Raw genomic sequence first — 111,559 nt, forward strand, 5'->3', positions numbered from 1 at the left:
TGAGCAGGCTCTGGCTGAGAAAGTCATTCCTCCCGTTGCTCCTTGCTTGTAGTACTATATTCCTCACATTAAAATCCGGCAGGGGAAAATACTGAAGCAGAATAAAGCAGGCATTGCTAAAAGGCAAAAGGGAGGTGGGGAAGAAGGCTTACTAACAAAACATGGTCTGGTAAAGCAATAAATCCTGAGCAGCTCTTACCTGGGGCACTCTGCGTCTCCAGGGAAGTGCTGTGCATCGACTGTTGTTAATGGGGTTCAGCTGCAGTTGGGCACATGGGATCTGACAGTGCATAGCATCTCTCAAGACATTTCCAGCACCCAAATAGTCACACTGGGAAGTAAAGTAAAAGGGAGGGTGAAAACCTAATATCTTCAGTGTTATATGTATATGTACTGACACACACAAAAAGGAGCATGACAACATCACAAATTAAAGGCTATAAATTATTTCCATAAAACAAGGAACTGATACTATGATTGAGAGGAGAAAACAAACCAAACATATAAAAACAGAAAGCAGGTGTTAGAAGGATCCCAGTGTTTTTAAGGATCTGGTAGAAGGAATAGCTAGTGGCAACAACTTCCTAAAAATCTTTGAGAACAGCCTCAGTCTCAAAGGGCTGCAGTGAAGGAAATAAACTGCCCATCTCAAGGAAGGAAAACTCGACAACTGAAAATTAGAAACTCATGTTCCAGTCATTGACAGATGTGCAACTACAGCAAGTTTGAAGTAAGCTGGGAGAAAACAGACCTACAGAAAACAAACCGTGACAGCAAAAACTGTGAGAAAACTTGGGTAGTGGGTGGTGGGTTGAAGTAATACTGCTCAAACACTGTTCCCTTGCCATCAGGATTATATCAGCTATATTATTAAAAGTATCCTCTCTCATTCATTAAGGTACAAAATATAATTGCAAAAATTACGGCTCTTTTTCTCCTTGTCTTTCTGCCTATACTCAGCAATCCATTGAACACAACAGGATTATTTCAATGTTGGACAGGCCACAACACTCCCAATTTTCTCTCTCCAAAATTAATGCTGCGGGAGAGCTGGCATGCAACGACCTGCTGAGCCAGAAGAGGGAGCAACGAAGGACGGGTCATTCTCTCGAAAGCTCTGGCGTTGATTTGGCTTCGCCAATACTAAATGACTGCAAAATATCTGAAAGGTCTGGGTTTGGAGCTTTGAAAGGAGATCTACTGGCAAGAAGCTTGAGAGTTGGTGCCAGTTAAGAGCAGGAACTGGGAACATGCCAGGACGAGGAGGAGATGCCGATAGAGGTGCACTGGTGCACTGGCAGCACCTCAGCTCTGGTTTTGTGCCATCCATACCAAGTGGAGTGTCACTTAGGGGAGCAGAAAGAGCTATCTTGGCAACACAGGAACAGGAAATGAACAAGGCGTCTCACCCAGACCTTTGCAACCAACTGTGCAAGAGCACAGGCATGGACTAGGGTAACTACGGCTTCTCCAGCAGCAGAGCAGTTCTGCTGAGCTGCTGGCACCAGGGTTTGACTTGCTGTCGCTAGCACAATCATACTCACAGGCTTAAGCTTATAGACAAGAAATTAAATCTGAAAGGATCCTTCTGCTGATGCTCATTTTCATCACCTTGCACATCATTAAATGTCACTCACTTGCACGGTGTAGCACCGCATTACTATATTTACCCAGGCATTAACAGCAGAGCTGGTGCAGAAGAGCAGAGCCCTGCTGTCCTTTCTGTCTGCCTAGAAAACTCCAGTATCCACACAGGCTGGGGAGCTGTAACCAGAAAGAGCAGCAGCCAGAAGCTGTGGTAGCCTCCAAGTAGATAGTCTCAGAACACAGTGACTGTAAGTGGGGTTTTGGATCTAGAGGTACTACATGGCATGGTTTAGTACTACATGGGTGGCAGGGTTTAGTGTGAGGTGTCCCTGCTCATGGCAGGGGGGTTGGAACTAAATGATCTTAAGGTCCTTTCCAACCCTAACTATTCTATGATTCTATGATACAAGTGACAACTCTGCAGCCACTTGCTCTTTTAGCCTCACTGCTTTTTTCTTCTTTAGTGTCTTTTAATCTGCCTGCCAGCCAACTTGCTCTGCTTTTAGCACAACACTTGAAACAGAAATGGCTCAGCTTTCCAAAAAGAAAAAAAAAAAAATATGAAACTTGCAAACATTTACTAAATCTCTGTATTATTGTAACCAATACTTAAGGCCAAACAGAACAGATGTCAAGCTTGAGATGCAGTGTATTTGTGGAGCATCGTTTATAAAACCCAGTCGCTCTGAGTAGCTCCTCAAGAAGCAGGGCAGCTTCAGCTCTGCCCCTTGTGCCATCCACAGGACTGCTGGGTAGCTAGGGCCACACGAGGAGTATGGCTGGCTCTGCCGTGCCCTGTGACTCTGCACTGCAGGACTGCACTGAAGGTCACTATGGCTGCCACTGAAGAAGGGGTTCCTCTGAGTATCATCTGTCATCCCTGGTGTCACTAGAGAATTAGGAAGATCAGCTCTGTCAGAGACCCCTCTGACATACTGGAAAAAGCTTCATGCACTCCATCAATCCTGCCAGAGACTTGTGTCAAACAGAAATTCAAAGGCTGAGAGCACACACAGGTTTAAGAAGAAGCCAGAAGCTTTTCCACCAGCTAGCAGGGTCCACACACTACACCACCTCCCTGGAAGCTAAAGGTAAAGAGATAAGCATGGGGCTTAATGCAGTTGGGTGCACTCACACACACAAACACACACACACACACACACACACACGCACTCATTCTTGTTTCAGTGTAAATAATACCCATTCATCACAGAAAAACTAATCCCAGGAATGCAAAGACTGAACTGCTGCATTCTGCTTTGCAAAAGGAATACAGCTCTCAAAGAGCAGGAGGCACCAGAGGCCCTTTTCTTCACCTTGCACCTCGCCCATCTGGGCTAAGCAAAAAAGGTAGATAAGAGCCTGTGATTACAAACGCTTGCACCAACACACTTATTTTCCATTCTTTGGCCTCAAGAGGTACATTTCAGGCCTATTTGGTCCTGTACCAAAAGCAACGTTATAGTGCCCCAATTGCTAATTGCCATAGTAAAGTTTTTTACAGACAAACATAACCGTTACACCTGCACTATTACCAGCTTGCATCTGGCTTAGAAGTCAGGTCCAATCCTACCGTCACTGGAAACCTCAGAGTCAATACTCTATTCTCTCCTATTTTTAATAATGCCCTCATCACTCTAAGTGTCTCCTGCCTTCCAGAAGGAAGGCATATTAAATGATGCAACAAAGTCATCTCATTTTCATTCCAAAAAGAAACTGATGCATAGGATTTTAATTACAGTTTCATTGTCGGTTTGTTGGTTTTATTCTTTAAAATATACTGCTCTGTGCATGCCTGTTACTGAAAACAAGCTCTGCCTGCACAGGGCAGCTGCAGGATCACACACTGTGGGAAACCTCTCGCATGATATTTGATGTACTGCACCACAAATATCTTGCTCCTGGTTTAGTACCTTTCTTTGCATTCACACCCATTGTTCTTTGCAGGTACTGTTGTGGTTTTTAGGAAATTAAGAACCAAAACAAAGACTGAAAACTATTAAAAAGAATTTAGAGGAGAAAATAATATTATTTTTTTTAGAATGTATGGCAATCCCAGAAAAGCAGCTGCAATTAAGAGAAGCTGAAGAAACAAAAGGGCTCATCTTGCAAAACAAGAAATCAGTGATCAGCTTCATATAATCATAGAATAGTTCGGGTTGGAAAGGACTCAAGATCATCTAGTTCCAACCCCTCTGCCATGGGCAGGGACACCTCACACTAAACCATGTTCAAGATCAGACATTGAAAAGACTTCAGCCACAGTAGTCACATATCCTAAATTTATGTGCCAAAGTTTTCATAACCCCACTGCTGCAAAAAAATATAGTCCCTCAGCTAGTGACAGCTGGTGAATGCAGACTCAATTCAGTGTAGCCATACCGGTTTACACAAACCCATAGCTTTGTCCCTAGATTCCTATGCTTGTACAATCTGTAATTCTTCATACAAATCAATAGGTTGTAGGGCTTATTTTCATTAGGATTATTTTTCACTCAAGAGTTCACATGATTAAGTGTACATGTTATATTCCAGAGAATATGCACAGCTATGTGGACAACCTCTATTATTCCCCTTGGTTTAAAAATAATTTTTGAGGACTTGGCTATATATTTGCAAGATCCTGGAATGTCAAGCATAAGAAAAGTTAAAAAAGTAATTTTATACCTATCAATTAAAAAAAAAAAGTGAGAAAGTGCTCAAAACACTCACCATAAGCAATGATTAATCTGATCTTTTAACCAGCCACCTCTGTCTCACTAAGACACAGGGAAAATACAGCAGTACCTGCTACAACCTAATTCCAGGATTTGGAAGCCCTCCTAGCAAGCTGAATCAGTGGGTGCAGTTGGCAGATCTTGCCAAAAACGATCCAACTGAAAGCCGCCATAGTTACAGCAGCACAGAGCTCTGCAAGTAAATTAGTCATCTCAGTGCTCCATATTGCTGCAGCGTGCCTGTTTCCAGCATCTAAGCTACCCAAGTGTGATGTGTTTATACTGCATGGAGTACCCTTGCCCTCAGACATGCCCTCGCACAGTTTCTCTTTGACTTCAACTTTGTAGTAAGGGATAGTAGTTTATTGCTGCCTCACACTACCTTCTGTGGCCAGTAAGGAAAGGAATCTTTCTCCTTACCCCAGTGTCCTCTCACATTTCCCACCCATCAGCTCTGGAGAAGAAAGGCATATATTTGAATCAACCCCCCATTGCGACTGATTCCTACCGCACCTATGTGGTCCAAGGCATAATGTCATCCTTTAAAGGTTATGCCCATCCTGTTCATATCTTTAAGGGAAAAAAAAAATACAACCAAACACTTTCATGTTTTTCTCCTGAGAGGGAAAATGACCTTTCATTGCAGAAAAACATCCTAGCTGCACCATTAATGCTGAGGGGTCAAGTCCTCACTGCTTTGATTGAAGAGCTGTGTGAAGAGCCAGCCTCCTCTCACTGCTGTAAAATTGGAATGGTGCATTTTGTGCTGCTTGCACTAGTTGTTGCTGTCAGTTACACTTAATGCAAATAGCACAGATGCCAGCTATTGTACATGGTAAGATTTCCTTTTATTTAATAGAAAGGCCCCTTTCTACCCAAAAGCCATGACATTTAATATGCCACATCAAGGAATGATGGACATGGTCTGGTACCAAGTGTTTCAATATTACATGTGTACCTACAGCTCTAGTAGGCATGTATGTTAGAGAAAATCTTTTAACAACATATGATATGCCATCATTATTAAATTGCCTCATCACCTTGTTTGTGACACTCAATTTAACTGATATAGTTCATTATTACTCAAATTGCTCTGTGCAGAGATGCTCCTCCTACTGCAGATACAAAAGATAAGTGTTTGGCCAATTAAGACATTTGAACAGATAAGTATCCTCAATCATCTTCATTCACATGCTTGCAGATCTTAATTTCTAAACTAAAACTCTGTCTATTTTGGGGGTGTGGGGGAATACTGTGTTTCTCTGTTTCTTGCCCTTCTGTGACAGAAAACACACACTTTGGAATAATGAATAATACTTTTTACTGTGATAACTAGATGTAAAAAGATACCAATACTGTGTAGCTTTGGTTTAACATACTAAACTTTTGAACATTACCAGGAGTACACAGACTACTTTGCAAACATTGATACCCAGGACATTAATGGAAGGTATTAATCATACAACCTATCTGCTTTTTGAAGACACATATCTGAAGCACAGATAATGCCTGAAGAAATCCAGGCACTTATGGAGTGTCTCAGGACTGTCATCTGCTTCCAGCTCAGTAACAGCACAGGTGAGTACTGGTCTGTATAGAGTAACACAAACAGAACACCACCTGTAAATTATATTTCATATGCATTTCTACTAGTTGCTCTATATACTCATGGCTCAAAAATTGCCAGGTTTATAACACCTCTTTGTTTAATATTCCTTTGCCCTACTGGTAATCTAACAGCATTAGTAGATACTTTCCTCCCTAAAATAAAGAGTCCAGCATGTTACTACTTCCACAAGCAGTCAGGGAAAGGACTGTATGGTCTTTCATGCATTCACCGGGTTGTACTTGAAAGCCATTGTCCTCACAGTGGAATAAGTCTGACTTTTCCATGTCTTAGTAAGCTCAAACGTGCCTGCTTTCAGCAAGACTTGCCCCCTGTGATTTGTCCCCAGCAACTGCAGCAAAAAAGCACCACCTTTGAAACCGATGGGAAACCAAGGTACAAACCCAATGCAAGATAAGGAATCAGCCTTGCAGAGAAATGTGGTGGGGATAAAAAATCGGCACGAATAACTTCATGCTATTCAACATTAATTACTTACAGGACGTTTTTCAGTTAAAGATGGTCAAAGGAACAGCTAAGCTGGCATTTGAAATTGCAAGAGGCAACTCATGTTGCTCAGGTCTAGTATTCAGATTTTTATAATTATAAGCAGGTCGTACTCAGTCCCTTATAGAGATGTGGCCTTTCATGCGCCTTGTTTCCAAGGCAAGCAAAGTGTGAGTACATTTGCCTGCAACACTGAGACAAGCCCTGCTGCCTTCCACCACCCAAACTCCCCAGCTCCCACTGCTACCTTACCTGCTCAAGAATGGCTGCAGCTACGAATAGTTTAGTGACAGGTCATTGTCTGATAACTGATTTCAACATAAAAACGCCTGGAAACATCCTCAGTGTACTCCAGCCTTGCACTTTCTTTGCCAGAAAGAGGCACCCCTCTGTGTCCTGCCAGAGGAGGAAGGCGAATCCAGGTTGCTCCTCCAGCCCTGCCATGAGGCCCCATCTTCTCAGAGGAAAATCTCACCTTTCCTTAACCCTGTTCTGTGCACCATCATGCAGCAGACAGGCTGGAAGCCCCCTTAGGCAAGCTCCAGCTTATCCCTGATATTTAAGACCCAGCACCCCCACCTATCCTGGCTGCCTCCTGTCTTGAAAAACACACCATACCACCTGACACGCTCTCACATGGAGGCTGCTGATGGGTAGTTAACCTGGACAATAATCAAGCCAGAAATGCATCAAGTAGTCACCACATGAGTTTGGAAATCTGCGACCAAAGACAGAAATGGTGCGTGAACCACAGAAATAAATGGTTTGCCCAGCTCGTTACCTGATCAGCTATGGTAAGGGGGGGTCTTTTGGTGCCCTGTTAACACTATAATCAATGCCACTAACATTCAGTCTCTTGTAGTGCATTGTTGCAAATGTTGATTTATGCCTAGAAAGTAATAGCTTCATTTCTTACCTCGTGGAGAAGCAGATGACTGAAAGCTTACTTCTGCAGAACAGAGATTATCAAAGGCTCAATGACTATTGGGTTTTGCATTTGCCATAACACATCCCATGACTCTGCTAGGATGCTTTGGGAGAAAACAAGGACATTCAGATCCTAATACAAAGCAGGCAAAACAGGTCTTGGAGAGGAGAGGAGAAGGAAACTACTAAGCACACAGATCAGCCTTCTCTACTCGTCGCTACAGCATTGCTACCCAGTTCACCTCAAGCAAAAGGCAGTTCAAAGGCAGGAAATCAAAACCAAAATTAATTCAGAGAAACCCTCATGTGCAGCCTGCTCCCTATGTTGCAGCATTCATATGACAGCAGCCTGTGGGGAGTGCAAAGAAAGCTGCAGATACAAATGGGCATTTTGGAGGGTCCCATCCTGTTCAAAAGGGGCCTTGGTAACTGCTGCTACTGCCAGCGCAGCTGGGGGAGGGGGGGGTGTGTGTGTGTGTCAAATTCAGCTCTGATTTCTTCCCACACACAGAAACAGCAAGGGTTTTCATTCAGGAACGGGGGAGAAGAGAGCTTCTACTCATCCTAATGAGTCTCACACTAACGCAACAAGTGAATATTCAGGGGGTTGCTTTTGCGATGGGTCACTCATGCTTACCAGACAGAGAAAAAATAATATATGCATTTTAGGCTACCAGTGGCAAAAGCTTTGTTGGGTTTTCTTCCAAGAAGATGCTTGACAGTCCAAACACTACTACAGTTGAACAATGCAATTCCCAAAGCCTTAAATAAAAGAAAGGTCTCGCTGGAAATAGCACGGGGAACTCTCACTCTCCAAGCATGTATTTTTTGTAGCAGAATCCCAGTCCCTCACCAGCATCCTTGCTAATAAGAAAAACCACGTGTTCTTACTTTGAAGCTAGCCACACTCAGAATTTGGTGAAGGTGGAAGACTACCTAGGAATGAGCCCCACACAGCTCCTGCTCTTCCCACCAGGTCAGGGAGGGGTAGCTCATGCAGCACAAGCTCCTTTCCCATCAGGAGGTGAAGTGATAGTGTTTTAACCAGAATTACTCAGCAATAAGACAAAACTTTTCTCTTACCGGCCAGAACTCATCCCTCCTAAAGAAAGAATAAATAAGGTGGGAAAAAGGGAAATGGCAGCTGTGATAGACAGTCCTATCTGTACCCAAGTACAAACCGCACAGGAACATCTCGAGGACAACTTTGCCTCACTTCCAGAAAAAAAAAGACAGTAGAAGACAGCAAATTCAGAAAAGGGAGAGCAATTTTAATAGCAGGCATCCGCACTGGCAACTAGAATCCCCACTGTGATAAAGGAGACAACCTTTCCCTGGGAAATTTAAAGTCCAGGCTGTAGACATTTTCATCTGCCACTTTAAAAAAATACTTCTATACTGCATGTCAGTATTTTCTGCTCTGTCCCTGTCATGTACAATTGCAACACCAATGGAAAGAGCCCCTGCCTCTATATTGGATTAATACAAGTGACATTTCTCCTCAACTATTTTTATATAGCTACTGTCAGTCATATCAACTTTTAAATCTCATTTTAGTCAAGACAGCCCTGAAAATGCTACTGGACTTCCCTGGAAAGATCTGCAAGTATTTTTATTTATTCTTATTTCCATGATGATTTGATGGTATTTTTTTTTTACAGTTTCTCTTTTCTGTAATCTGGCTGGCAATCCCATAAAGAGAGCAGAGAGCAATGAAGTAAACCCTAAAAAATACAAAATGGGGAATAATATCTAAACATCTCAATTTAACAATCACTTTTCCTCTAAATGTCCTTCAAGCTTTAGATTTACCTTCTGGAGAGCCTGATCTATATTTAGTTCACAGGGTCAGGAGACCTTTCTTTGCCAGTTGCTAGATGGTCAACAGTTCAAAAGCTATTGACCAACTAGGAGAGCAGTAGTGCAAAACTGTTTTAAGTCTCATGACCCTGTCTCAGCCAAATGGATTGTTTTTGTGAAGCCCCAAGGATAATAAATTATATAGCCAAACAGACACATTAAAACACTGTGGCTGCAGAGAAGACCAGAAAGTGCTGTGGTGAAGATAGGCCACGTTTTAACGCTATAATGAGCATAGGTCAAATAGTGGCTTTTAATTTACTTGGAATGCAGTTGTTTGCATGTTAAGACCTCAGTTCTGCCACCAGGCAAGGGAAGCTAAATACATGACTCTGAAACCTCTCTACAGTTTAATCCTAGTGAACTCCCCTCACGCTATTTATCTCCCTTACAATTAATTTTGGGACAATGTCAAGCAAATAAACACAAAACCAAAACCAGAGCAAGTGCCTATGCAGCTGTTCCGTGGCATTGCAAGCCTCTTTCTAAGAGAAAGAACAAAAGGGAAGAGCTATTAAGGTGTTAAAGTGACCCTCATTTTTTAGTGAATTGCCTATAAAGCTTACATAAAGCCACAAAAACAGAAGAAGGAGAACCTGGTAATAGAGTGCACAATGCAGAGTATCTTACATCGTAAACCCAACACATGAGCACCGGTGCCCGAGCATTAGCTTGGATGTATTACCTAGGATGCATTAGCTCTTCAGAACCAGGACAGTTCTCCCTTCCTCCAAGGTGGGTGAATGGGAAGGCAGCTGAGGAAAAGTTACAGGGTGTAGTGGCTTAGCAGAGAGGGTACAGGATGTGGTGTGGTGGCCTCAGGTGTCACTTTGCCAAAGAAATGCTGCAAAATGTAGTTTCCTAATCCTCACAGTAGCCTAATTAACTCTGAAGAGCTTTCCAGAAGAGACAGAAGAAGAAAAGGAAAATGCTTTAATGATCCATTAACCCACAGATGTGTGGGTTTATATTTTAACAGAGCTTTAAGCATGCAAACTGCAGCTGAGAAGCAGCTTTGTTATTGGCCCAGCCCAGCCTCTGCCAGAAGGGGTCAAGTTCATTTTCCAGACTTTGAAGCAGGCCCATTGAGAAGGTCTGAGATAGCATTAAAAAAAAAAAAAGAAATAAAAAAGAAATTAAAAGAGAAGAAAACCCTTCAAGATTCTGCTAAGAAAAAGCTATGACCCTTTTGCTTTCTCTGAAGTTACAAAGCGTCCCTTAATGTTCTTCAGTCCTGCCTTCTACGCAGCTCAGGGTGGCTGTACCTGTGTCACCACTGTAGTGGGACACACCACCTAAAGCAGGCCACTACAGTTCAGTTTTTCAGTATTTCTTTCTGTGGACTGACAGCAGCTCCCTTCTATGAGCACAGTCCTACGGACCTTTTGAGTTTGCTGACACAAATTCATTGTGCATCTATAATGCCAGGCAGCTGCGAGTGATCCTAAAATCCACTTAGTTCACACATACAAAAAAAAAAAATGTGGATTATTAGCTTAAATATAGCTTTCCAGGTTAAGGCACATTAAATGCCAGGGTAAAGAGTTTTATATTGACAGTGACAGCAGGAGCTTAGTCCCTTGGGCTTGGTGTAGGAGTTTGGCAGCTCAAGACAGTCAGACAGATGTCTTCCCCTTCCCTGCCTTTAGTCATCCAAGTTTGTTATTCCAGACAGCTGTCTATTTTACTGGTATGACAAGGCTTGCATAAGCCAAGCAGCTTAGATATGTACTTCATCCCCTTTCTCCAGGACCAGTTTTGCTCTAACACATACAAAGACAGTTTGTTTTGTCAAATCAGGGAAAAAAATAAATCCTAGACATCAGGGAAAATACACACATGAATATCCTACAGAACCCATGCAGCTGAGAGCAAACACTACATCCTAAATTTGTCTTTTAGCACAGTGAAATGACAACCAGGAACTCTGAAGCTCAAAGGCATATTTGGATTTCAGCTTCAACATGTGGACTTACGTAAGGTTGCTGAAGCAACTCAACAGAAAATGCGTTTCCTGCAGCTTTTCTGCATGCAGTTGACATGTCTTTTTGATAGGGTATGTTTTATTTCATTATTATGCACAGCACCAGGACTATCTGATACTTGTATAGAAGCTGTAACACAGGTGATTTCAATGGAGATGGAGCATATAAGCCATGGTAACAAGTCCAGAGCTGCCTGCTACTTTTATTGGCCCTACCCTACCTGTGCAGACACAAGCAGCAATGAATCTGTCATCGTTACTTACCATCCCCATCACCCCGATACCTCAACACCTCGTAATATTTAATGCACCTGCCCTCCACACTCTCCAAGGCTGTTTTGATGGGTTTATCCCAGAGGTGAGAACTCGAAGAAAGGGATGCACACAGGCATCTCTCTCTATCTCAAGTTCCCCATTTGTAAGCTAGAGACAAAATTGCTTCAGAAACCTATAGCAGATAGGGAATCAAACCCACTTCCCATCCTAGCACACCAGCAGGGGTGTCCCCTGGCTCCACATGCAAACCCATAGCAAGAGTGGCAGATTCTGCCCCAGCCTGTGGCCAGGCATGAGCACCAAGCACTGAGCACCAAGCATTTCTGCAGCTAGGAGGCAGGAGGGACTCAGGTTTTGCAGCACATTTCACCACAGATCCATCCCGTGTGGTACCGTTATTAACTGTTAATTTTGTACAGCACACCTGATGCGGTGCAAGGGCGATGGCTGCTGAAAGCCAGATGATTTCACAGAGCAAGTTGATGTGGTTTGTGTCCTTTATCATCTTCCTCTCTTGCTTCTTTGTCTTTTCAGTCAATCAGAATTCTTTAAAACTCCACATGAAAAGTAAATAACCAGCCTCAGCTCATTCCACCTCTTAACACACACTGTAAATAACATATTTCCAGTCATTCATATTCTGTGACTTGAACTTTATCCTGAAGGGGTTTATGTGAGTTAGCACTGGAAACATATCTCTAAGGCAGGCTGTGCTTAGTAGTTAATAGCTATGTGCAGCATACCTAGGCTGAGGAATCATTATACCCCCTGTGAGCAATTCAGTATGTATATATAATGATCTCATTACCAGGCAGCTATTCCAATTTTATCTAGGCTTTAATATTTCTTGAAGCAAAAAAAGCATACAAAGGGGGTTCAAAATCCAACTCAATCAAACTCCATATTGATGGACAATTACTCAGCTGCAGGTCAGTATAAACAGAAAAAGGACAAAGGATTATCCTCCACCTAGACTAAGCTGTTTTACCTTGTTTCACTGTCTCAGCCTGTACCTAGGATTGGCACGAGCTGCTTCCCAAATGTGGTATCTAAGTGATCCAATGAAGTTTCCATCAGAGTTGTGCAAGTGCAGCACTGCTGCTTCAGAGCATGCTGTGCAAAGATTTTTACTTCAGTTTCTACCCACATAGTTCTCATCTTGTCTCTTGTGAGACCTCACCTGGAGTATTGTGTGCAGTTCTGGTGTCCTCAACATCAAAAGGACATGGAACTGTTGGAACAAGTCCAGAGGAGGGCCAGGAGGGTGATCAGGGGACTGGAGCAGCTCCCGTATGAAGACAGGCTGAGGAAGTTGGGGCTGTTCAGCCTGGAGAAGAGAAGGCTGCGTGGAGACCTCATAGCAGCCTTCCAGTATCTGAAGGGGGCCTATAGGGATGCTGGGGAGGGACTCTTCATTAGGGACTGTAGTGACAGGACAAGGGGTAACGGGTTAAAACTTAAACAGGGGAAGTTTAGGTTGGATATAAGGAGAAAGTTCTTTACTGTAAGGGTGGTGAGGCACTGGAATAGGTTGCCCAGGGAGGTTGTGAGTGCTCCATCCCTGGCAGTGTTCAAGGCCAGGTTGGACGAGGCCTTGGGTGATATTATTTAGCGTAAGGTGTCCCTGCCCACGGCAGGGGGGTTGGAACTAGATGATCTTAAGGTCCTTTCCAACCCTAACAATTCTATGATTCTATCTTCCTCCTCTTATGCCCTCAGAGTTTCACCCTGAGTCCTTGTCTGGATAAACTTAAACTCTCCTTGTTGCCCCCAAACCAGGCAACAGAGCTGAGCTGAGACAGGAGACTTGCTGAAAATATTCAGAGAATGGAGAACACGTAATTCTCTCCTGTATCCAGAATTTCCTTTTCTACACACCAAGGTCCTGGTCTTTATTCAGCTCTTTGTTAAACTAATGGCATTATTCTGGATTTCTCTCAGATGCTTATCTTAAAAACACCTGATACTCCCATAGGATCCCCCTGCAGTCAGCCTCACCGGGGTCTTCACATTTGCAACCTACCACCTTAGACATGTCTCTCATCAGAGGTTAATGTGTTATTTGCATGCTCAATATGAAATTCCCACATGGAAGCAGGCCCCTTTTTTCCCTCACGTTATTATATTAATTATAAGAACTGGCTGACTCCCTGCAACATTTGTCACTATTTTGCCTTCCTCTTGCTCTCCTTGCTTGTTCTGGAGCTTGTGATGAAGATTACAACCAGAGCACCTCATGGTATAAAACAGATTCATTCTAGTGCCACAAACCGTAATAAGAAGAAGGCAGGGAATTAATCCTGTCTCGTCATGACAATCTCGAGATTGGAATTGCAGTCTTCCTCAGACCCAGGCTCTGCAGCATCTATCATCCTCTCCTCAGCAACACCTATTGGGCAGCACAGAGAAAATGCTTGCACTGTGCTCCCAGCGTATATGACAGTAAAAATAAAATATAACTGGCTGCTGGTTACAAATCCCAAAATATTACTTTCTTACCTAAAATATTAAGCAAAACCCATTTATTTTAAGAACTATCTCAGAAAGAAAAGATGCCCTACTAACCAAAATTTGTTACTGTCCAATCCTGTCATATGAACTGTAGCTTCAGTTCACTAAGCTCCAGACATACACCCTTTTGCTGCAAGGAAAATCAGTAGATTTTCTTTCAAGTGGTTAATGACATATGTGAAGTGAGTTCACATGACTGTATTTTTCCTTGTCTAGCAGGTTCTTGGCTTGCTTATCTGCTTGAGAGGAGCTTCAATCAAGAAATGGTAAGAATCCCAAATAGATTTTAGTTTGCCTGATCTTCAGTTTCTAAGCTCTGCTGTGTCTTCAGCAATGGTTGTCTCCCATCTCCATAGCTGTACCCAAGGACAATGTGCAACTGTCTTAGCCATGGCAGAAAGGGCTCTGTCTTGTCTTCTCCCATGCCCACTGCCAGAAAGTGGGTGTCTACCAGAGACTGCCCATCCTCACGGTTACTGGTTGGGACCAGCCCTTATGAAAAGATTCAATACACTTTGATTTTGCTTTCCTTTGAAGTCCTGCTAAGCCTCCCTGCCAGACTGAGTTACAGTCTGAGCTGGGGGGGAAACACTCACCACAGGTAAATAATGAAAATGTTCACAGTTTATTTATATATCTGAAAAAAAGAAAAGGAGGGGGGGGAAAGGAGAGTAAATCAACTGGCCCTTATAAAAAAACTGATAAGAGTTAAGAAAGAAATGGTAAAATGGCAGCCAGGGAAAAACTACATTTAGAAATCATAACCTGGCAACTTCAGCAGTTCTAAATACATTCTTGTGCCCTTAGCTTAGAGAAACAGGCTCTCCTGTCACAGCCTCTCTGCTTACACTCAACTAACCGAGTAATCTCCCAAATTAAACGCATCATGCCCATCTCTATCATCTCATTATTTTCATTAGGACAGCTGGATCTTTCAGGCAGAGTGGAAAATCCTACATATATACAGCGAATCCCAGGGAAGATGATTACCAAATCCATTACCCCATTTTACCCAGATTTTGGAAAATATATGGTGCTTTTCTGAAGGGATGTGAGGAGCTGCTGTGACACAAGACTGCTCATCAGCCTCATACTGACAGGGGAAAAAGTATGGTAACAACACCAAAGAGGAGGTGCAGACCAAGGCTGTCGGAAAGGTATTCCTAACTCCTAAAGATAATCCCACGTATATTCACCATCCTAGTGGCTGATAATGTAGACTGGAACTAGACTGGAAGTGGTTAAAGTTTATGTGCCAGCACTGAGCAGGCCAGGCTTGCATTTTTGGCTCCACTATACAGTTGTATCGTACTGCTTTGGCTGTTTGTGTTTTATTATTTGTTCCTGTAACAATGGCTCAGTTATTTCCTTGGGAAATAAGACTGGTCTGTCAGACCCTATGACCAGACTTCTGCTCATTTCCATTAGGTGCTTGTGCACTACAAATACACAATAATCACAGCCTCCCCCTGATGACTGCTCTCCAGCATTACACAGAAGGCGGCTGGCTGACCACCTACAAATCTTACAAACTGCACTTACATTTACAGTAAGCTCACATTCTGTAACAAGTAGCCATAAATACTCCTATCAGAGTATTTATTGCAGCTGCAAAATCTTCTACACAAATTGGTAACAACTCAGCTGTCTGCTCTTGTATGTTGTTATCCATTAGTTTTCACTCCTAATGACTAAAGCCTTATATTGCATGTCGGATGATTGTGATACATCATGCGATGCATCAGGCAAAATACTAAATGCAACTTTCTGGCACCACCAGTAACATAAAAGGCGTCTAGTCTAATTTATTATAATAATCTGTTTTGTTCACTATAACCCACAATTAATTTTATTCACTTGCGCATTTTTGTCTATTAGGCACAGATTTATTTTTAGCCAAGTTCAAATGCTGGAAGAGTGAAATTAAGTGTTCTCATCTTCCATTAGAGATACAGCAGTGAAGCCTGTATATTCCCATGCCTTGTATAGTTTACACCAGTGCAAAATATTGGTTTGATAGAAGCAAAGTGATTGCTACAGATATTGGCCATCATTAGATAAGAATGCTAATGAAGATGCAGTGGCACCACCTAGCAACTGGAGCATGTGTACACGGTTGCTGCAGGGCTTATCCTCCAGTTGCACAATGCATACCAAAACCTGCTCTGCACAATTTCATTAGAGAGGTTATGGCCGGAAGAATTAAATCTATGTTACACCTACCTGTACTGTAATCATACCTTTGCTTGCTGCATAAATATACCTTTCAAATGTGCCTATTTAAAGGCACATAAATATGATTTTGCAAGGCAATTAAGGTTTCCTTGTTCCCATCCTTGCTCAACTTAGAGATATTGTGCAGCCCTTGCCTTCTTTTGAGACAATATTTGAAACACCATCCACTTCTTGCTCTCAGAACAAGAAAGCATTGCTGAGGGCAAAGGCCTTTGCTTTACAGTGCATGAATTTATCTTTCTCTTATTTCCTAATCCTATTATCTATATCCGCTTTATCTGTTAAACCCAAACTCAGCTGTATCCTAGCTCCATTAAAACCATCCAGCAGTGTATCTTCAGCAATCAGAAGCTTACTTCCTAATGCTACTTTTTAGGTAATGCACTCTAAACTGCCTTTTATGTACTCTTTTCTTCAGATGCCTCTGCTACTGTTCAGGATCCCTTTATGATACAAGTACTCTTCTTTGAATCTGTCACTCGAAAGCACTTTCTGAGTGCCTGCATTCATTAACTGAGGGAAATAAGTTGTGCTTGCAACAGCGGAGCTTTCTTAAGTGAATCCTTATGCTTCTCTGAAAGAACAGACTTCTTAAAAAGGTAAGATCTGGTGCAGCAAATTATGCACTCTCCACTAACGATTTACTTAACATTAGTTAAGGCAGCAGCCTGGTGACCCTATTGAAAATGGGGTCAGGCTGTAAATAATACTCGTAATAACACTACCCGTTAAAGTTGCAATTTGATTTTCCTCTGAGTATCAAACACGTGTTATTAGTCTATGCAGCAGCTTCGACCAATAAGAAAAGCATGTGTCACATGGCAAAACTAGCTCTAAGGCATCCAGCTGCCTCCACCAACATTCAATTTTGCTGTATTCCAGGAGCATTGCTCACACATTGATATTTGGACTCCTCAGCGTATGCATTCATGGGAGCAAACCACTGAACAAGACACGCTTTTTTTTCCCTTTCTCACCCTTGTCTTTCCTAACTTCAGTCACACGTTTACAGAAGGTTTTATCTTACAGTCCTACGATTTATATAGGTTCTTCTAGCACTATATTCATGCCAGTTTCTTTGGGGTTGCTGTTCGTTTTGGGTTTTTTTCCCCAGGAAATACATGTCCAAGACGTGGGCAGCTTTAACTGGAATATTCAAAAACAATCTAAGTCAGTAGAAAACTTGTGGTCCTTCTGACTTGACTATTCATTGCACCCATTACAACATCAATATGTGACTTTATGGGGGTAGACAGTCAGTCTGTCTCAGGGTAGATTCTGTATCCTTAACTTAAGAAGAAAGCAGTCTTCTCATTATGTTTTGATAGCCCAAAGCCACAGGAAATAGAAAGCATTTCTGTGCTTTGTTAAAGTGAAAGGACAATCAACATCAGGAACATTAGTGGTGGCAGAACACAAAATTGCTCAGCAGTGTATGAAAAGAAAAACTAGTCATCTGAATTGAATTTTCAGCTGGGGCCTAAGAGGCCAAATTTAATCATCCACCTAAAATTATCACACAAGTCAATATTCCCTACTTCCCTTTGCAAGGGAAAGAAACTGATTCGCTATTTTTCAGTCAAGCAGGTGGCCTTGAGGCAGCTAACCAGCTGGCTGAGAGCTAAAAACCTCTGCCAAGACAAAAGCTAGTAGCATGATTGATTATCTTCCTATTGTACTGGAAGTGGACCCTCCTTGCCGGTCAGAGTACCAACCTCCTGCTCTCCTAGCACACAGCAAAACTCTTCTGAGAGCTGGTAGAGGTGGTCCCAAATGCCAGCCTGCGCCCCGCCTCTGCATTAACTACCTCCTAGGTCAATTTACTGATGGGGCAGCAATAAAAATGCTTGAATTTTAAATTTCATATTAGAGATGCCAAAGATATACTAAAGATATCAACAGCACATTGCATCCCACAGCTTACCTGTGGTGGGTATGCCACAGTGACGTTTGGGTCTGTAAGAGCATTGAGGGGACATACCTGTCTAGGACTGAATAGCCTCCTGTCGTACTGCAGCACCACCAACCTTAGCACAGCTACAAAAATACTCTCAACCAGCTGGATGAAGATTTCAGCCATGCAAGCTAAGCTCTACATTGCCATGGCCACATAGCTAGCAGCACCCAGGCTACTATTCACACTGCCCAGAGTCTGTCTACACTACCTTGCAGTCATGCTTTTGATTACTTCATTCCCTGCAGTGCCTGCTATGATCAATCATAGTTTTATGTGCTCCTGGGAGAAGTAAAATTCACGAGTCCCATCACACCTCCTTCTCCTCCTTAGCTCGCATCCTGACCTTCTTGCATAGAAAATAGCCTTCTGGCTAGTCTGCAGCCAGCCTGCCACCAACATGCAGTCACCTGATGCAAGGTTTTGCTGCGTAGCACGTCTGTGATCACACACACACAAGGAAGCTATTCAATGGCACAGAACAGTAGCCCCAAGCAAAGTCTGCAAGTTCCTATTCAAGTAATTAAATAGGAACAGAGCCTGCAAGCCTTGACCAACTTGACCTGCTGATTCTGTGGTGGTTATGGCAGTGTGGCATGCAGCCCTGGAGAAAGAGAGCCATACAATTAAGTGATGTTAACTCTGCTATTCAACTACCATTCCAGGGCTGCAGACTTTGAGGAAAGGTCAGGAGTCAGGTCTTGGAGTTCCTATGTCCAGCCCTAGCATGGAGAAGCTTTCTGACCATTTTATTCATGTCTCTGTTTTCATGTGTGCAAAATGGCTATGGCAAAAATATGACATAGATATTAAGAGAAGAAATCAAGTGTAAAATGAAGAACTCCAAGGTTGCAAGCTTCTTTCTCATTATCTCCCTGTCATTCCCCTCTTGCTATCCAACGCTGCTTTTAATCTCCCTGTCTATGGAGCCCCATCACTGTTCCCATCCCTTTCCCTCTGTGGGCAGGAAGCACAGCACCATTTGTGTATGAGGATGTCATCAAATGTTTCTGGAGGCAGAATAGCTCTGCAGACTCCAGTGCAGTTGACATAGGCAAAGGGCATCCATAAATTACAGGAGCACTGTCTGGGCCTGAGGACAGGTGGATCTGAGATAAAACATACAGAAATAGCTGGCAAGTAGAAAGGAAAAGGAATTATCCTTTCTATATGAGATTTTCCAGCTGCACTTTAGACGACATTTTAACTGGGAGGCACATGAAGGAAAAATGTTTAAAATACAGATTGCTTCAGCTGTGAGGGCCAGTGCAAACCTTTAGGGGAAAAAACACAGGGTTTGCTGCAGGTCTGTGTTACAAATGTGGAAGTCAGAAGGTTTACCTCACTGTGTCAATTAATAAAGACTGAATATTTTGTTTGGAGGAGAAGGGGGAGAGACCCGATCCAGCAGCTGTAGATGCACATCTGATTAGGTGCATAATTTCCACTCCAAGCTCAATCACGAGCCTGTTCATGAGCTAATCCATCTCCCACATCACTGCTTGCAGGACGGAGCTCTACAACAACATAAAAGCCAAAGAACGGACAGGAGATGAATTGCAAAAACAGCTTTCACAGAGCACAAAATGCCTCAGGTTGATAGCTGAGAATGCACTGCGGTCTCTGGAGACAAATTCTCTCATACCAGCTCTCTTACTGTGTCACAGAAACATTGTTTGCTTGGTTTTAGGTTTTAGATGAAGGCAAGAAAAAGAAATACTTCAGTGAAACTATGTGCCATTCATGGAAGGATTTTGCTGTAACTGCAATGTTATTTTTTTGTATTACAAGGGGAACCAGCAAAGTATGTTGGGAATATTGGAAATAACACAAAGGGAACCAAGCATTTACAGTATAAATAATTATGTTGTTTCTTGTGCATATCTCTGTGCCACAGCTGTATGCTTTAGCTTTGCCTGAGGACACACTACAAGCCCATACCTAGAGGTGCAAGACTTGATTCTACACAGCACGGGGAGTTGTCATCATTGGGATTACTGGGATGTCAAGCAAATGCCTCCAAACTTTGCAGAACAGAGGACAGAAAATTGGACGGCTTGCAAGAGAAAGCCTCTAGTGGGTAGGAACTATGAAAGTAAGTCTACATCTGTCTGACCTTACACACTCAGAAGCTGCAATCTTTAAACCAGCTGAAATCTTCAAGTACCCTGTCTGCCCTTACCCTCTAGACGACAGACCCAAGCGTGGCTCCTGTATTAGGTGCACCTTCACGGTGAACCAGAGCTGCATACAGGCTCAGCTGAAAAACCTGAGGGACGGAGGAGGAGAAAAACAGTTTTTCAGCCTCCTGTATCCAATTCACTGCTGCAAAAGCAGCTCTGCCCCTCAACAGAAGAGGCAAAGCGGAAGCAGGGATTTTGTCTGATGATGCTGTCCCCAAATTACGGTTCGAGCAGCCGAGGTGTGAATTTGCAGGACAAGTCTCCCAGAGAAGAGTTTACCCACTGGAAGCAGGAAAAAAAATGCAACACAAAGCCAAGCCCCATTTCAAGATAATGTCAGTATTTTCCTTCTGTTCTGCATAACCAGAGACAAAACAGCACTGCAGATGCAATGAACTATTTCCTCCACCCTCATTTTGACAGGTTAGTACCACCTAGCCCCACTGAGAAAACCCAGCTCCATGCACAAGGATAGGGAGGTAGAAATATGTATATTGATGATAACATCATCATTCCTCAGTAGTTGCAAATGCATTTAGTAAATATAGTCAAATTCACTAAATTTCACTAAGCAGTAACTAGGGTGAGACTCCTAAGTGGGTTTAAAGGTAACTGTAAATGCTGAAAGGACTGAAAGGGTTGACAGGATTTCCCTCAGTTCTGAGCAAGGCTACAGTAAATATTCGCCAAGAAAAAAAAAAAAGCTAATATTCAAGGATTTGCATTTCATCAAAACAATTATTTTTTTAGCTTGAAAAAGAACATCCTGAGATCCCTTTCACTTGGATTCCTCCTATGAGCACAAATCCAATTAAATTTCAAATGGCAAAATACATTTCTAATCTATCTCGGATATTTGACTTCTAACAAAAATTAGGACGCCTGTGTGTTTGTGGTGAAACCTCAGATTTTCTATACTCATCAGCCTCCCTGGATACAAAAAACCCCAAACACCAGCAGTATAAAGTATTGTGAAAACTAAAACACAACCAAGCCAAAGGGAACCATGAAGGTTTTTTCCTTGGCAGTCAGAGGGCTGTGAAGTGCTTTGTGTCCTCTATATGAACAGTTTACTGAATAAAAGCAGTGGAATTGCGTACCCAAGCATGGCATCAGTGAAACAGGGATCAAGAGAGACTCACCAACATGCAAGAATGGTGCAAATCTTGGGCAACCCATAATGCTCTATGGCATATACCTTGGAGAGCACTAGCTCTGCCCATCTTGCTTTTGCTCATGTGAAGAGCACCCTGAAATATTACCAGCTGAACTTCCCATGATGTATCCCTTCCCAACCACCTTCTCCTACAAGGTCAAAGACCTGACAGCTGTCTTCTGAAAGGAACATTCCCACAGTCATTGCTTCCCTCTCAATTCCAGTACATTGAAAGATTTCCACAGTGTCTAAAAAGAAGGGAAATTATCTTCCAGAACTTCACAAATGGCTGGGGACAAAAGTGTCAAGCTCAAAAAAAAAAAAAAAAAAAAAAAAAAGAAAAAAAAAAACTATTTGTGAAAGCTTTTGTCAATCATAAAGTCAGGTAGCAGGAAAGTAACCTAACACCATACCTACCAGCCTCCAAGCAGAGTGGGGTGTTTTCTACAGGGTGCAGTATCTCCAAAAAAGGAGTAAAACACATGCTAGGAACAAAGGGGGAAGAAGGGGAAATCTAAAGGACTCTGAAGTCAACACATTACTTCAGGCTTATGTTCTTACATGAGGCTGCAGGAAAAGCTGAGCCAGCTCCAGGCTCCTGGGGAGCTCAGAGCCCAGGCTTCAATGCGAGATGACCCCCAGCAGCACTACCACCATCCCCATGCACCCAAGCTACCAGCCTGGCTCCTACCCATCCACCCAAACACATGGCTTGCTGTCCCTCAGGAGGGAGATGCTGCTCTGGCCCAGAGACCGATCCATGGTGACAAAAGAAACCTACAGAAACTCCTGCGGGGAAGTCTCCAAGGGGAATCTGCCTTTGGGTCAATGTAACAAAAAGAGTGGCTTTGAGGGACCACTTTGCCCCTCCTTTAGTATCACAGAAAGGCCAAAAAGGAGCAGGACGGGAGAAGCAAAAAAGAAAAGAGAATAGAAAGTTTAATTTCCCTCCCTTTCTATCTGTGAATATGACAGTACAAAGTCAAGGCTAAGGCTTCCAAGATTACCATTCTAAAAGCAAATTAAGTTATATCCATATCTTCAAGATACAGCATCATCTGGGAGCAACTGAGGGTATAACTTCACACTAGATTCTGAATATGTGCTGTTACAATACAGAAACCCTAATAAGATACACATAGAATTTCAAAACCAGATAATGAGAACCTCTCTGGGCCATAAGACAGTTCTTACCCCAGAGCTTATCATTAGCCAAAGTCAGCTTAAAAAATGGCATTGGATCTTGAGAAGACATTCAGGAAAGGTACATCAATAAAAGAAGATTGCTCACACATAAATCTCCCTTGAACCTTCTCTAAGTAATACTTAATCCTAAAGCGTCTGCATTTTGAGCAAGCCCTGGTAAAATCTTGGTTAAAAAAGAATATGGAGGGCTCTCAGGCCATAGATATCTCATCCACACAACACAGAAAAGAAACCACCATGGGTTACAGAAACCTGGAGAAACTCAGGATGCATACACAACCTCAATGTAGGGAAAATCAAGTGCTCCCACAACGCGGAGAAAATGAAATAAAATTAAAACTATCCCGGCCTCAACATTCCTACCTATACACTCCCGCCTTCAAAACATCCCCAAAAAACCTCCTGGCAATGCAGTTATACTTTCAACATAGCTGAAATCAAGAGGTTTCCATTAATTCAGAGCGGTACAAGTGAGGAGACAATTACAGGATCCATGGGGAAAAAAAAACCAAACCCTTCAGGTAGTGAGTTTTTTAATACAGTTGGTTTAAAGCTGACCAAAAAGAAATAAGTGTGACTGGCAATACCAGGTGGGTTAAAATCTTAATACAGTTGAATTCATCATTCGATTTCCAGTGTGAAAAGCAATGGCCCTACTCCAGTCAAAGACAGCACTTCTACCAAGTCAGTGCCATCAGGAAGATAACTTTGGCCTTGATCCATGGTCAAATGGTTGCCTTGCGCAGCTGCACATGGGGTCACTTGCACCACCATGACATGTCATGCCTGAGCACGCCCATGAAGGTCAGAGACAACTGGGAAGCTCACCTCATGCAGAACCTGAAGAGTCACAAAAGCAGCGTGTTAGAGGAGCAATAGTCAGTCCTAAAGCCTTCTGCAGACACTCAACTCCCGTTCAGTGCTAAAAGACAACAGGCCAGTACGTCCTAGAATACTTCCCAAGCCCCCAGTGTAGGGGAGAGCAACACTCCCACATCACAAATCCATCTTCCCCAATAACCACCTATCTTCTCTCCTTACCTAAACTCTACAAGAAAAGTGTTGCTGGCTTGCATTGGACTAGAGCATAGCCACCAACAAACCCCACAATGCCAGCCACTTGCCATTTCTGGGCTGATTAAAAGCAAAAGGTGCAAGGAACACCATGAAACTGCTCTTGTGACATCCTCACCTTTGGAGATCCAAGGCAGCACATGCTGATAACAAGGAATGTTCTTGGGTGGCTGTGCAAGTCAAGGCTTTTCTAGCTTTCTGTCCTCCTGTTTGTCCATTAATATAATTCAAAGTTACTGCCTTTGCATATATTCCCTTACCAACTTCATCAACAGCATCTCACAGTACCAGCTTAAAGAATCCAAAATAGCCTCCTGCACTGCAGCTCCCAAATCCCAAATTATAACCAACACTCACAGAAAGGCTGTTTTAAAGCAAATCATATATAACATTGTCTTTAGCACCATTTCCCTGTAAGATGAAAGGGGGAAATCTCGCTAATGGCTTTTCCCTATTACTGTTGCTGAGAAAAGTGTGTTAAAAGTAATACTAGTGATAAGAACAGGCTGAAGGGTGGGTGTGTGGCAGGTGTAAGTCTACTTTTCTTCACCTTCATGAAGATCAGTAGTTCTTTCCGTATCACATTATTATCGAGGGAGCATATAATGTCACCATGTGGCAGAAAAAAAATTCCTGTTTCTCTTCCCACCTGTTTTTACATCCAAATTCCTGCCTGATAGCTGTCGATGATGACAAAACAAGGCAGAATCAAGTTTCAGTTTCCTCCTTAGCAATTTTCCCATAACAATGCAGATCTCTGCAAAATGCTTTCCTGCATCTGGACACTCTGTCTCAGCGGGTCAGCATGAATACATTTTTGAGAAGGGTAGTGCTCATTTTCAGGCAAGGAATAACCCTCTATAGCAGCACTGTTCAACATCTTTGTCAGCAACTTGGACAGTGAGATCCCACCTGAAGAACTGCATTCAGCTCTGGGCCCCCAAACATAAGAAGGATGCAGACTTGTTGAAGGGAGTCCAGAGGAAGGCCCCTAAACTGACAGAGGGGAGATTTAGATTAGACATGAGGAAGAAGTTCTTCCCTGTGAGGGTGGTGAGGCACTGTCACAGGTTGCCCAGAGAAGCTGGGGCTGCCCCATCCCTGGCAGTGTTCAAGGCCAGGTTGGACAGGGCTTGGAGCAACCTGGTCTAGTGGAAGGTGTCCCTGCCCATGGCAGGGGGTTGGAACTGGGTGAGCTTTAAGGTCCCTTCCAAACCAAACATTTCTATGGTTCTGTGATATCCAGTCTGCCAAAACTGTGGCTTGACCAATTTCCCTGCCTCATACTAGCAACCATCACATAGATGTCTCGATCAGTGCACATTAAAGGCTTAGCTTGTCCATTTCTTTCAAAGAAAATTGAACAGTGGGAATATGCTAGATGTGAAAAGAAAAAGAAAAGGGAAAAGAAAAAGGCCTTCTCTATTGAAAATGAAACTTTGTAACTCAGGGAACAATACAACATGTACTCTGTAGGATGCATTATGAACCCCTTATTGCATGCGGGATTTATGATCAAGGTCTCCTACAAGGATCCCTAAGCGACAAACAATTTGAGTTAAAAAAAATCCTCCAGCAATGCCTTTTGCAAAAGCCTTTACTGCCATCTAATGTCATTTTTCGGGAAAGCCAGCACAGCTCTGCGTAGGAGCAAGGCTTTGGAAAGTGCCACAGCCTCATCAGGCATTCACAGCACCTTTCGAGCTCACTGCCCCAGTGTCCTTCAGGAGAGCCGGGGACACTACTCAAACCACAGCTGCTGCAAGGTGATTAACTACCTTCATACTTGCTCTTTAATACACTCTATGCATTAATCCTGGCTTTGCAACGGTTCACAAAAAAGCACAACCCATAGATTTATACCTGAAATGGTTTGTCCTGAGAACAAACCCCTGTAAGCAGCAGAGAGCTGTGCCTCTTGCTAAATTCACAGGAGGCTTACCTGAGCACTGGAAATGCTGGCATGGAGCAGTACCTCCTAAGTGGGATGGGGCACCCACCCCTGTAGGCACAAGAAGCAAAGGACCAGCTCTGACGAAGCATCTAGCAAATGATGGAGAATAAAAATATTGCCATGAAGATGGACCGAGCTAAGAAGAAACACAGGTCAGGACCATCTCCCACAGGTGCTGCCCAAAGGCACAGAGCGGGATGAGAAGCAGGCTGCAGCCAGGGATGCTGCTCAGCCTGTGTTAGCTTGGTGGCTCATCCACCCAGGGAGGGAAGCCCCCAGAGCTAAACCCAGCTCTAGGCAATTACATCCCCTTCAGTCCTGCCCATCTGTCCCCACAACTCTGCAACAGGCTCCTGGTTTGGATTTTTCTGGATAATCATTCTTCTCTGCTTTTTGTTTAACCTCGCCTGGACTAAGGGTAATTGCAGAGTGGCTATACTGAGAAACTGTTGTAACAGAAAGTCTTGAATCAAAGATCTTCTAAATACATGTTTCCAAGGGGAAAAAAAAGCAGGGTAACAAGAAGTTTCTCCAGTAAGCTGCTTACAAGCTTAAAATGCAAATAGCTATAGAGAAGAGGTCTTATTAAAACCCATTAATTAACTAGGAAAGATCTGTGATGCTGGCAAGATGGTGGGGAGCACGGCTGAACCCAAGGGCCATGAATAAGCAAATAAATGCTTAAAGAAAAGAAAAAGAAGGTGTATAGAATGTGAAACTGTGCTGTGCTCACAACTGTTTTCTTTCCATTTTCAAGATCTGAAATGAATGACCTAACCAAACCCAGGAAAAAAATGAATGACATAACTGCCTCATTAGTATCATCTTGAAATGTCCAGGAAGCATTAAATACTTTTTCTCAGGTTAACATCCCATCAATTTGGAGATTCACAGATACAAGGGAGAAAAGTACATAGCCTAGAACAGCATAGCCATATAAACTTCTCAACAGAAACAAGAAAGAAACAGATGAATTTAAACGATTCTACTTTGAAAATAAAAATCCCTAATGGATGGTAAGTATTTGCAAATCAGCTCTCAGCTTGTACTCATATCTAGGATAGATATGAGAACAATACTTTGTCCTTCCCTTGCCTGTCTGCTACTGTGGTCTCCATTAGTATGTAATTGAGATGTTTCTGTAAGATGCACATCCATAGCATCTCTTAAGGATCCCAAAGCATTTTTCAGACCTGCTATGCAAGCAGGCACCTTGACCAGCACAGGAGAGAACCCAAATTTCCATTCACACTGCAGCTTTTTATGGTCATTTTCTCAGTCCAGAAGTTATCCGTGACCTATTTTATCACTGAATGTGCTGGCAAATTAAGAGAATTCCTCTTTTAGGGAAATTTCTCTTCATCAACTCAGCTTTCACAAAGAGTCCTGCAAGAAAAGCTGTATTGGAAAAAAAAGAATCATGGATACTTCACTTTGTGCTTATCACTTCCAATTAAAATACTTTCAGGGCAATTTGTGTTCAGTAATGAGATGGATTCTTAAGGCATATCAGATGAAAGGTGCAGCAGCTCTTGTTAGGGTATCTTGTACTATTATAGAGACAACTACCAATAAGGCACCAAACACCCATATTTTTCAGGCCAAATTATTAGAAAATGAAGCCTATAGTTAAGCTGCACCAATAAAAGTTAATTTGTTTAAATTTCAAACCTACAGATTCTTCTGGGTGCTTCCCTTACTGATGGCCACAGGCAACTACAGAAATCCTCTAAAAATCAGAGCAAAGGTACACAAATACACACTTAGGATAAGGAAGCATACGGAACCTTTATGATATGCCACACAGTATATCAAAAACTGAACCACACTGATAATACTGATGGTACTTTCTTGGGTTTCAAGAAAGAGTTGCCCTGATTTTTGGAGGGAGCAGGTCAGCCTAACAAACAGAGAACCTGTTAACACCTATAACGATTCAGTCATTTCTGAATGCAAACACCTGCACACACAGACGCATGCATGCACACACACATACCCTGAATTCTCAGAGCAGGAGCCAAGACGAACACAAACAAGTGCGGATATAAACACTGCTCACGAACCTGCAGATGTGAAATCTGATGACAACATGGAATTGCCTTGAGTTGCCTCCTTGATAAATGTACTGGAAAGATTAGCGTACGTTTCAAGGACAGTATGCTCTGTGATCAAGTGGCTGGATTTTCTCAAAACCTTTAATATACCACGCAGTAAAGGGATAATAAAATAATCTCTCTGCATTTTCAGTACCTAGCAGGAATTTGAGCTACACGCAAATACATCCTGAGTGATCCAAGACAAATGTGCTGTAATGACAGAAGCATTGCTGAGGCTCTCTAATACAAGCTCTCGTAAAAAAGCATTTCCAGTCTGAAAAGCAGAGAAAGAGAAGGAGTTTAAGATTCCTGATCCCAGTTCCTGCACTAGCTAATCTCAGGCTCCAGCCTGTGCTCTTTCTTCTTCAAAGACTGCAGTGTAACATTCAAAGACTGCAGTATAACATTTTCCTTCAGCTCTGCATATTCCTTATATTGTATCTATAGGAAAATGTGTCCATTTCGTCATTCACCTAGTCCATTTGTTTATTCAGGTATTATTTTAGCACTCTTTTCCCTCTCACAGCAGCAGCTATGAGGGCTGTTGTATAGCCTTTTGCATTCTTTTAATGTTAGAGGAGATTGCTATAGGTAGCCTTGAGCCAGATAACCTTGCTGTCATCATTTTTCCAGGGATGCTGGGATTACCTAGATCCTCTTAAACCCTCTTCACAGTGACCCAATGGACATCAATGGAGTATTTTCAACTGATGGATCCTTTCTTTAGAATAACCTACCTAGGCAGCAATGGCTGTATTCAGACTGAGCAAAACTGCATTTTTATCAAGTCTTCCATTCAGTTACAGAGTTATAACATGTCTCTCAGCTGTATACAAATTCAAAATAAGTGGCCTCTAATATACTTAACAGTGCTGCTTTAAAACGGCCTAGGAAAAGCTTTGCAGTGGAATTTGTTTCCTGAGCAGATAAGAGCAGGGAGAATAATTTCTGATTTATGGCTGGAGTACTGTATTAAGAGGTCTTCTCAGCTGTACCTAAGCAAATAAAAATATGCAGCTACTCATGACTTTTCTCCTCCAGGGAATCACAGAGTCTTCCACGCTGGTTCCAGCCAAGGAACGTGTGAGGGATGTTATAAACAACCATTAACATAACTCTGCTGGTGCCAATATCATCAGTAATGCTGGCTGAGGAAGCCCACCTGACCGTACCAGGGCTGGAGGACACGCACAGATTCCTGTCCACCCTCATTCCAGCTATGACTCAAAACATCCTCTGCCACTGGGCAGCCCAAGGATTGGTACCCACTGCCTTAATGGTGTCTTCCTCTTTATGTTTTCCATGGAATAACTCAGTGCTTACAGTAGTCCTTCCCTTATTTGCAGCAGACAGCATCTGATGCCACATATCATCATCTCACCTAGCTCCACATCCAAAATCCCAGGTCAAAGCTGATTTTATTTTAGTCCAAAGACAAATGTGTTTTTTTTTTCCTGCTGAGTGCTATGCTTTGACAAGTATATCCTTATCCCAATTTACAGTGTAAATTGCAAGACTGTAAAAAAGGAAGCTTCGTGAAAAGAAGCTTTCTTTCAAAAGCTGATGCATTAGCTTATGTGGAGAGCTGGAGAAAAGGGAAAAAAAAAGGGGGACAGGGAAAAAAGGAGAAAAGGAAAAAAGGGGAAAGGGAAATGAGACGCACACAAGCACTCCCCAGACTGTCAAGCAGGATGCATGCTTCAGTAAGTAGTCATACAGCACTTTTCACCCTTCTAAGCAAGGATGCTTTTAAAGCCTATCTGTCAGTCCTTGCTAACTCACACACCCAAATGTGACACTGAACCTAGTATCTTTTGCTCCTCTGCTAAATGGGACTGGCCATAACTTCAGCAGCTGCATGCCTCCTGGTAATAGCCTACCCATCATTTTCCCAGGTAAAAGGATTCTGCTACTAGAAAACACTATAAACAAATTTCCTAGAGAAAAAGACTTCTGTAGAGTTTCTCCACTCCGACTGCTTTCCTTGAAGCTGAGGCTTGCCATTCTTGCTGTTCCTTCAAAGCTCACTGTATTTTCATAAAGGACATCAGTGGTTGCAAATCCTTTCATCAAAGAGGCATTGACTATTTAATTTTACAGTTGTGGCTCTTTTCCACAAGGAATACAGAAAATTCATTAGTAATCACACATCAGAGAGTGCATCCACCTACATATTCCTCTCCTTTGGCGACTGTATAATTACACAATCATATCTTATCAAAGAAACTTTTCCCTTTAACTTCTACACAATAATTGCCGGTGGCTTTGCTTGCCTTTATCTCCCATGAAGAGAAGGAAACGCTAAAAAACACCTGTGTTGAGGGTTGCTCTGGTTTCCTTTAAACAGCAAAACACAGGGCATATGCAGAGAGAAGTGTTAATCTACTCCTGAAACCACGGAAAGTAAAACTCAACTAAACAATCTTCCAGTCGGCAAGTGACAACCATGCGCTAGGGGGGCGAGGAGGAGCAGGACCCCCAAGCTGTCGCTGTTCCGTCTCTCTCCATCGCTCCTTCTCTCGCTTTTTTTAATTCCATATTGGCATTTTGTTATTAGTCCCCACACAGTAAACAAAGGGTTGCAAATTCTGACAAAATGAACTGCTGAAAGGATTATTCATCCCTCCGCGAGACTGCTCTGTGAGCTGAGAGCTACATGCTCTGCATTCTGTGACTAAGATGCAGTCCCATGTGTTTTCCCAGTTCAATCAAGTGTGCGAAGAACTGTCACAATAGTCCTTGATGCCAAGAAAATAAAATTTAGGGTAGAATGGGAAACCTGAGTTGCATTTTAATGGCATTTCATTTGCACCTGTTTTCGCTACTCTTTGTTTATTTTAGTCTTTCTTAATCTTTACTGACAATTCATTAAAGCCTTATCATCCCTCACAACAGCAAAAGAAGAGGGAGTTGTTGCCGTACCTGTTAGGATAATTGTTACTGAAGTGTTGTCAAATTCTTAGAAGTGGCTATATATCTTTCATGTCAGGCCACTGGGACTGATACAAAAACATTTCCAGACTTCTGTAGGGTTTGGGTTTGTTTTTTTTCCCTTGCCTTCAGAAGAAGATGTAAAAAGAACAAATAAGTCAAAATGATAAATTATGACAGGAAAAAAAATCAACATTTGAATTGTTTGATAATAGAGGGAGGATGGGGTACGAGGGAAGATTAGAGCGGCATCAGGCAACAACAAAACTGAAAGTTATTTAAAAGTGAAACAAACCCTCTAGGATCTGCAATCCCACCACTGTTTCCCTTTGGAAAAGCAGTTTTCAGAAGCTCCAATTAACCTTAATTTAATTCCGCCTTAGCAATATCTAGAATTTTAATTGACTGGGAAGGTGATCATAAATCTCTGTTCAAAATACTTGGCCATTAGCAATTCCCAGAATGGCCCAAAGTGTTGTAGAGAAGGACTTGCCTACTCTGCAGGTAAGGCTGCCTCTAGACCATAAAAAAAACGTTCAGAAGGGAAAATCCCAGTCCTGCAAGTAGTCATATTCTCCAGTGCTGATAGCTATGAATGAGAACCAGTGACTCCTGCGGCCAACATATTTGTGTACATACTGTCCACAACATCCTTAAAGATTGTTTATTCCATCTCTCACTTGCCTTCCTCTGCTTTTACGTGTGGATCTAATGCTGGGTATTTGGCTTCCACTTCAAACATAATCACATCCTTGCTTCTCTGGTGCCAGCCTCCATTATTTACATGCTTGCCTCTCACATATTCTGCTTGCACAATTTTAGGTCAGGTTACTTTCAATCTGATTGATACTGAGGTGTTCTGAAGATCTGGTGCTTGAAAATAAAACTCTATGCTCATGGTCGCTGCACTCATGGTATTGAATTACAATGGCCTTCAAGTGCCTGATTCCTTTTTAAAACCTGCCTTTGATCACCTTGCATCACCCCAAACTTTTGGTCTTAGAGAGCTCTTACAAATGTCTTATACCCCAGCCATCAAAGGATGCCTATGAGCCAACCTGAGCTGCTATAACATGTGGAAAGGAGCTGTATTGCCACTGCTAACTATACATTTCTTGAGCCTGCAATGACAGTCCAACCTCAGAAGGACAAAACGTATGACTGTACCCGCACCACAAACTTCTGACGCGACAGTGATTTGGTAAGGGTAGAAGGGTTTGACCCCTGATGGATGAGGCTACAGCCTGTGCAAGGACTTTCACATCTATGTCTCAGGTTTCCTAAACAAAATTATGCATTATTTTGTACCATGCAAGAGTGCTGCATGGAAAACACATCTAACACAATGTACATGCTATACAGTCGAATTGCATATGCACAGTGGCCACTTGCAGATGCCTGGGAACAGGAGGGGACCTCATCTGTTCCCATTAACCCACATAGAGCAAGAATTATGCTAGGTAAAAAAAAAAAACGCCCGCCTTGTGTATGTACCTTTATAGATATACCAGCACAACAGCATTTTTCCTGATAAGGAGTCAGAGGATCTCTGAGTCCACAGGGCTGTGTCCCACCACTACGAACTCAACATATGCTGAAGGTCCCACAAAAAGGGTGCATGCAACCCCTCTCCTTGCACCAAACCCAGGCTCTCCCAGCCCAGCACAGAGGCACAGCCAGAGCTCAGCCCAAGGCACAGCAGTTTTAAAGAGGGCTCTGAGTTCAGTCTCATTTGAAGACCTACCAAGTAGGAAGGTCTTCAGGTGCTTGCGACTATCAAAGCACTTCGTGGCACAACCACTACCCCTTCACAACACCCCTGGCTAGCAAGCCATTACTGATATCTCAATTTCATAGACAAATGAGCTAATAGAGAGTGAGCCTGGGAAGAAAGAGAGTAAACACACTCATATGTTTACACCTGCACATCAGGACCTGCCAGATACTTCCAATTCTTCATAAGGTCAGCAGGAGGTAGAAGTCCTCAGCACTTCTGAAAAGCCTAAGGTACTCAGTTGGAAGTGAAACAGAGGCCTGAATGACCTCCTTAGTTCTACAGTAATCAGAAGGACAAGCAAAAGCTCCTGAGGTCTTTTTCTTCACTGCAGGACATAAATCCCATTTACTTAAACAGGAATTTATGTCACGCAGGAAAAAGATAGGGCCTTAGCTTCTAGTTCTGCACACAGGTGGCAGTTCCTTTGTCCTTCTCTTCCACGTCTTTTTCCTTTCTCAAAATAGAAGCAGCAAGAATAGTGACCCACTACTGTTTCTGTAGCCACAGATTGGATTTAGACAGGAATGACTGATTAAAAGTTGTGAATTAGGGTGATTTTGCTGAGTCTGTAAAATAGCTAGTAGAGGACGCAGGGCAGCTGAGTGACAGCTGAAAAACACATTAGAATGAAGTAAAGCTTGCAAGCAGCTGTATTGAGCAAAGAGGCCAGTAAAGATTAAAAAGACAAGCTTGTGATCATGTTAAGAAGTTTTAATAAACCAAGAGACCTAGACACAAAGGAAAAACAGGGATCAGAACTGAAACCTGCTTCAGGATCAAAAGGCAGCAGCAAAGAGACAGAAGGGAGCCAAGTGACTCAAGTTCTCTCACCTATGTGAGAAGCTGTCCAGCCACCCAGTCCGGACTCAGTTAGGACTCCAGGAGAAGTGGGAGAAAAATGCCAACAGCAAGAAGAAAGATAGATTACAAACCCAAGTATAAGACATTGTAAGGATGAGCCTAAGGCATCACGGTAACACACAGAAAGAGGCTTCATTTGGAAATGCCATCATCAGATGTAAGTGCACAGGATTCAAAAGAGAACAGAGCTGTGCAACACAACTTGGATCTCTTATTACACAAAGAAAGGTTAGGGCAGGATCCACCACAAATGGTTTGTAATTTATCACCTGTCTTTGTAGGGGATGCTTCCCACACTGACTGTAATGGAAGTTTACATCAGACATCTAACTCAGTAAAGACAGCTCCAGAGAAAAGCTCACACATAACCACAGACCTAAATTAAAAACCGTTATGAAGGCAACAGTTCAGTTCAAAACCAAATGGACTGATAATGAAAATTAATAAATAATGCTTGTCTCATACAGTCTCTCTCATGATGGCACTGTCACAGTACCAGACAATGGAAGCAACAGCATTTATTCCAATGTATAAATGGGAAATTTGAGGCAAGGAGTGACTTGTCCTGTACCACCTCCCAGGTCAATAACCAAGCTGAAATCAGACCCAAGCAATTTCAGCCAGCAGCACATCAGCCAGGAGCCACACTGCCTCCCAGACACTAAGGGAGATGCTCTGAAGCAGATAATTAACCTTTCAAATCCACACTGAGCTTTAGTTTTCCCTTTCCAAAAAGCAGAGGGAAGACTCAAGATAGCTTTCAACTGTATGTCTATCTATTTCAAAAATGGTATTTGAGAGAGAAGAATTTGGCATGCTAAAGCAAGATCTTTATGTCAAGGCTGCATGTAATGGAGCCTCATATATTGTGGTTGGGAGCGAAGATTTAACAAGGTGGCTGTGCAAAACAGGGCACTACAGTTAAAGCTGAATGCTCTCTGGAAGTGATTAAATGAGTTACAGTCCATACCTAGAGGATGCTCCGAACTGACAGTTTGGAAAGTGACTTTAATGGCATCAGTAGAAGTGGAGGGTGACACTCATGACAGGTAGTTTGACATTACGTTGAGCACTTGGCTCCAGAGCACCTGCAATTTCCCTACAGATTGGTTTCATGGTGTTTTTCCACTTGTCTAAAGCCCAAATACCTTGCAAAGGACTCTGTCTTCTTTCCAGGACTTGTCAAGAGCAGGAGGAAAATGTGCCTTTGTCATTGGATGGTGCTTCAAGCTGACCCAGCTGCCTGGGTATCTGCCACTCCAGCCACCACCATCCCTCTTCACCCTCAGGGACCCACCAGGCAATTCAACCACAGGCAAAGGCAGCAGACAATGAGCAGGCTGAGCACATTGCTGTGGCTTGCCCAAGGAGCAGGTAAGCACTCGGGGTGTCAAGTCCTCCCCAAGCTCAGCACTATGGCATCTGCACTGCCCAGTATGCAAGCTGCTGAGCTTGGAGGGGCCACAAGTCTCCTCCCATACTGAAGTGATGAGTTCTACTAGGAGCAACCTGAGGACCAAGAGGAAGTCTGCAGCAGACAGTACCCACACACAGCAGATCCCCACCTGCCTGTATTTCTTCCCAACCCAGCAAAGCGGGAACTGAGCCTAAGCTCTGTCAGTTCCACAGCCGACCGGCACTGTCAGCCCACTGATCCCAGCCCCTGCTGGCTGTGAGCTCAGGTCCCTGTGGGAGCTCCCTCTTCAGAAGAATAACTGATTCTGAGGCCTTTTGTCATGTTAGCTCAGCAACCCATTTCCAGAGCTGGGAAAGGGACAATGGGAAAAGCAGGCTGTTCCTGTGGCTGCCTCCTCCACCAGTACAGGGGCTGCACTGTAGTTGGTTAGGGTGCCCATGGTGGGGACTACGCATCACACAAGTGGCGGCAGGAGGGAGGGCAGCAGTAAAGCAGTGCAGCCTGTGAGACTTAAGTGGCTCTTCTGAATTTAACACTCTTCAAAGGCAGCATAGGAAGGAAAAGCAATTTTCCAGTTGTGTTTCTTTGTGCTGCATAAAAGGGTGCCAAGATTGTTCCTGAGCCTCTTTCAAACCTGCTAATTTCTCCCCAGTGCTTCAGTGTATTTTTACCTACACTATTTTTCTTAGAAGGCTTTATGGAAAAGTGGCAGAGGGGAAGGACTGCTATTTCAGCTACTCCTACTGAAAACAGAGTGGTTGTTTCTAAGAACATGTAGCATGTATCAAGTGTTTTGTGTATTTTCTTCACCCCTTCCCTAACTCCCAGAGACAAGAGCTGTCTCTGCACACCCCAGCTGCTCCTTTAAGAGCAGAGACATTTCTGTTGCCTCCAGGGAAATATGGTGAAGAACAGACTTCATAGCCCTGGTTATTTCTGATTTTACAAAGACAGAAGGACATTTGCAAGCTTTTCTTTATGTATCACAAGGGAACAGGAAGATTAAAAACATGGACCTGTTTACTCCTCCTGTTGCTTTTAAGAGCCTCTCAGCCCTCAAGCCTATTCATGTGCAGGACAACCCTAGGTGCACATGGGCAGCCCAAACTGCCGCATTAAAGGACATCTTGGAGGTACAGACCTGTTGGACAAGTGACCCAGGCAAATGACCTGACAGCAACAGCCCACGGGGTGTGTTGGGCTTCGGAGAAGCATGGGAGGGGATGGACACAGGACCAAAAAAAACAACCGGTCCCACTTTCCCCACGCCACAGCCCTGCTGGCACCCACAGTTCAGCCCTCCTTCTCCAGGCAGCATCACCTTGTGAAGCATCCAGACCCCAGCCAAGACAGCCTGCAAGTATGACTATACTACTGCATTTTCTACAGTATCTTTCATAAAGCAGGTTGTTATTTTCCTGGCAACTCACTCATGAGCTACTGAGCAATGGGCAGGTTTTCCTCTTTGATGGTAACAGCCGTACATTTCTGACACAGGCATATTGATTGCATCTCTGTAGCACCCAAATTCAGTTCTTTTAATAGAGGTTTTATTGCTGTTTTCACCAACGTACCAAGAATGTCTCTTTTAAAAACATACCGAGCTTGTTTGCTATCATGGACGGTCTGTTTCTCCAGCAGTATAATATCCACTCTGTCATCAGGGTTTGAGTTGAAATCAATCCAGAAATACAATGTTGGTTCAATAATGACCCACTTCAGCAGAATAAATCATTGCTTACCTCACTGCAAGCGTGGCTCATGCTGCACCCAGCCACCTATTTGGAACCCATTATTCCCTATAATCAACAGCACAGGTGTTGGGGGGGCTGCTCTCTTCCCTTTCTACACGGGAATACACATGATCTCACCACTCACTTTTAAGCACCCATGGATACATGGTACTCAGCTACAAGGGACACATAATGGAGGCAATGCATCTTCAGTGAGGAAAAATGACAGTCAGAATAAGGAGACTAAACCAATTCATCACTTAATGCAAAGTGTTATTGTGCTGCAACGAGAGCATTGCACAGATTGATTACAAACAAGCTGACACCTCCCTATGGGCTGTCTGCTATATTATTATAAATAAATACCCATTCATTTTGGAGTCCGTATCACTGCAGAGGATAGATTATACCTCAGGTACACAGTAAATATCCCACTGAGTACAATGTCCCTTCCTCACCAACAAATGAGTTTTGTCTCACATAATACAGTTTCATAAACAAGATAAGGGAACAGAGAAACACCAAGAGAGAGAGAGATCTGAAAAAAAGCTCAACTGATATTAAGGAGCTATTTCCATGAAGGACATGCTAAAAACTCAGTGACTTTCTGTGAGAGGGGAGTCAAGGGAGGGGGATGCAACCACGGAAGGCTCGTCCTTGCTCTTGAAAGGGAGCAAGTCCTGAACAGCTTCCCAAATTCTCCAGACATCACTGAAACAAAAGCAAACCCTTTTAGTTTCCAACATCTAGCAGTTCATGCTAACCAGGCTCTAATCAAGCATGCTGCAGCATTTGGAAACATAAGAGCAGCTTAAAAAGGCTGCATGCTGGAAAGTAAACAGCCTGGGAAAAACATGGCCTGTCTTTATCTCTTCCCCACCTCTGTCTGCTAAGCCACCATCTCCAGGGGCCACTGGAGCATCCCATGCCCAGAACAGCCCAGACACCTCCTGCTCCCAACAGCTACCGCTCAGGGGAGATGTGGAAGCTCAGGTACTCGGCTAAGGCTTGGCAAGCACAAGAATCATAGAACCAGCTAGGCTGGGAAAGACCTTTAAGATCATCAAGTCCAACCATTACCCCAGCACTGCCAAGTCCATCACTAAACCATATCCCTGGGGGCCTCATCTACACGTTTCTTTGGACACTTCCAGGAACAGTAACTCCACCACTTCCCTGGGCAGCTGTTCCAATGCCTGATCACCCTATCTGTGAAGAAATTGTTCCCAATATGCAATCTAAACCTCCCCAGCACAGCTTGAGGCCATTACCTCTTGTCCTATCACTTGTAACTTAGGAGAAGACTCAGGCAGAGGAAAAGCCCATCTCATGAGATGAGGTGGGACCAGCTCAGCCTAGTGGAGTGTGAGGTGAGAACTGGTTAAAGGAATGCTCCGCCATATATGCATTATTCATTGACCACTTTTCTTATTTAGCCTGGGGGTTTCAAACATTCTGCATCCAGGAGGCAGTATTTTAAGCTGAGAGCAAAAGTACCACCACCAGCTCTGCTCTCAGTGCCTGTGCTTGAGTCAGAGCAAGGCTGCTCCTGCAGTCCCATGTCTTCAGCAGTTCTCTGCTCACGTACTGCTACAAAAAGAAATACCTTCTTAATACTTTCTTTCCTCCTCTATGCTACTCAGCCGGCTTCCAGTGGTTTGCGAGAACTGAGGCTTGTTTGAGCAATGCTCTTCCACCCTCACACAGATTGTGACAGCCCCTGGAAGGGGAAAAAAAAAAATCCAACAATAATGGCTTTTATCAGTCTTTCACACATCGGGGAAAGGGACACCCTTGCTGGGCTGTCCTTACACACACATGTAGGCTGGGGGAAACGTCACCTCCATGATTCGCAAGGCAAAAGACTGGAGGTGTTGCATGCAAGTACAGTGATTGCACCCCTTCACCTTCCAGGTGACCTGGTGCCAAGGAGTTTGATGGGTACCGGCAACTCCTCTGAAAAAATAAAAGCTTCCACTTCACGGGATTTATTCTGCCTTGAAGGGATCGGGAAGCTTGACGTTTGCTCACATTTTGGCTTCCAAAGCCCAGCTGAGCCTGTGGGTGGGCTTTAAGAAACGGATGAAAATCTACAGGAGGAGTGCTGGAGCAGGAGCACAGTGCTGGCAGGGTCTCTCAGCCCTGCTCAGCACAGAAAGCAGGCAGCCCTGCATGAGCACACAGCAAGGGCACACCAGCACTTCCCAGCTGATGCTGTTTGTCCCTCTGCACCTCTCCACTCTCCTCTAACTCACAGCCGGTTGCATGACATCTCCCAGCTCCTTCCAGAAGGCCTCAAGATGCTGGCAGCAGAGGTGGGGTTATACTGCCATTAGAAAGCTGCAAGAAATAAATAAGATAAAATATATTCACCACAAACGGTCAAGCTGTGGGCTCAGGGGTTTCTGCCTCATTTTCCTTTTCAGTGACTGGATTGCCAGACAGGTCTACAGAAGCCAGCTCAGAAAAGATCCTCACCAAGATTCAGCATTTCACATTACCCCTGATGCTCCTGCCTTTCATCCCTCCTTCTCCAAACTGAGTAAGAGAAAACCTTTGAGACCCTTTTGGTTTTGGACATGTCAAAAAGAGAAAAATCCTCAACCTTCCCACACCCTCTAGAAAACAAACAGGAATTGTCCCATTTCACAGAGAAGGAGGCTGAAATAAACAGCCAACAGACTGAAGCCAGGCAGAGCTGAAGAAGTCACAGAAAAGCAAAGAAATAATCCGGATTTGCAGTTGCCAAAGTCTGTGCATTGCTGTCACATGCAGAGAGACCTCACACATACAGGAGAACAGCTCTGAATAGCAACAGTATGTTTGCTAATGCCAGTAGCAGAACATAAAGTGGAAACAAAAGCAGCATTTTTTATTCCTCTTTCCATTATCTCTTTTTTATATTTTCCTTCACTTCACCAGCAGAGAAACACTTCCCTATGCAGGCACAGAAAAAGTGAAGATAATCAGGCAATTTTCCATCTCCAATCAAAACGGTAACTTTCCCTTTGATTATAAATTCCAAACAAAATTAATACTGTTCCATTTCCTTTGACTCTTTTACAAAAAGCAATTGCCATTTTTCAGTCATGTCTCCTGGCTTTCTCCCTACACATTATTTTCCAGGCCTTTCTAAGCACATTTTGTAAAAGCAGTAACTGATATTCAAAGGATCAGAGAATGATTTGAGTTGGAAAGGACCTTAAGATCATCTAGTTCTAACCCCCTGCCACGGGCAGGGACACCTCACACTAAACCATGTCATCCCAAGACTCCCAGGGACTCCCAAGACTCCCTGGCCTTGAACACTGCCACGGATGGGCAGCCACAACTTCTCTGGGCAACCTGTGCCAATGCCTTACCACCCTCACAGTAAAGAGCTTCTTCCTTTATCTAACCTGAGCTTCCCTGTTTAAGTTTGAACCCATTACGCCTTGTCCTATAGCTGCAGTCCCTAACGAAGAGTCCCTTTTCAGCATCCTTTTAGGTCCCCTTCAGATACTGGAAGGCTGCTATGAGGTCATCCAACACAGAGCTGCTCTTTCCATTTCTCTTTTGGTTTAACAGAGCCCTACAGACCACAGTGAGATGATTTCAAGCCATCACCCTATTTCATATACCCTCAGTCTCTTTTTCCTCTGCAAGAGATCCCCACTATGAAAAGGCAAGGCATAAAACCTGGTGCTGCCAGGCACCCTTCAGCTCCCCCTTTCATGTGGGGAACATCCTTCCAGCCCACAGCCCAGGGCTCTGCTGTGCTCTTACCAAGCTTAAATAGGAAGGAGAAGATGAGTTCAGAGGTTGCACGGCTCATTGCACTATTGCAGAAAGTGCTACTGCAGCTCTTGTACACTAATGAAAGTGGAATAGGAAAATTTTGCTAAGTAGCTACTATGAGAACAGAGACAAATTGCAGTAAAACCACAATATGAGTAGTTTGTGTCCTTACATGCACCTCAAAAAAGCCACAGAGTTTACATTAGATCAAGGATTTTGCTTGCATCCTGATAAACAATAAAACTACGAGAGCCACTGCACTTTATCACCAGATCTGCAAGTGTCACACTGAGGGATTCAGTGCCTGTCTCCTGCTCCACCAAGAGGGGAGCAGAGCTGCTGAAGAAATCAATTATTTCAGACACGCAAGGGGATGGAATTCAAGCACACAAGTCCCATCCAAGGCTTTACTGGATGGGCAGGACCACTTGTTAGATTTGCATCTGGGTAGTGGTAGTGATTACTTCCAAATTTGGAGCACCTCTGCTATGGAAACAGGCTGAGAGAGTTGGAGTTGTTCAGCCTGGAGAAGAGAAGACTCTGGAGAGACCTTAGAGCAGCTCTGAGTGCCTAAAAGGACCTACAAGAAATCTGGAGAGGACCTTTTTACAGGGGCAGGTAGGACTAGGATGAGGGGGAATAGTTTAAAACTGGCAGAGGGGAAATTTAGTTTAGATATAAGGAAGAAGTTCTTCCCTGTGAGGGTGGTGAGGCACTGGCACAGGCTGCCCAAAGAAGCTGTGGCTGCCCCATCTATGGCAGTGTGCAAGGCCAGGTTGGATGGGGCTTGGAGCAACCTGATCTAGTGGAAGGTGTCCCTGCCCATGGCAGGGGGTTGGAACTGGGTGAGCTTTAAGGTCCCTTCCGACCCAAACCATTCTGTGATTCTATAAAATTTCACAGCATTCAAGTGCCAGGAGATCAAAGGGAGCTCAATGAGACCAGCTCACCCACTTCCTATGTGTATTACCCAGGTCACAAGAGAATAGTGAGCAACACACTGCGATCACTCTTTGCTCTGGGCTGATGCACAGCACAGCAGGGGGATGGTAGAAACAGCTCATGGCCAGGCAAGAAGAGATGTGACCCCACGTGAGATCTGAGGGTCCAAGTAGCCCTCTCACCTCTCACCATGAGCCCTTAGCAACATGGTTTAGACAAGATGAGCATCTCACCCTGTGGCAGGTCAGCCTGCATCCCAGGAGGTCATCACCACAGCACCCTCACCCACCGGGCAGGGTATCAAAGACACTTGAGGTTTTACCTTACCTGTGCATGAGGATATCAGTGTGATGCACAAGGGTGCCTGCACGTCATCTCTTAGGGGTGAGAGAAAAAAGGCCAGCAGTAAAATAAAGGCAAGCCTGTCATAGCAGTGTTTATATGCTCCATTGCCTGCCAAACTGAAAAGCAGCAATATTCCCAGTGTAGCAAAGCCCAGCTTTCAACGTTCTCTTCCAAGTTAAAATCTTTAAGGAAGCAAATTCTGTACTGTTGAGGACATCTGTGATGCTAACCCCACACCAGAAAGTAAATAAAAAGTAGCAAAAGCCAGATTTGCCTTCTTATCAGCCCTTCCTAAAGCACCACTTATTAGTGCCATAACTAGCTGGCTGAAGCATCCTTAGAATTTAATAAAAACCTGGAGGAAAAGGAGGGGATGATGTTACGCCATACAAGAAATATTTATTCTTTGCAGCTAAGGTAACACAAACACGGAGCCTAACATGGCCAGCAAAAACTGCCCATAACATGTACTCTTATTTCTCTGTAGCCTAGTCACCCTGTCAGCTTAATTAAAGGGTAAATTAAAACACTCCACAACCCAGAAAGATTGTTTTTCTAAAGTGAAACTCCAGAAACTAGATGAATATTTTTCCTTCCTTGCAATGTGGATACAATGTGGGCTCTTTCTCATTTACTGGGTTTGGTCTGTGCCCCCCAGAGAAAGAAGATTAAAGCATGCTCAGTCCTACCACCTCCACTTTGCAATGGCAAGGACAGACTAGGGCCAGATGGCCACCAGCTTCCCATGCCTGCCTAGGAAAGGGTTCTCAGGGAATTCATTTTCCTAAGCAGCACTGAAAGCCTCTTACAAACTGTAGGGGGATGAAGAAGAGGAAAACATTAATTTCAGCATAATTGAAAATACGGTTTTTAGTCACTTACACGCCCTCTCCAAATAGCTTCCCTTCCCCCCCCCCCCCCCCGCCCGCTTAATTTAATCATCCTTTCTGCCGGCTTCAGAAATTCCCCGTATAGACAGTGACATCTAGTGAAGGAAAACCGAACTTCTGCAGAGACAGGGCTGCAACGTGAGAGCCGAGACCGGGATTTGGAAATGCTGGAAGGGAGATCACCAAGGGTCACTTGCAAACAAGGCTGAATTACAACCAAGCAGAAACTCATTTATTCACCTAGCAACAAAACTTGCGTGCTTGTGAAGCACTGCATTTCACTTGCCTGGGAAAAAGAAAAAAAAAAAACTATAATCGAAAGCAAGGCTGAATTCACAGGACATTTCTGATTGCTGGAAGGGCTGCCAGCTGCTGGCTGGAGCCCACTAATGCATGGAAGGAGGCAATGACAGATCCCCGTCCTTATAATTATACCCGCAACAGGTACCTCTGCAGCTGCTGTGGTGCCAGAACACTTGGTGGCAACTCTGGCCTTTGCACCCTGGACAATGTAATGAAACCTTGTAATTGCAATTACTGGAGCTATTTTTGCAGGGGAAGAAGCCTGGGTAACTTGTGTAGCGACAAGAACCCGAGTGCTCCTCATTGCTGCTATTAAAAAGCTCTGTCCCTCTCCACCCTGCAGGCACACCAGTCTTCCTGAGCACTCACCTTGAGCCCTGGCGTGCAAAGAGCTCTTAATGAGCTCCATGTCTCTTCTCACATTGGAAGAAGTATTTCTCCAGGAGCAGAGGTGCATACATTCAGGACTAAGCAGAGCTCAATTGTGAGCTGAGTAACAGGCAACACTGCTCGGAGGGACTCAGACCAGGAGTTCAAGTGCTCAGCACCACAATTAGCCTAAACTCTGAGAACGGCTTTGCCCTACCTCCTCGGTGAGGATGTCTCCCCTGGGCCTGACAACCTAGTGATGGAAACAAGAAACAGATCCTATCTCTGTCGTAGTTCCCCTCTACAGCAGTAAAGGTCCAGGGGAGGAGACAGCAAACTCCCAACGCTGGAGGGAGGGCTGGGGTGCGGATGGCATGCTGACTGCCTGCCTCGGAGCCCACTGCCTTCAAACCGCGGACAAGGTGGCAACCACCGAAAGGGAAACAGAAAACAGTTGGCGAATTCAGCTGTAGCAGATGCCAGGTTTGTCACGAACACAAGGAGGTGCTCTTACACATCCTATAATCTCTTTAACATTCAGGGGAATGAAAGGCGCTGAGTTTGCAGCTATGGAAGAAAGACACTAGGTAGGTGGGAGGGGTGGCTGCAAGGAGACTCAACTCTAAAAAGGAGACAGGTCAAAAGAGAAAGAAAACAGCTAAGGGGCAGGAATGGCAGCGCTCTTGTGGCAGTGCCAAATAAAGCAGAAGATAGCACATCGATCATGAGAGGAATCAATGAGACGTGCCTTGCTATCTCTGACGTTTGTGCAAACAGCCCAGTGAGCACCACTGAGGTCACCGGTGCCGAGAGGTGCTGCTGGCACCTCTCTCTGATTCGAGACGAAGCCCGTCCACTTTCCAGGGTAAGCCTCGGATTCCTGCACCAGCTGAAGGCAGCCCCAAGCACACTCAGGAGAGGCTGACCTGTGGGCAGCCCTGTGCTTGTCTCAAAGCAACCTGGCAGCAGAACAGTCATTGGAAAATGCATCAACTACAGCAAACACTACTGAAAAACAAATAGCCCCAAGGTCCCAGCACCCTCCTCCCCATCACCCAGACCCCCAGGGTCCCAGCACCCTCCACCCACAGCTAAGGCAATGTCATCTCCCCCTGCAAGCAGCCTTAGCAGAGCACTACCACATCATCAGAGATGCATGCAGCAAAGACATGCAGCACACGGCACTAATGCTGCCAATACCAATTTAGTGATATTGCAAAAAAGAAGTGTTAGCACCAAAAATCATCATCTCATATGTGATTAATATATAGTGCTGGGGGGGGGGGGGTGTTATTAAAAATAAGCTGCTGCAGAGTTCACCATCTATCTCAGTGGAAGGCACTGAATGGCTTGGACACAACGTGCTGGAAAAGGCATAGTGCTTATTAATCAGACTGTTTTGGAAGGGTCCCTGTTCTACCATACACCTGCATGTGCAGCTGTGGAATCAGCCCAGCTGCGCTGAGCTCCCCAAGCCAGCTCAGACCCCAACAGCACACAATTAAAACAACACAAAGCTCATGTCACATGCCGAAAGCTATAAAACCCACATAGAAAACTCATCCCATGACCTGAAGCCAGACACATGAGCTTGTTTTTCACCCTTTAAAACAGCCTCAGGCTATGTTTATTTTTCAGTGAAACCTCAGTGTTTTCCAGGCAAGGAAATGTGTGCAGAGCCTGACCGAGTTTCAGCAAGGAGGGCCAGCTCTACCCTTTGCCCAACACCTCACCTGGAGATGCAGCAGCATTTCATTTATCCTGCTTGTCTCAGAAACCAGAAACAGAGCTGGCCTTCATGTTCACTCCCACCCATTTAAATTCAGATGATAGCAGATGTGGTAAGGTTTCCTTCAAGGGGAGAGAGGCCATTGCAGCTTAGAGTGGTACAGCCATGCTGTTCTATGAGCACAGTCAAATGGTAATTTCCTACTCTTACCATAAAAGTCAGTGTTGCCATTGCAGAAGGTCTGGGGACAATGTGAAATCGGCTGTGCCAGGAGCCAGCAGCCAGGTAGGGGTTTGGTCAGCAGTAGCGAAGTGGGGGTTTTGTCCTTCTTATGCCTGCCCTGTACCATACAAAGAATAAGTGCTGCCAGGAGTGCTAAGCCCTGACCTCAGGCCAGGATGATGCCCTTCAACAGCGCCCCACAACCCCTGAGCTGGAAAGAAAAATCAGTCCTTTGTACCGCTAGACTTTGGATCTTGAATGGCACTGCAAAAGGGATGCTCAGTTTGGTCACAGATGGCAGGACAGGCAGCCTTCCCCCTCCAGAATACATGTTCAAGCCCCACTGGAGTCACTTAATGATCAACCACCTGCATTCACAAGCACTTTTTCCATCCACAGGTTTGCTGTGTGCTGCCTCGCTGCAGCACCAGGTCACCCTCTGCTCCTCCCTCCCACGAGCTTCAGTGCCCAGGGCTTGCTGTCCACCCCAGGGGGGATTTGCTGCTGCCCTGGACACGGCTCAATGGAGGGGAAACGGATTTAGCCTCAAACAAGGTCCTGTTTTCTCGAGATGAAGGAGTTTTCACAGGGCAGCCTCTGCTCCCACACAAAGGACAAGTTGTTCAAAACTGCCCCTTGTCTGTCCAACAGACAGAAATCCTGAAATCATCCCAAAGTCTATGGGGATTTTGGTTTGTCACATTCTTGGATCTATTTCACGCCCTCACCTTGTCAGCTGCCGAGTGCATCACCATCTCACATTGAGAAGCCAAGGATGCAATGTCACACACACACCTTCAGCAGGAGCTCAGGAGGCTCCTGGGCAACTCACCAACACTTCTATCCAGTAAGCAGTCAAGAGATAATGAAACCAGTATCATTTCAGACTATTTGCCACCTCCGAGCACCTCTCTGGCTTCAGCCAGCTCCATAAGCCACACACTGCCCACTCCGGGCTTCACCCCAGGAGCAATAAAGCAGTACTTCTGTGAAAACCAAGGCCCATAGTAACTCTCAGGAAAAAAGAAGTCATGTCTCTGTTGCCATCTTTTTCATTTCCTTACCGTAAGTAGGTGATCTGTGTCAACTAGTGACTGCTCGAGCTTCTAGTTAGTGTCCGTGCTACCCACTCCAGACCTCCTTCCTCTCACCCCACAGCCTGCCAAAGAGAAGGCTCCAGGGAGACCTCAGAGCAGCTTCCAGTGCTTAAAGAGGCTACAAGAAATCTGAAGGGACAGGTCAAGGGGAATGGCTTTAACCTGACAGGGGGGAGATTTAGATTAGATATTAAGAAGTTCTTCCCTGTGAGGGTGGTGGGACACTGTCACAGGTTACCCAGAGAAGCTGTGGCTGCCCCATCCCTGGCCGTGTTCAAGGCCAGGCTGGACAGGGCTTTGAGCAACCTGGTCTAGTGGAAGGTGTCCCTGCCCATGGCAGGGGGGTGGAACTGGGTGAGCTTTAAGGTCCCTTCCAACCCAAACCATTCTATGGTTTTATGATGAACTCAGAAGCCCAACTACTCTCTGAGGAAAACAGCAGTCTCATCCAAACACGTACCTGCAGAAAAGACAGTACCTTCCTACATCTCATAAGGCTGCCCTGCAGGGACAAAACCTATTCATCATTAAATCTATGTCTGCTGCATTACCAGTAGACAATTCACAGAGAGATTTTACTGAATATGTTCAACATTTCTGCAGGGGTGAAAAATCAGTTCTAGGCACAGCCCAGGCACACTTGCCATGACTTGCTCAAATTACCTGGGCAGAGCATCCCTTCCGGCTGAGAGGAGACAGCTGCTGAGAGGAGACAGCCCAACTGGCTGCTTGGGAAGCAGCCAGCCACCAATGCTTCCCTGCCTTCACAGCTGGAGAGCAGCAAAACCTACAGGTTTGCAGGCTCACCTCCCCAGAACAGGGCAGCAGGGCCAGGGGCTGCTCAGCCACATGCAAAGCAGTGCTAGGGCGGCTGCCGAAAGCGCACGAAGCCCCAAACCCTGCCTGATGCCCAAAAGGGAGCCTCTGCTCTGGTGTGTCCAGCAGTGCCAAGGGCTTCCGTGCCTGGACTTCAGGCTTCCCTGCTCCAGCAAAGCCCCTGTGATGAGGAGACCCCGGGTGCCTGCAGGGCAATGGACAAAGGGCCCCCAGAGCCCCAATGGCTGGCTTACGAAAGCCATCCGGGGTCATGCCAGTACACAGGGTCTTGCACAAGCAGCAGGGCCTGTGACAGAAGGCAGGGCTGGATGCCAGCCACAGCTGGATGGGTGCCAGCAGTGGGAGCTGCCTCCAGCCCTGTTTCCAGGGCAGCCCAACCACCACAGCACGGCCCAGCAGACCCCTCAGGGGAAAGTCCACTCTGGGCTTAGCTGCTGGCTCCACTGCTCCAGCCCCTCTTCCATTACAAATTGATTGGCTGGAAACCGAGTGGCAAATTTACTTACTGAGACACCAAGGTACCGTGAAACCAGGGCAGTAAAGCATGACAAACAGAGAAACAGTTGTATTTGCTTCCCAAGATGAATTTTAACTCAGATGCACCTGAGGAGTGCAGTGCCCAGCCAAGGATCCTCAGCATCTCCATGTCAAAGACAACAGTTCTCTATCACTACCCATCACTTGCTTTTCAAGAGGAGCCCAGACAGCGGCAACATAACTTCCAAAACACCATCACTCAGATATGAAATCTGGTACTCTGATTTATAACTGCTTAGGCCAGGCAGAGAGCAGTATTGCACCCTTACCACTGGAAAACAGCTGAGGCTGCTCAAATGAGGCTGGAAACAGGAAACTGGATTACCTCAAGGGTTTAGACAGCCAGAGGCTGAGATGGTCAGGACCCAAGTGGTCTCCATTACACTTCATTTCTCAGTCTCAAGCCTGCTAACGAGCAACACAATCTGCGCAAACAACACATATGCTGAGATACCCGGTGCCTAGGCTTGTTTTAGAACATGCTGCAGTCAGGAAGTAGAGATGCTCACCTCTAAAGCCAGGCAGATATTCCCCACCCCAGACCACAGCTGCCCAGTGCACAGAGCAGGAGCACAGGAAGCTCCTTCACCACCCCTTAGCAATGCCAGAATGAGGTTCCATAACAAAACAACTCAAAGCTAAAAGGAGCAGAGCTAAAGCCCTCTGGAATGGCCCTTCTCACTCGGCCCCTCTCCTCCCAGCTCAAGCCCATCACCCCCCAAGATAGAATTTCAGCCCCTATTTGAAGGTTGTTTTCTTGGTGCAGGAATCAAACACATCATTTTGCAATTGCTGAAAGGGGGAGGAAAAGTGGATCCCAGCCCGACCTCCCTGAGACAGGGAACAGGAGGAGAGAGTAGGAAGAAAGTTCTCTGTACAACCTCTCCCCAAAAAGCGTGCTTCCTCCGACACAATGAAAGTCACTAAACCAGTCTGAGGACATGCTCCTCCCAAAGGAGATCCATTTGCACCTTGAAGGGGAAGGAAAAATGATACTCACACATAGAAGATTCTCTTCATCTTGGCCTATGACACCCTCATCCCCAAAGCAGTCCCTGTGAAGGAAGCTGAATCTTCCACCCTTGGAGCACGTAGCAAAGAGCAGAATTTGCAGATCACCTCTGGATGGGCAGCAGGGAGAAATGCAGCACCAGCTGCAATCAATGGTGCTAATGGGCAACCCCTGTTCCACTCCTCCTGCCTCTAAGTACCAGCGTGCCAGGAAGTAAATCAGCACCAGGAGTTCCACTGATGTGGGCTCTGCAAAAGCATCAATCAGTGCTATACAAACCCCAAGCTCTTCATGGTGCTCATTCTACCTACCTCCTATTTGCCTTATGCTCTCAGTAGAGGCACATGAACCATTCCTGCCCACTAAGGCCTTCAGTACCTGCCAGCAGGTCAGAGGGACCCAGCAGCCCTGCCAGCCCTTGCAGAGCCTGGCCTTTCTAGAGCCCTCTGGAAATCATGTTGCTAGCTGGTGGCTGGTTCAGAAGCTACCACCAAAATGCTGGTGGTCACATGAACATCATAAATGGACAGTGTGCCCATTTCTGTCAGAAGGCAGACTAATGGTTTGAATGGAAGCATTCTCCCTCATGCGCCAAGTGAAAATGAACTATCCTCCTCTTCCTCAGACGCAGGCAAACATGGCAACAAAAGTGTCTGCAGTGGCTATAAGGGGAGCTATTCACACAGCAGCTCCCTTCAACATCACTAGCATTATAAAAGGAAATTAAAATGGCTATGCCCCAAGAAGCTGTGCAGCAGGTCTTCAGAACATAAAGAATTATTCCGAAAGTTATTAAGTGTCAAAGTAGATTCAGGGAGTCACTGAGCAATTCCAGTCAAAGGCTGGCTGACATGGGTAGAAGTCTTGGAAAATTTGATTCAACAGGCAGAAACCTCTTAGGCAGATGCCTACTTCTAAATACGAAGTACTCTATTTAATCACCCACACTGCAGTGTATATTCATATCTGAGATGAAGTGACATGCGTGCTTATTCAACGAGATGCCAGAAGTGTCAATATCATTCTCTCTCTCCTCCTTAGCTGTGTGGAAGACTTCACCATCTGCTGCTCAAACTTATTGCTACTCATTTCTCAGTGAGACAGATACTAGGTTAAAGTGGCAAAGCTCCACTTTCTGAGCCACTTTACACACTGAAACTCTTGAGAAATCAGAGCTGAGTGGTTTGGAAAGCTATCTCAGCTATGTATGGCAATGCTGCCTATTTTAAATATCCATCCTATGCACTGCTGTCACCTCAGATGAACTTGTTTCAGGGCAGCTTCCCTCAAACCCACAGAGATCCTCATGTATGCCAGCGTCCTGGCTCCCAGCTTCTTCCCACATGCCCAAAACCAAGGTGAGGCACAGAGGGGAGAGTGGGTGAGCACCTCCAGCCCTGCTGCTTGGGGATAGGGGATGCCCCACAGCAGAGTGATGGTAGGGAAACAAAGAGCTCCTGGGGATGTCATGGCAAAGGGGCATCCCAAGATTGCAATACATCCCATAGGAAAGCAGCTAGCAGCCACCACCCCAGGCAGTAGCTTTCCTTATGGGAGAAATAAGAAGGTGCTGGAATGCCTGTGCACTGTGAAGTTATAAACCTCTGTGCTGCACAGAGGCAAACTGCCCATTTTTTTTTCCTGTTAATCTACTATGGTATTTCAGTAATTACAGTCCATCCCCCCCAGGATCACAGTCTTCTTTCAGATGATGCTTTTTCAAGCTGAAAAGGCTGGCAGTGTGAGGGCAGCAGTTTCAAACGCAGCACAAGCGCTTTCCCGACACAGGGATGATTGGTCAGAAGGAGCTGAATGAACAATGAGGTGGAAGGATCATTATTCTCAGCTCATTGTTAATTCCAAGGAAGAGGAGTTTGTGAGATCACTGGGTTTACTACATGCTGGGAAAATGTTAGTCATACGCGTACTTTTTAATTAGTAACACAGTTCCGCTGGGCCTGGGATTTCCACAGCACTGAAAAAGGACTAAGAGTCTGTCCACTAATCAGGATGTTTGAAACATCAGCATCTCCAGGGTAAGAGCAGGTCACAAAGTTAGCAAAAAAATACTTCTCTCAGTCTGTGCAGACTCTAACCTGAACCCATTCTCTCCCTTTGATGCTGGTCTCAGCTAACTGGAATCAGCCAGATGTGCATGGGATAGTTGAGACTGCTTTACAAAGAAACTTCTAAGTCACTTGTAGCTAAAATTAACTGCATCTTTTGTTTATTTTCAGAAGGATTTTAATTCCATGGCAGGCTATTAGGACTTTTGAATCATCCTGAGAGAGGCCAAGTAAGCACTGATTCATACCTCAGACCTACACTACCATTCTTCCCAAATCCCAAGGACAAAGTGCTAGGTGTGGAAAACAGCTTCATGCAGCATCAGTAACTTGTTTCTTTCAAAAACACCTTCATTTCTGTCACACTGGCTTGCTCACACACAGTTTAGGAAAGCCAACACCCAAAACAGCAGCAAAAAGCACGTTCAGAACAGTGGCGAGCAGGAAACCTCTCCCTCCTCCTTCCCAAAGGTCACATGAGGAGGCGGCTTGGCCTAAACCCAGCTACTCATCAGAGTAATAAACTGAATAATACACATATCATACCTCCCACTCATTAGTTACTTAACAACCGCTGAGCTCTCTGGCCAGCAAGCAGCCCCATGAAACTCCCGCTAGAGCAGGAGGTTGAGCAGCAAGGTCTGGGGCAAACAGTTCTCCTGTGGGGCAGGAGAAGCAGTATGAAGAGCCATCAGGCTAAGACGTACCTGAATGTCAGCAGTCACCTGAGAGGAGCTGAGGACACAGAGCTCAGAAACAAGGCCCAGCTGCCTCGCCTCTTGAGCAGGACCACAAAGTCAGCCAGCAGCTTCCCCATCACCAAGTGTGTCATCTGTCAGCCGTGTTGTGTCAGATAATACACCAAAAACTGGGTTACCTATCCCTAACGCCACTGCTGTTACACAGTTTCTTTGCCAAATCCTGCTAGAAATGGCAGGGCTGTTAGGCTAGCTCATGGATTACCTGGATCATCAACCATTCCCTCCTTCCAGACGCTTCTGGTCTTCTAAAAAGCGGTTTGAAAAGAAGCTGATTACAGATGACTATGCATAACAGGCATGGAAACAAACTTTGAAGTCATGAGTTTGCCCTTCTGCTAAGGGTGCCCCGACTTGAGAGCAGACAAGCCCAGTCAGGCACCAAGTCCGGTCAGCAAGGAACCAGGGCTTACAGCTTTGCATAGCAATCAAGCCTCTGTCTCTACCATGGAGCTTTAAAGCAAAGATGGTATGAATCAGAACCGAGATCTGCAAGGAGCGGAGAAGTCAGAAGAAAACAGGAACGAGGGGTGAGGAGAGGGTCAGGCAGACTGGGGTTGACACCACGCTGCCTGCCTGGCCTAACTCCCTCCTGCATCCAAGGGATCTCTGTATTTCATCAAACACATAAAATACTCAACATTGTCAAAGTCACATTTCCACGGGGGCTAGCGCTGAAGGACTCACAATACAACCGTGCGGCTGGGGGAAGCATCCCTCCTGCTTCCCTTCCTCCCTCTCTTCCTCCTCTACTCTTTCTTTCCTCCCTCTTTTCCTCCTTTCCCTCCATTCTCCCTTTTCTTTCCTCCCTCTCCCCGCATGGCTCTGCACGTGCGGACTTGCACTGATGGCGAGGCAGCCCGGCGCCTCTCCCGCGTGACGCACCACCGCACGTCACCACTCTCGCCTCACACGGCGACGTGCGGGATCCCCGCGCTCCCAGGCCCACGGCCGAGCCAGCCCGAGCAACCCCCATCGGCGGGGAAGGGAGGGGAGGAAGAAGCGGGCGGTGGAGAGCCCACGGGACACCGACCCCCGCGCCGTGACGTCCGTGGGAACCGCACGCTCCCCTCTCTGACGTCAGCAGCGGAAAACCGCCGCTGGGCGATACCACTCCTCGCCGGGGGCGGGGTGTGTGCGTCGGGAGCGCACCCAGTGTACTCGGCCTTCCCGGCGCAGCGCGCCAAGCCCGCGGCAGCGGGAGGCGGGGAGCGGCCGCAAGAGGTGCCACCCCGCAGTCCCAGCGGGTGGGCTTAGTGCGGGCGGCTGCGGCACCCGTGCTGTGTCCATCCCCTACTCCCCCCCTTGCGGATGGTAGGTCCCGGATGTACCGGCCGCGCGGGGACACGCCGCAGCCGTCTCTATAAGCGCCGCCGCGGGGCGGGTGCGGAGCTGCTGCTCGACTCGTCCCGTCCGGTCCCGCTCCGCTCCGCCCCGCCCACCCCGTCGGGAGCATGTACCAGGGCCCTGCGCGCTGCCTGTGCTCGGCGCTGCCCGCCCTTTCCTGCGCACCCGTCGCGGCTGCCTCGGTCACCCTCCTGCCGCCGCGGCCCCGCGCCCCCCCGCCGCCCCTCGGCCCCGCCGCCCCGCGGGCAGCAGCCGCAGTAGCAGCGGCGGGAGGCCCGTCCGCCCCGGGGGCGCCTCCCCGCACAGGTAGGTACCAGGGGAGAGAGGTGCGAGGCAGCCCTGGGGCGTGTCTGCGGGAACTGGGGCGGGGGGGGGGGGGGTACAGCGGGAGCGCTCGCTCAGGTAACTAGCCCCGGAGCCCGGGGGGGACGGGAACGCGTGGACTACATTGCCATGCGTGCGATACCCTGAAACTTCACGTGGCCCTGCAGTGCTAGGGCAGCAGCCGTGGCTTACGCTCATAGGCGTGAGTGAGTGCCATCGGTGACAAGCTAACAGGCGCTGCTGCACAGCCCAGAAACGAGGGGTTCAGCCAGGGCCAGGTGCCCAAGCGCAGCTGGCTGCATGAGATGATCCCAGGTACTCGTTGGGGGACTCGCTTGGTGTCCCAAGGCCTTTATCCTGCTGTCAGAGGTGTGCTGTTGGCTGACTGAGCTGCTCCCTCCTCCTCCAGTGTTGCACTTTGTAGTGTAGGATATACTTGACTCACAGTGGATTTTTTTTCTACTAGAGACAGTGGGAAAAGCCCAGGTTACCCTCAGGCAAGCAAAGGCAGTGATGCTAAACCATCAGGCTCCTGCTTGCCTGTACCGTTAAATGATTATGTCCCGTTTTTCATTCCCAAAATGAGACCTGGGAAGTGTTCAAAGTCCCGTGTGTCCTTGGGTGCATGCTCTGCCTGGAGTCCGTGTGAGGACAGCACCTTGGCACGGACCGTGCTCCCTCCCTCCGTCCCTCCTCTGTGCCCGCTGACCTGTGCCGTGGCTTAGAGCAAGCGGTGACACACCTGCCAGGCTTCGGCTGCTCACATTCAGCCTTAAGCCGCGTCTCTTGATGAGCAGGCTTGCTTCTGAACATGGCTGAAAACACCCAGAGCAGAGGCTCCCAGTGGAAGCTGGGGCAGTGACCACCTTTGCTCCATCTGCTGCTTTGCAGTAGGAGAGGGAAGATGTCCCTGTGCCAAGTATTGATTCTGTGTGTTACTCAGGACAGAATTTGAGGCTCCCTTCTTTTTCCGGTGTTGCCTGTTGACCAGGCAGCACCTCCCTTGCTGTGATGAGCTCTCTGAATCCTTGTATGAGGGTTCATGCTCCACTGTGCATAAGACTGACCCAGGTGCCAAAATCAGGACTCGGACTTTAAGCAGCAGCAGCTGCAGCTTTGAATGTGGGTGGCCCTGGGCTATTCCATAGCTGCCCCAAACAAGGCTGTATATGTAGCATGATACCCTGTAACATAGGATGTGTCACATGGGGACAGCATCTGCCAAGTTTCTCCTTGGAACTGGGGTTGCAGTGAGGGCATCTCTGGCTGCCTCAGTAGTGGAGGCTGATGCAACTACAGACCCGGCTGCAGGTGTGGAGGAGCCATTCAATGGGCAGTGAAATGCCTGTGGTGAGCAAGGTGGGGGCTCTTGGCTAGCAGAGGTGCTGGGAGGTAGGAGATGAAAGGAAGGGATACCAGAGTGCTGTTCATCTTACCCAACAGGTAAGGGTACTGGCTGTCATACCCCTCTGCAACTCCCTGGTCTACCTGTGCACTGCAGTCTTCATCTTTGAGGCAAAGTACTTAAAGTCCATGCTCGTTGCCCAGGATCCTAGAAGTTCATCTCATCTGTGCTATTATTGCTGGATGAACAAACTGAGCTTTGCACCCTGTTCTTCTAAAGCTTAATGAATGGTTTAGATTCTTTCCCTCCCCTTACTGTGATGTGGCACCACCCTGGCTGAGAGGTAGGCCTTTTTATTTTAAGCACCTTGAATAGTAGTTGCTGAGCTGGTGCTCCCCATTACAACACTGAACCAAGAGAATTGCCTCCATGTGCACCACCTACTGCTAAAGTGCAAGCTCAGGAGTCCACTTGTTCCTCTGCATACACCAGCACAATGGTGTCACAGCGCTGACAGCACTGTCCCAGCAAGTTACAGGTCATTTAACTTGAGCTGTAAGGATCTCAGTGGTGACCTTGTACTTGCCCCGCTGCTGTGGACATGTTAAGCATTACGAAAACAACAAATGGATTTTGTGTTTGGAGTTTCAATGTTCAGGTTGCTGCTCCGGCTCCTGTTCTGCAAAACAGTTCAGCCAGTGCTGTGATGGTTCCAGGACTCTGGGGACAAAGGATTTGAGCAGTTCATCAGTCATCTTAAGCTGGAGTCCCCCTTCAGCCAAGGACTTCCAAGCCACTTACAACTGGCCTGAAAGTGTTCCATTTACAGTCCAGGTCCTCTTTCACCCAACATTCCCTGGGCTCTCAAAAGAAGACAGAAAATCCTTTTACTTCCAGAGACATGACTGACTTTAAAAGCTGTTGAATCTGTGCTGCACCTGGGCCATAGCACATCCCGTGCAGGTTAGGTTATTCCTGACTCTCCCCAAAGAGCTGGATACCAGAGGGATGATGAGATTTAGACAGCACTTTGTTTGCAGCGTGGCAAATGCATGACTGAACTTAGACTTCATCCTGCTGTAATAGATGTATGCTGCTCAGGGCTTTAGGGTGGACTTTGGGCTCAGGTACATTACACCTAGATTTCCCTTTCAATATTCTCCCTCTGATTCAGGCTAAGCAGTGAGCAGCCAAAGCTCTTGCTAATGGCTTTTTGCAGCAGAATAAGTCTGTTATTCCTTTGGAGAGCTCTGCATGAGCTGTTTTCATCAGTGGCATGGCAGGGGCTGTGCAGAAGCCACTGCCTTCATGTGGGTTTCCCTCCTGACACAGTCCTAGCCAGGCACTGGGGAGGGCAGGGGTGTGTATTTGTGGGTAGAGCTGCACATGGTGTAAGGTTTCTGGCTGTACTGAGCTGCTGAGGGCACCCCTGAGGTAGCAGAAAGCACCATGTACTGCTTTCCAGTAGTAAGCACCAGTACAGCTTTCCAGCTGCAGCACTTCACTATGGGTTGTGCCTACCCCAAAAATAGGCAAGAAGCTCCCTTTGGAGCTTTCATTAAAAGCTCCATTGATTTCTTTGGGTTTCTGCATGGCTGCCTGGCAGCTCTGGTAGTGTGTGATCTGGACCCTTCTGTAACCAGCACAGAGCATGCTTTTGTTCCTGCTCCCCATCCCCTCACGGCCTATCAGGGCCCTGCTTAGGGATTTCATGTTTGGGCCTCATTCCCTCGTTGTTAAATGGCATTTCTTCTACTTCAGCAGTACTTGGCTTCTTGACAAGAATTGTAAACTTGTAAAGGCTGCAGAAACTGAAATGGTTTAAGCACAGTTCCCCAAGAAGGACATTCATGTTTGCCAGCCCAAGCTTACATCTCAGTGTGAGGAACTTCTGGTACTGTAAAAGGATGGAGATGGGGAGATAAGTCCTACATGCAGTTTAAATTCCCAATTTACAACTTTCTTAGACCTGTTCACTGTTCCACTGGCTTACACATACAAAGCTTTTATGAAAACAAGTACTTTTAGCGTCTTTAAAAGTACCTGTTTTCCTAAAGACAAGGACATGAGGCTTCTGCTCAGGTCTTTCTTTTCTCTTTTACTCCTAAGTGTGTTTATTGAACTGTCAAGGCTTCCATCTTCCTGCCTTCCCTCTAGCCAGGTCTGTCCCTATCATGTGTCTGTCACCAGCTCTTACAATTGATAATGTTGCAGTTCACACTAGCAAAGGTTGAGCGTGCAGTCGTGTTGGGTAGCACTCCACATCTGCCATGAGATGACAAGTCTTTTCTGCTTCCAAGTAACTGAAATTACAAATAAGCTTGCTAAAACACTGCTGTGGGGCAACAGCCGTGCAACACTGAACTGCTTTTGCTCAAGATTACTTTTGCAAAGCGCATTCACAGTAAATAAGTTGAGACAATGATGAAGCTCTGTCAGTGGAGCCTCTTGTGCAAGTGCTGCTCTTCCTGCCTGTGTTTGAAGGGAAACCAAGTGTCCAGACAGGTTACTTGGGCAGAGCACTGAGCATGGAAAAGAGCAGACAGCTTCTTTCCAAGTGCTCCCCATGTGCTGTGGTAGGGGTGGCACTTCAGAGCTAAGCCCTCCTCCCAAGGAAGGGTTGGAAGAGATCTTGGAGTGTGCTTGGCCGTGGCAAGGACTTCAGGCAGAGATGTGTTAAGGATGTCATGAACTCTGTGAATTGCTCCACAGCTACCCTGTGCTCTTGACGCTAATAGTCTCCTGCGTGCTTGCAGTAAGCAAGCCTCAGGGCATTTACTGCTGCACTGTGCTGCTTGTGCTCTTGTGAAGTGGGAGGAGGTATTTCATAGAACAGTAGTCATGAGAGCTGCTGTCTCAAAGGGGTGGCTCTGCTGCTGACCCCTGCTGAGAGAAGAGGGCTGCGGCCACCTTCTGTGCATAAACCAAAGGGCAAAACAAGAGTGGGACACAGCATCTGTGGAAGCTGTGATGGAATGTGGGACGGGGGGGCCTCCCTGCAGGAGACATGGGGTCAGAGGCTAGGTGCATTAACAGGGAGAGCTGGGGCACAGCTGCTTATTTGCAATGCATGGATGTGTGCTTAAGATGGCCAAAGGAGATGTGGGGAGGGCTGCAGGACTGCAGGGTGTGCTGGAAGCTGCTGAGCTGGGGCACAGTGTGAAGGACTAAGGAGCTGAAGGGAGAAAGGAGGGTGAGGTTGTAGGGCAGCAAAGGGGAGCTGGAGCGAGCCCCTTCATTCCACATCCAAAGGTCTAAGCCAGCAGAAGCATTTGGCCACTCTGTGCTCACTGAAATGTTCGTTGCTGCTTTTGGGGCAAGTGAAGCTGTGATCTGAGTTTGCTATTAAATATTAACCTGAGGGAGCGAGTCGCTGTGCTTGCTGCTCTGCAGGAAGGAAGCCAAGAAGCATCCCAAATAGGCACAGGGTACTGGGGTGTGTCTCCATTAGAGACATGCTGCACATGAAATAAGGAGCAAGCAGTATTTGTCTACCTGCTGGGCTCTGTCCTCTGAGAGGAGGAAAAAAGTACACTTCTGCTGCCTACACCACATGCAGAAGTGAATCTTAGCCCTACAGTTCTGGATGAAAGACTCCTTCCCTTAGAAGACACCTGCACGATGTCTTAAACCAGATCATTTGCACACTGCAGAAGTTAGCAGCCCCTGGTAATAAGCAAAATCCAATGAAACTCTGGACAGAATTAACCTTATCTCTGCATCCTTCTTATTTTATGTCAGATTCAGGCTCTTGCAGAAAGCACACATTGCTGGCACTGTAACAAGGTTATCTACAGGGTACCTAAGTGATGAGAAAAGTCGCAGTGGACATCTCTAACACCGTTTTTTCTCTTCCAGTGTGTTCCATGGGAAACAGCACCAGCCAGCTCTACAGCGCACTCACCAAGACGTTGAGCAGCAGCGCTGTGTCCCAGCACCAGGACTGCCTGGAGCAGCCGGACTCTGCACGGCTGGATCCTATAGACCCCAAGGACCTGCTGCAGGAATGTCAGATGGTTCTGCAGAAACGGCCACCCCGCTTTCAGAGGAACTTTGTGGACCTGAAGAACGCTGCCAGTAACCACCGCCCCATTCGGGTCATGCAGTGGAACATCCTTGCACAAGGTAGGAGATGCCTCTAAGCTCAAGGTGTGACCTTGAAACCAAATGCAGCAATAAAAGCCTTTAAATGGAGATGTGTCTGTGTGGTTAGGCATGACTGGGACTGGCAAAGCAAAGGGTGAGGTGAGCTACATGAGGCTGAGGGTTGGAGGGACATTTTCAGCACTTGGAGTAGTGGCTTGCCTTACATCCTATAGGAAATGAGAAAAAGTCTGTCCTTGCAGCTGTGATGCCAAAGGTAGCCCTGGATGCCTGTCTAAACCTAACACAGTATAGTCAAAAAGCTGTGACCCATCACTCTTAGGTAGCTGGTAACCCCTAGAAAAGACAGACTCATCCTTCCCTAAGGTTTATTATTTGTAGAGTTTCTCTGTAGTGTTCCAATTGATTTTTTTTTTTTTTTTGGTAAACTATTCAGAGATTCAGATCTGTTACAGGAATTCTTAATTCTTCAAAATAATATTAAACTGATTTTGTTTTTTTTTCCTCAGACCCCTAAAATCCAAGCTGTAAATTGACTTATACAACAGCCTCATCTTAAAATCTTTTGGGGTGGGAGATCCCCCATCTAGAGCCTGCCTTAATATTCTGCTGTTAAGTCAGTCCTATCCCACTGCATTTTGTCCTTGGTTTTAAGGTGTGGCAGGCATATGTGGAAGCACTTACCACAGAGTAGTGACTGTTGGGAAGGTAGGGAAGGAGTCTAACTTGTAACTGTAAAGGGAACTTAGCTTTCTTTTGGACAGACTTCAGTGTTTTGTGAAGGGGTTCTCAAACCAACTGGCACCCTTAAAGTCAGCAGCTCCTCCTGAGAAACCCATCACCTGCATGAGGGATGTACACATCTTTTACAGAGAAAGCAAAGCCTTGTGTCGCTTCCCTTTATAACCTCTTACACCATGACAGACTGACTGGTTTCATATAGGGCTGCAAGCGGCTGCTGCAGGATGGGAGCTGGCTCCTGAGAGCAGAGCCTTACCTCTGCAAAACCTGGAGTAACACAGCCCATTTTAGCTATTGACAGCTGTTTATTTTTCTCTTGCTTTCCCTGCTAATGCCAGCTCTGGGTGAAGGCAAAGACAACTTTGTGCAGTGCCCCATGGAAGCTCTGAAATGGGAGGAGAGGAAGTGCCTCATCCTGGAGGAAATCCTTGCGTACAAACCGGACATCTTGTGCCTGCAAGAAGTTGACCACTACTTTGACACCTTTGAACCACTCCTCAGCCGACTGGGCTACCAGTGTACTTTCTTCCCGAAGCCATGGTCGCCGTGCCTGGATGTGGAGCAGAACAACGGGCCGGATGGCTGTGCCTTGTTCTTTGTCAAAGACCGCTTTGAGCTCATCAACAGCGCTAACATCCGGCTAACCGCCATGAAGCTGAAAACCAACCAAGTGGCCATAGCTCAGACACTGAAGTGCAACGAAACTGGAAGACTGTTCTGCATTGCCGTCACTCACCTCAAAGCCCGTACGGGCTGGGAGAGGTTTCGGTCTGCGCAGGGCTGTGATCTTCTCCAGAACCTGAAGAGCATCACCCAAGGTGCAAAGATCCCTCTGATCATCTGTGGAGACTTCAATGCGGAGCCAACTGAGGAGGTCTACAAAGAGTTTTCCAACTCCAGCCTCAACCTAAACAGCGCGTACAAGCTGCTGAGCCCTGATGGGCAGTCGGAGCCCCCTTACACCACCTGGAAGATCCGGCCATCGGGGGAGTGCCGGCACACGCTGGATTATATCTGGTATTCCCAGCATGCCTTGATTGTGAACTCAGCCCTGGGCTTGCTGACTGAAGAGCAAATAGGACCCAATAGGCTGCCATCATTCAATTACCCTTCTGATCACCTATCTCTGGTGTGTGACTTTAGTTTTAATCAAGACCCCGACAGACTGCTGTAATGTGTTGGAATGCCACCTGGTATTGCAGTGTCTTAACTCACCACTGGTTTATTTTAGAGAAGACTTTTGAAGCTGGAAGCTATTGAAGAATGATGAAATACTGTTGACAAAAAATTATTTCAGGCACTTGTTTGGAGTCACATCTGCCTTTCAGTGCTTGTGAATCCGGATCCTCCAAGGGAGGAAGAAAGGAGTCTGTGTTCTCATTGTGGTGTTCTTGCCATGTCAGGGTTTGAAAACTAGAAGGCAAATGAGCTTTACCCTTTCACTAACCCTGTGTTTAAGGATTTAATCCTCTAATGAATGCGGAGGCCTTAGTATTTAAATCAAAACACTTGTGTTTGTAAAACAACTTGCCCTGACAGCATGCTGATTTTATTTATTTCATGTTTAGCTTGTGCAAGTACCAAAGGGAACTAGGCTTGACTACTCAGTGAGATTCTCTTAAATCTTTTTTTGGTCCAATTAATGCGGTTTACACATGAACAAATCCAAGCTCACACTAGTGTTGTCCTCATTTTTACATGACTTGAGATGATGATTTCATTACAAGTGAATGGATAATAGCACAGTGTGAGGAAAGCCCCCTCCAGAAAGAGCAGGTGAAGAAATAAGCAGCTAAATGTGTCACATAGTAGTATCCTATGAATGTGCATGTGTCCACTGCACACATCCAGCCTGTAGGTATGTATACACAGTGACCCTGACCTCTGTCCCTTCTGTGCTTCCCTCCAGAGGATGCATCTAACCAGGGAGTATTTCCTCCTCTGCTTCAAATACAACTTTTCTAAGTGGTTCAATCTTACTGTTTCAGTGAAGGGCCAGTCTTTGTGTCGAAAGACTTTCTTTTATTTATCTTCAGAATCTAAAGCTACACTGGAACCTGTTAGAAGATAAAGTTTATTTATAGAGAAGTGTGTGATCCTGCATCTGACTTGAAATCATACAGCAACAGTGCTCGGGAGCCTCTTTCCGTGGCCCAGGGGAACTCTAGCTAAGCACCTAGGCTACATTAGAGCTGTGTTAGTGTAATAACTCTTGTGCATGGAGTGGTGCTTATTAGCATGACATTGGTATTGCACATGTGGGTTGTAAATATGCCACTATGCTGGAAAATGATGTAGGGAGAGAGGATGAGAAAGAGACAACTGTTGGAGCTGACTACATGTAGATAGTTGAGAAAGATGAGGCAGAACAAATAAAGCTGTACTTCCATGTCAAGTAAGGCCCGTAGTAACTCTTAAATGTTCCAGGTGTTTATTAATAAAAGCCTTTGGCAAAAAAAGTCATGTCTCTGCTGTAATTTTCATTTCCCTGTCATAAGCATGTGACTGCTCAAGCTTCAAGTTAGTGGCCATGCTACCCATGGTCCTTTTCCCCTGCCCCTGCAGTCCTAATCTTACAAGTTGGTACAGCTGTTGTTTCCATGGCAAGTGCTCTTTCTCAGAGTTGAAATTCCTGGGTTCCACAGAGCACTTGTAGGAAGGGAGTTACCTTTAGCCATGTTAAGCTGCTCTCTGTCCTAGATAAAGATGAAGCCTAGACTCTGTTACTGTAAACACTACTCTTTCCAGCAGTTGTGTGGAGCATACAACCTGGCCAGTACTGCAAAGCAGGGTGCAGGTATTCCTCCCTGAGGGCTGATAAGCATGCCTAGCAAAGCTGGCTCTTCACAACAGGCAGCTGCATTTGTCACTTTCTTTTAAAACATCATTTGAAGAGCAAGAAATGACACAGATATGTGCTTTACACAGCCTGTGAACTACTGTACCAGTGTTGCTGGTAAGTCAAATAGAGAATCTGGCAACTAGAAGTCCCAAATTCCCATACAAATGCATTCCCTTTCAGGCAAAAAAATGAAGTGCTGTGTTGCACAGCCATAACACTGCATGTGTTCCTGACTCTTGCAGGATGGTGGCTATATGTTTCAAAGCAGAGGATCTGAGGCCTCTCTTACCAGCCTGGAATGCAGGACTCCTCGAGTGAGTGTGGGTTTAAAATTTCCTGGACAGAAAGGATTTTATAGCTAAGGAGCCTGTCTTGCCTGGTGAATACTACGAGGCAGAAGGGGTGGCTCCTTTGGGGGAGATTCTGAACCAGAGATGGAACACTCCAAATGCAGATTTTTAAGCATCCCTGCCATAGACATTACATACTGGCTAGACTGAGACTGCTTCCTTCTCACAGTGCTGGCTGCCCTCAGCTGCAGTCTGAGGGGGTGAGATGCAGTGCTGCTTCTCCCTTGCAGTTATCTTCTCTTAGGATCTTCCCTCAAATGGTCTTGCAAAGAGGAGAAATACAATTGCCCATTAACAAAGGTATCTAGCCATCTGTAGCTAAAGTCATCTAAGAACAACACCCCAGTGTGGACCTATAAGATAGTACCTTTAACAAGTCAAATCCTTGCTCATCCACCACAGTCACACCAGAAGCTGGAGTTTCCATTCAGATCCTTTTGGCAGTTTCTAGAAGCAACTACATGTGAGGTAGAAAGCTGTGACTTGAGAGCAAGGGTGATATTGTACTCAGATCTGTATTTGGGGGGGGGGAAGCCCAACAAACACCACAACCCAAAGCCAAACAAAAAACCAACAAACCAACCAAAAAACTCCCACACCACCAAAAAGCCCAGAATTTACCTTTTACTTTTGCAGGAGCAGCTCTGTTTTCCAAGGCCTGCCTAGGGTGCCCATCAATGTGGCACCCTTTCCTCCTGCCAGGGCACAGAGCTGCAGCACCGATTATGGCAGGCTTCAGATAACAGCAGGAGCTGAACTCCCACAGCTACCAAACTGCCACCATCACTCTCACAGGGTGAGGGTGTTTGGTATCTGGATGGTTCTTAAGCCATTTTACTCAGCCCCTTGTTTTCAGTGCTAACTCTCCTAGCAAAAAAAACAAGCTGTGGAGAAGCAGCATGATCTATGTGATAGTGCCATCACTGCAGAGCTCTCCTGGAGTGCAAAAGGCTGGGATTCTTATTTCACCCTGCACACGTGACAGATGTTCACTGCTGCATATCCTTAAAGGGTAATTTTGAAGGCGAGGGCAGGGTGGAATAACTCTGAAAAGTCTGGGGTCTCTCCCCATCACAAGGCAATTCTTGGTATCATACTCATCCCTGCTATAGCCCAACATTGAATCCTTGCTGCTGTACTTTAATAAGAGGTAGACAAGACACAGAAATTAACTGGTAACTGCCATCAGCTTCACCCTTTTATTCCAGTCCTTGCTATAAAATACATTTTGGAGACAGTCTCTAGTGGAAAACTGAAGTGAAATATTGCTCCTGCTTTGTTTCATGCAGGAAAAGGCTGGCTTACAGCACTAATGCTTTTTGCCTGCTATAATTATCAGTACACTAAATAGTCTTAATAGGAAGAAGCAGGAGGGTTTTTAATTTTTTTTCCTATGTGGCAGCATGACTCTTACAGTAAAAATGTTCTCAAAGCTCTTCTTGTGGCTGTCTGCCTTATAAGCACACCAAGGCTAAAAAAGTCTCAACAGATCCCTTGCTTAATCTTGAATAAAAGCTGCATGAGCTTTAGCAGTGACAGTTTTCCCTTACCCTCAGCTAGCTGAAGGAAGAAATGACCCACTTACTTGCTGAAAGGCAGAAGCTGTCGCAAGCTTATTAAAGCACCATCTCTCCTGGAGAACAATTAGATCAGAAGCAGATAGAATCACTTGGATCTTCTTCACTTAATAAGCTTAACACCTGCTATTTGAATGGTGTCTACAAGGCAGAAACTGAGGTTAGCTTGTTCTGGCTGTGACAGCCATCATGCATAACAGATCCCTGCTGCAGGTGTCACGGTGAGCAAGAACTGAGGCTTCAGGCACCTGTCCATTTTCCCATTAACTCCTGACTGCCCCTGGCTTACTGATCCTTGATCTGCTCAGATGTAATTCCCAAAAGTCCTAGAGTTGAGAAAATCAATTAGCAAAAGATCCCAGGAGCTCAGCCTTGTCAGCAACACACTTTAGCCAGATCACCTGAGCTGTGTTAAGGCACAGAACCCTTTGCTAAGCAAGACAGACTTGGTCCAAGAGAGAGTAACAAAACCAGTGGTCTCCAGGGTGGGATTCCCTTTTCAACTTTTCTTGCCACAACCCAGAAATGTTTATATTCAGGTCTGAGTTGCAACTTGCAGTTAAGATTTTTTTTGTGGATTACAGTGTTACCCTGTCCTATAACCTACTATTGTAGTTACTTGAAACAAAAATGTTTGTATCTGTAAAGTCAGTGATACTATGCCTGTATTATGTCTGAATGCCTTCTGCCTGAATTGTACTCACTTCTCTAGAAAAGTTACACTTGCCAAGGATGAATTAAAAAAAGCTCACATCTAGAAAAGTTACTACTTGCCAAGGATGAATTAAGTCCGGGCTTTTCTACATGAGCCACCAGCTTCAGGTGTAAAAGCCAATCCCAGTTTCACACATGGACAAAATAAGAGGTTTTTCAATGGGATTGCATAAGTCTAGGAGTATAGCTAGATACAAACTTAAATCGTTTAGTATCCCTTTGTCTGTTTCAGATTTCAAACCTGACTAAAGTTCCCTTTTCCCAAGGTCACATCCTCCGACACCATTAGTAAAACCATTTTTTGTCCACATCATAATTAATTATGTCAGCATAGAGCAGCATGTTGAACAGCAAGCTTGCACAGACCCAGATAAAGATCAAAGACTCAAGTTACACGTGGGAATTTTGCTCCTCTGCCACTTAGCTGTATAAACGCCCAGGAAGAGGCTGCCTCCTGTGAGAAGCATAGCTTGATACCTTGATCACATACCACCTCCAAAGAACAACCGGATCTCAGGACAACTCAGAGGAACCACATGCACACAAAGCAATGCTGAAGAGCTGTGCTTAAGCAGATACACTGAAATCACTGACACTGTGATTTTTAATTTACCTAGCAGCTACATTAAAAAGGTGAAGAGAACAAAGACATACATGGAAAGGTTAACAAAAAGCATCTTCACTGTTTAAAGCCGTGTTAAGTACCCTCTCCATTTGAGTTACAGCACATCCTTATGCAGATTGAGATCCACAGCACTTAACTTTGATAAATGTTCCCTGGCAGTTGGTAGCATGCATGCCACTCACCCGGTGGCCAGTGGAGAGAGCCACAGGACCATCGCCAGTCCAGTGGCAAGATGCAGCACCACGGCTGCAAGCTGCTTACCGCAGCAGTAGCAGAGACATGCGCCTTCGTTCCTTGTCATTTTTGCCATTACACGATGAAGTCTTGGCTTTAACTTAAGAGGAGGACATCAGCTGGAGATCTTCATCTATTTCCAGGAAGACAGTTTGTCCCCATTTGACTTCCAGTGTATCTAAATTGGGTGTTGGCAAGGTCTCAACTACAAATACTTCAGATAGACATTTCATGCTCTGAGATATAGCACCTTTCATGTAGATCAAATAACAGCCATTTAGAAAAGGGTTTCTTACAGAAAAGACTTAAAAATATAGGTTTAAAAATGCTATTACTTTTCTCTCTGATTTTTCCTCTCTTCTCACTGCTCCATTTCCCTTTGCCCAGAACATTAGAGCCTCTCAAGACTACCAAATTAGTCAATCCACTTCCCTTTCTGTCCTACCTCTTTCTTGGCAACATAAATCCTCTTCCTTCTACATCACCTCCTGTGAAGGAGTCTTTGTCCTTTGTCCCAGGCCAAGAACACAGCTTATCTGTAAGAACCTCTGCTTCTTTGTGTTAACTGCTGGTGGACAGATTGCTGCCTTCTACACCATGCTTTGTTACCTGCTTCAGTTTGTTCATTCATTCTTAAGCTCTGCTTCCCTGCTTAGAGTATGAAGAAGAATTCCTTTTTCAAAAGACTTTCGAAGTTCCCCACATGCTGGCCTGGCTGTACAGAGCTATTCCCACATTTCTTACCAGTGCTTATTGCTAGAACTCTGTAGAGGTAACTCATTCTTCAGTATTAGAAGTTAAAGGGAAAAAAATAAACTCCAATATAAGTAATTAATTAATGGGGTCTCCTTTATAGTTACTGAAGACTTCCATTCCAGATCGCCTGAAATTGCTCCTCCAGGCAAGATTTAGATGGTCATTTAAATTATTTCAAGATTACCCAAGATTCTGCTGTTAATACTTTCCAGGGCATCTCACTAGGAGCTGGGAGTGCCACAGGGCACCTGGCTACCCACAAGCTGATGTGCTGCTTTCTCTGGTAACTCTTGCAATGCCAGTGTGGTCCCCATGAAAACAAGGTAAGCTACCTTACATCTATTTTAAGCCAAATTCTTGTACATGGACTGCAGCTACAGAGCAATTTGTGTACTGTGTGTTCTCACCCGAGGTCTACCCTGTAGTAATGTATCATGTACCTGTGACTTCAGTGCAACTATAAACAGAAAACCTATTTAGATACTTACTTCGTTCAGGAAAAAAAAAAAAAAAGTCTACCTAAAGTCACGTATTTCTGCTGAAGCCAAAATATTAAAAGTTGGAAATGTCAATGGCAACTACATAGAAAGGACTACCAGTAAAACTCAGTATTTCTCTTTTCTCACAGTTTCTCCCTACCAATACTTCCAGTTTGCCTCTATGAGAAGAAAGATTTGTACACTGGAGTAGCCTAGTCCTCTTATTTCTACCTTTCCTTTGCAATGCAGCCTTAGGAAATCAAGGTGTGGTTGGAGGAACACGTAGCTCACATAGCTCCAGAACTTACCAATTTGAGTCTCAGCCACTTAAGCAAACTGTCTTCTTTGCATTAAAACAATTTGGGAGCACATACAAAGTTGTTAGCTGGAGGGCAGTAACTTCTTAAGCTACTCAAGTTATTCCACAAGCACTCGTATGATTAGCCACAATGTAAGAACACTGCATATGCCTACTGTCCTAAACAGGCATTACAGAACTAGACCCCTGTCAGAAGTTACCTCACCAGCTACTGCAAGCTTCACAGGTATTTCGATGAAAAATACTTCAGTGTACTGTGTGAGTTGGTCAGCCATGCGCAGTAGAGGAGTAGTGAGGAGCTCCAAACTTCCACACTACATCAGCTATCTTATGCTGAATGCCTGGAAGATTTCAAATAAGCAAAGAAGGTGTTTAATAGTTTGAAAGGATAAAGTAAAAAAAAAAAAGCAGACCAAACACCATTAAATTTCATTTCTATATTTCAGTAAAACCTACTTGAATACACTTTGAAACAAGAGTACAACAAAATAGAATATACTTCAAATGTTGAATATACAAACTATTATAGTTCATTCTGAACACTGGTACTTCCCTCTTTAACTTCAACTAAAAAAATTTACAGGTTTAGAACTACCTGACAAAAGCTCATGCTGGGCGTGACCTTTCAAGTGACAGGGTAGAGCTGAAACTGAAATGTATGCACGGATGTCAAGGCTAAGTGAGAGACACAGGTATGTTCCAGCAGAAGGCGGAAAGCCTGCTGCCATTTTGTCCACAATTAAGAAATTTAGACAGACTTTTAACTACCATACAAAATATGTTACATGTAATTCTATAACAATACTGTGCTAGGTACAAGATTTTTAAAAAATTTGTTTTAATAAAAAAGCTTTACACAAACAAGCCATTAGCTTATTTCAAGAAAGATAACTGAAAATCAGTCTAAGGCTTTCATTTTGAATCTGCTTAAGCTGTATGATACAAAAAAAAAAATCCCTCTAGGTCTCTGTCTTCATTTAAAAGCTCTTTAATCTTCTCCTTTATTTCACATTCTACAATACCTAGGAGCAGAGTTTTTCACATAGCACCAGTTGAGTACTGCGGGCACACAGTAGTAATTGCTGGTATGCATAGAACATGCATCAAATTTTGTAACAATGAGACTTTCCTCTCCCCCTGAAAACTAAAAGCCAAGGCAAACCTCTCACACAGCTCTCTTTTTAGTGTTCCAGGTCTTAGTGTAACTTGGTAACGGGTAACGTAGTGAACTGTTTGGTCCCTTTTCAGTTCCTCTCTCTTGCCTTCTCTGTAGGTTCAGCTGTTTCCCAACTGGAAGAGGAAGTTTTTGTCAGCATTATAAATGTGGTTCAATTCCCACTGAAACACGGGAAAATAATTTTTTTTTTGCAGTAAGTCTTCAACATATGCATGTTTATTGACATTTCAAAACTCTCCTTTTCGACTTGGTGATTGCATCACTTCCCGCCCCCCCCCCCCCCCCCCAAATTATGTCAGTATATTCAAAACCGTAACAGTCTACAAGTCCATGCTGGAAGCAGCCAATTCTTCATTTCTCACACGTTATGATTCCTTCTCTTTTCATTGTTACAGGAAGAGCAATAGCTGAGGGCGTGCTAACTACTACTACATGGGTTACAGTCTTGCTTCCCTCTGCCGGCTTCTCTTCTTTTACCAGCTGCAGTGTTTTCACTTCACGATCCTGTTTTAAAGCCGTTGTGTCTGATTTGACTTCTGGACTTTTTATAACTGCACTAATCACCCTGGGAGGAGTCTGGCCAGATGCCTGCTGAGCAGGCACCGATAGTCTCATTACTGGTGTCCCATGAGCTATAGACACTGGGGTTAGTGCTCTAACAGCCAACGGGGTTCCCACGATGTTAATACTTCCTGACCCAGAGAGGCCTGTTTTTGTTTGTAACTGACACTGCGTCAGTTGCGTGGCAGGGATCGTAATGATTTTGGCAGGCTGCATTGTGATTTTGTCTCCGTTCTCAGCAGAGGTTGGCATCACAGTAGGGATTGTCTGGATTACTACCTTTGGAGTTGTTGCTGTTGTTGGACTTGTGTTGGTTATTAACGGTGACCCTGCATTTACCGGCTGCACTGCCACGGTGGAGATTTTCTGTCCCAGAGAGGTCATTACAACAGGCACTTGCATTGCCACACGTACAGTCCTGCAAAATAAAGATAGATGGGTGTTTCTACACCAAAACACAGGGCACTTTTAGAGATGACAACAGGGATAGACAAATCTAGTACTTACAGATTTTTAATGGTAAAAGCAAACAAACAAGAAACACCCAAACCTTTTGCACATCTAACAACAGGACTTTGGAAATTCAGCAGCATTCATCTCTCCTTCCCTCTGTATATATAATATTAAAACGTGTAAGGGCAAGCATATTAAGAGATGGCTCTGATCACATAAACCAGACTTTCATAGTATTCTGTCAAGTTACACTGCTGCTTACACATCAGAAATGATTTCCAACATTTAAAACATAAACCAAAAAAACTAAAAGACAGCTTTCTAGCCAAAAAATTGCTTGTCATTACCAAATGACAAGCCCAAGCCACATTAATACAAACCTTGGAGTTGTCGTTGCTGGGACAGTAGTAGTGGTAGTTGAGGGACGAGATGATGATGTATCGCGCGTTGGTGAGGCAATATTCACAACTCTGGTGACTGCTTTTTCTGTTCTGGTACAGCTTAATGGAGAGGGATTTTTTCCTCCACGTGCAGAGGTTGCTGCTTTTAGAAGGTTTTCTGCAGATAAAGACACTCTTTCCAATGACTTTTCATCTGTAGGCATTGTTAAATCTTCACTGCAGGACTCACTTTTGTCATCATCTATGACAACTATATTTTTTGGCATCTCCTTAAACTGATACACAAGCCTCTGACCCTCAACTTTCGCAAGGATTCCTCTTTGATAGTAGTATCTGGAAGAAAAGTGTAATTAAGTAGTAACCAACATAGTGACAGATTTTGAAGAAAACACCGTTCTGTGCTCAGAGGAAAATCTGAAGTAGCCACAGTAAAATCTACAAAGTGAGAAAATACAGAAAGAAACTGGCAGAGCATCTGAAGCATCTAGCTGAAAAAAAAAAAATCTGACCTTTTAAATATATACTTCAGGAGCTAAACTGAACATTAACTGATAACATAAAAAGCAACAGGAACTGCAAGACACTGAGGCTTTTTAAACAGCCAAGTCAGCAAGAGGCCAAAACATTTAAAATTTTGAAACTATCTGCCTACATTTCTATAGGCAAAATTAAGAATCAGATTTAAAATTACAGTAGAAAACATAAAGCTTAAGAGTTTTTACCTCAGAGCTCTTCCCATAGTCTCATAGTTCATGTCAGGTTTGTTTTTGTGTTTTCCCCATAGCTTGGAAACAGCTTTTGAGTCCACAAGTTTAAAGATTCCCTTCTCTCGCTGAGTCCATTTAATGTATCGAGGACAAGTATTTTTGTCCTGGAGAAGGTCCAGAAGAAACTCCCATAAGTACGTTGTATTTCCTATAACCAGAAAACATTTAAATATTAGAAACCCACTTTTAAAAGATAACAGAAAGTCCTCCATACGCAGGTAACTCTGAATGACCTGAATTACAAGCAAATGTTACAGAGAGGATCCTATATAATGCAACCTGCACACACTCCTTCATTCTGTTTCATAAAGCTTCCATAAATATTTACATTCTGAAAGGAGCCAATCCAAGTGATCTGCTACACAGTGCAGGAGCCTGTTTAATCCTGCACCCCTTCTCAGTTCTTGAAAAGAAGTGTGGGAGTGTTCCAAGTCACTGCAACCTTCATCTGTAAGAAGAGTTCAGGATGTTACATCCTCCTGTCCTTCAGTATCAGAAAATGCACTGACATTTCCATTTCCTCTTAAAGCAAAAAGAAGAAGAAAATCATAGCATCAGAGTTGTGTGGCAAACACAAAATCATTCCCTGGGCAACCTTTGTCCCTCCAGTGCCTCACCATGTTCACAGTGAAAGGCTTCCTTTTATCTTACCTAAATCTACCTTGTTTCAGCTTAAAGCCATTCCCCTTTGTCCTGTCGCTACATGCCCTTGTAAAAAGCCCCTCTACAGATTTCTTGTAGGCCCCTTTAGGCACTCAAACCTGCTCTAAGGTCTCCCCGAAGCCTTCTCTTCTCTAGCCTAAACAAGCCCAACTCTCTCAACCTGCCTTCGTAGGACAGGTTATTACTACCTATCTTAACACAGAGTAGGTTTTCCACAATGAAAGGCATTTTCTGTGGCCAGCCAGTTATTACAGCTGCCAGCTACTTGAGACTGTTAGCTGCCATCTCAAAATAGAAGGATTAATTGCCAGAAACTACAGGAATGGTACATAGTGCTGTATGTATCAACAAACTGTCGCACTGGTACCAGCATCCACGTGGAGAAGCTCAAAGACAGTTTTGCTCCTCCCAGCCACATACGATTTCTACAAGAGTATTTGTGCAAAAAAAATAGTATATAAAGAGAAACCATGCCTGAGCTGCCAATCCACTATGTGAGGACAAAAAAACAGTACTATCTGGCTTTAATTAAAAACACTAAGAAGTCTCCAGTTCCTCCTGTATAATAAACTGAAGGCACAATTAAATCAGATTTACATCTGCCTCACTTTGCACCAAAAAAGATATCAAGTCTGCCAACATTAAGAAAAAGCATGTATTTTATGCCATTTGTAGTGTAAAATATGGAAAGAAATACCCTGTGAAAACTATAGACAGAAGTAGATCACTATGAGGAACCACAGAAATAAAAAAACAATACAAAGCAGGACCATCTCCCACTTAATAAGACAAACAGCTATAGAATGAAATCACCAGTACAGACAAAAACTAGAAGGTACAGAAAGATGGGCCTCCTTTCTCCAAGTTATTTGTGCAGTAAACTAAGAACCGGGACACAGTACTATTCAGATAATGAAAATCCATAATAGTAAAATCAAAATTAAAAAAAGCGAAGAAAGCTTTTAGAATACTAAAAAAAAAACAAAAAAAAAAAAAAACAAAACAAAACAAAAAATACCCACCCAAGATGTATTTTTCAGTAAAGCAGATGCAGTATCTGTGATCTCCCTTGAGGCAGACTGCTACACCCAAATCCAAAGACAGCAATGGTGGCCACTGTAGGGAACTTTAATTACTGTTGTGCTGGTTTTCATAAGCTAACATCTGCACAATGTCAGTCTCTTTCTTCCTTGCCCTACTAACAAACGTTGACAGCTCAGGAGCTGTATCTCAGATAAGCAATTACGTAAACAGAGACCTTGCTTTCAAACAAATCCCAAAATAATAGTGGAGCTGACTACTGCACATTCAGCTAGAATGCTACCACTGAAAGTCACTGAACTTTCCTTCTTCTAGCTATAGCAACATCTCCAAATGACTTTCAGTGAGGCAAATGGGAAAGAGATCCACATTTTTCACCTATAACCAGGGGAAGAGTGATACACTGTATGCCAACTCAAAGGTAACCTGTGAGCAAATGCTCTAGTCTGTCTCCCTGCTAGGTGAATAGCAGGGGCTTGAAGTTCAAGAAAGTATCCAGTTTTTGTCAGTAGAAACATTAGCCAAGTATGACTCTCCTGCACAAATTCCTCACTCAACCAGTGAAACAGCGTATCACTGTTTTTCTCTTTAAGCCAAACTAAATTTATTAGTCAAGCCACATATTCCCACTGAAGTTTGTGAACTAAGAAAACTTACTTTCAACCATCACCATTACAAACGCCCATAAACTGCACCTACTTGAGAACAAGCCTTTCAGCAGTAGCTTAACAAATTACATGTCTAGCAGTGAGTTAACACAAAAGACAGCACAAGTCAATAAACACAAAGCAAAGCAAATGAAAAATCAAAGCGTATTGCAGGGCACTTCTAGAGCAGCTCCACACATCCTTGTGCTAGATCTTGACAAATCTCAAGATATCAAATAAAATTAATGAAGTCAGTACAAACTCATCCAGCAAAATTTTAAAGATCTGTGTATTTCCTGGGACAGATATAATACATACACACTGCATGATTTTAAAGACTCAATAAATGGAAAAACATACCTTTGCCTTCTCGAGGTTTCTTCTTTATACCCAGATCTGGAGACCCATCAGGTATTTGTTGGGTCTTCGGTTTACGGCCAGCTGCACATAAACATGGGAGGGAAAAAGAGTATTAATCATCCACAGAATAAAAGTATTTTACAGTTTGCCTCTGCTGAAAGAAGTAGCTTGTGCATATTTTCCCCTGCCATTTCCTTGCTACAGGTATGGATAAACTTAAAATTCTTCAATTATTACGACTACTGCCCATCCAGTTTAACTCATCATTTCATTGCTTGTTTCAGAATCAGATTTAACTCAATTTCAGACAAGTTAATGGCAGGTGAGGTAAGCACCACATGCATGAAGTAAAACTTTGTAGTGTCCAGTTTTCTCTGAAATGTCTTATTTCTTCTTCTGCTATGTTTTTTGCATCCTAGCATGGGTGCTGACCAAAGCATCAGTCTTCCTAAGAAATTTTACTACTGAAACAGTAAACATTCATTTCCACCTTGCACCTGTCCATTAAAAGCTACAGACAAAAGCTTTCACTCAACATTGAGTGGTGCCGCAGAGGACTCGCATATGGCAGGCAGGGCATTAAGACACCTCCAAGCAGCACCCACAGCCTCAGGGATGCAGGACAGCTCGAGGTGCTGCTGGCAGCCTACCTGTGCCACAACCTCAGCTGCCCACAAGTGGGGTGCCCTGCCCGGTCTCACTGTGGGCTGGCAGGGCTCCCACACACCTCCTCCTACCCTCTGCCTGCACCTCCAAGCAGGCTCCAGAGGGAAGGACTCTGTCAGAAGCAAGCTTAGAGCTGCCTACCTGCCCATGCCATAGAAATCCTCTCCCAGCAAGACCTGAGGCTTCCTCATCATTTCACACTTCCGCTGACCTTTTTACTCAAGGTAAACAGGCAGGGAAGAGGATCATACCCCACGGCAGCAGCAGGCTGTAAACATTCCATGCTTCTACCTTCACTTAAAGGCAAGCAGCAACAATTAAAGCGCCTACCTCAGGCACAACAGCATTAATTTTTCTGATGAACAATGCTCTTTATTAAACACTGAATTTCAACAGGCATTAATTATGCAGACCAAAGTTAATGGCTCTGTAACTAGGGCTGAATAACCTTAAACAATTAAGAGCAGGGATTTTAATAGGAAAAAAAATATTTACAAAATAACCTTCATAAAATTTCCAAAGTTCCTAAGCACAGCCCTGTAACACAATGTACCCAGTAATGACTATTCAAACACGCAGTTGAATACAAAGAAATAGTTTAAATCCAGTGTATGACTACAGATTAAATCTACAGAAAACCTTTAATCATCATTTTCTTGCTTACGTAATTTACTGTAGTTACAGTTATGTGTGTTTTTAAAATTCACAGATCTTGTATTTATATCACTTTATAACTACATTTCATTTTCCTCTAAATTACAAGTAAATATTCCATCTTAGCATGCCTGGAAGCTCTAATACAACAACATTCCTTCAGTTATATGAATTGTATTGATGCCTGTAAGAAAACTGCTAGACCAGAGAGAAACTTCACCAGGTGCCAACCTCTCACTGGTAACTGTGAACTCCAACACTATTCTGAAGTTTCTCCTTCAAAACATGCCAATCAGACAAAGAAGATAGCTCTCTCTCACAAGAAAGATCTTGTACTGATTCTGTAAACTGATTTATGGTTTTGTAGCTTACTATTTACCCTGCTGTTTCATTGGAAGAATCCTGAGTCTACCCATTCCCCGAATATTTCCATGTTTCAGACACGAATGCTTACCCACACAAGTTCTCTTTGAATTCTTCTCTACCCTTCCTCCACTTTGTAAACTGTGCTTAAAGAAGACAACAAGGAACTCATATTTTCCTTTATGGCTTGGCAAACCCCATTCTCTTGCCTTTCTTTTTTCTTGCTGGAGACCCATTTTCTAAGAACCCACATTTCAGCCTCTAGTCAGTCTGATAATATGAGCAGAGAAATCAGATCATCTAACCTATCTCCACCAGTGTCAATCACCCAGTCTGCAGCAGTGCACATGATAAATAAATTCTGAGATTGCTCCTGCAAAGAGCTATACATACCTTTTTTCTTTTTCATTGGTTCATGGATATCAGGAGAAGTTGGAACAGAAGATGCATCCATCGGTTCAGATTCCTCCGTTGATACCTCCACTACCGTTTCTGTGATCACATCAGGTCTCATGGCTGCATGGATAAATTCTGGGTTTGACACACAAAGAGAGACAAAAGTTTTCACTATGAGCAAAGGAAGAAAGGGTGGAGGGGAAGTATCTGATGAAGTTTCTATTATTTTAGTCTATCTTGAAATTATGAAATTATTATGAAATTATTTTAATCAAAGAATATGCAGTAGTATAGCAAAATTCTGCTCCAACAACTTGTCACCTAGAAAATCAACCCAATTCCCTAAAATATGCACGCCTGCCAGTATTGTTAGGCATAGAACAAGTATGACACCGGTATTTTTCGAAACTCAACTTCAAATGAAACAAATTAAAGCTTAACCTTTTATCCTTACTCTGATCTCCATTTCTTATTTTGTAGCTTTTGGGTTTCAGTTTAACCATTACTTCATCCAACATATACTAAGTAACTTCAGAAGGAACATCAAGTTGAAGAAATCATCAAATTAAGTTTTGGGTTTTTTAACTGGTAATACTTTGCAGCACAGTGTATTCAGATATTCACTCTAAAATAGGAACACAAATAAAAATATCTTTCCCTTAATATAACTCTTTATTTTAGCAATTTAAAATGTCAAATTCACAGAACCACAGAACAGTAAGGTTAGAAGTGACCTCTGAAGGGCACCTGGTCCAGCCCCTGCTTAAGCAGGGCCACCTAGAACTGGTTGTGCAGGACAGTGTCCAGACGGCTTTTGAGTATCTCCAAGGATGAAGACTCCACAACCTCTCTGGGCAGCCTGTGCCAGTGCTTGGTCACCTGCACAGTGAAAAAGTATTTCCCAATGTTCAGATGGAGAAGTTCATTTTAAATGTGTAACTACTCATAGATCTCTACCCAACAACCTTTTTCAGACAAATGATTTATCTATAAGCATGCTTGTTACAGGTAGAGAAATCCTGTAGAAACTCAAATAAATCAATAATTTTGCAGTAAGAAAACCATATGAAAGAAAAATAAGGAAAAAAGTGTTTTAAGCAGCAATCCTCCATGGAAGCAGCTTTCCCAATTTGCTCATTTTACTAATTAGTGGAAGGAGAAAAGGCTCACAGAGCAGCAACTAAAGCTCACATACCAGGACTCCTGGAATCTCTCAGGCAGGTAGGAGACTCCATATGAAGCAAGGCCTCTGCAGCTTCAATTGTCTTATCCCTGCAGTGCACATTACTTCCATGAACCGATGCCTCCACTACAGAAGTATAAAAATTGAGACCAGATTAGTTAGAAAATTGCTTATTGCTGTATGACTGCAATATTCAGCCTTAAGCATGATAATCCCAAAACTGTCAGGTGTCTTCACACCTTTTGTATCTTCCTGTCAACAGAAATGTGTAGGGACAACACAAGACAAGCAGAACCAACACTGTCACTTCTCCCAAATAGATTTCTGGTTCACAACCATGCTCCTCCTTTCTATGAGGTGATCACGAGCTGACAAAAGCAGACTTCTAGGATTTGTCTTCTGCCTTTAAGCTAACCACAACAAACCAGACTGTAGTGAGTATGGTTACAAACTGACACAGCAGAGCAGGGAACTAGTACCATCTCCAACTATTACCCCATTAAAATCTAAAGGTCACCTCTCTTCGTATTTTCTGTTTGGATAAATATATATATATAAAAAATACAAGGTTATATAAACATTATATATACATAGATAAAAATACAAGATTGGTTTGCAAAACATATATCCAGTTTCATTTTCTGACATTTAAATTCTATGAGAGTTGGGTTTAGCCAGCTTAGTTACTAAAAAACAAAACACAAAGCATAAACAGTATGCAGGGGCTGAGGTTTTTTAAGCAACAACTAAAGGAAGAAGGTGAAATGATCTCTTTTTTTCCAAGTTCAGAAAGTCTACAAAAACTAAGTAATTAAAGTTTGATACAGCACAGACTGCAGCAGCGACACTAGGAAACCCCCCATTTATCAATTAAACCCAGGGTCCTGCTCACAGCCCAGTCTATGTTGCTCACCCTCGCAAAGGTTTTTACAGGCGGTGGTGGTGGCAGTGGCAGCACCTGTTGCCCATGACCCTCTGTCTCGCAGAGGTACACCAGCACTCTCCCTGTTGCTCTTTCCATGTATGGCCATCTGCTCAAAGCCCAACTGCTCTGGCAGCCCAGGAAATCTATCTTTAGCACAGGCAGGGTCACCTATCTCCAGCGTCAGAGAGCTAAAGAGGATTCTGCAATCATGTTCTACAAGAACTTCAGGGCACCTATCCTGTTACTGAGGAAGTCTAAGGAGCAACTTGATGTTTATTTAGATAAAGAAGGGAAAACGCTACTAGTGTTGCTTCTGGCCTAAGAAACAGATTAATGCCAGCACACATGGGGGAAAGCCTTCCAGCATACTGCAGCTTACCTAAACACAAGGACTAAACATATAAACCAGAAGCTGCAAGTGAACGAAATCTGGAAGTATCACAAATGGAAAATTCTGGAGGACTGAAACATCTGGCTGACCCAGGCCGGATGCCCACCCACTAGCTGGCTGCGCGGATTCCCACTGCAGCCCCCTGCAGCAATGCTGTTTAGGGGCCTTTATCTTTTGGAACAGAAGGTGCCGATAAAGCTGACATTCCACCACCACTTGCTTCACCCCAGGCTGGGAACAATGAAAACCTATCTGAGCGTGTAGGAAACTCAGGCTAAAGGAAAGGGTCTCTATACACACTCTGTCCCTGGGATAACCAGTGGCAATCAACAGCAGTTTTGCACTCCAAGCCCTTTCCCCAGCTGCAGGTCCTAGGTGCTCCCCATGCCTGGGGAAGCTGCTGTTTCTTTCCCAAGCAGTTTGGAGGTGTCCCAGGCCAGAGGCTGAATGACTGCACTGAAACTGAGTGGCCCTGCAGGAAGCTCTCCACCTAAACATTCTTCTTTCTAAAGAAAAGCTTCAGCTGCACAGAAATTGATGACTTAAAAGTTTCCCTGCATCTACCAGATAAAACCTTCCCTGATCATCAGAATACAGGAACAATATTCAGATAGTCATTATAAAGCACAGAATCATAGAATGGTTTGGGTTGCAAGGGACCTTAAGGATCACCTAGTTCCAACCACCCCCCGCCATGGGCAGGGACACCTTCCACTAGGACCAGGTGGTTCAAAACTCCATCCAGCCTGGCCTTCAACACTTCCAGAGACAGGGACATTGCCAGGAATGGGGAATGTATCAACTCTACACCAATACTTAAGTTAGAAACCAGAAAGTCCAAATCAACATTTAATGTATTATTATTCTAGAAAAAAAGATTTAAAGTAGGTCAGCAAAGCCTTCTCACCAGCTCCTCTGCCTCCCCTGCAGCAAAGAGCTGTACCATTCTCACTTCTGTTTCTGCTAGTTAACAGTTTTGGGGACCAACTAGATCGCCAGGTTCTGTGCAGGTATCAGGTTCAGTCTATAAAGCAATTCTATAATGAAACTCAAACAACAGTTGCCAAATTTCAGTTGTAGGAAAGTACTGAATTAAAACATTGAAGTTGTCATCCCCTAAATGCTTAAAAGCATACAAAATTTGTGTGTATCCAAAGTATTTCCTTTAGGGAACAGTTTAGATGCTGCACCACATGCAAGAGGTACTGAACAGAGAGCAGGAACAAGGCAAAAACGATAGCCAAGAGCCATGCCTGTACTTTTACAGCACTCTGGCATTCTGCTGAGGGGCTGGAGTGCAGGGAAAGGAGATGAACCCCCCTAACCCCAGCATTAGAGACTAAGGCTGCAAAACCCTATCAGCAAAGCAGAGGGGCAAAGGAGCCACCCAACCTCTGCCCTAAGTAACCCCTCCATTTCCAATAAAACTAGCACCATCTACTCCTCAAAAGCTTCTGGCATTTGGAAATACACACTTCACAAACGTTTTTCCAACATGACTTACCTAGAACTCCACTAAAATTGTCATATAAAAAACATAAGGCAAAAAATAGTAACACTTCTGGCTCTGACTGTAACAAAACATATGCTGTCTCTCTATCATGACAATTAACAAACTAACTTAACATTGCCAAAACCACATCTATTAAAATACTTACTAAAATGAGCACTATTACTAAGTTTGACGTCTTATCAGCTAGCTACATTCTCCACAGTTTTCGCCTCAGAAGTGTTCTTCTACCCAGTGTGCATTAGTTTCCAGTTGTGCTTGGGCAATGTTACTGCACCAATACATCTGGAAAAGTGTAAATTTGCATCTCAGCACAAATTTGTACTTGAAATGTCTTTTTGCCAGGCTAAATAATCCTAATGGAAGACGTCCTCTGTTAGACTATAAAAGTGTCATAGTGCTCAGGCAGGAGAGATGATACTGACGAAAAATACAGCTAGACAAGACACCCCAAAAGATGACATGGGGGAACAGGCTCCCTCGGAGAGGTAGCTATATCCAGTGTCACCAACTAAATACCACTTGTATCACATTTGGTATCACTTCTCACAACAAAGAGGAGGGGGAAAGCAAACCGAAGACTAGGATTCTGCAGTGAAAAAAAAAACACCAACTTCAGTCGGAAGCCCTCACAACAGAAAGTCACTGGCAGTTATTTACTAAGCAGAACCTTCCAGGCTCGTACAGCTTGTGCAATGCAAACATACCTCATCACAGCAACCTTAATCTTCTCTGAGTACCTTCAAGCTTGTGATGCGCAAGAGCGGTATGGCAGCAGGCAGAAAAATCTCTAACCAAAGAATGATGTGTATCATCCATTTCTTTAAAAATGCCCGATTCATAAATTTTCCATTATATTTATACTGTTAACTACGGTACCACTGTGTACATATACAAGACTCCCAAAGCTACAATAGCCTGCATTGCTTGAGTATCCAACTTCATATGTAACTCTGTCACCTTATATACTCATTTCAAGAGGGATATCGCTTGCCCAAATGAAGTAAAATACATGGGTGGAAGTACATTTTCCAAACTTCAGTAAATGAATAACATGAGAACCGACGTTTACCAAACTAGAATGCATTACAGCTACCACTACAAATTTCTCTTTCGTTCTTTTAAATCAAATCTCATCCTACTGCTTTTATGAAGAAATCCGACTCCTTGGCACTTTATTTTAAAATAATTCCTTAAAAAAGTTTCTGGCCTGTTTTCAAGAGGGGAAAAAAAAAATCCTCTTAGAAGAGAAAGTTATTTTGATTTTTAAAACAGTTAACTAGGCTATTTGATGTCTATCTTCACTGTTGACCTAATGTCTTCTAGCTCCACTCTCTAAACCACTAGCTTGTACAGTAGATGATTCAAGGCTCTCAACAGCTGTTACAAAATACCAAACTTGGTAATTAAGTCTGACAGGGCTGTACTTTAAGCTTTACAGAAGAGAATACTGGCAACATACCCATTTTGTAACAAAGCCCCAAGTTTTAACATAAAACAAGAGCAACAAAGTGAATTAAAGCAAGTGATGGGAGGGAAAAAAATGGGACTGAAATTTTCAAAATTGTACTTTCTGAAACTGTGATACAGCTCTTTATCTGAAGAGTTATCAATGTCTGCAGTTACAAGGTCAACACTTAACTGCAGCACCTGATTTACAATAGCTTATCCTTTAATACTATCAGGCAACTAGAGGAACACTTTAATGAAGAATTCAGAATTCCAAGCATGGAACTCAGTCAAGAGTGACTACACACACATTCTAACAGACCTCATTAAAGTTTATTGGTGTTCACATGCTTGTTTTATCTCAGCATTTAAAAGACCACAGTAAATAGCAGCGTAAGGTAGTAACGGCGCTGAAGCCACATTTTAATTAAAAACAGTTGAATTGCCTGTACAGGTAACACCCAGAAATCTTTCTGTATGCAACACTTGACTGGAAAAGAAAGCGTTTTCAGTTTACTGCTTGTTTTATGGCAGGCATTTGTTCAGAAACTGAAGAACAACTCCTTGGGTTTTCCGGCATTTCCCTAAAGCTGACTCTGTTCCTTCAGAAGACTTCCAGCTGTTCACAGTTTAAGGATGATAAGGATGATGTGATCCACTGCACACTGGCAAGCAATAATGAAGACGAGGGCAAGCATCTCAGAACACTTGTTTCACTGTGAACAGTGTGTTAGCATGGTGACAGAAATATTAGCTACAAAGCCAAAACACATCTTTGCAAAGTCATTTCAGAGCTGCTCTTACAACCAGCAATTAAGATAACCTTAAGCAGTAATAATTTTGGTCCAGCTTTCTTCCCACAGTTAACAAATGCTCTGAAGTTTTGTCAACACCAAGGCCAGCAGCCACAGAAAAGTGCAAGGCATAATTACTATAATCCCTTAGGGTATAGGATTCCTCTCTTAAATCCACGTGATACCATCTACATACATAAATAAGTAAACAGACACGGTATCCTAACAGTATGACGATGGGAATACTAGATGTGCGCAGGTATCTGTGTCCCCCACTGCAATGCAAATATGAAGAAAAAAAAAAAGAGAATTAAGTTGGCTGAGCTAAGGACAGCAGAAAGAGCAATACAAAGGTCACTGGTTATTTACCTAAGGGTTGGCTTATAAGCAATCTAGTTATTGTGACTTAAGAAGCCGCTGACACAATAATCAACTACTTAAACATTCTTTATTAATCAACGCTCAAAAGTAAAAGACAAATAAGTGGAATTTCCTGAAGTAGCAAGCCCTGTAGAGGCTGTTCTGCTGGCAAAGAGAAGCTATTTCCTCCACCACACACAAGAGAAGGCCCAAACACTTGCAGCATGGCTCTGCTGTTTCTGCTCTGCACCCGAACAGTCCTCTACTGCTTTGTCATGGGGGTCTTTTGGGCATTTCTGGGGTTTTTTCTTCCCCTCCAACAAGCCCTGATTTTCCATACTAAATAAAATAAGCCATTCTGAAGATCAGGCAACTCGCCCCCCTTTTTTAAAAGGGTACCATAACACACAGTTAAATGGCAGAGCCTGACCTTTAGCACATGTTTATGCTCGTACTGCCATGTCAATGGCAAGCCAGTATGAAGGTATACTGCTGACCAGCTTGTGCCTAGGCTCTAACTGCACAACACATTACATATACTACTATTCTCTGTACTGCAGTGCACAGCTTCCAAGGACTAATTTAAAAAGTGGAGCTCCATGATGTAAAGACGATAAAATCAGAGCTGGTCCAACTTCCATGGAGAACTGGAGGTCTGACATCGTATTTGTGTTTGTGAGCAGTGCAACCTCACTCATGTTTTCTCCAGGGCTGCACCACACTTAATGACAAAACCCAGCACCACCTTAGTATGCTACCATCAGAAGTGGCGGACGCAACAAAACCCAAGTGCCTGGTTCTCAAAGTGTGTGTGTCCAACAGGGTAACAGAGCTCAGGTAAGTACCCCTTGCCACGACTGTCCAGTGGGCAGGGATATTCCCTGACTGTGCGTCCCAGAGCAGCCAGGAGGTGTGGGCACCTGCTGGGACCGGTGGCAGAGAGCCGTACTCCCGCGGCCTCGCACCTCCTCCCGCCGCGGGGCTGCCTGAAGGCCCTGCTCCGGCAGGGTCTCCTCACCGAGGGGGCACCTGCCCGGCCCCCCTTGCGGTGTCGGGGCGGGCTGGCGCGCCCGCCGCCCTTAGCCCCGTCCGCGGGGGGAGCTGAAGAGGGGTAGGTAAATGAGGGGCGGCCACGTACTCCCCGGCGGCGGCGGCGCCCCCCACTTCCGTGTTTACACTCCGCTTCCCTCCAATTCCGTGCGCACCCCGTCAGCGCCGCGGGGAGCCGCCACTCCGCCTCACGTCGCGCTCCCATTGGCGGCCGCCGCGCCCCGCCCCGCCCCACCGCCCTCCGGCCGCGAACGGCGGAGGCCCCCATTGGCGCGTGGCGCCGCCACGCCCCTCGCGCTTAGGGGGCCCCGGGGGAACGCGCAGCTTCCGCTACGCAGCGCGCGTGGGGGAGGGGGCGCCACCACCCCCCCCCGCCCAGCTCAAGCGCCCGTCGTGTCCCCTGTGTGTGTGTGTGTGTGCCCCGCTTCCGCACCGCACACGTGGGCCGCGCCTCCTCCCGCCCCGCCGCCACCGCAAAGTTTAAAAGGACACAGGTGGAGAGGGGGTGGCGAGCACACACACGGGTGCGCAGCGCACGGCCCGCACCTCTGCAGTGCGCGGCGGCGGTGCTCGGCCTGCCTGCTCAGACGGCGTGGCGGAGGCGCTCGGAGCGGAGGGCCGGGCCGGGCCGGGCCGGGGGAGGCGGGAGGACAACAATCTCGCACACTTCCTGGTTCTCGTCCCGGCCGCGCAAACCCCGCAAAGCTCCCCCGCCCGCCCCGCCACAACTTCCGCCGCGGTGGCGGGGGTACCGGGGCCGCCGCGCCGCGGGCAGGTGCCGCGGGCCGCCGCTGCCGGCGACCGCACGCCGGGCCGGCCGCTACCAAGGTGATCACTTCCTGATTGCCCTCCATTGCTTCGCCGCCCGCCGCCGGAGCGCGGCGTGCTCCGCTGCTTCCTCGCTTCTGCTCCCCCGCTTCCACCGCGCTCCCGCCAGCGCAGGCACAGTGCAGCTTACCGGCCCGGATAAGGAGGTCGAGCTGGTTCGTGGGCCCCTCATGCAGGGACGTCGCCATGTTTACGCTGCCGGAGCGGCTTCACATTGACCGGCGTGCGGGCGCGCGCTGGGCACGCGCGAGGGGTGCCGGCGGCAGGAGCGGCGGGGCGCGCTCCCGCGGGACGGCGCGGCGGGAGGAGCGGGCGGCGCGGGTACCGCCACGGCGCGGCGGCGGCGGCAGCGCTTCCTGCGGGGCGGCGCGGCGCACGCGATCCTTCCGCCGCCGGCTCAGACAGGAAGTGCCGCGCCGGCACTCGCCGCCGCCGCAGCGCGGGGCCGCCCGCGGGCGGGGGAAACACCGCCGGGGCCCAGCCGGCCGCCCGCGCCCCGCGGCGCAGGTGGTTCGGGGAGCGGCGGGCGCGGGTAGCGCCTCGCCTCGCCTCGCCTCCCCGCCCCGCAGCACAGGCTTCTCGCAGCAGAGGTGGCGCGGACACTGGCAAGGACCGGCACAGATGCGAGCGCAGTCCCGGCCCGCAGCCGGTCGCTCCGTCTGCCCGCTGTCCCCAGCCACTTGCACCCACGACACTCCTTGACGGCTGCACCTGCGACAGCCCGTTCATAACCAAAACTTTTTGGGGGAGCGTTTCTCTCGGGACACATCTGATGGCCCTCATCGAGGCAACCCCTAACACCAGGAAATCTCGGCAAACTCCTAAGCTACTTACTCTAGTAATGTTTCGCCAGAAAACCTCAGTCTTTCCAGACTGCAGTCCACCTTCTCTCCCTGACAGGAGTAGGGCTGACTCCAAAAAACTTTAGATGTTTTTTCCAGCTCGATCTTTCTTCAGATCTGGCCGCTTCTGAGCAGACTGGGGGGGGGAGGGGTGAGAATACATTTCTTTCTTAATTAGAAAAAAGCCACCCCCACCACTTTTTAGGATTGTGCCCTATCCCATATGAAGAACAACATGCCTCAGTAACACCACAGACTTTCCTGCCAGGCTCCTGGCACACAGCAACAGCCACAAGATGTTCTCCGAGTTCCTGGCTGAGTCCCTGTGCTGCTTAACTCTGAGGGTAAAACTTGAGACCGGCATGCAAAGAGCAGCTATGCCAAGGAAAGCAACTTATGTCCTACAGGGAGCTACACAAGGAGATCCCGCATAGGAACTCCCTTATTAATGCCACACAAGCTTGAGGAGGCCTTTAAGGCATTGAAAGGATCAAGCAACCACTTACTGCACAAAGAGACTTCCCTGTACATCACAGCTTCCGCACTCCATTAAAAACAGGCACAAGGGCACCAGATGCATCCCAGCTGACAATAATGAATCTATCTTTTCCTCTCAAGTGTTAGTACTCCTGGGATCTAGACCACAAGCAAGGATTTAGCAGCATTTTCCCCTGGCACCGGAATCACAAAATAATATCCAATGTAAGTCACCTGGTAAATCCAGGACCTCAAACTTCTGACAGCACATACTCCTACTACAACTCTCAAGGCCTTTTAGGGATAACTTAATGAACATATTTACATACACAAATGAAAATACATGCATTTTATACATCTCACTTATCTACTCCTGGCTGTAAGGAATAAAATGTATTCATCACCTTGTCATATAACAAACAAGACCTACGAAAGCAAGCTCATTCATTCTCACATGCAAGCCACAATACCTAAGGGTAGGTCCATGCTCAAGCTTTGCTAGCTGAGCTTTAACTAGGCAGGAGCATGGACAAAAAAGGCAACTCTCCAGCCTGCTGTGACGGCAAAAAGCTCCTATGCAGATACAGCTTTGCCAACTGCAGAGTGCTCCTGTCAGCTTATGTTATTCAGAGAGGTGGAACAGCAGTGTTAACAAGAATTCCTTCCATTAGCGTATTTCCACTAGGGGACTCTGCTGTATTCTCCAGCAGAAAATGTTTCTAGCAGAGGCGAGCCCAAGGACAAGTGAAGGCATTTAAAGTAGGCACATGCTTAAATGCGCAATGAAACGTCATTAAAACGTTCTCAAATTGAAATGGAAGCCTCATGCAGTGTTGTTTAGCAACACCACGGATTCAGCTTACATACTGAGTGCTGAAATAACTGTATACTCCAGTCACTTAGTCTGACATACTTACTATTGTTAAAAACCATAATTTACCCACACTTCTCTTCAAGCTGTTACCTCCACAGCGCTAAAATACGGTTAAAAATTTGCTTGTCAGTTTAGATCCAAATCAAAACTGAGACACTAAATACCTCTGAAGATCCAGACCTGTGTCAACAGGACCTCACACATGTTAGAAAAGATGCCTTTGTAGTTTGTTGCCTTACTGTTCACTATACAGTTCAGTGAGGATTGTTCACTAATTGCAACTTCCAGCCACAAACTGAAGTGTTTGACTCACAGCCAGGTTGTTCCCTCTCTCTGTTATGGGCAGAAGGAAGTTTTGCCTAAAATATGCGCACTCCTTGAGTAAGTGCATTCAAGTAATCTGCGTGTATAATTTTTCACAAACACCATGTGTCCAAAATGAATTTCTTTTAAAACAGACTATAAACATCAAGCTCTTGGTTTAATACCAGTGTTCTAAGCAGCATTTATTTACTACTCAATCACAGACTTAGCACAGTGTGTGCCAATTCACATGAAATGGACTCGAGCAGCTGTCCACATTATTCTGATCGTTTGCTCTCCCTGATGGTACACAGGCTGCCCAGGGGATTCTAGTCGACTGAAAATACTCCAAGCCCATGCACTGTCAAGATTATATTGTAAGCAACTACAATAAATCTACGAAGTGATCATTTTGACTTGTGTCCAACTTATTTGTGTAAGCATAGTATTAAAGCATAACACCATCTTTAAGGAGGAATGTGATTTTCCTTGAAAATCCTGCAGTTGCATCTGTTTAAATTTTATGAATTCCAGTATTTTATGCTGAACACTAACTGATTTGCCATGCTAATAAAATCCTACTGTTTCGGGGGGGGAAAGCACCACAGTCAATAGGGAAAAAAAGAAAACATGCATGTAACTTTTTAATCTATTCTAAGGCCTCCTTTCATAGAATCATAGAATGGTTTGGGTTGGAAGGGACCTTTAAAGCTCATCTAGTCCCAAACCCCCTGCCACAGGCAGGGACACCTTCCACTAGACCAGGCTGTTCAAAGCCCTGTCCAGTCTGCCTTTCTAGGCAGAAGGCCAACAAAGAGGGCTACAAACTCTACTCGAAGAGTGGTGGGTGGCCCAATGAGGCAAGAAATATTTACTGTCATGTAAGAGGACCATATGAAATTATAGAGTAACTTGTTTTTCTGGCAGGAAAAAAACAGAATACATACAAAGAAATCCCCAATCAGCATCACTCTTTGTCAGACAAATATATTTACCAGCTACTTTTTTTTTTCTTTCTGTTAAGAGTATACAATATATAAGCTTTACTCTAATTTTTTAAACCACAAGCTCAGCTGTCAAGATAGCCAGGCAGATGTACATGCTTCCTCACATAATATATCTGCCAACTGCCATGAAAAATAAAAGGAAAGTCAACATGTTCTAATATGCAGGAAAACTGCCATTCAAAACTATACTTATGTCATACAAGAGCACAGTAAATGTAAACCTGAAGTAATTTCAAGACAACAACGAGTATTCGCATTTCTAGCTGACAGCACCTCCATCCCTGTGTACTTCAGAGTATCCAGACACAGGATGAAACACGTATCAACTCCTGCTTTCTTGTCAAGGGATACAGACAACTTTGTTCACATTAAAGGAAATAAGATTCACTTCTCTGCAATATAAACCGTTAAACTTCATTCTGGTTATTCTAAAAAAGTGAAAGACAACTCAAGAGAAGGAGCTGGATGTGATTAATTGCAAGTAAGACAGCAGATGTACAAATTCAAAATATGAAAAACCAGAAGGTTTCAGCAGACCTGCAGAATTGGATGGGTGTGTGATCATCAACTATCTTAAGCATTCCTTGAACAGTCTCAAAGCTAATACTGCATTCAGCGGCTACAGAGGAACTGCCAGTCTCCTCTCCCACGGTCTCCTGCGCAAAGCTGCCTTCCCCACAGTTCTGACAACTATGTTGAAAACATTCTCCAGTAACAGACTGTAGTTTCACTTGGAAAACTATTTCATAAGCTTCGTAACTCGAAATGCTAAAAGTACAACCTGCCAATGGCACCTTTTCCCTTCACTGACAGCAAATGTTGAACCAGAAAGAAAAAATCCTGTGTATTTAATCTGCAGTGTACGCGAGCAATTGCAAATGGTAACAGAGGAAAAATAGTGAAATGCCAACCAAGCTAAAACGCTTCTCGTAACTTCAGGAGTCCAGGCATGTTCTGACGCAAGTGCTGAAACAACCTACAAATTCTGAATAGTTACAGAAAGGTCAGCTTTACCCAGGATCCTGAAGAAATCACATCTAATTAGATTAGACAGAACTAGTTGCTGTCCAACAGCGGGCTGTCAAACTACTCATAGTTATGACAGCATTGCAAGGGTAACGACACAGAGAAACATTTTTAACAGTTAGATTCCAGAAACGTGCAGAAAGATGTAGCAATCTCCATCAGCTCATCAGCTCAATCATTACCATACACTGTGAATTCCACAATAAAAAAAACTGCAAAAGTAATTGCAAAATAACCACAAAGTGTCCCCAGAAGAACCAGGGAAAGACTGACGAAAAGAGGTCAGTGACCATAACCATGCCCATCTGCTTGACTACACCATATGAAATGTCATCATACCAAAGCCAAGAGTCTGTCACAACCTGCACCTTTAAGTGGTCTCAGGATCCTGGTGTCACTCCTATAGCAATTAGAGATCCCTCATAGAAAAGCAAATGTATTCTCAGGGTTTGATACCACCTTTGACAAACAGAAAAGGAGTTACTCCAAACAGTAAGTGTCTACATTCCAGCATTATTACTTGTGCATACAGGGTAAGAAAAACTTGTCTGTCTCAAAAAAAAAACAACAAAAACAACCTGAAATCATATATGCACTTAACTTCCTTATAACTTCAATTCTTCAATTTCAGGCCAGTCTAGCAGACAATTATGAACAAGGTATCTCCACAGCACACCACCTGAATGTACAAAATTGACAGTATTTGAGATTTGCGATAGGCTGGCATATGAGCTATGCCACTGTTGAGCAATTTCTCTATTCAAGACCTAGCATTTACAATTCCTAAAGACTTCTCTGGTAACAACAAATGTCTATTCTATAAGCCCACTGAATATTTATAAGGACTGAACGTCCTGCTCAAACACATATGCCTTTGCTATGTGATCCTAGAATTTGTTGTCAAGTACAATCTCCCTTCTATTACGCAGATCATCTTTAAAAATTACTTTCAAGTGTGTTACTCTATTTTTGATGAATAAAGACCATTAACTTACACACTCCTACCACAATAAGCATGCCACATTGCATTCTAATTTCAAGATACAAACCACAGATTTTTTCTGCCTACATTAGGAAAATGCTGTGGCTGAGCCTTCATAGGAACAGCCTACAATTTCCAACCCCAGCTGCAACTGAAGTTGGGTGCTGAGAGTGCATCCATACGTGTGAAGTTCAACCTGTAACACACTACAAAGCCATTCAATTAGCCTCATATCAGCCTCAGAAAATACAAATTATACCTGAAATGTGTAGTTAAATTATGCTTTATTACAAAACACTTGGTCTTGCAGTGTTCTTTCAGTATGAATGAAGCACTGAATGCAGCAAGGCAGAAACCTGAAGTCTACAAAGAACTGGACAGCACAGCCAGGCTGTTGCTGTTACATTATAATATTATCATCCACAGAGCAGCTGCACAGCTCCTTTCATTGGTTTCTCAGAGAAAGAAACACCAGCAAGAATGACATAAAATTTAATTACAGTTGAATCCTGTTTCTGAATTGAGAATGTAACTGAGAACAGAGGTATACGCCGCCTTTGGTCTAACTGCTCCAAGCGCTATAAAATAGCACGTACAGTGGGAGGGGGATCATTTCGTTTCACTGTCATCAACATTTAACTAACAAAAATACAATCAATTTCTTGGCAAAGTGAGAACCAATGTGGCAGCAGCATGGTGTCAGAAATAACATTAGCTCACATTCAAAGAATAAATTCTTAATTCATGAATGTGTTGGAGACATCCAATTCTTGCAGCAGAGCAGTAGAGCAAGTATGGCATGCAGTTTTATCTCGCTTTTATGCTTTTATCTAGCTAACGGGCTTCATTTTAGCTCTTTGATGAAGGTAGTACCAACTTAAGCGGTTAGAATGTCCCAACTCATTTGCTTTCAGTATTCTAAAGCAAACTGCTCCCCACTTTCAAAATTCTCATCAAAGCTGTGTAAGAAAATTAAATTCAATCAGTAGGATATGCCAGCACTACCAAAACATACACCAGATGTTTGTGTTGTCTCAGGTTTAGTAAGAGGCAGTTTAATCAAATAATGTCTGGACAGAATGGATGAAAATGTTGGTTTGTTTATCCCTTCAGTGCACATACCACAATCAAACGTGAGATTCTACCCAGATCTAATACTGACTTCTTTGTATATGGTATTTAACAAATGATGGAAACTTATCTCAGATAAACACAAGAGTTCATAGCCTCAAATTCACATAAAAGAAGTCAGAAGGAAGCAGTTTAAATCATAATGAAAGACAACATATAGAGGCAGGAAAAACAACAGGTAGTAACTACAGACTTTTACATAGATATACAAAGCTGGCTCTCCACAGTGGTATCAGTGCAAGTAGTAACCTGGTATTTCCTCTGTAAAAGAAGATTTTGCCTTAAAGTATGTACTCTATTCATGCATTTGTTTAAATTAAGGGAGGAGTTAAGCCTAAACTCACTGTTTATTCAACCCCCTCCCTCCTTAGAGGATGGCCATCAATTTACAGGATAGTTTCAACTTAATTTCCCAGTGGGAAAAAAATAATTTAAGATATATAGACAAACATACCATCGTTGCCTTTGTAGCTCAGTATTTTTCCACCAGATCGTAATCCTGGAGGGGCTTATTTTCAGATCCCCATTTTTTCATGCAGATCTTCTACCCCCCTGTGGCAATAACATTTTCAGAGTTAAAACAGACTTTCAACTCACACCACAGGGAGGATTTCTGATGGAACATCGAATTGAATAATGTGGTGATAGTTCACACATCAAATGATAATTCAACTTCTCCAAAGCACTAATTTTGTTTCCTCTTTAAAGTGGTGAGAAAAAAAAAATCCCAAACCTGTACTTGCTGCTTTGATGATTACTAAAAAATAAGGGGAAAAACACTACTGATATGAGAAGTCAGATTAAGTGAATTGATTAAATCAGGGTCTATATTGGCAATATGCTTTTGGTATACCTCTCACAGGGATCAAGCTTTACTGTACTTATAACATCTGTTTAATAGCTGCCTACTGTTCAATACAACCTGTAAACAACAAACACCACTTTTTTTTTAAATTCATCATTAGGTAACCCAGAAGAAAAGTAATACTGATGCAGGCATAAAATCAGTACAAAGGGACTTCAGAAAGTACTCATCAATTTTAATGACAATGTTGTAGATAATTTGGCATTTTCAAAACAGCATTATCATACTTAAATATTCAATTAATGCCTTATTTGGTTAAAAGGCTACACAACTTCCATGTACAAGATTTGCGGCTCATGACTATGGTACCCTTCAGCACTGCACATATGGAAAGCTCAAAGATTAGATTACCCCATCACAACACCTACACACCCACGTTATGGGTTCTGTGTCGTGACAAACAGAACTACAGCAACTGGCAATTTCAGACTGACTGCTTCTTTGATGACAGCAGCTTCTGCTGTTATGTAAACTACAAAGGTTTTGCTGAATAAAGCCTAAAATTGAAGGGCTAATTACTTTAAGGACAAAAAACTACTCAGGAAATGGGAACCAACAAAATTTGGATATAATTAAAAATTGTTAAGGAGAATGCAGTGTTTATAATATGAACACTTCCACTGGTGCAGTAAACTAAATCTTAAGACTGTATCTCAGTCCACTATAGCCTAGAGGTATTGCTCATAAAAATGACAGCGTACGCACAGGAAAAGAAATTGAAACACTATCAATCTAAAGCTTATACTTTCTCTTTCAGACATTACAGAAGGCACTCAATACTTCCACTAAGAAAGTCATAAGGTCACTTGAAAAGATGAAAATTCCTACATTTTATTTTTCCTAGAAAACTCCTTTGTCAACATTTTTTTCTATTACAAGCAGATAGACTTTTTTTTTCTAGAACAGGACAAAAAAAAAATAACTTGAACCATTAAGTCTTTCTTGTTTGTTAAAACACTCTTGAGTTTTACTTTTATAGTTAATGGGCTCATTTTTTAGCTAAGGGATTAATTATCAATAATCATCCTTGATTAATGAAACAAAATACATTAGTGGGAAAGATACTGAAAGGAGTCTGACAAGCAAAGAAACCCTGTACTCCACTAGAATTAACTAAAAATTCATCAGTGTTTAGAGATATAGCTATTTATAATGATTATATAGCATATTTTATTTGAATTGCAGTTTCAAAAAGGTGAGAATTTTAATGCAAAATAACATTACAAGTCCCAGTTCTGCCCTTGGATCAGCACTGACAGTCCTTACAGTCCACACAGTCTCAAATCCAATCACAGAATAGCAAAACACAAACAGATCTATTCAGGACATAGCACAAATCAGTGTCATAAATAAATTTTACCAAATCAGCTACCAGACTACCTTTACAATAGCATTGATCCCTATCTCTGAAGGCTAGAATAATTCTACATTTTACTAAATTATGCAGCTTTAGATTAACTGCGAAGTAGCTCAAGGCTCTTGAAATACGTTATGCTGTAACATTATAAAGCATGTATATCAGTAGTCACTGGAATTGCCAATGGAATGTCACAAGAAGCGAAAAGAAAACAAACAACTCTGGTCCATGGCCAACAGCAGAGATACTGACAACAGGGAGTGTATCAGGTTATGTGGGCATGTATTACTCCAAATACTACCAAGACTTCTTTAAGATGGGTTTTTAGCGTTTATGATGCTGTCTATAGAATCTAGAGCCACAAAAGGTATTAAGTCTACTCATTCTGGGTGCAACAACTATTCATTTATCAAATGACGTGACATTTTTTTGTAGCAGCCACTTGACATTATAATTTAGCAACAATGGATTTTTCTTCTAAGACACGCTGAATTCAAACTGTTGCACCTATCTAAATCAGGATCATTAGCATAATAAAGGTATGTACTTGAGAAAATCAACATCTTAAAAATGCTCTTTAGATAAACATTATTATACCTTGCTCACCGGTTCCTGCCTCAGCCTGCTTTCTCATTACCATTTACTACGGCGCCTCTTTATCATCTCTCCAACACCAAACTGCTTCTCCAACACCAAACTGCAGCCCGGTATCTCTTCCATTGCCCATTTTACCTCTCTATATTAGCAGTTAATTCAATAAGACTCTTGGGTGTACCAAAACATCAGTCAAAACACATGTCCCACAGGACTACATCCCTTAGAACAGTCTAAACCAAACACTTCTTTCATCATTACATACAAGCTCTGTGCAAGAACCATTACTTGCTGTCATATTATAATAACACCATGAAAACTGCACTGGATTACTGGTTTATATACTATACAAGTAACAATGAAAAGTCAGAGTATGGGAACAGGTGCACAAGAAGAGATTACCTCTTCCTAAAGACCTTTTGAAATTGCAAGTGATACTACTCATTAACAGTTTCTAAAAACTCAAAGATTTTTAAATAGAAGTTTAATTTTTAAGACCCAGCTTCTTGGGAAAAATCACCCTCACTTCTCACCTTAAGCTTAAAAAGTCTTATTACCATAGTCAAATAATAATTTTTTAAAAATCTCCTAGTTTATCTTTACTTTAATTTGTTGAACTTGTAATTAGCATATTTAATTCAAAATACCTTTGAGTAAACTAAGTAGTCTCCAAAAAACTGAACCATCCATTCACACACATCTTCTGAAGTTGATGCATGTGACTTTTTGATGCAGTGCTGCATGAGATGAGCATCCAGATTCAGAAAGATGTATGAAAAACTGCATCCACTGTTTACAGAGAAATCTGCACTGAAACCTACCTAATCTGATGGGAATGCACATATATTTACTGGGCTGCCAAGAGCCTCTCAGCTTTGTTGTACTTGCCTAATTCCAACTCTAAATTAAGCAGCTCAAGGATAGAAACATATGCTAACCATTTTCTAGTCAAGTGGTCTCATCAGTTCAGTACAGAGTGCTCAAGAAGACCTGCTCCTCCTTTGGTTGCAGTTGTATGCATTCCCTACCCCAGCACTCATCAGGCCCTTGTCTGAGCCATGTCAACATGCTCAACCAGCAAAAAGATAATCGAGCAAAAATACACAACAGTTAAGGGTTTCCATGCTACTTTTTCTTGCAAAAGTAGCATACTGAAATGGCTAAAAAACGTTCAACGAATATGAGAAGTAGCACAAGAAAGCAAAAGGGAGGGACAACAGGGAGGGACAACAGCACAGCAGCAGCACGGCAGTCAGGTATAATTAGGCTCCCATAGGAGCACAACTTTTGTTTCTTCACACAGTTTAAACAGACTTTGGTCACCCTCAAAGTTCAAAGCTCCTGAACATGTTCTTTGAACAGAGGTGTACAGAAAGAGCCATGCTTATCATCACACAGGTCAGCTGCTTTAATGCCAAAGCTCTCCTCCTTTCTCCATTCGTAGCTTGTTATTTTACAATATCGATGGGTTAATTTTCAATCTATTAGGCTTTTTTTCCCCATAAAAGGACAGTCCAACTTCATCCTCCCCAGCCATGTACTCCTGCCACTAAACCAGCAGTAAAGTCACTCTTGGACCAAAAAGGCACGATAGCAAAGGAGAGAGTTTGTGGGAAGGAGAGCATTTGGAAGATAGGGTAGAACCACACAATCCATAATGTCAACTTCCCTGCAGCTATTTGGCTCAGATGCATTGTAAAACTAAACTCTAACCAGCTTCATGGCTTAGCCGACTTTTTTAAAAACTCAAAGTTTAGTTGTCTAGATAGTTCCCTGCGTAAGTAAGTAACAAAAAAAAAAAAACCTGCCCATAAGGGTACATGGTGTTACAATGTCACCTGAATTTAGGGTGACATTTTTACCTGCCAAGCCCTAATCCAGTCACCACTGATGCTACAGAAAAAACTAAGCTTAGAGGGAAGAGATGTGAACCCAGGTCAGGATCTCATCCTGTGGGTAAACACAAAGTCACAATCCTTAGGAGCCTCTAAAAGTACAAAAATCTCATGGGTGAAAAAAATTAAATCTACCTGTTTCCACAGTTTCACTCTCAACTTCTTGTTCCTCTGCTACATCTTGCATCAGGTAAGTCTCGTCATCATAAACCAGGACCTGCGCAGCATATCCCTGTTCTAGTCTCGCACTAGGAACTGGCTCCACAATCACTGCTGGGAATTCAGAGACTGGCTCATTTTCCTATAGAAAGAGGGGAAAAATAAAATAAAATTAAAAAAAAAAAAAAGAAAACAAGGAAAAAAACCATGCTCTAGATATTGAACTGCTGAGTTGAACTCTACATCAATATTTTCCTCTTATCCTCTTACATATTTCATGGAATACTGATAATAAAGATTTAAAGATTTTTAAAGGAAATTGTCTTCTACAGCAAGACATTTAAAAAAGAAAACAAAATCAAACCAATAAAAAGACAGCTTATCATCCTCCAAAGGGATCTTCCTCAATCTCAAAGATATTTGCCTGGCTTAACACACGTAAAATTTAAAGCATCAGATGGCTTCAAGATATGGGAAAAAAGCAAGTTTTCTAATTAAGACATCCAGCTGTGGAAGTGTTCCTTGTCCCTCAGCTCCATGAAATTTAATCAAGCCTTTGCATATGTTCTGCAACATACCTACATCTGATCGGTACCTTATGAACGCTCATGTTTTGGATTAAGTACGTAAGCTATCAAAAAAGAACTGTCTACTTCAAAGCCCATACGCCTATATCTACTTATTTAAGGACCAAAACATCTGTAACAGCATATTTAATCTGTTAAAGTGTTGCAGAACTGGAGCCCTGTCAGATTCAATTTACTACAAGCTACAGGAGAGTAGAACATATTTATTATTTGTTTATAAGAATGCAAAATATGAGCAAATACATCACATTGGCTAACTCTGAAAAAGGTCCTTCTGTTGTTCTGCTCCTCCTGTTCTACACCTCAAGACACATTCAAGATCTTTAAAGAGATAATTTTGTCAACCTATTCTACAGGTGTATAGCAGACTTCAAAACTTACTGCTCCCACTTCTCTGTGAAAATAAAAGATATACAAAATATGGGCGGCTCTCTTCCTCCTTATACAACAATCTGTAATCCATTTCACTTGTTTTCACAGCAAGTTTAAGGTGAATTTTTCTTTCACGTTAAGATCAAAGTTGTGAAGTTTGCTAGTAAATAAATAATATTTGTTTTCCTAACCTCTTGATTTTTTATTTCATTGCTGTCAAACTCCAGACCCGGGTCTCCCGTGTCAATCACTGCTGATGTCATGGTGCATCCCCTGAAGATGCTTTGGGAGTTGTTATCTATCTCGAAGACAGTAATGCTGACAGCCTGCAGTTATCAAAGGCTTAAATTCACAATCCACTTCTGTTGAAGAGCGAGGCAGAGGTGTCTGAAACACAAAATGATTTTAAGTTAGTAGCACAGGTTATATTCAGAAGCCTTCCAACATTTATGAAACCTATTGCATGCTACATCTCAACATCAAAAGAGGGCATCACTGAACACAACAGATGTGACAATGTGCTGAGTGAATAGTGCCATACAACACAAGTTTCACACTGACTTTTAATACTAAGATAAGACAATTTCAGTTTGGTTCTTTGCCATTTGCTAAATTTTGCATGCAATTTTAAAAACAAGTAATAGGTATTACTTTGGCCCTCCATGGCCAAAACCATTAATTTCTCACTGAGGTCAAATATCAACTCATTTTGAGACATACATACATTTTGAGTTAGTGCAGCTTTTCTAAAGTTACTGTTTTCCTTTTAAATTCAGAGATGGATTTTTTTTGTTTTACTAGTTTCATAGTAATTCCATAAAGCTACAGTCTCCTAAGTTTCATAACTAGTTTTATGCAGCTTTCAAACTACTGTTTTTTTAAAGTAATGCATACATAATACACATCTCACAAACACATGTCTGATTTCTAATCTAGAGTTTTATTTGAAATAAGAAGTATTTTATTTTTTTCCCTGTAGAAAAAATTCTTATGCATCTAAAAGGAGTTGTTCCATATCATAATGCTTCAATTTGGGTATGCCATGGACTCACTGAACTTACAAAGACATATAACCTCCATCTTTGTGAATTTCTTTAAAACTAGCTTAACAGCAGTGCTTTGTTTCTAAACAACTGCTATTTATTTATTCTGAATAAGTATTATTACTCATATCCTGTCTTTGGAAGAGACAAATAATGTGTCTTCATAAACCTTGGGCCGTGAGGAGCAGTTTACTACTTCAAGATGTAAACTAAGAAGTTTGGCTTCTTAGAACAGAAAGCACATATTCCACATGAGACATAAAAACCCAGTCTGTTATCAATTACCCTTGTGAGTAACTCCACTGAGATCAATGCTGTATAACAGAAGCCAGAATTTAGCCCCTCACTTTTAGTAAAACTTATCCATTTCTAAAGCTAGCAGAAGCACCAAGGTCTGCAAGAAAACAGGTTCTTCCATATAATGAAGAAAGAAAAAATATAATTAATACTCCAATGGGTAAACTCAAAAGCCTGCTTCCAATAGCACACAGCCAGCTTAAACTAAATTATCCTTGCACATACAGGGAAAAGCTAGTTCAGATTCATGCACAGTAACTGGGTTTCCTGTGGGCATGGAAATCTTTCCAGGCACAACAGTTTAGGTGTACTAGTAGAACTGATAATTACTGATCTCCCCAACTGGATGTCAACTAAGCAAGAAAGTAAAAAAAAAATAAAAATCAAAAACACAACTATGCAAAAACTGTTTAAAAGCTTTAGTTCATCAAAGGTATTGAGGATCCTCCAGCACACCATAAAAATATGCTCAGAAAGGCACCAATTCCGTTGCCATATCAACTTAGCACAAAAAGTCAGTAGCCGTCTAGCTACTCTGGATGGCAGGTTACTACAAAAATAAACAAATCAAAACAGCTGTTATAGTAGCAGCAGAATAATCACAAGATATATTTTATCATTCCTCTTGGAATATACACCATTTAGAAGAAAAAGAATAAGGCATTTTTTGCTTATATAGGCAGTCAACTTGACATGAGAAAGTATGATTCAAACCTAAAAATACCTTATTTGTAACAGCACACACACCAAAAAAAAACCACAACACCACCAGCGTAATACTTTATCTTCCATTGTTTCATTTGTAAAGCCAGCACCACTTTTTGATTATCAGTATTCTCCTTGATGAAAAAGAAAGCAAACTCCTCCTCCACTCCCCACACAAGTCTCAAGCCAGAAAGCCTTTAGCAAGCATTCCTGGAGCCTCATACACATGTCCCCCTCCAGGTTTTTAACTCAAAAAGCTAGCCCTTACCTGCCTTTCAATTACCACATTATTTCAGAAGTCTTAACATTCACAACTATGCAAAATTAAATGGAAAAAAAAAACAAAACAAAACAAAAAATACTTTTACTGTAAAAAGACTTTTTTCCTTTTCTACAGTTTTCTACCTACATCCACATGAGAAATCCTGCCAAGCAATCATAACCTAAAAGAGAAGTCCAAGGAATGGAAATTACATTTTAATTTGGAAGTATAGCTTCCAAGCATTTTCAAACATCAGCATTATTCCTGCAATTCAGACTTGCATCTATGTATAAAGAAAACACAGCACTTCATGTAGTACCTTTGCATAGCTTAAGCATGTCACAAAGCTAATTTAGTTCTCACACAGTATATTAATGCAAATAAACAATCATAAACAAGACCACATCTACTGTATATTCATATTTTATCTACTATAATCCCACACAGGTGGCTAAACAGCTGCCAAACTGTAGCAACTGAAAACACTTAATACCGTGTACTAGATCAGGTCATGTCAAAACCCCACTATTTCTGTCTCCTAGGTTACAAGAGGTTTAGATGACCCTTGCACTGATTTCTCTCTACATAAATTGCCAATTACCTACAGAAGTGAAGACAGAGCAATGCAGGAACGTAAATTATAATCCACATTTACCAGTTCCAGAAGAAATTCATAGTAAGAACCTTACCGGGGAGAATACACAGAAGAATCAGAGAGATGTTAAACCTTAGCATTCATTAAAAGGACAGTGTCTTTAGACTGAATGCACAGAACAGACAAGGCAAGGAATAAATTACAGGCCCAGAGCTGTTATACAACATGATTTGAACTTCATACTAAGAGTCATGCTATTCAGCAACCTCTTCAAAAACCTGACAGGGTGGGGAAAAAGGCAAGCCTCCTGGCAAGCATGTGGGATGTTAAAAGGGTTTCAGTCAGGTCTGGTTTACAAGTTCTAAGTTAAAGCAAACACCCAAACACACCCCACACACCTAAATGCACATCAGATTCCTGCAGACTCCTTTTAAAATGAACCAGCTAAGCATTCGCCCTCTTCCTTCTTCCTAAGCAGTATGGCCTTGTGGAATCTTCACTTCTCCCTGAAGTTCCAGTAGGATACTGACTCTACTCCTCATCTTCTGCCCAGCAACTCATGACTAACTCAACTTCTGTAAAAACAAAAGACTGCCCAGCCACTTGCAGAAATCAGTTCTAAAATTCACATTTCCCAAGGCTGACTGAGACAAAACCACCAAAGATAATTAGACTCAGATTGTTAAAGAAAGAGATGATTAAGACTTGTAAGAAGACCAGGTTATTAACAGTGATACAATTAGCCAGCAGAAAAGCTGGTTCAAAGTGTGACTACTTCTGAATTACAAAACAGCAGCAGAAAGATTTTAAAATAAAAAACCCCACACACACCACAAACTAAATTCCTGGACAGGTGCTTGCAACAAAGCAAAATATGGGATGACATCAGAGGAAAAAAAAACAAATCTGACATTTCCAAAAGACATGACCAAATCATTTTGTTACGGATCTGACATCCATTCACAGAAAAAACAGAGAGAAACTAGTTCTGAAACATTTGGAACATCCCTTACAACAGGGACATCAGCTTTGTTGCATCATCCTTTATTTTTATACATATGTCATAGGAAAAGAAAAGTAAGTCCAAGTGCTCCCACCCTCAAGAAAGAGAAAAAACCAAAACCAAAGATCTGAGTCTTGAAGTCACATTCTTTGCCTCAACAGCAAGAGGTTTCTAACTGTTTACCACTACGAAAAACACAAGACCCAAAATTTTAATCATTTTCCTTGGTCAAGACAACCGATTACAGCATGCACATCTTCAGAGGCTAGAGAGCACTTGTCATACAGACTGCAAAATACCAAGCAGTTTACTCACATATTTAATAGCACATTTGCACAGCCTACATTACATATCCAAGAGTCTGCCTACAATAGATCCATGCAGTTCTCGCGTTTTCAGCAGCTACCAGAGAAGCTTAAAACACTAATCACAACTGTGACAAATTAATAGTAGTCCCACAAAAAACAGAATCTTAAGTCGATCCCCCTGTGCACAACCACGTGTCGAGTTAACAGAAAGGCAAACATGCAACTCAACAGAATTAAAAATAATAATAATTGAAAAAACAGCATGGAAAGGATGGCAGAATGTCAATTCGACTAGGCCAGGCTCAGAGTGAAGCTATTCAAGACCGGCTTCATAACAAAACTCTAAATAGAAATCTGCGAACAGTTTTAAATTATAAAACAAGCAAACAAACAAACAAAAAAAAAAAATCAATGCTTGAAAAAAAGATGGACACAACTCGTACACACAGAGGAAAACAAGACAAACATGCAAAAGCCTGGGCAGCAGTGACTAGAGGCAGCTGCTCCCGCAGCACTCAGAAGAAACGTAAGAGTACTTGGAACAATGTCCCCCTTTTATTCCTCTGGCATCCCAAATCCTGAGAAGAGATTTATGCGGATACCTACACAGAAGCAACCACAAGGGCAGGACTGCAGCCAGCAGTAGCATCTCACACAATTTTTTTTTCCATAAAGGCCTTCCTTCAAAAAAAAAAAAGTTAAAGAAGTTGGCTGGAAAAATGAAATTAGTTATACAGAAATACAGGATCCCGCTAGCTGTGACAAGGCTTCCTATGGGTACAAAGGTGGTCTTTCATAGGCAGCACCTCAAATACACATGTAAATGTCGCTATCGCTTTGATACACATAAACCATGGCACACACTATAAAAAACTGTGTCAACCAAAAGGTCTTTTTTATGTATTTTCCTAGATAATTTTTATGTCTCCAGCTAACTGATTCACATAGGCATGTGCAGAAGAAATGGTGAATTAACTGCTTTTTTTTTTCGAAACTCAGAAAAGTCCAAAACATGGGGGAAAAAAAAGTTACCAAAAAAGCTAAGAGAGGAAAAAAAACAAAAAATAAAAAAAAACCAAAACAAACAACAACTTGTAAAAAGCTAAAGCACTGGGGGCTATACTCAAAAGGATGATACAAAGTTTATCTTTGCATTCACAAGGTCACGGGAACAATCCATACAATTTACAGCACTTTATACGTTACATAAATCTCTAGAAGTTATAGCAAAGGAGATGAAAATGAAGAATCATCAAAGCAAGTAGTTCTGACCACATCATACTTCAGAATTTCCCATACAACAAGGCAATAACTTTATTGCTGAACACACATAAATTATTACATTGGATCAAATGAATGATGTACCAAATCCAGTAAGAACCTTGAGGAACTCCTTCCTTACATATTTAATTTGATAATCTGCCCATCCAGAGTTTGCTCAGAAACCTCAACAGCTAAAGCTGATGAGCCCCAAAACATAAGCTTATAATCACTTAAAAACTATTAACGTTCTGCACAAAGCTTTGTGGCTCCAGCAGGCTTCTCCTGGACCTTCCTGTATTTCATCCTATTAGCAGGCTCTCTTCCCACTGCTCTCTATTTAAAGATCCTTCAAACCTTCTCTTCCTTCTGACAGGACTCACACACTTTGTACCCTCACTTTATGCCAGCATTTCTCTTTCCATCGGCTCGGTTGTAGGTCCTTAACATCCATTTCCACTCCCCCACAAGCCAGAGTAGGGAGCAATTATTCATCGTTTTACGTAATAAAAGAGCAGAGAGGACGAAATTAAATGGTGAGGATGCGGGTTTAAATAAAAAAACAAAACCAAAAAATCACAGTACACACATGCAGATAAAAGGAAGCAGCACACAAGCTATGTAATTCCTTTTCATAGGATATTCTAGATGGCAAAGGAGTAAGTTTTAAGGTAGACAGCTTTATGGACGCAAAGCCCCTGAAGGGCTTACACAACTATTAAACACAAAGATGCACATAGAGTCTGAAGCTTAGGGACCTTCTGAACCAGGTATTACTGAAACCTGAAAGATGCAAAGAGTATGTCACTGAAGGGACTACAGAAAAAAACTATCCTGCTCCCAGAACCCTCCTCACAAACTAACTAGTTTTAAGCTGGCAGCCTGGAAGGTTTAGCCGCCTTTGCTGGAGAAGTTAAATGGTTAAAAAGCTCACAAGGACCATGACAGTGACTAGCCATAAGGGAGGGAACACACAGAACGAAGAACTGAATTATTTAAGTGGGGAAAAAAAAAAACCACCGCGAGAGAACACATCCCAAAAGGCAACAGATAAGCACGAACAGCTGAGCAGAGCTGACCGATACCACGTTTTACAGGCGCGGCGAGGTGTAATTAGGAATACGCCGGACTTGAGCTCTTCGGTCAGGGCGCAGCCGGAGCAGCGACCGCGGGGCGTGTGGTGGCCGGGCGGGAGGCGGCAGGCCCGGCAGGGCTCCCCCGCCGCCAGCACGCATGACAGCGGCTGGCCAGCACTCCCGGGCTGCCATGTTCTCCCGACGCCCTGTGTAAACAAGGCGCTGCCCCCGCCGCGCTGCCCCGGCCACCGCCCCGCTCCCGCTCTCGCCGCGGCAGGGGCAGCGCGGCCCAGCGTGGTCCGGCGCGGCAGGCCGCGGCCGCCTCGGGGCTCTGTTTACGCTGACAGCCGCCAGGATCCACCCGCCGCCCCCAGCGCCCCCTCAGCCGGCGGGGCAGGGTGCGGGCACCCGCGGGCCGGCCGGGGGAGAGGTGATGAGGGGCGGCCCCGGCCCCACGGTCGCTCCGCCGCGCCCAGCCCCGCTCCCCACGCGAAACCGAAAGTGCAGCTGAGGAAGAAGAGGAGGGGAGCTGCGGCCGGAGCAACCCCCGACCCCGCCACGCCGAGCCCGCCCGACACACCTCTGCGACAGCCCCCGAAACGGGACAAGCCGATCCCGCAGCCCCCTCCCGGGGCGGCCGCCCGCTCGCCCCCTCTTTGCCTCCCTCCCTCGCTCTCTCCCTCCCAGGGCCGCCTGTCAGCGCCCGTCTCGCCCTCCGCTGAGGCAGGAGCCGGTGCCGCACCCTTACCGTGCCCGTGCGCCCGGAGGCCGCGTCCGTCGCCGGTCCGGTTCGGTCCGGGAGCAGGCGGCGGTAGGTACCGCCGCGCAGGGGCAGAGCCGGAGCCGGGGCCGGGGCCACCCCGCTGCTGGAGGGGCGGGCGCAGCGGCGCAACCTGCCCGGCCCCGGCCCCCCCCTCCGCGCAGAGCCGAGCCGAGCCACGGCCTCTGCACATGCTCTCGGCGCGCGGGGGCGCTGTGGGCATGCGCGGCCTCTGCGCGCCTGCGCAGGGGCCCGCGGGGGGGCGCTTGGCTGGTCAGGGCGGGAGGCTGCCGCGAGGGAGCGGCCGTTGGCGCGGCGGCGGGATGTGCCTCACGGCCGCCTGGCCCCAGGGATGGTTCGGGCCTTCGTGTTCAGAACTGACGGGAGCCACAGTCGGTAGGGTTGGAAGGGACCTCTGAAGAGCATCCAGGCAGGGCCACCTAAAGCAGGTTACACAGGAGCATGTCCAGGCACGTTATGAATGTCTCCAGAAAGGGAGACTCCACGATCCCCCTAGGCAGCCTCTTCCAGTGCTCTGCCACCCTCAGCTTAAAGAAGTTTTTCTTCATGTTGAGATGAAACTTCTGGTGTTTTAGTTGATGGTCATTGCTCCTCATCCTATTGCTGGGCACCACTGAAGAGAGTTTCTGCACCATCCTCCTGGCACCCGCCTTTGAGATATTTATGTGTTAATGGGATCCCTTCCCAGCCTGCTCTTCTCTAGACGAAACAGGCCCAGCTCCTGCAGCCTCTCCTCATATGACCCCTGATCATCCTTGTGGCCCTCTGCTGGACCCTTTCCAGTATCTCCTCTTACCTTCTACTGAGTACACAGTACTCCAAATGTGGCCTCACCAGGGTTGAGCAGGAGGGGATCACCTCTGTCAACCTGTTGGCCACACTCCCCCCGATGCACTCCAGGATAGTCTCCTCTCCTGACACCGGTGGCTCATAACCAATTTATCATCCACCAACACCCCTAAGTCCTTCTCAGCTGAGCTGCTCTCTTGCAGGTCAGCCCCAGGCTGTACTGGTACTTGGGGTTCTTCCTCCCCAGGTACAGGACCCTATGCTTGTGCTTGTTGAACCTCATTAGCTTTCTCTCAGCCAAATTCTCCAGCCTATCAAGGTCCTGCTGAATGGCAGCTCAGCCTTAATGTGTATCAGTCATTTCCCCCAGCTCTGTATTACCAGCACGCTTGCTGAGGGTATGCACCAGCCCTTCTTCCAGGTCATTGATAAACAAGTTGATGTACAGGATGTAGAAAGCAAAGATAAGGGAAATCCCACAGCAGACAGGGTCTTGGTAACCCTCGGCTCGGCTTTGTAAGGGGCAAACAGGTGCCTGCTTTCAAAAATCCCTCCCAATGACTATATCCAGCCCTAGAGGTGTAATTAGTTTCTAGCACTTGATTTTGGTAGGTAGGTAAATGAGTTGTCCGTGCATATGAGCAGCTGTAGAGCCCCAGGCATACAAGACTGAGTCAGCCAGTGACTTGTAGGAGCAGTGCTGGAACATAAGCGTCAAGGTTTCTTGAATCAGCCATCTCTGCTGGAGCACATCAGTTTTGAAATTAGCCAAATTCGTAATGCAGCATCCATTATTACTTCCTTGTCAATGTGGGATACATTGTCAGAGTCCGATCAAGAACTGAGCACATGCTGAGGCTGTCTTGATCTAACCCGATCTGAGAAACCTCTCTCAGAATTGATCTTCTTTACAAATACTGGGATTTAACAATTCTACCCTTCCTTGCTTTTCACAGAAATATACAGAAGAGCCTTAGCTGAATAGGAGGCATTTCATGTTAATTATAGACAAGAAAAAAAAAACAAACCCACCACATTGCCAAGGAGACTTTCAACATTGCAAAGCCACTTGCTCTGAAGGAAAACTTAAGGTTTTCTGTTCAAACTGATTTGGGCCCCCTTGTGCCTGTACACTGTAAAAGTCTGACATTCTTTTTAGCCGGAGCTCTCTCGGCACTCAGCAGCAGGTACAGTCACACATAAACACACTTCACCTTCATCAGTGTGCAAAAGCTCATCTCTGCTACATTTCTAAACCAAAAATGTCTTTTTTTTTCTTTTTTAAATGAAATTTTAATAGATTTTATATTGTGCTTATAGAATCATAGAGCAGCATGCCACTTTTGCTGTGAAGTGTTCCAACATCACTAAATTAAGCTATATTTTACCCTAAGGAAACAAGCTTTGTTGAGACCTAGCTAACTGTGCGTCCATCCATCTCTGCAATTCCTTTCCCTTCAACATTATTTGCCAATTACAGCTCAGTTTTATTAAAAGGTACAGATCTCAAAGTCCCTACAAGTTTCAAGAATACAAGTATTGGAGCAGAGGACACCAACACCAATATGTGTACCCACTAGAAAACAGTTATTTTTTTATGCTGACCCACAGCAGCCAGTTGATGTGTTGATAGGCATATAGCTGTGTACCAGCTAGGATTCTAGGATATTCATTGTCAGCCTGCTACAAGAGACATTACTGGCTGCTGCTTTACATACTACTGAAGCCATCTTGGCAATAAGGAAGGAAATTCCCAGTGGACTGTTTGGGATGGATATTTTCTTGTATGTATTTGTCCCAGAAGCAATCACTTCACTAGCAGAACACAAACATTTGAATGTTCTTGCTTTTATATAAGATGTTGTCTGTGTCTCTACCCCACATTCATAGGAAAAGAAAGTATTTAAAGCACCCGTGTTTTAAATCCATGTCACTGCAAGGTGCTGATCAAACTACCAATTGATCCTAGTAAGCAAATTGGTACTCACACTTTGCAGGGGCAGGCATTCCATCTCCTGAAGCCATTCCTGCCTGTGCAGCAGGGAGGAGCACACCTCACCCAGACTGGTGATCAGGTTAACTTGGCATACACAAGCATGGCTCACCAGCTTTTGGAGTTATTTTTGCAGGGATATGGGACCTAATTTGAGGTCTATAGATCTGATGATTTGCATGTTTCTATTGCCAAGGATAAATACCAGATAAATAAAGGTTCCATCTGTGAAGAATTCCAGATCTGACAGCTTTAAGACGAAATTTCAGACTCCTTACTGCCCAAAAAAAAAGCAAATTTTCTGTGCTGTAAAGACACATGGCTAGTGTCAGCTTAACTCAAGCTTAAACTTCCTATCTACCCCTTGATTTTCTTCATGCTTTAGGCTACTAAAACATCTTATGTTATACAGCAAAATCCTTTAAGTTGCATATCTAATCCTAATCTCTGAATTCATTCTATCTCCTTTATAGTTTCCCCTTAATGGCCTAAAACTTAGAATAAAATAAAATAAAACCTCCACCAAACAAAAAACAAACACACCCCCTCCCTTCCTTAAAACTACAACACTGCTTTGCTTGTCAAGTAGGAAAGCACAAGAAGCTTCTGATCCTCAGCACTGCAGGGGCTGTAACGCCGCTAATTACATGGGAGTTGTGCAATTAAAGCAGGGGAGCAGTGCAGTGCTGAAACAAGCCCATTTCAGGCAGGATTTTACCCTTGAATAAATATGTGTTGCTTTTAAGAAAGAAGGAATTGCATAGATATAAAGGAGGAAAGTCCATAGCACTTTGTTGCTGTATGCTAGATATACTTTAAGATACAGCAATTGCAATATTTTAGAAGAAAGAATCAAAGTTAGGATAAGTGTGAAAGAGGACTTTACCTCATTTTCTCTCAAAAAAAAATACATGGTATATACATGACATGTTGATTTTCTTAGTTTAGACACAGCAGAAAACAGAATGCTCACAAGGAACCCTTCTGATACAGGAAAACCCTTTAGAAACATGGTTTGCGTGAAGAAGTTTCGTACAGAGACCATCTAGTTTCTTTTTAACTGTTTTGCTTTAAAGAAAAATTGAAAAAAGAATTACCTCAAAGGTAGATTTATCTTTTCATAGCAAAATATTTCAGCATTGGAAGCTACTTTTCACTTAGGAACATCCAAGCTCTGCCAACAGTAAACATTCTCATGGGGACAGTGCCCAAGTGAGGATCTCAGAACTGGCATAGAAGACAAGGTTCTGCAAAGGGACGTGCTGAAAGCAAATGGACAGGGTGTGGAAATCAAACCACTAAGGTTTATCTTGTAAAGTAACAACTTCAAACACTTCAGAGTCCTTCTGTCTTTGTTCATAACCAGGACTGAATACTTTGTGTTACCTCCTTCTACTGCTGATACTTGTAATAAGTTAGAAGGGTCAAGGCTGCAGTGATTTTGATTTTATGGAACTTCATTAATCAATTAAATGAAAACAAAGACATTCACACCCAGCCTTATTCTGTTTTCATTTGCAAGAGCCATTAAGCCTTGCACAGTTACTCCAGGTCTGGCTCCTCTCATATTATAATAGCCTCAGCACCAAATACTTTGCATTGGAAATTAGTCACTTACTACACCAGTGGAATTAAAAGGATCTGCATGATTTGGACTTTCTCCAAACCACAATTAAACTTAAAAAAAAAAAGAAAAAAGAAAAAAATTAAGTCAATTTTGTCCACTGAAAAAGCATACATTATTCATTTCTTCCTATATTGTTCAGCTCCAGGTTTGTTTTGAGGATAGGGGATCCTTCTTCTGTTCTGAGTTTTTGTAATCAGGCTGCTTTTGATTTAGCGCCCTCTTCTGTTTGATAATGAGAGTGCATGTTGACCAGTGGTTAATCAGTCTCGGCTACCCCTCGCTGGGAAATAACATCTCCCAATAACTACTGAGAAAGAAAATAGCCTTAAGCAGGAAGAAATAAGCTGGGGAGTGAAAAATAAAATCACATTATGGGAAGGCAGTCCATGAGTCTCCACACACATCAGTAATTTAATTACAGAGAGAGAAAGAGGAAATATGATCTTGATACATATTGCTGTCTCTCCTCTTCCACTTATTCTCTGTTTTCCCCTTTAACTTAATTAGCTTGCATACTGCAGTCAATGCTGAACTAAGAGCACAGGCAGCAAAACTTCCCGAGATGAGGCATGGCAACTATAGCAAGGTACAACATTTTCCTAGGGCACAAGCAGAGCTCATGCATGTATCTCTTGAAAGATCACTATGTCATGAAGGTTTAAAATAAGGAAAGTTATTTATCACTGAACATACAAGATTTTTATGTAGTTAAGAGGCACTGGATCTCCATGTGAAGCCGATACAAATAATTAACAGACCACATGAAGAAGATACTTCTGTTTCACAGAAGCTTCCCATTTGCTGTCAGGAGCTTTCGAATATCAGTCGCAAACAGCCTTTTAGAGCTTACTAAAGCCATCACTTGAGTTTGGTAAAATGCACAGATGAAGTGAAGAACATTTGTAGATAGCTAAACCACTAAGCAAATCATGCTGTTTCAACAACCTGTAATTCAAGCAAATGGCAGGAAAAACTCCAGCACAGAAACCTCCAGTTTTAGCCCTGCTTCCCATTCTAGTGACGCTGATGTTCTCCCGCAGCATCCCAAAGGAGCAAAGACCAGAATACAGGAGAATCCAGTTACAATGATGTCCAATGCCTGTTGCTCTAGAGTGAGCTTTATTTACATCATCCTGCACATCTTCCAACTTGTGCAGCAGATAAGCAGAGCAAGAGCAAAGCATACAACCAAGAAATACCTTTTTCAAGAGCAGAATTGTCTGTGTGATAAGGGGGACAGCACTCTGCAGAAATGAGCTAATCCATGGACAGCAAATCAAGCTACAATAGCTTTTGTGTCTTTTCACACAGAACATTTTCTGTCCCTCCTTATCTTCCCCTGTCCCATACACACCTCATGCCCTCTGAGCTATCCTCTTGCAATGCTCTGCTGGCTCAGTTTTTCACCCCCTAACCTGGCAGCAGCTGATTATGGACACCAAAGTGCTACTCAGCTGCACCACGCATGTGACAGGACAAGGGGAAATGGCTTTAAACTGAAAGAGGGTAGGTTTAGATTAGATATTAGGAAGAAATTCTTCACTGTGAGGGTGGTGAGACACTGGCACAGGTTGCCCAGAGAAGCTGTGGCTGTCCCATCCCTGGCAGTGTTCAAGGCCAGGTTGGATGGGGCTTGGAGCAACCTGGTCTAGTGGAAGGTGTCCCTGCCCATGCCAGGGGGACAGAACTGAATGAGCTTTAAGATCCCTTCCAACCCAAACCATTTTCTGATTCTATATATGTGCACTTGCTCATCTGCTGGCAAACAACAAATAAGTCACTGATCTCCTCAGTCATCACACAGATGGTAGGAACTTTGTCCCCTTCACATCTCTCTCTTAAAACAGAAGTTGAGGTTGGCTAGTTGGGTCAAAATTTTTGAGGGAGAGAGAGGAAAGGAGAAAGACCAACAGGTGGGAAAACAGCACAGCCTCAGTTCTTGGCGTGGTTTGGGTTCATTGGAATTGTGTGGGGTTCTGTGTTTTTTTTTTATTCCTCAGAAATACAGATAAAAAAATAACATTTTATCACATCATCAAAGCTTGCTGCACAGGGACAAGAAATATTGGTTAAAGTATTTCTCAGATTCCCCAAATTTTGGGTACCAACTTGCAGTTTGAAATGATCTTTTTAAGCAATTGTCTTTTTAAAAAGGAAATTAAAATAAAAATTAAATTCTATATTGACATCAACGAGGCAAAGAGTAAAACTGAAATTGCTAGATGGACTTCATCTGTCTTCAGCATTTCAGCAAAGTGAACTGCTGCTAGCAGCTTGCAGGCTGATATCCTTCACATGAACTAGCACTAGAGGGAGGTGAAATGCTTTGCTAATTGGTCTCATAGATACTTGCTGACCACAAAGGAGCAATTTCCAGTTTGTACAAATTCAGGAATCTCAAGTTTTACTCTGAGCTTTGAAATGTTCTGTCAAGAACAAACCTTTTGGCCCATCTCCTGTAGTCCTGCATTAGGTCTGCTCTCTGCTGTGGTTGTGTTCTCCTTAGTGAGCCAAAGTACCATTTTCTACAGTTCATCACAGCCTTTGGGTAGCAAGTCAAAAATTCAGTTTTCTGGAGGTGGGGCACAGAAAAATATTACTCTGTGTGGTAATTAGAGTCCATACTAGCATAACTGCTGAAAGTGATCAAGGACCACCTAAACCAGTCAGACAAAGAATTTCTGGTGAAGCAACAAGGCATCCTGCATGCGGTTAGTGGCTATTTTTCAGAGCAGCCCTCTGCAAATTGCAAAAGCTCTCTGTTGTTAATCTAGGATTTACATTTTTGAACTTGAAAGGGTGAAAAGCTTTGGAAAACACACCATAGGTTGTGCTTCAGTTCTTCAAACACCTCTCTTCCAAGGCTGATACGTTTTGCCACATACCAGAGCAGTTCCAGAGAAAGTGACATTCAGCAAAGCCAGCAATTTCAGAAATCCTACTGCCGGCTGCAGAAATTAGAAACAGCTTATTTCACAAGGAATTAGTAAAATGAAGAAATAGAACATTTAAGAGTATGCATCCATCACAGGATGCTTAATCTACAAGATAAATAAAGATAGACTCTCATCCAACAAAATATCAGTCCAAGGCTTTTATTCCAGTAGCTTTGACAAAGATTGCTTTTAATCACAGTGGGTTTATCCTTTAAGCAGAAGGCTGTGGAATGGCTTCTTGAAGCTCAGGAGCCTGATTTTGCCTCTGCGTTATTCCAGTTATTCCTAAGCAGATACAGTGGCAATAGGCTGTATTTTTGTTGGAACTTTATTATAATTTGCTTCATGATGGCAGGAGCAGGTGTTGCTTTGTGCCATGGGCAGGAATGTCAAAATGCTGCAATTTCCCTTTCAACATCTTTCCAAAGTTCTGCTTGTAATTCACACTTTCTATGTAAAGTGTGTCTAATATACCTTAATTTGATCCCAGTTTAGAATTATTGCCATTCTGAAGGCTGGAATGGGTCTCAGTAAAGATTCTGTAGTAGATGCACACTCATGCACATGCACAAAGCACAATG

The 111,559-nt window shown here is 44.1% G+C and overlaps 2 protein-coding genes and 3 long non-coding RNA genes across 7 annotated transcripts; 1 reads left to right on the forward strand and 4 right to left on the reverse strand.

The window, feature by feature from the left end:
* Positions 1-2,161: 2,161 nt before the first annotated feature.
* LOC134173360 (uncharacterized) lies at positions 2,162-7,768 on the reverse strand. The gene is made up of 2 exons (XR_009968220.1): positions 7,334-7,768; positions 2,162-2,665 (listed from the first exon to the last, which is right to left on the reverse strand). It is a non-coding gene; the product is annotated as an uncharacterized LOC134173360 (long non-coding RNA).
* Positions 7,769-36,808: 29,040 nt separating this feature from the next.
* Positions 36,809-52,125, reverse strand: LOC134173338 (uncharacterized). The gene is made up of 3 exons (XR_009968214.1): positions 47,667-52,125; positions 38,369-38,892; positions 36,809-38,272 (listed from the first exon to the last, which is right to left on the reverse strand). It is a non-coding gene; the product is annotated as an uncharacterized LOC134173338 (long non-coding RNA).
* Positions 52,126-52,792: 667 nt separating this feature from the next.
* NOCT (nocturnin) lies at positions 52,793-63,017 on the forward strand. The gene is made up of 3 exons (XM_062637237.1): positions 52,793-53,089; positions 58,311-58,577; positions 59,636-63,017. Exons 1-3 carry the CDS (start codon positions 52,891-52,893, stop codon positions 60,469-60,471), a joined length of 1,302 nt encoding a protein of 433 aa, XP_062493221.1. The 5' UTR covers positions 52,793-52,890; the 3' UTR covers positions 60,472-63,017.
* Positions 62,667-66,383, reverse strand: LOC134173358 (uncharacterized). Its single transcript, XR_009968218.1, has 3 exons — positions 64,980-66,383; positions 62,857-64,207; positions 62,667-62,751 (listed from the first exon to the last, which is right to left on the reverse strand). It is a non-coding gene; the product is annotated as an uncharacterized LOC134173358 (long non-coding RNA).
* Positions 66,384-67,615: 1,232 nt separating this feature from the next.
* On the reverse strand, positions 67,616-103,764 carry ELF2 (E74 like ETS transcription factor 2). Of its 3 annotated transcripts, XM_062637230.1 has the most exons (9): positions 103,601-103,764; positions 96,495-96,690; positions 95,321-95,486; positions 76,538-76,651; positions 75,340-75,477; positions 73,264-73,344; positions 70,508-70,700; positions 69,765-70,118; positions 67,616-69,349 (listed from the first exon to the last, which is right to left on the reverse strand). In XM_062637230.1, exons 2-9 carry the CDS (start codon positions 96,564-96,566, stop codon positions 68,722-68,724), a joined length of 1,746 nt encoding a protein of 581 aa, XP_062493214.1. In that variant the 5' UTR covers positions 96,567-96,690; positions 103,601-103,764; the 3' UTR covers positions 67,616-68,721. The 3 variants fall into 3 exon arrangements, with proteins under 3 accessions (XP_062493214.1, XP_062493216.1, XP_062493215.1); XM_062637232.1 differs by lacking the exons at positions 95,321-95,486; positions 96,495-96,690; positions 103,601-103,764 and adding an exon at positions 83,963-84,101; XM_062637231.1 differs by lacking the exons at positions 95,321-95,486; positions 96,495-96,690; positions 103,601-103,764 and adding an exon at positions 77,439-77,584.
* Between the last annotated feature and the right edge of the window lie 7,795 nt (positions 103,765-111,559).

This window comes from Pezoporus occidentalis, unplaced genomic scaffold (assembly GCF_034315485.1).
Source record: "Pezoporus occidentalis ecotype Australia unplaced genomic scaffold, CSIRO_AGI_Poc_V1 ctg51, whole genome shotgun sequence".
In the NCBI taxonomy this organism is placed as follows: Eukaryota; Metazoa; Chordata; class Aves; order Psittaciformes; family Psittacidae; genus Pezoporus; species Pezoporus occidentalis.

What these genes read in the sequence shown, in the direction of transcription:
- NOCT (XM_062637237.1), top strand. Translation starts at nt 52,891, where the DNA reads ATGTACCAGGGCCCTGCGCGCTGCCTGTGCTCGGCGCTGCCCGCCCTT. An exon ending in GGGGGCGCCTCCCCGCACAG is followed by an intron (nt 53,090 to 58,310) that starts GTAGGTACCAGG and finishes TTTCTCTTCCAG; the next exon opens with TGTGTTCCATGGGAAACAGC. An exon ending in GTGGAACATCCTTGCACAAG is followed by an intron (nt 58,578 to 59,635) that starts GTAGGAGATGCC and finishes TGCTAATGCCAG; the next exon opens with CTCTGGGTGAAGGCAAAGAC.
- ELF2 (XM_062637230.1), bottom strand. Translation starts at nt 96,566, where the DNA reads ATGACATCAGCAGTGATTGACACGGGAGACCCGGGTCTGGAGTTTGAC. An exon ending in GAGTGAAACTGTGGAAACAG is followed by an intron (nt 76,652 to 95,320) that starts GTAGATTTAATT and finishes ATACTTCTGTAG; the next exon opens with TGGAGGCATCGGTTCATGGA. An exon ending in ACCAATGAAAAAGAAAAAAG is followed by an intron (nt 73,345 to 75,339) that starts GTATGTATAGCT and finishes GTTTATGTGCAG; the next exon opens with CTGGCCGTAAACCGAAGACC.